General features: G+C 42.8%; 7 protein-coding genes across 15 annotated transcripts in view; 3 read left to right on the forward strand and 4 right to left on the reverse strand.

Moving 5' to 3' along the window:
- nfil3-2 (nuclear factor, interleukin 3 regulated, member 2) overlaps positions 1 to 8862 on the forward strand; it is an 11458-nt gene extending 2596 nt beyond the window's left edge. For both annotated transcript variants that reach the window (XM_085784914.1, XM_085784915.1), the window contains exon 2: positions 4418 to 8862. In XM_085784914.1, the coding sequence (XP_085641040.1) occupies positions 4948 to 6786 (1839 nt within the window). In that variant the 5' untranslated portion in view covers positions 4418 to 4947 and the 3' untranslated portion in view covers positions 6787 to 8862. The remainder of the gene's footprint in view (positions 1 to 4417) is intronic.
- Positions 8863 to 35329: 26467 nt separating this feature from the next.
- Positions 35330 to 48451, reverse strand: rgl3b (ral guanine nucleotide dissociation stimulator-like 3b). Of its 2 annotated transcripts, none has more exons than XM_085784917.1 (17): positions 48138 to 48451; positions 45220 to 45509; positions 44448 to 44492; positions 44103 to 44302; positions 43837 to 43958; positions 43494 to 43742; positions 43191 to 43294; positions 42707 to 42791; positions 41031 to 41102; positions 40298 to 40384; positions 40057 to 40089; positions 39529 to 39650; positions 38108 to 38197; positions 37713 to 37842; positions 36945 to 37247; positions 35820 to 35934; positions 35330 to 35722 (listed from the first exon to the last, which is right to left on the reverse strand). In XM_085784917.1, exons 1-17 carry the CDS (start codon positions 48159 to 48161, stop codon positions 35583 to 35585), a joined length of 2211 nt encoding a protein of 736 aa, XP_085641043.1. In that variant the 5' UTR covers positions 48162 to 48451; the 3' UTR covers positions 35330 to 35582. The 2 variants fall into 2 exon arrangements, with proteins under 2 accessions (XP_085641043.1, XP_085641042.1); XM_085784916.1 differs by having other exon boundaries at positions 43837 to 43973.
- Positions 48452 to 56872: 8421 nt separating this feature from the next.
- LOC146983380 (choline transporter-like protein 2) lies at positions 56873 to 78647 on the reverse strand. Of its 4 annotated transcripts, none has more exons than XM_085784921.1 (22): positions 78481 to 78647; positions 70847 to 70895; positions 70669 to 70742; positions 70489 to 70573; positions 68400 to 68484; positions 67808 to 67921; positions 67658 to 67718; positions 67390 to 67513; positions 67146 to 67229; positions 66913 to 67025; positions 64974 to 65105; positions 64762 to 64861; positions 64407 to 64499; positions 63264 to 63348; positions 62905 to 63167; positions 62713 to 62807; positions 62346 to 62449; positions 62169 to 62242; positions 61986 to 62056; positions 61417 to 61505; positions 61210 to 61294; positions 56873 to 57722 (listed from the first exon to the last, which is right to left on the reverse strand). In XM_085784921.1, exons 1-22 carry the CDS (start codon positions 78506 to 78508, stop codon positions 57616 to 57618), a joined length of 2115 nt encoding a protein of 704 aa, XP_085641047.1. In that variant the 5' UTR covers positions 78509 to 78647; the 3' UTR covers positions 56873 to 57615. The 4 variants fall into 4 exon arrangements, with proteins under 4 accessions (XP_085641047.1, XP_085641046.1, XP_085641045.1 ...); XM_085784920.1 differs by lacking the exon at positions 78481 to 78647 and adding an exon at positions 72582 to 72719; XM_085784919.1 differs by lacking the exon at positions 56873 to 57722 and adding an exon at positions 60472 to 60695.
- Positions 78648 to 80838: 2191 nt separating this feature from the next.
- Positions 80839 to 86407, forward strand: gcdhb (glutaryl-CoA dehydrogenase b). The gene is made up of 12 exons (XM_085784922.1): positions 80839 to 80904; positions 81425 to 81540; positions 82066 to 82098; positions 82196 to 82336; positions 82543 to 82605; positions 82717 to 82887; positions 83004 to 83133; positions 84061 to 84277; positions 84666 to 84769; positions 84879 to 85004; positions 85323 to 85483; positions 85657 to 86407. Exons 2-12 carry the CDS (start codon positions 81438 to 81440, stop codon positions 85728 to 85730), a joined length of 1323 nt encoding a protein of 440 aa, XP_085641048.1. The 5' UTR covers positions 80839 to 80904; positions 81425 to 81437; the 3' UTR covers positions 85731 to 86407.
- Positions 86408 to 90014: 3607 nt separating this feature from the next.
- On the forward strand, positions 90015 to 91336 carry LOC146983382 (uncharacterized). Its single transcript, XM_085785444.1, has 2 exons — positions 90015 to 90394; positions 91002 to 91336. The coding sequence occupies exons 1-2, from the start codon at positions 90166 to 90168 to the stop codon at positions 91310 to 91312; spliced, it is 540 nt and encodes a 179-aa protein (XP_085641570.1). The 5' UTR covers positions 90015 to 90165; the 3' UTR covers positions 91313 to 91336.
- Positions 91337 to 93727: 2391 nt separating this feature from the next.
- On the reverse strand, positions 93728 to 103121 carry farsa (phenylalanyl-tRNA synthetase subunit alpha). The gene is made up of 13 exons (XM_085784923.1): positions 102939 to 103121; positions 102535 to 102672; positions 100791 to 100889; positions 100570 to 100688; positions 97555 to 97647; positions 96624 to 96752; positions 96284 to 96399; positions 96111 to 96195; positions 95916 to 96015; positions 95526 to 95694; positions 95306 to 95383; positions 94874 to 94988; positions 93728 to 94210 (listed from the first exon to the last, which is right to left on the reverse strand). Exons 1-13 carry the CDS (start codon positions 103083 to 103085, stop codon positions 94105 to 94107), a joined length of 1494 nt encoding a protein of 497 aa, XP_085641049.1. The 5' UTR covers positions 103086 to 103121; the 3' UTR covers positions 93728 to 94104.
- Positions 103122 to 104249: 1128 nt separating this feature from the next.
- On the reverse strand, positions 104250 to 119087 carry ilf3b (interleukin enhancer binding factor 3b). Of its 4 annotated transcripts, none has more exons than XM_085784926.1 (18): positions 119030 to 119087; positions 117503 to 117603; positions 116434 to 116657; positions 116153 to 116327; positions 113825 to 113969; positions 112305 to 112396; positions 111039 to 111134; positions 110609 to 110720; positions 110376 to 110473; positions 110182 to 110293; positions 109935 to 110048; positions 109116 to 109321; positions 108840 to 109010; positions 108468 to 108749; positions 108118 to 108250; positions 107962 to 108009; positions 105903 to 106322; positions 104250 to 105086 (listed from the first exon to the last, which is right to left on the reverse strand). In XM_085784926.1, exons 2-18 carry the CDS (start codon positions 117503 to 117505, stop codon positions 104953 to 104955), a joined length of 2565 nt encoding a protein of 854 aa, XP_085641052.1. In that variant the 5' UTR covers positions 117506 to 117603; positions 119030 to 119087; the 3' UTR covers positions 104250 to 104952. The 4 variants fall into 4 exon arrangements, with proteins under 4 accessions (XP_085641052.1, XP_085641050.1, XP_085641054.1 ...); XM_085784924.1 differs by having other exon boundaries at positions 113825 to 113972; XM_085784928.1 differs by lacking the exons at positions 104250 to 105086; positions 105903 to 106322 and adding an exon at positions 107287 to 107381.
- Between the last annotated feature and the right edge of the window lie 2809 nt (positions 119088 to 121896).

Below are 121896 nucleotides of genomic sequence, written 5' to 3' on the forward strand. Positions count from 1 at the left end.
GCACACTGGGTCTCTATGCCAGTTGAATGTAGGTCACATTAACCCTGTGGGAGGGAGGGGGGGGATGAGGCGCACAACCGCCGCTGACTAGAAAGGCAGAATCAAAACCCCACCAAAATAAATCCTCGCCCCGCCATAACAAAGAAACGAGACATGCATGCAGAAGAAGGAGGAGGAGATAGGTTATACACCAGCTCGATTTAAATAAATAGCACCTCTCTAAAGTTGCACATTTTATTCAGAAGCAGGGAAAAAAAGAACATCTGAGCATTTTCAAGTATATTGCATCCCTTCTCTGAACTGCTGAGGCAACAGCTTTGTGGTTATTTGGGTCTGATTGAAGCCCGGTCTGGGTCTAGCTTTACTAAATAAAAACCTGGGAGGGGAGTTCATGGTCAGAAGCGTGGAGCTGTTTCCATCCTGTCCCACTTTGTGGCCTCTTGACTTTCTTGGGGTTTCCTGGCACATGTAAGATGATAAAAGATGAGGGCCGTGCTTTGTTATTGCGCTGTGGTTTGGAGCCAGCACAGAGGCGAATTACAGCATTTAGTAGGCCAAGGGAGCACATGTGACTGGTGCAACACATGGACTGAGTCACTCTGCTTTTTTTCCCTTTTCCAGAGAGAGGGGCGATATGACTGTGTGTTCGTGGAACAAGGATCTAGCTCGGTTAGGACTCCGCCTTGCTGGCACGCTGCCTGACTCTTCAGGCCCCCACCCCCTTTACCTCTTTTTTCCTTGGGAAGATAAAGTCAGTCCCTAGACTTGGAATTTCAAGCAGACCCCACCCATGACCCCCCCACCCCATAGTCCTGCACCACGTGCCATATATTACATTCTTCCCATGAAGGGGGTAGTGGGGTGGGGGGGCAACAGTTTCATCATTGCCTTCTTCACTGAAACATGTGCCCCCTCTCCTTTTATTTTAGACCTGCTCCCATTTCCTGAAACGCTCCGCAGGAACACGTGCAGGGGTTTGAACTCAGTCCACTGTTTCCAAAGCTCATTGCCACATTTAGACTCCTGCGGTGTGGGCCCTGTGGTTGTGTGAGCGAGTGCAACTGGGATTCTTTTACGTTGCTATCATTCCACAAGTGCCACAGAGACCTGGCGATGACACGTGAAGAATATAAGATAAATTGCAAAGAGTAATCGAGGTCAGGGGAACGTGTGTGTGTGTGTGTGTGTGTGCAGAGGAGTGGAGCTGCAACACACTGCATGTTGGGCTGGATTTCCTGAGACCTATTTGTATATTTGAGACGGAAAGTTAAACTCGAATGTAACGGCTGTATTTGTCAGCGGTGATTGATTTAGCGCGTCTCTGTTGTTGTGGTTTTAAGCATCTGGGGAAATGTTAATCTATTGTACGTTTCGATGACAAAGAGGGTGAATGAAATGGATTACAGCCTGAGCCTCCATTCGTTCACGTGGTTGAACACTGAGAGGGTGCAGCTGAGGGAGAAGACAGACAAACGCACAGCAAAAAAAAAAAAAAAAGGGTGTGAGTTAATTAAACACAAGAGTTCATTCATGTGTCTGGCTCATCCTGGCTGTAGGAGAGATATGCGACATGCGCACTCTGTGACGTCAATCACCCTGCTTTTGTTACAGAACGCTGCTTTCTCGCCACCTGCCTTTGGCCGTGTGAAGCCACTGGTTCAGAGCAAGGCAGAGAGGGAAAGTCCGATATGACTGGCTGCCCCTTCTGTTTCACCCTTTTTTTTGTTGCTATGGGTGACACATTCCTCCCATTGATGCAACACCAACACTGTCGCACTTGCCACATGCCACCCCCCCTTCCATTCCCAGCTACACTATAATCTCATCTCATCCCTGTCTTTGTTTTAACTCTCCCTCATTGATTCCCTCTGTTTCTTTGTCTCCGCTCCACTTCCTCTCACCTCCATCTATATTTAGACAGTGCTCTAATTTTCCACGCCTCCTTCTTCTTTTTAGTCCTCACATCTTTTTTGTCTCTACCCCCCCGCCCCCCTCCCTCCCTGATACATCCCTCCCTTTTCTCTTGCTGCTTCACCTCTTCACAGCTCGGCTGACCTATATTCCAGCTAGCCGTACAGTGGAAGCAGCTAGACTTGTGTTTACAGAGCGCAGTCGGTCCCCGGTTTCTGGGTCAGTGGGCCACGCTGAGAAAAAAGTCTCTCCCCTTCATTCTTTCCCTCTCGTGCCCAGCAGCCACATGTCAAAGGCTCACGGGGATAACCTTAAACCATTCAGCAAAGCTGGGGGGAATAAACCTAGACAGTACCGTCTTTATTTTGAAAACAATAATGGTGGTGGTGTAATCTAGATTCTTAGATCAGATTGGAGTTTTTTGAGGGAAAGTAAAAGAAATTACAAACCTGCCTTTGTCTAGTAGAGCAAAAAGAAAAGCCCCTCTCCTCCCAGAATCTGGGCAGAACTCCCTATTAATTGTGAGGATACGTCTGTAGTTACATAATGGTGTCAGATCATTGGGAAGAGCAGAGTTGAACCAGTGTAAACACCTTTCCAGATTATGAGATTACAGATTCAGACAGTGTAATACCTCTTATGCAGTTTAACCTTGGAGTGCAGATGTTGAGTAACACACATTTAATGGCACTGCTTTAATGGACGGGATCATCTGTTGCTTCATTACCCCACATCTAAATGAACAGACATCACTAGTCCATGAGTGCGAGGGATACTGTCACAGTAAAGTTGACCTTAAATAGTTCAATCATGTGTAAATTCATGGTAATCAAAGTGGAGAGAGGGTCATTTGTTCGTTGTTGTGTGTGTGTGTTTTTAAACACACTGAGAAGCAGAATAGCTTCACATGACCTACATAGCTTCCCAGGGGGAGTCTATAATGGTATTAACAAGAAGGAAGTAAGATTTAAAATAAAGACATCTGGTCGTCATAGTATCACATACTCATGTCAGCCTTTTAATCATTTCTACATTAAATAACAGTAAGAGCCTAAAGCCATGGTAGATGCTCTATGAGGCTCTACTGTATATGTTACAGTACCGTCCATACTAACATGCTGATGTTTAGCAGTTGTAAAGCCTACCATCTGTAATGCCTACCTATAACTGAGGCTGATGGGAATGTCATTAGTTTGTGGGTACTTCTTGCAACCAGCAGTTGACGGTCTGACACTGCTGTCCCTGGAGCCGCCATGCTTTCATGACTAACAACAAAGCATTTAGAGGCTTTTCTGTTTGAGTCATTGTTGTTCTGCTCTAATAACTGCAAACATCTTGTCTGGGGGCACACCTGTTCAGCTCATTATACAGCGCTCCCCGCTGCCGCCTTTCAGCTCCGAGCCGCCAATCTCCATAGTTATGAGACCGTCCGACCACCCTTGTGTTTTACTCAAAATGTTATCAGGTCGTGTTATTCCGGCCCCGCGTCCCGCCTCCTGCCTCCTCTCTTTCCAGGGGCCCTTGACCTATATTTATCAATGCCCCGCCTCCGAGCTGCCAGCACACCTCCAAATCTCTGGCTGTGCTCTCAGCCTCTTTATCCTTGACCCGGCGCTGGCTGCAGCCTTTGTCTGCCTTATCTGCTCACTCTGCATCATTGATTTGGCATTGAGTTATTTTGGCGAAGAATGCTGCCACATTCCTCGGCGGATGAACGCATGGGGGTAGCACTGTTGAAGCCGTGTTTGTGGATGGGGTTTCTCAGCGGGGAGGCGCCGGGCTGTCCCTAATGGAGGCTTTTTTTCTGTGAAATGCTCTAAAAAGCAATCAGGGAACCCCATCAGTGTTACATCTGACTCACCCCTTTGCTCTGTCTGAGCCAAATACTAATCAGGCAAACCAAAGGTGCTACTCTCAGCATGTATCAGGCTAATGTCATTTCTGTGGTGTTAGAATTTTTATCCAATGTGCGAACTTGTCTCAATGGCCATTTATGTCAGCTCCAGTTACCAGTCTTATTTTTCCATCAGCTGCCTCCAAAACTGTGAGCTCAGATATGTGTCTGTGTTTAAAACATAACACCGACGCCTATTTAGGCACCGGGTGACAAAATGAAAAAGGATCATCAGCCTTGCAATGAACCCATTGCCCGCATTACATCACAAAAAGTCAACATCAACATGCCATGGTAGAGGTCAGGGGTCATAGGCTGCAGACAGAGCAGATCAATAGCAGAGTCAAAAGGTCAGACAGTGAGGTCATTGGTTGCCAGGAGCAACGCAGTCCGTAAAAGCCAGACATGCAAAAACAGCGGAGGAAAAGCTCTGCTGATGTAGACATGCGTTTTTTAATCGCCATCCGTTTTAAAAAGAAAACAGCATTAGGAGAAAATTTGTTAAAAGAAACAAATTAATGAATTGAAGAAATTGGTATGAAAATGCATAATTGTGCACACACAGCCCACATGAATTAACGTATTCTTATTTTTCTGTTTTTATCTCTGCAGCCTTTCATCTTGCAGTCAGCTGCACAGAGAGCGAGGCTCCCCGAGAGACTGACACGCTGAGGTAGACGGGTCGACCTACATCCCGCTGTTTGTGTGGAGATCTAGGACGCTTCGCTGCCAGCTCAGTTCAGTGTGCCACTCCAGTTCTACACCTCTAAACCACCAACAGCAGGAGGAGAAAGAAGAAATTAGCCTCATTCACTCAACTTTAAGGAATTTTGTGCTTTTTCCAAGACTGATCTGATCCACTTAGGGTCTTTGGCGCTTTGAAGAGTTTGGACACTGAACTAAAAACCCCTTCAAGTGGATAAATGAGGGTTGCAAGTGTTGAACTCCAGTTGTTCTTCATCTTTTTGAGTAATTTGGACACTTGACTCCCCTCCCGTCAGAACTGAACTGAACCTGCAATAAAAGAGACGTCTGGAAAACGTTCAAGGTGTTTCATCACACCCCTCCTCCCCTTGACCTCTACTCTTTTTTTCTCTTCAGTCACCCAAGCAACATTTCAAACTGGCTGCGGCAAGACAAGAATGGAAAATCTGACTTCAGCTCTTAAAACATTAAACAAGAATTCAGGGAACAACCACAACTGCCTTGAGACCTTCAGTGGTTATGAGGAGCCTCTAAGCCCTATTCAAGGAACACCATCTCGTATAGGGCGGCACATCAAACCTAAACCCAACATGACCTGCAGGCGGAAGCGCGAGTTCATCTCTGATGAGAAGAAGGATGCCTCCTACTGGGAGAAACGGCGCAAGAACAACGAGGCTGCCAAGCGCTCCCGGGAGAAGCGACGTCTCAATGATATGGTTTTGGAGAACCGTGTCATTGCGCTGAATGATGAGAATGTGAGGCTTAAGACTGAGCTGCTCCAGCTGAAGCTGCGCTTTGGCCTCATAAGCACTGCTTCATATATTGAAAAGAGCCAGCAGATTGGTGGGGGCAGCAACGCAGGAAATGGAGGCTCGTCTTCGTCCTCATCCTCTGCTGCTCAGTACTACTCCAGCGGTTACTCTAGCAGTTCTCAGGTGATGATGAACTCTGACTCCTCGGAGACCGAGCAGTCGGGACGCAGCGAGGGCCACAGGCAGCTGGTCAAATACTCTCCGCGTGGTTCCCTCTCAGACATGTCCGACAGCTCCTCCAGGGACAGTCCCGAGCCGATGCCCTTTGAGATCAAACAGGAAGGGGACAGGCTTGAGATGGACATTGTCAACGGCACCACCACCCAGATCATGTTCAACATCCACCGTGGTCTGGCGTCTGTGCCCACTCACCACCAGATCCAGCAGCATTCTCAGGAGCTGGAAGCTGCGTATCACAGCCAACAGCAGCAGCAGCACCTTCACCACCAACAACCACCCCATCAGGAGCCTGTTACCACTATCAACACTGTCAGCCAGCCTGCCCCTCACCCACCTGCTGCCCAGAGAAGTGTCATTCTGTACGGCTCCAGCAGTGCCTCCTACCCTGTGGACGCCCTGACCAGGCCGCAGGACGTCGACATGCAGGCGACACAAAAGCAGAGCGGTAGCGGCGGTCAGTTGCCCCAGTCCGTAACGGAGAGTTCCTCAAAGACACTGTGCGAGGTGACGGAACATTTGGAGAGGAAGACGTTAGACTCCCCTTCGTATGAGCTCTCAGGCAGCCGCAGTGAGGTCGGAGAGAGGCCGGTGTACAGAGTTTGCCCACTCCCCCAGCAGCAGGAGCAGCAGCACCAGCAGGAGAGTGACTCGCAAGTGGAGGGGGTCAACCACTCCCACCTGTACCACCACCTCCAGCAGCCTCATCATTCATACCTCAGTGCCCAAGATGAGGAGCCGCCTGTCCTTACCTATGAGGGTGAGCCCAGGAGCGAGGCCTACTACCGAGGCCAATCGAGCTCCTCTAGCAAGGACACGTCATCCAGTGATGGAGATCCCCGCAGCTCCGACAAAGACGCCTCCACAGATGACGACGAGTCCCCCTCCTCGTCCTGCTCGGACATGGGCAGCTACCATAGCCAACATCATCACAGCCTCCACCAGCCTGCCTCACCTTTGCCGTCCTCCCAGGGCTGCTCTCAGGCCCAGGGCCGGGACCCCCAGGGGGAGCTGAAGGGCACGGCGTTGCCCCACAAACTCCGGCTCAAACACAGGGCCATGAGCACCGGGAGCGGCAACTGTTCCGGCCAGGAGTCCCCGACCACACCTCCCTCCGCCACGCCGCCTCCCCTGTCGCAGCATCCCTACTTTTCCCTCTCCTCGTCACCAGCGAACATTAAGCCGGAGAGCCCGGTCGCGGTCTATATGCAGGCGGCGGAGCAGGGGGCCAGGAAGGAGAGCGGGAAAAAGGAGACGGGTGGGCGGCGAAACAAGAGGCGAGATTGAGTGACATTGACTTTTAGGACTTGTCACAACTTAAGGAAGACAATTTCTCCTCTAAGAATTACCCTGCCATCATGCCTTTGCCCTATAATCAAATCCCCTCCTTCAGCCCTTGGGACAGATATCTGGGCTTTTGTACTCCCCCCTACCACCGACGTCACCAAAAAGGCTGGACATGTTGTAGGGCTGTATTATATTTGTATATATTGTACAGATTTGTCATTTCTTACATCCTCTCCATACTTACAAAGCACTTTTGTTTATGCGATGAGAGGAGGAATGGAACTGCCTGCTTTTCTACTTTTGTCATCCAACAACATACAACAAAATGCACATTATGATCACATAACAACAAAAGAATGTGGGGAAAAACAAAAAGTTCAGAGCTTTATCAGTACTATGAATTTGGTACATATCTGACTGTAAATGAACATACACATGTATGGCTTATCTGCCTTAACTAAAGTCAAATGCAAACGTACTCTGGGGACATTCCCTCGACCAAAGAAGCACCAACAGCACCAACACTACAAATATCAAGTTCCATACCTCTTCCCAGACCCTACCTCTACCGACCCATACTCCCCCCAACCATCTCCATTATTACACAAAAGATCGCCATCACCTTTATTTTTTAAGCACTTGGTTTGTATATTACTGTGATATATGAATATATGTATCTATTATAAATATATATTTTACAAAGAAAATTTGAATACAAATTCAACAAAAATGCGATGAACCTGCAACGGTTAAAGAGGATTTTGAAAGTGACCATCCTAATATGAATCACAATCACTGTACAGCCACATTGTCTTCTGTTGCTACAGGACCCATTCAAATTAAAATGCCTCTCTTTTGATTGTCAAGCTTTAGCATTAATCATTTGTTAATGCCCTGTTTACACAGAAATGGCCGTCCAGTTTGGAGAGCCAACAGCACTGAATGGAGAACATGTTGTTTCCTGAGGCGAGGGCCTCATTAAAATGTTTGGATTTTCTTAACCTTTAACCAGCCTTTAAATATTCGGTGGAATTCACCAGCTGCAGGCTTTAAGCCTTTAGTTTATTTGAGCTTTATCAACCATATCTTGTTGTCGTTACCATTTTACTGGCCCAATGTATTTATTTCCCTCTTCTCCACACGCCCATCACTGTAGAAAAGCCCACAGGAACATAGACGGAGAATGTGTACAGACCTTTTTAGATACATACTGCAGCCTTGAGTTTCAACTGTTAATGTAGGCATGGGATGCTTGGGGGGTGGCGGCGAGAGGAACAAGGTCACATTCGTGCAGCGCACAGGTTTCCTAGGAAGACCTCCACAGATGCTCATTGAACAAGAAGGTTTTGTAGTGTGACTAATCATGGCCCTTGAGGTCCATACTGGATTCCAGATAATTGAGTTATTGTGAAATAAAAGCTAAGCAATGCCAAACTTATCTAACCCTCCAATTAGAACAACTGTTTAAAAAATGTGACCTTAAATTAATGAAAGACTCCCCTTGTTTCCCATGTGCCTCCATTATTCATTTCAGGGGTTATTCATCCCTGTCTCATGGTAGTTCTGCTACTGGGCAGTGATGAATTGCCTTCACTGGATTCTAGTTTTAAAAGTCTATGTACCATGTTTGGCTTTTTGGTGCTTGTGTATAAATGTAAAGTCCCCCTCACCCCTGAACAACACTGTAATGTTTATTTCATTGGTTTTATATCCTCTTTTTTGTCGAGGTGTTGTTCTGTTTTTCTCTATACTGTGTCTTTTTCTCCTATTGACTGTGATGACATGTATTTGCCTCATTCCTCCTCCCCCCTCCCCCCTTTTTTCAGTGTGTATTAATCAGTAATGTTTGTGGTTTTGCTGATGGTTTTATGAAAAAGACAAGAGGATGAAAAAAATGAAACAGTCAAAGAGAGTGGTGTTTAGAGATGGTGGTTGGTCTGGTTGGTCATTACCATCGCTTCCTTTTGACATGAATATGTATGTAAAGACACTAATGTTCATTGTGGAAGATGGGAGCATTTCAAGATCGAAAAAACAATTAAAAGAATGTTGGCCTATCAACATATCATGAAAAGAACCTGTTTCTCTCTGTTCTTACACAAGTGTTTGTGTGGTTTTACACTGATGATTATTATTGCACGCAGGCACACACTTGACATTGAACTGAGCAGCCATTTCAATCTGTCTTAAGACTCCTCGGTTTTAAGCAGCGCTGGCTGTCAACACAGCAATCAGCCCGTAGGCAGCACGCACAAGCTGCCAGCCTGACTCACCATCCACCGTGGTGGCGATCTATAAACCCTGTTCCAGAGCCCAGTTAGGTAATACATTACTCATTGATTGACATACGAGGGTGAATCACCATCAACAACCGAGCATGACAAATTAGTCGTTAAAATACAGAATTAAAAACATTCTTAGTTTAGTCTGTCTTTTGTTATACTGTACGCCTTGCAATATAAACACGCCACAGTTTTCTACAAGGTCGTCTGTTTTTCAGACCTTTCTGACTTTTCTCACTAACTTGGACATTTAGACGAGAGTGAAGCTTGACAGGCACACCCTGTTTCCATTGTGCAGAGATAGCTTTGTATAGAGCTCTCCATTCCCCATGGGCAACTCTTTGGCATCGGAGGCTAATCTGCAGTGAGAGGGGCTCCGCAGTGACACACTGACACACTTTGCCCGACGGGGCCAGCAAACTCACTGGCAAGCTTGTCTGATGTAACACTGGCCTACTTCTACTAATAGACACAAGCTTTATGCATGAAAATGTCATCGAACATTTCTCTCACTTTGGGCACAGACCCTCACTGAGGTGTAGACTCTCGTTATCACAGCCTCTGCATTTGAGACATGTTCGAACCTGTTCGTAGCCTTGACACACTTCCCACGGTCTTGAGCAAACATGAAGAAGACTTAGGCTGAAAATGTAAAATAAGAACTCGAGATTGTAAAATATCTCTGCTCAAACACAGTTTCCGTTCAACGGAGAGACCACTGGCCAACAAAGCCAGAGGATCGCCTTGAACAGGTGTGCCTCGCCAAAATCCTAAAAATATTTATAGCAGAGGAACAGCGCAGACCGGGCTAAACAGCACGTATCTGAACTGAGGGAGTCAGCGCTGTGCGATGTGCAGGACAAAGCCGGGGCAGAGCCAGTCTGAGCCCCTGACTGCTGCTGCCAGCTCAACTGTCCTGCCAACCTCCTGGCTGAGTCCCAGCACATTCTTTGTATTGACAAAGAAAAGGCTGCTGTGTTATGACATCCAAGTGCACACTCACAGACTACATGGTACCATAGGATAGGGGTGGGGTAGGGTAGGGTAAATTACAGTAGCCATACATTTCATAACAATAGGATGCAATTCTATATTGTGGGACTGTACTGGATTTATTTAAACCACCGGTGCCTAGAAAATGGTCAATTATCCTGTAATCACGCACGGTGTCTCTTAAATAATCAGTTTTTTCCCTTTGGTCTGCCTCCTCCTTATGAAGCAAAATGGGGTCATGTTCATAACAACATAAAGGGCAACGGGAGGAGCAGTGAAGGGGGACGGTGGAGGGTGGAGGGTGCGGGAGGGGAGGGAAGTTAACCCACTGCTCTAACTTGATCTAAGCCTGCAAACAAAGCACCTCTTTGAGGCTGACGCATCAATGCCCTTCACAATGCTCCCAGTCACACACACACAGACACACACACACACACACAAGCAAATACATGCATGCACACAGACACATACCAATGCACATTCCCCCTCACACACACACAAACATACATACATACATAGGCATAAAAAGGTAGAGTGCTATCACCATGGGATTTTGGCTTTTGGAAGATGTTGCTCAGTAAACATGTAATTCCTCACTACAGTCATTCTACTTAACACCCATGGGATCAGTCCAAGGTGACACTCCTTCAGAGAATGGCAAAGCTCCAGCAGCATTTTGCTGCGTCCCCTATTTTCCTGATTTGACTTGAACGGCTGCTGCTTGCATAAACAGGTCAGAGGGAAAGTAGGTCAGTGTGCGTGCGCAGGAAGAGAGGAGAGGTAGAAGAGAACGAAGGAGAGAAGGAGAGCGAGAGAGAGAAAGAGAGAGGGAGAGAGAGAGAGAGAGAGAGAGAGAGTGCTGATGGATGGATCGATGAAGGTTATGGCTCCATCCGTGTCACTCTTGTTTGTCTCTGGCAGCAGAGATAGTCTTGGCAAACAGAGCAGAAACAGGGCTCTCGTATTACCTGGTCCCCCTTCACAGAAAAAGGAAAAGGGTTAGTGGAGCAAGAAGAGGTGGTGGGTGGGGAGGGGGGGTGTGAGGTAGCAGAGCAGCAGGGAGCAGGGGGGACCCCTGGACCGCAGAGATCTGCTTTGTTTCCAAAATGACACACGAGACGCGTCTTACATATTTCTGGGGCAGGTTCCAGGATGCCTGCGGAGCCAGGTCAGACTCAGGTAACGCAGCTCAGCCTGCACACTGTGGAGTGAAGTACGGCTGTAACCTCATAACTCCCTCTGCTCCGTCCAATGTTGTTACAGTATAGTGACCTGTACCAATCAAATAAGGACTCAGGCAGCCGACCTGGACACAATACTCTACAGTGTCTAAGCAAACACACCTGTGCATACAAACGTGCGCTATGTGCACATGCAAACATACAGAGAACATGTGTGCAGTGTATGAAGTGATGATGCGCACAGTTTCCGCGCGCCGCTGTTGACATAACCTACTTGTGTATCGTACGCAGGCTCGATTCCCGACACTTTGGCATCTGACACTGGAAGTTCTTATTACAGCGTCCTGCTCAACTTGGCCAGGCCACTGATTAAATTAACAGAAGATAACATAAAGGTTTCTATAAAAAGAGCGGTGCACGCCTGGTTAAGTATAACTGTATTTGAAACCAGCCAACGAAGCAAGCAAATGAAAAAGAGATCAAAAACATTTTCAGCTTACATAACCTCCTTATAGCTTGAGGCTCAGCGCACACACCTCAGCCATGTTGTTGAAGAGGTTACTGGGAGTGCCATTGTGATCAGAGCAGCAGCATTAAAGAGGTGAAGATATGAAGAGAGAGAGCAGTGAGAAACGAGGTTAGAGGTGTATTAATACTATAATAGAGAGAGGGAGGAGAGAAAGAGCAGTCTAGGTTTTGAGATCAGCTGTGATGGTAAAAGAAACCTTTGTTTTTCCAAAGAGCAACAGTGGAAATGACCTGGATGTGGACGGATGATATGAAATGTTCCAAACAGTTGTTAAGCCACAGTCAAAACTGGTCTGAAGCGGCTGGTGGACTGAATAGAGCTGGGACAGGGAGTGGCCTGGCCCCGATTTAGCTTTGAGCCTGCGTAGCTGCCCCCCGCCCCCCCCCCCCCCTCCACTGTCTTCATCAAACTCTCTGGGTCACGCACACACACACACACACACACACACACAAAAGACCTTGTTGGTCTGCTGCTGTCTCAACTGTATCATCTCTAAAGTGTGACTTACAAAGAGATAGAAGCATTACAGGCACGTCATGTGAGAGCACCACATGCACATTTACTGCTGCTCAACAAGCCGACCGATTGTTTTCAATGTGTCGGAAAATGCAAGTGAAAATAAAAAAGGTTTCCAAAGGTGAGTGAGTGTCGGACTGTGTGATAAGAAATGGGAGCGGCCGGAGCAAACAAAGGAATCAAATATGACTCATGTAACAACTAAGTTAGTCCTCGACCACTGATCCATTATAATCACTACATTCATGTGACCCATTTCCTCTCCCATCCTGATGTCTGGTGGGAAGGAAAAAAAAGACAACTACTCAACTACTTCTCTCCGCCTACACCTGCAGTGCAGCAGGATCCCCACCACCAGTCCTCCCCCTCACAAAGCAGGATGCAAATGCAGCACTGAACCTGCAACTGACTGGCACACGGCAGCCGAGCGGGGCCGGGGGTTTTCTTTCTTTTTTTTTTTTTAATTTTATCTGCAATGCCAGGTTCTGCCAGCTCATATTAGCGTGTCAGAGCAAACAGTCCATGGGGAGAGACAGGGAGAGGGAGAGAAAGACAGGTGTGTGACTCTGATCCTGCAGTAACCAGAGGGAAACCGTCCGAGGTGGAGTCAGAGGAGAGACGGAGAATGAATAATGATGGAGGCCCGGAGGGCACGGAGGGGGAGTGAGAAAACACTGCAGGGAGTAAAAACAAAGAGGCGGCTGTGTCATTCGCCTCATGGGCTTCCTTCCTGTAGGACCACAAGGCCACGGAGCAACTGCAGCCAAAGGGGAAAAAAACACAGAAAAATCAGCTCAACATACTACCCCTGCTGCAGCCCCACCTGAACACACACACACACACACACACACACACACACACTCAGTGACATAAGAGGTGTGGGTGGGGGTGGCACAAATACCACAAATTCTGTTGTTTGTGCATTTATCGCAGCCACCCGAGCCCTCCAGAGCCATCCACACACACACACACACACACACACACCCAACACATGACTTTCTCTTGTGGAAATGCCTGGACTCATACAGCAGGGAGTGATGGGAGTGAGACAGACGAGAGCTGCTGGTTTATCAGACGTTTCGAAAGAGGTCTGTTGTGCAGTATTCATGCTCAACCAAGGTAAAACAAAAAATGTTTATGGTCCAATTACATCACCACACCAGCCATCACAAACTGCCATTTCAAAAGGCCAAGGCCGTAAGTCAGAGCTTGAAAAACATGTTGGTTGCCAGTGGTGAGGCAACAGTGTTTCACTAAGATTACACAACTGCAATAACACTGAGCTGCCTCATAACAGCTCATCTGGCATGTAGTGATGATACAGATGAAGACCGAGTTGTTTCCTGTCTACCGTTTGACCCTTGACTATTGGATCTGTTAAAGGGATAGTTCAACATTTTGGCAAATTGGCCCATTGCCATAATCCCTATAGTCACTCTTAAGAGTAGGTTCGTTACCTTTAACTGTCGGTGCAAGCTGTTTTTAGAACGGCAGAGCAGAGCTGCGAGGCCAATGGGATTTCTTGGTTTCCCTCATCCAATACACAATACAACAACTCCAAAACATTGGACAAGTTGTGACCTGCACATTCACCACGCTATGAGATAATAAGAGAACGTTACGAGAACTGAGTTGTTTTCGAGGCAAATGCAGGGACTGTTTGGCGAAAAACTGCCCCCGACGGGAACACGCATCAGTGGTTTTGCATGAATTTACCTCGAAAACAACTCTGTCTAGTAACGTTCTGTTATTATCTCATAGCGCGGTGAATGTGCAGGTCACAACTTGTCCACCAGAGCGTTTTGGAGTTGTTGATTGTGTTTTTGATTAGTTTGATGAGGGAAACCAAGAAATCCCATTAGCCTCCGTAGCGTAGCTCTGAGCAGCTCGCAGCTCTGCTCTGCCGTTCTAAAAACAGCTTGCACCGACAATTAAAGGTAACGAACCTACTGCTAAGACTATAGGGATTATGGCAATGGACCAATTTGCCAAAATGTTAAACTATCCCTTTAAGTGATTAGAATAAACTGATCGCTCTTCTTTAAACTGAATCTGAGAGGATGATCTCATGGTATTTCATCGCCATGGTTTGTCACAACATCCAAAGAGCAGTAAGTAAGTGAGTAAACAGAAATGTGTTTATACAATGTCAAAATAAAGCCATAATACAGCCATTATAAAACACTGCTAAAGGAAACAATGTCATCGTTAACATGAGGCCGAGGCTGATCGTGCTGCTGCTGTGAGAGGGGAGTGGACATTTAAAGCAACAACAGTCGTAAATGATGTTGTTTAATCTCATCTAAATATTGACTTGATGGCTATCAAAGGTTTTATGGCACACACTATAATGAACCTTTTACCGGCAATGTGATATAAATATTGTAATACCACGGAAGTGCACCAGTGTTTACCAGATAAGACAAAGCTTGTGTTTTATCAGCAGTGTTAAAAACCCTATGACACGTAACACAAAAAATCGTAGCTGTGTTAAAATCCACATTTAAAAGTTGTGGTATTTTTAGTTGTTTTGTGTTTTGTCTGCTGTGAGAACAGAGCCTTTTTCAGCCTGGCAGCGAACACTGCCTTCACAGAGGGCACATCTCAAAGCATCAGTGTTGTGTTGTAGGCTGGAAAAGGACTGCTGAAGTTATTACACAATACCAGGCAACCTGCTGCCTGTAGTTATAGTTGAGTAACATACTGTGTTACTGTGGGATCCAGGCAGCGTTAGAGAGGAATGTTTGTTTTGATTTCGGAGGGCTCAGTCAGGGGGGCCCAGAACGGTACGGTGTGTCTGTGTGTGTGCGCGTAGGAAGTGGATGTATGAACATGAGTTACGTGTGTATGTGTGCGCACACGAGTAAAAGGAGGGTTCATTCACGGCAAATTACCCTTACTTGCCTTGCCTCTGTTTTTGTTTTCAATTCCCCATCCAGGGCAAAAAATTAGGTCAGCAGTCACGTGACGCGCTTCAGCCAGAGCAGCAACAAGAGAGAGGGAAAAAAAGAGAACAAACATTCATAACCTTTTTAGCAGATATTCCACTGGCAGTGTGTAAGTAGGCTCTAAATTTAAAAAGCTTCATCATCAGCTATTTGTAGATTTTCTGAAGCTAAATATTCCCCCAAAACAAAAGTGTGTTTTTTCTTTTCACCTCAGCCCCATGGAAACGGCAGTTGGTCACGTGCTGTGTTTGCTGTTGACTCTGGCAGGGTTCTGCTCTCGGTGACCTTGTGGAAAGTCACAATCACAGGTGTTGGGTGCTTGTGCACAGGCGCTGGGAGTGGCAGGAATGAGGAAACAAAGAGCAAAAACGTCAAGTTAGACAGTGATTAAATCTCAACCCCGCTGGCTCGACTGTTTATAAACGAGGCATTTTTGGAGATCATTGCCAACAGACGTGTTTCCTGGAGGGAGCCGCGCAAAAACCAAAAGCAAACAACATCACATGTACGCCCTACATTTTGTGTGTTTACAGCATTCGTTATTTGCATCATTCAAAGATCACAGGCAGTCGATTAAATAAGAGAGGCAAATGTTCAAAAGGTTGTGTGACAGTTTGGCTTGAGGACGAGGTTCACAGGGACCCAGAGGCAAAAAAAAAGATAGATGAAAGCTGAATCAGATGCTTTTTGTTTACAACAGAGATGTTTTTGTTTCAAACAGCAGGCGCCTGTTTTGAACTCATTTAGAATACAAAACGTTAATGTAATACAACTTGTATTATCAACATCAACAATGCTGGTTATTCAAGAAGTCATGATGAATGCAGCCGTTTACAGTAGTTAATGATTAATGCTGTCAGTATGTGCTATACAGTATTTAAAAGGAGCCATTTGTAAGTTTCCATATCACTAGATTATCACCAATATCAGTATCAACAGTAGTTCACTCACTGGTCTAGAAACATAACAATTCCTGTACTTCAAACGTTGCCTCCAATGCTGGAAGGCAACATCGGGGGGGCCTCCTGCCTCTATCATGACAAGGAAACAGCTCACAACATCTACAGTAGTTTGATAAAGACAATGGCTGAAGCTGAAGGTGAAACCACATTCAGCAGCAGAGAAAAGCCCCTTTAATAATAACAATAAGCATTTTAAATCAATCGACACTAGCTGGCAATTAGAACAACATGATTCAATAATAAAGTTATAATTACAATCTATTGGCAACATTTTTTTACAGTTACCTTCACACTTAATGACACTGAGTCAGCTCACATGGGATGGATCATGATGTACGTGAACAGTTTGTACTGAATATTTGCCATCTCGTCCCTCACCTCCTTGCTCTCTAAAGGGAAACACAAAGTTCAGCACAGCAGTCTTAATGTTATATGGAGCGTGGGCCGGGAGAGAGCCCATTAAATACTGTGGATCAGGTGACTGTCAGATACAGGAATGTTTTATCGCTTTTTACATAAAATTGCAAGATAAGGCCTTTTTCAATATTTCATCTCTCAGCGTCCTTGGCTGAAGGACGTGCTGTCATTCTAGTTCACATTAGTTTCCTTCTTCTGTTTATTTACAGTCCACAGTCTAGACAGAAGCAAGAACAAGAGAGGCTGGTGTGACACAAAGCAAAGGTCCTTTGACCAGGAACACACCTGGACATGTCATGTCACAGTTGTGCATCACTTATTTACATTTCTTAATGTCAGTCAGCAGACTATGGGGGGACAGGACTGCAGTGTGAATGTAGCGTATGTCTGCTCTTGATATTTGGCACCTCGTATCTGAGCTCGTCACTCCCTAAGAGGAAACGCCAAGCTCAGCACAGCAGGAAGTGAGGAGTGACAATAATACCTTTCCCCTTTGGGTGAGGTAGACTCAGGTTTCTACAGCTATATGAAGCTGTATGAAGACACAGCGGCAAATGTCAGCACAGCTTTGGTATGGCTGCAGGCAAGGCAGCAAAAGAGTGCACAGCGCGTTGATCAATTGAGCCGACAACTGTGGGTCAAGACAATGTCTGGTATAGTTTTGCGTCCGTAGGAGCGTCACAGGAGCATATGAGATACATGGCCAATCACTCATTCGCCCCCAAAACTGCAACTTTTTCCGCAAGACTCAATGGTGCAGCAATCACATCATAGGCCTCCTCCTAACTTGCAAACAAGTTCTTTGGTGGAGCTGTACGATCATCACACTTACTGATTTCACTCATTTAGTTTCCCTTCATTAATTCAACCCGAAACTGCGTTTGTGTTTGCTGATTTCCTGTTGGAGGGGAAATTCCTCCAGGTGAAAAAAAGCTGCCAATGGGCACCAGACCAATGTGAATCACTAAACCAAATCAGAGACGCGGGCAGGTCTGGAAACAGGATACAATGACACACCCCGGAGCTTTTGGTGTTAAATTTGGATCTGCAATTGAATTTCAAACATGATGATCAAAATTTTTATATATATTATACCAAATAAGTGACAGGAGGAGGGCTTTAGTATCAGTTGCTGTGGTACAAAGTGATCTCTTGGTTCAGTGGATAACAAGTGGTATGAAAACATAGTTCTAGACAATACAGTCAAAAGATGTATCACAACAAGCTACTGTGGTGAAAGACAGTGAGAGAAAGCACTGATCCATTATGTATGATGTCACTAGTGGATTTTACCTTTCAGTTACCAACTGGAAAAAAGTCTCTGTGAAAGGTACGTCTGAAACTCTGCCATGCGGAGTCTTCACTGAAACCTGTTATGTGCTAAAATGCTTTCACAAGTTACCATCTGGTGTAATCTTACATCGTCTGGTGCCTGAAAGCCATAATTTGAACCAAAAATAGGTTTTTAGTCAATCAGACCTTTGTGGATATCCACATAGCGCCAGAGCGTAAACAGTGGAAGCAGTGGGCAAAATGTAGGTCAGCCCCTCCTACTTTCTTCAACATGGCCCCGCCCCGCCCTCACCCGTTCCAAAGTTTTCATGCAGCAGAGCCTTGAGTGAACCCACACGCCGTGGCAGAGCAGCTGAGAACGTGGAGTCAAAGAGGGGTAAAGCGGTGCAGTGGGGGTGGTTGATCTGGAGCAAAGAAGCTCCAGCAAAGGAGGGCAAGCTAAAAATTCAGATTTGGCCCTCCTAACATGGCTGTGTCTCTTGGCGACCCCCCCCCCCTCCTCTTCCCCTCCTCCCTTTTTTCCTCTCAGACATCTGAGGAAATCTCCCCTGTGCTCCAAGAAAACTGACCATATACAGCTCAAACCGACAGACTAAACTGCGATCACGTGGCTCAGCTGGCTTTGATTCGGCCCCAACGGCTGCCTGCAGGAATGTGATGTCTCTGTGGCGACCGCTCTTAGCAGCGACCGTTATCTATCAGCAGGTTCAGTTCAGTTTTCCCCCCGGTGCTGTTTGTCGTTGGGGCGGACACAAGGTCACCTTTTAAGGAGTTAAAAACAATCGGTGTCTGGTACAGGACAGGGATGGAGTCGGAATAACGGAGAGAGGGAGGGAGGGGATGACTTTTATTTTCTCCTCAGGCCGGAATGTGAGCATTGACTCACTTTGGGGCCCCCCAGCAGCAGCTGTCTGCACTGGTGTGGGTGGGTGGGTGACAACAGCCTTCCGTTATGAGTCTGCTGTTTGGGGGCAGTGTGTCACATACTGGGGGAAGTCGAATCTGTCTCCATCATGGCACTGTGAGAGAGCGCTGCAGCCATTAGAACCTGGATGACTGAGGATTCAGCATAACAGAGAAGTTAAATCATAGGTTACATGCATCAGCAGCTGCGCAGTATGAAAATATCGCTGTTATGAGCGAGAGGAGGGAGGAGGGGGGGTAAAGTAGCTGAGGTCACATTGATGAGTCATTCTCTAATATACTGGCAGGATTTTAAACTAATATCTCACTCAATATTTGAGGAGAAGTGTGTGTAAATCAGTAAGTGCAGCCTTTATCCTCATCCTTATCCTTATTTTAAGTGTGTTCTCCTTTACATTACAGAGGCAGGTGTTTGTAAAAACACTGCCAAGTTAAAAATAACGCACTGTCCCAGAAAGATTTAAAACGCACATCCTCCAGTTGGAACCTGAAACCCGACCAGGGCATGAATCACATTATTGGGAGCCGTGACAGAAGTGTTGCGAACAGCAGCGGGACGTCAGCGTCGCCATGGTTTACACAGGAAAGGAGATATGGCCAGAGGGGAAAGGAGATAAACCTCCAAGAAGGGTCTCCCAGTGAGATAACCAAAATATGACCTGAAAGCTGAGAAGCTGAAGTGCATTCAGTGGCCTGTTAGACAACACAGGGTATAAAGGTCCTTTTGTATTAGACAGCCCGCACAGAATAGCGCTATTTAATCCACAGTGGCCTTTGCATTGAGAAGAGGCACAGAGAGAAGAATTCAATAGGGTTGTTTACATTGTTTGTGACAGATTGTACAGTCATGCAACTAGGCAGACTGCAAGATCCTTACAATGTCTTACTCTTATTCTTTTTTTAATCATTACTATGATAGATAGCACTGTGACACACACACACACACACACACACACACACACACACTGCAGCCCTGCTGACATACATCTTAAGCTCACGTTTTCCGTTCCCTTCTCTCACGTTGTCGTCAATCACACACCCACAGCTCCAGAGTGTGTCACTGTGTAACCGATGCGTCTCCCCATACATACAAAGCCAGAGAACCTAGTTTCTCATCCAGTTCCAGCCAGTTTGCCACAAAGCGGCAAACAGACCTCAGGTGAGTGAGACCCGAGAGGCGCGTAGGCAGAAATTCCAGAGAGCCTTGTGTAAGATTATTTCTGGGATCAGGTGTCGGAAGAAGAAGAAGAAAAAAAAACAGACCAGGCCATTTCCTAACGGGGTCAGAGGTCAAAGCCACACTCGACAAACATCACTGGAAGCACGCCAGGAGACACAAAGGCCAAATACTTTTACAAAAGAACAAACGCCTTCATACGCAATATGAAGACCATCCACACACCATATGTTTTTGCTAAGGAGGACTTGACACAGACACAGTGGAGACTCCTTATTGTGTCTGTTGCAGTGAAGTGAAGTCTATGTGGATATCTTGGTATCATATACTATGATTGTTCAGGCACATTGGAGAATTGGGTCACATTAGAGTAAAGGAGTAGTACGACAGTTTAGGAATCACAAGAACTCACTTTTTTGGCCTAGAGAAAAGTCTTTGTCTCGTGGTAAGATGCTTACTCTGCTTTCGTATTTACAGGACAGATATGAAAGTGATATCAATCTCCTCATTTAATTCTTGGCAAGAAAGATAAGTGAATTACCCAAAATGTCAAACTATACCTTTAGTAAAAGGCTCACATGCTAAAGATCTGTGAGAGAGAGTTAGCAGTGCCTTTAGTTGTTCCTGGCAGCGATCCCCCTGCATCACAGGTATACTGTAGCTCAGCCAGAGCCACGATGAGGCCTCAGCAGTTTGAGCTAGAAGTCAGCATCTTGATCCTTGTTAGAGGTGTGTAGATTTATTGATGGGATCTTATCTTCATAATACTACCGAGAGGATGCATCTCTCCACCATGGCTCAGTGAAGTGAACTGAGAATTTCAATCTGAAAAGGCCATCGCTTGGAAAGATGAATTTAGATAACTCTGATAAACCTGCCGAGTCCTCATTTTTACTTTTGCACATTTGGCATAAGACTAGACTTCAAAACATCACAAACCACTCCAAAATGAAAAGTGTCTACTTATAATTATTACACTTCGCATTCATCTGTAAGTAGTGTGCAGTTCAGCCAAGAAGTGATTTTAATTTATAACTTTTTTAAATTTCAGTGCCGCCGATGGGTAAAAGTATTCATGTATTTTACATAACATAGGCACAGCACAGGTTAGAAAAAAATAGAAATAATTAAACTGGGGGCTCTCAATAATTATGGTACTATGGTACCAATAGTCGGGGATCTCCAGAGTCATTCATTCATTGAGATATTTCAGCCCTGACAAATATTAACCTGTCATGATATGACAAAGACAACTCACAAAAGCTGATTCATAAACTAAAAAGTCAAAATATCTGCATTGTTAATATGTTAATATGCCTTTTAGATGATTAAACTGAGTCACAATGTCAAAATGTGTTATTTTCAAGTTAGTAAGTTGACAGGGATAGCTGCCTCTGATCTTAAAGGGATTACGAGGAGTTTCGGAAGCGGAAGTGTTTTCACACTACATTTCCCATGAGCCTCCGCACGCACTGTGAAATTCTTGGACCAGTGCAAGAAGGACGAAAGCGAAAACATTTGCCAAGAATGTTTTCTTTAATCAAGAAGGAAGTCGAAGGTTCGAAGAGGATCAGATACCACCGTAGTTCCGACCATAAACGGTGCCAACTAGTGATCCAGCTGCGTTATTCGCATGACCCACCGGGCAGCGCCCGGGAAACCAGGAAACCAGGAAATGCTGGACGAGTCGACCACTAAATAATAATATCAAAATAACTATAAAGACAAGAAAATTGACCCATTAACAAGTGTGGCTAATGTAGATTCATCCACATTAATACAAGACTCTTTTATAACCAAAAGCAAACTCCTCGGGGTCTCTTTAACTTTGGTGGGAGCCACATAATGACACAGTGGATGCAGGTGCAGAGAGTGTCCTGCTGACTGACATGTCTCAGGATATGTTATCCCTCCCCACAGTGGCGATGGCTTCCTGCCACAGACAAAGGGCTGGGCCATGAGCCTGGATTCCTCATAGGCCTCCATGTGGATCTGGTTTATTGTGCCAGCCAGACACCAGCCCTCAGACAATGACAGGCCTTGTGTCCCAGTCCGCGTCTCCGTAGCTCACCATCGCACTAAATCACATGCTCTTCTTCGTCTTCGCCGCCCCCCTCCTCACCTGCTTCGCCCCGTACACAGCAGTACGTCTGAGAGGCAGCAGCCCCTGATTCAGTGATGATGGATGAGGTTACCCACTGAGGAAACTCACAGAGGAAATTAAAGGAGAATTAATTGGAATAATAACTGGAGAACATTAATGACACTTCTAAGAGCAGTCAGCTTACTCAGTGGAGCTGTAACTACAGCCATCAGGGCCGACAGCAGAGCAGGAGGGGGTGGAGGGGTGGAGGGTGGTCATCTGCACTTCACTGTTTCACACATTCACATTAGGTGCATCGTTATGTTGAGTTACAACTCATGTCAGTGTTTTCCAATAACATCAAGCTCTTATATAATGATTAAACAAAGTGGAATAGGGGCTATAAATGCCACTACTTTATGGCTTATGTATTTTTTGTATTTGGTGCTGCAGGGATCTAATCAAAAATTGACACATACTGTAGGATACAGCCACAAGACCTCAACACAGAGATGTGAGCTGCTGTTTTGTAAAAGAAAAAACAAAATAAAGAAGGTGCAAGAATTTATAAAGGAAATATATAAAATATCTTCTTTGGTCATTTTCTTTTCATTTTATCTCTCATGCAAAAGGCTCTCACAGATTAAGTACACATTGTTCGTGAGTCGTGACAGCTCAAATGTCATTATAATTAGTTTTGAAAGATTATTTCAAGAAATCTGTCACATTTGTAATACACACTATAACAATATTAGATAACCAAGAAAGATTATCATCATCATTTTTTTTTGTTTGTTTTTTGTCTTGCCACCGATTACAGTGTGATCACATCAGACACACACATCTTCTTTTTGTTTGTCTACATTCATTTCTCACCCCAGTAGCCACCTCTGGGGCAGTAAAATAAAGCCAACTACTATCACATACCAGATCTTATCAGCCGACCTGAGCCGTTTGCCTTCTGTCCAAGCCCGGCACAGCCCGGCCCATTAACTATTACGAACTACTTCTTAAACACCAGGAGAGTTGCTGTCTCAAATTTCATTGTTTGCACAGCTTACAGTGACGATAAAGGAATTGAATTTAACTGGAAGCATATAGTTATGTAACAAAACAGTGTGTTTATTGGCAGCTAAGTTGAAGTTTCTCCTCCCCTCTAACTAAACCCCTCACTAGGACAATGCTTATTCTCTAGATTTTTTTTTCACACCCTCAAGCTCCATTTTCCTATACTGTAGTTCATGTGTGTGATCAACGAAGGGGAGGAGCCAGAGACACGCCATGTGCACAGGGTTGGAATTTACAAGGCTGTAATTTTGTTATAAACCTTATTATGCAATGGTTTGAGCTTGCGTTGTTAACACATATGCCAAATTTTATTGTACCTCAGAAACGGCCCAACCCCTCTGACCTCTAGCTGACTTCTTTTAAAATGAGAGCCATGATGGGTATCACCTTGAAGAAACCAAGCATACTGCGCTTCATGTCCTTGTAATGCAGAAGTTTTAAACAACTCAATAAATGGTCAACATCTTACACTGTTTAAGCCTTTGCTAAATGACCAAATATCTGTTATCATCAGTGAAAGTTAGCATACAAACTAACATGCTGAACTAACATGGTGGACATGGTAATCATTGTAGCTGCTAAACTGTTCTGAGTGTGTTACTAGCACAGTGGGGCGGCTTCACAGAGCCACTAGTGGTGTAGGCAAACTGAAGTCCTAATAGTGTTTCTCTACAAACTTCTTTCACATTCAAAATCCAAATATGTAAAGCTGATGCAATCAAATTTTTGATTGGCTGATCCATAGCTACAGTAATAAGAATCAGTTTTGGTATGTGTAACAGTTGGGGTATGTTACATCAGTCTCATTCACATTTTTTTTAGGTGGCCTGTTGTATGAGGTATGAGGCAGGTCTCACCGTGTGTCATCCACAGGTGCTCGGTTTTATAATCATCTATGACTAGACGTTTATCATTTGTTTTTTTCTTGGTTTCTCTTGTTTAGGTGCAGCTCTGACACTGAAGGCTCCTTTGAACAGGACTAGCAGTGCATGGTGAACCATCATTGTGATATATAAAGTAACAACTATCATCGGCCATGACAATTTGTTGATAATTGCCAATTTATTGACACACACTAACTCAGCCACACACACGCACACAACTGTATGTTAGAATGGCCTTGCTAACTTTCTGATACAATCTTTGAGTAAAAACAAACAAGTCTGTTTTACTATCAGAGTCATTTATAGACTTGTTTATTGTGTTAAATTAAAACAGAATGTAATGCACTTCATAACATACTTAAAAACATGCCGGGAGGGGGGGGGTTATGAGAATAATCATCACTCTATTATCCTCATATTGTGACAACATTAAGTGTTTTTAGTGTTGTATAGGAACAACAGCATTTGTGTGATTTAATTCTTGCTCTGTGGTAATAATTATTCACAAATGAATCACTGCAAAAGCTCACCCACCCATCCACCCACACACACATGCACATACATGTTCACAAACATGAAGAGAACACACACACACACACACACACACACACTCACACACACACACACACACACCTAGATGAAAAGATTAACAGAGGGTATCTCAGCAACCAAAAGACAAACTAACAGCAGCAGAAGTTGTGGTGTGAGCAACACACACACACACACACACACACACACACACACACACACACACACACACACACACACACACTGCATATTATGGCTGTCTAAGCTTCTGGGAAAGAAATACCAAATGTGTGTGTGCTTGCTGTGGTGCCACGTGAGTTGCTGGTTAAGTAGGTCAGTCAGTAAGTCAGGAGTGGCAAGGAAGGAGTGCACAAACAAAGGCTAACTCCATTACCTCATACAGTGGATTAGTGTCAACAGGCCCATCCATCTGTCTAGAGCCGTCTTGGTTCAAGTGACCGTAAGGAGAGCAGCGTGTTCCTGTTCTTCTGTTTGCACCCCATAAACTCCCACAACCACACACACAACCTGTAAACAATGCGCACAATCATCCAAGTGTGCACCTTCGCATTTACCAGAATGTGCACATACACACACACACGGTGTGGTCTATAGCACGCCAACTTAAGCCAGTAAGGTTACACCTGTGGCCATCAATGCTGAACTAGTGCGAACAGGCAGTGTTACAAAAGGAGCACTTCCTGTTTCTTGTGTAGGGTGTCAAAGGACGAGCTGAACTTGGAGATAACAACAAAAGAGAGGGGGGGGGGGCTTCCTGGTGCAATAACCTCGTAAACAAGCCTTCAGGAGAATGTCAAGTGCTGATAAATACACAGAGCAGCTAATTGCAACTTCTCAGATGAAGCCATTAAAATGATGAAAGTTGCAATGAGGAAGTTATTTGTTTGAAATGGGTCTATAATCTTCATAACTTGTTTGGCTCAAAGACAACGCTACCCCAGTTTCACTATTGCTCAAACTGATAAGCTAGCACGTGTACAATTCAAACCTAGTTTTTTTTCTAGATTTGTAGGCCTTTGATAGGGAGTGAGGAAGAGAGAGGAAATGAGGGTAGAGAGAGAGGGGGAGGACAGGCAGCAGAGGGCCCTGTCTGGATTCAAACGCAGGCCGCTGCGGTTTGGGACTGAGCCCATGTGGAACACACTCTGTGGGGTGAGGCACCAGAGCTCCCCTTGTATAATTCGACCCTAGTTTTTGACCACAAAGGACCATAAGAGACAAGCTGTGAACACACCAGTATAAACTTTATACACTCAGTAGAGTATCATTCTGTTTGAGCTTGTGCTCAATATTCACTCCATTTTTGTTGCTCCACTGTGTTTCACCAGCTTGTTGCTGTGTTTCAGTTTTCTCCTGCTGCAGCCAAAGACACAGATGAAACCGTCAGAAATTTCAGAATGAACCACAACAGTAAAGTTGTGGCCAGAAAAGCAAAGCAACAGGCTAAAGATGCTATGAGAGTAAAGCTGAGGGGAACTGCAGACCTCTGTTGGTTTATCCTTACCATCATCCTCTTTTCCATAATAGAGCTCACATCATTTTCATGTCGTTCTTTATTTCTGTTTTGTCATTATCGTATTTAGCTTTCCCCCCTTGTTATGTTTTTGCATTATACACCGTCAAATTCCTTCTAGGTGTAATGACCTCTGAAACATCTATACTGTAAGTGTTAAAGACAGGATGTTTCTGAACACTGTTGGTGATAATAAACGCAGCTGGTAAGACCAAAGTGTGACTTTAATTATGTCAAGTTCATTGCTTTGTTGTAAGTGCCCCAGCATGCTATCGACATGAAACGATGCCAGAAATTATGTTATCAACTCAGTAACAACATTCTTGTAATAATCACATTCATTTTCCTTGCTTAAAAAAATACTAAAGCTCATTTACTAAAGCTTTATTAGCCATTAGGGGGGGAAATGGAATCACTGGGTCATTAAAATAACTGGACAGCCAAAATCTAGGTATTAAAACATCAGCATCAATCAATATGTTACCAACAATTATACTTAAAAATAGAAAGGATGTCTCACAATCTAAACTTTGCGCTTGAGTCGATCTGTAAACGTTCAGGAAAATTCAGTAAATATCAACCATGAACAAAATTAATAGGATAGTTGTTCACATGGTTCTATTTTCTTATGGTTACGTGGTCTAGATGCTTAGATAAAAGAAACGCACCAGGCTATTGCATAATTGCACAGAGGATCAAAGAGGTGCTGGGTTTCACATTATCAGTTGTTACCACATGTTCAGAATCAATGCTAAGGCGAGATGGGCTGCTCCAGAGGATGTTTATGCAATGTTGTGTTTAACAGCACTGGATCTCACTGGTTTTCAGGAAAAACCTTGAGAATGAACACTGAGCAAAAGAAGAAAAACAACTGCAGAAAAAAAAAAGTCACCGCAATCTGACAATAAACGCATAAAAAAGTGACTGTGCCTTGAGACTGACAGACCGAGAGAGAGAAGGAAGTAGAGCAGCAGAAGTGGGTCAGAAGTGTTCACAGTGACAGGGAGGGAGTCAGTTTACACTAAGGGCCTCCCTGCTCCTCCCCGCCACTCAATCCTTCCTCCTCTAATCCAAACACCTGGAGGGGGGAGGGAGGAGGGAGCGCAGCAGGTCCCATGTGAGCGGTTGCTCACATGCAGTCGGCTCGCAACGTGTTACAGTAACACCTTTACTGGGGCCAGGGCGGGCAGTTACGTAAAACACACACACACACACACACACAAACACACAAGTACAACCACACTGTGCCAAGGGCATGGACTGAGATTGGGTTGTTGGGTAAGCAGGTGGGTATGGCAGAAAATTAGAAGGAGGAGGGCATTTACAGTATCAGCTGTTGTTTGTGTTTGCCTTTACACTGCGTAGCGTACATGTTGCATTCAAGTGTGCCACTGCCACCATAAGCTGCATCATTGTTAACACACCGAGTCTGCTGCCAAAGTACTGTAACATAATGTGCGAGTAGATTACATTCAGCAGGTTTACTGCGATCGCTAGGTGAGTGGAGGATGTGACAAATCCCAGACTATGATCACAAGACTATAATTTAAATCAATTTAAAAGGTAAAAAAAAATGATTGTATAAAATCAATCATTTCAGAAAATAACTTTTGTGTTTTCATTCGAGTCCCCAATTTGTGAAAAGAAAAAGACACGCTGCATTTCTCTGAGGCATCTGCAACTGAGAAACATGGGTTAAGCTGGGATTTCACTCAGAGTATGTGGGTCACTGAACCTGTAACACTGGGTTTTTTCAGACCTCCTCATAACGCTGGTGATGACTATTAACAATACAGCCGTGTTAGTTCAAACACTCCACGGTGCACACTGCACGGTGACCTTCAGTCTCAGCCATCTGCAAATAAACGCCACAAAAGCAAAGCCAGAGGAGTCTTTGTTGCAGCCTGGGAAACTCGGTGGCTGTTAAACATTTAGCGTTTTTACACTGAGAAAATAGCTACTAATGACATGTGAGCTGAGTGATACGCTTCTCAAATTCGATGTGACCTTCGATCCCGTTCTCACACACCCTCTTTCTAAGAAGCCGTACTGCTTCCAAATAACCTACTGGGATTCGTGGCAAAGGTTGTTTTGTTTTTTTCAGCTCTTAAGCAACTCCTGCAAAGACTGCTCCTTCTTAACAGCAGCTACGGCATGAGCAGCTGGAACATGTTTACATTTAGCTCCAGCAAGACCCCACCGCCGGTTGCGACAGAGGCATTCTTTAGCAACAGGGTGGACTATAATTCATCAGGATAGAGAGCAAGAAAAAAACAAATCCACATGGATGGGATTTGTGATGAAAAAGAAAAGTGGATCAGATGAATTATGTGAAATGTGAAAGTGGAAAAGAAAAAACTCTCTCTTTTTTGTTCAGCTTGTTTTCAAGAGAAACTAGGTTACTGACATGTACTTAAATCAGGGAATAATAATGGTCGCCATTGTCCGTGAAGCAACAGGCAGAGCTGAGGAAATGGGTGGGTTCTCGGTAAAACGATAGAAAAAAAAGGCACAGCTCATAGAAAGAGTGAGAGAGGCAGAGGAAGGGGGAAGGACAGCACGTGAAGGCAGGGAGTGTGTTGTCTGAGAGCCATGTGCTTGGGCCAGGCGTGTGAGTGACTGAAGCTGCTGACGTCACCGTATGAGTCACACTGGAGGAGGCCAGCACTCTATATGTCTCATTCAAACACACATGAACATGTAAGTACTGTATGCCTGCTGTCTAAAAATAGACGAGGGCACATACATAGAAGAAATACTTACACAAATACACTTAACACTATGGGGGAAAGTGCAGAGAAAACGTGATGTTCGCCTCCAAGTGAATGAGGAGATCATGCATCAAGTGTGTTGAAGTCTCTTCTGATTGACCACAGATGGATAAATATCAAAACACATTTCAGAGACAAGTCAAACAAGTTGACAGTTTCCTGAGCTGAATACCACACACACAGAAGCACTTCTGTGACTACGACTGGAACTGAAACTTCCTCTGCACACGAGTCATCACTGACGCATTTTGATCAATGTTGGCTTTAGAGAGCACCAGTGTTCAATGGTATGTCGTTTGAATTGATAGAGTTATTAATTTAAATGTAATTGACATAGAAATGTGCCCAACCCTGCTGAGTGTGGAGATTATTTATAGGCTGGGTCACCTCTGTAGCACCATGATGCTTCATTTATGGTATGTTGTCAAAACTTTTACCTTTATCAAAAATGTTGCAGCTGCTGTGATTGTTTGTTTTAGGAGTAGGTCTGTTACCTTTAATTGCATCTTTATTAAACCTACTGCTAAAACTATAGGGATTATGGCAATGGACCAATATGCCAAAAATGTTGAACTATCCCTTTAACTGCTGGTCCACAACAACATTTCAACCTTTAGCAAAAGCATTTAACAAAAATGTAACTATATCAAACAGGTATGAACATCATGCATACAGATGTAAATACTTACTGTGTTCTACACTGATTTGTCAAATCAAACAAGACAAGACGTGCAGTTTCCAGAATTAAAAAAATGCACTAAATTATAAAATGTATCAGTCCCTTCATTTTCATTCATTTCCTCCCCTGGGACCGGATACACAACAAGCATCCAGTTCCCACAGCAAAGGGAAGGATGCCAAATCTTAACAAAACCCAAAAAGGCGCCTGAGCTCTGGTCAGGTGAAATGTGATATATGGCTGCAGATGGTAAGTGTGCTTCAAAACAAAACATGTTCAACAGCAGATCCCTGTGGCAAACTGTTGTGTCAAAGAAAAATACAGTAACAAAAATCCCTATTTAGTGCAACTCCAAGTCTGACAAGACTCTTAGTAAGATGATCTTCCAAGGTAAAACCAAGGTATGACAAGTATGGAGCACAGACGTACTCCTTTTTTACAAAATGCATGACCTGGATTTTTATCTGGTTCTATCTTACATCGCCATTTACACTGTCAATATACGATATTTCACCAGCTCTGAAGATCATTCAGCTACTGCCAGAACAACTACATCATGAAAGTTCATAACTATAATTCACACACACAAAACCAGCACTTTATAGAGAGTTTTCACAGCTTTATAAAAACTCTCACATCAATATAAAAATTCAATAGCTTAAGGCTGAGATGATCGTGTTTTACATGAAGCCTAGCATTCAAAGGAGTTACAAAAGCCGTGCCAGTACCACATTAGAGTGATGTAAATCATGTGATTAAAACCATCTCAAAATAGAACAATAAAACTGTGTCAGCGTCACACGTGAGGTTGCGCCGTGTGCGACCGTGTGTGTGCGCGTTTCCTTGTAGCAACACGAGTCACAGCAAGGAGGAGGTTAACAATCCAGATCAACATCCTACACTCGTTTTCGAGGTGAGGGTGGAGAGAGCCATGAATAACCCATGTGGGTGTAAAACATCTGTATGCGAGTTTAAAAGTGCATGCAATCGCATAAATGTCTACATTAAAGCAGGGAGTCATATTTAGCCCATCATGCATATGCATGAGCCTGTGCACATATGGCACAACCAATCTGCACCCTGCCAAGAATATCTCGGGGTGCATTAGTGCAAACAGGCACGACTGTCACTCATAGTGAGCCAATGTTTGTCTATAAGGTGTCTGTGTGGATTCATATATTTTTATATACAGCCTATTTATAAATATCCTGTTTCCTCTTCTGAGAATGGGGAACAAGGTTGTTGTTTATCAACAGTTGTGCAGAGCCGGGGCCAATACATGCTAAAAGCGCTGCAGCTGGCTTTGACACAGCTTTTACAGTCACTGGAACATGCGTAAAATCTGTGTCGAGGGTAAAAACATGGTAGTTGAACTCAGCATGCAGGCAGGCACTATCTCTCTCACTCACACACATAAACTGGCGGCACATGCCTCTTTTCCTCCGGCTCTAAGCTGTTAAAACAGCTGAACGCCTTTCTCCTCCACAGGGGGAGAGTCACTCAGGTGAGGCAGGGGGCAGCTGTCTGTCGTCAACGGAGATCAGAGCAAAAGCGCTGCCAAGCATTTTCATTGCCTTCCACACTCTGGCCAGCGTGTGCCCCCCCAATTACTGCGGTTACGAAACCACCAACACAACAGGGTTGTTTGTTTTAAAAGGTGGGGACAACTCTTCTGTTTTTACATGATGAACTTCACCCTGGTGAACGTAAAAAAAAAAAGTGAGTACATTACAAATATAGCACTCGCACACAGCTGTTTCACTGTGTATATGCTGCACTTCCTTCTCAGCAAATGCACAGGATCTGATGTCATCACCCCTTGCGCAAGAATGTCACAGCTGAGTGTAAAAGCTTGAGGGAAAAGACTGGCTCTTAAACTCAAGACAAACTGATTTTGGTTTAGATTTCATGTGAATATCTTGTGATGACATTATTATTACATTTAGCAGGAAAACATGACATCAACAGGCCTGAGACTGTGTGCAAATGACTTCTGGAAAGTCTCGCACATGACTTAAAGACTGCACACAGCCGTGAACTGAAATGTCCCCCAACTTCCTCACACACTCTCGGGTCAACAGAGGTGAAAACTATCGATTATATTGACAACTTATCTCCACGTCTCATCAATCCTCATTAGTGACCTGCTAGACTGATTTCCTGCACTAATCCACATAAGACCTTGAATGTCTCCTCCAGCCTGGAGACCACTGGCAGTGACACAGATAAATAGCGTTTTGGATCTTGCAGGGCGAAGGGCAGCATTGATAAAATCTGTACTTCCGTGGAGACATGCAACTCTCCCTCCCTCACACATACACACACAAGCAGAGTCAAGCTCAGAGCCGGACATCCTAAGTATACATAATACATGAGAAAGTATAAGATGAGAGGCAGTGTCCTGTTTCTCCTCCAGGACTGCTGACCTATGCATCTCCAGTACACGCACACACACACATCTTCAGGCGTCGGTCTAATGAATCCACACACCCCTGCCCCTCTGCTGAGTGTGTGTCTTCTGCAGCCAAGTGCATTGAGTTGGTAGACGATTGAATGGCGCTCAATAGAGCCCAGACTCTTTTTTTTTTTTTTTTTTTTCAGGTCTGTCCTGACAGAAACCCTCCACTGTACTGACCTGATCCCCCCGAGCAGGTGAACCTCTGAGCAGCTGCATGGGGATGATGTTATGTTTCCTACAGGTTCACCTCCAGTCACATTCAGGTAGCCTATAATGTGATGATGAGATGAGGGAGAAGATGAAGACGTGAGGGCTTCAGGTTACGTAACAAAATGGTGATATTCACTGCCACGACGTGTAAACACAAAACACCGTGCACTGTTTGAAGCCACTACAGCAGTTTTACGCCAAACACAAACGTGTTCAGGGACAAGTTATGGCGGACAACAGCGCCTCCGAGTGGCGTCTCAAAGTCAGTACCGACTGCTCCTACTGAGCTCACCTGCGGCTGAGCACGCAGCTCTCTGCTGCTATCTAGTGACTTTATCCACTTTCATTGTGGTGGCTTTTGTAAACTTTAGGTGAACTGCCTGTCCCAGTGTTACCTTGCTCTAATTAGCTAATTTACTTCCGGTGGTTACACTTTGTCTTACCTGTGGTCTGTTGTCTTCTCTGCTCTGTCCCGTGTGTGTCTGCCTCGAGGTCGAGGACCGGTTGTCTCTGGTCAGGATAACAAACTGTACCAACATTTACTCCGAGTGGGAAAATTACTGAACCAAAAAAAAAGTTTTGTAGAAGTTTGTGGCTGTTTGAGCCGTTAAAAAAGACACGCGGAAGCCAACAGCTCCCGGGCTGTACCGCGCACTGAATGCCGGTAGGGGTCAGTGACGTCATGCAAAGCGGAAAAATAATGGGTCTAAAATAAAAATATTTTTCTCTTTTACTTTTTGATAACAAACCAATTTTTATTCATTTCAGAAACGTAAATAAACAAAACAAAGCATCACTTTTTGATAATTATTTTTTTTAATTTGAAAGCATTTACTTACAACTAACTAAGGCTAACAGAGACGCTGGTCCTCTTCCGGTTCATGAATGTTTTTTTAATGAAATTTAAAAAACATCTGATACAGGATATAGGTCCTCTACATCAGACTCAAAATAATAACAACATACAGAATTTAAACACAAATATATTTTGTTTTTGCTTTTTTGTTTTTTGTCGTTTTATCAGTTTTTCTCTCATTAGTTTGAAGTATGCCTTGGTTTATATTTGTATAGGCTAGTTGTTGACCCAAAAAGTGAATTTCTCACTCATCAGCTTAAAAACATAAAGTGTGTGTGTGTGTGTGTGTACATTATAGAAGAATTTATTGTTTCTGTTGGAACTGAACTTGAATCCTCATTCTTTTGACATACCATATTAGGTGTGTTGTGTTTGAAAGAGAGTGTTCACGTTTTAACGGAGTATTTCATTAGTTAGTTTTTTTGGAATCAATTAAACTGTGTGGGAATTATATATTTTAAACTTTAACTTGTTTCATATCACCTAGGATTACTGTATTTGAGACAGATAATATTAACAGATTATTTCAAATAATGAACCATACACCTTTTCCATTACATTATAGAAGAATTTATTGTTTCTGTTGGGACTGAACTTTAACAATTTACAAGATGTTGGTTTATCTTTTGGCTGAATAAACAGTAACACTGGGTTAATGTGAACAAAAAGAGATGACATTGACATTCATTTAAACTCTTTCAGCTTTGAGACATAAACTCTTGAAGAAAACAGATTCTTCATGATCAACTCAATTAGATTTAAGAGAAGGCAGACAAACAGGAAATAGGAATATTTGTTTATTAGAAAGTAGTCAATTAAGGGTGGAAATGCATTTTAAATCATGAATTATTTAATTATTTAAACAGTTTATTCCTTTTTGTTTTACAATTGTAACATAATCTTCATTTAAAAAGATTAAAACAATATGAAGTTTTTTTTATATGCCAAGAAACACTATAAATTCAAGTTTCAATTGCCAAAAGAGGGATATTGCACGGTCCCAGAAGAAGTAAGCATTTGGGGAAAGTGTTAAAGTTGTCAGGGAGAATGTGAAATGAGGAGCTCAATGAGACACCAGTTTCTCTCTTCAACTGCTACATATGTCCCTGAGCATGGCCCTTGACCCCCAGATGCTCCAAGTGAAGTCAAAACATTCGTATCTGTTCATTGTATGAGTCTCCCCCTTTGCAAATACTCCCTGGAGCTTTAACTATTAGAAAACATGATCACTATCGACTACTATCTCACTACAGTGTTGGCGTCATTTGCCGTCAGTGAAATGATGAGATTACACCTCCTCATGGGGCTTTAGGTCAAGCCCTTAAAGCATCAGTTACATCCAGGCTTGTCAAGTCTGAGCCAACTTGTTACGTAAATGTAATTAGGTAAAAAATAAAACAATAATATTTACAATATTCATCTCAAAATAAGACATCTCCAAACTTATAACCACACTAATTAAACATGTTGCAAAATGAACATTTTGAAAAGTAGTTACTGAAAAGTTATTTCCCATCAGTCAGAGTGCGGGTTAAAGCCTCCTAGTGAGTCATCACAATGTGTCAGTAAATCAAGTAAAGGTGCATTCAGGGTCAATCACAGTGGAACCAAAGTGAAAATAAATACAACATACATACAAAATCTAAAAGTCTAAAACTCAAATTTACTTAGTAATGGCACAAAATCTAAAAGCACAAACAACAGTTCACCCTTATTGTTGTCCAATCTAGATACAGTAGCGATTTGCCATTTACATCCCCGTCCATCAAAGTCTCTGCTGCCATGGTTACACCACTTCAGGAATGCCATCTTTCTGGTTGGAGCTGCTGGCCACATATGATAAGTATCACAGGAGTGGCGCTAGACGTCCAAGGGAACACAGTGATCCCTGGTGAGAACGTCCCCTCCCACTCCTCAGGTGGCACCAGGGACAGCGACACATGAGGACAGCGGGCCGTCTCCTCTCAAGGGGCTGGCAAACTGCAGCAGGGGTCCCAGGAGTTCATTACCAGCACCCTTCACAAAGCATCTGACCCACATTCCCTTTCTGACACATGGGTTATTAATGGCACCCGGCTGTGGTGGGACACGGCCGGCCATTTCTCAATGTACGTGTATAAATAGGTCACTGATGTTGGCACGTGTTGCTCACTTGGGAAGAGATGCTAGCAGCAGACTTTCTTACAAACACACCTGATGGAGAAAGTCAAGGAATTGTTTTTTATTATTATTATTATTATTATTGTCGGCGTTTCCTTTGTTGGTTTCATGGTGGCAATTAATTCCACAGGAAATGAAGGCGTGTCTGGTTCAAGGTGTTCTTTAAGCTTCGTCCATTTCTGCTCCAATTCTTCTTCATAAAGTGCTTCTGTATCATCTTTTGAGTCACAGTTTTAAAAAGTCACATTTTCACCTCTTGGATATCCCATCACTTTTCTTAGAAAACCACCATTAATATAAATAAAAGACGACCTTCCAGGAACTTCCCATCGGACTAGAAGAGCTACTTTGTTAATCGTCCTAGGCTGGATGTAGCCCTCAGGGGTTTCTTGTGGCCTTTGGGGAATTGTCGCAAAACAAAGTCAAAGTTTGCAGTTGTGGACATAGCATAGAAGACGTTGGCTTTGTCTGGTATGAGCAGCTCTGAAAAACAGAAAAAAAACAGGAGCAGGCGTCATAAGAGGCGTTTTCTTTTCTCTGTACTATGTTAAAGATTCATTTCAAGTCACTCTGTTCTCACCTCTTTCCGGAGAGATGACCTGCGACAGGGTGAACTCCCGCCAGTCCATGTGCTCAAGGTGATGCTTTTCCAGTGCCCTCTGAATCACCTGAGCGGTTTTGTCCTGGCTGGTTAACTATAAAACACAGAAGGAAGTTTTTGCTTGAGAAAAACAGTTACAACATTGGTGCATTAACTGGTTGCTTCATTCAAATACTGAAAAAGCAGCACAGCAGTGGAAGAAGTGTGATATTAAAGTCTGCCTCCATTTAGAAATGCAATTGGCTTAAATACGCTTCACTTTGATGGCTGACCTTCACTGTGGAGAATGATTTAAGAGCAGAGTTTGTTCTCACGTTCATCTGCTCAAGTGTCACTATGCACGTGCACAGTCATGTGCAAGAATTAGTTTGTAACATTGCAGCTAGTTTAAATCCAATCTGCCAATTACATCAGCGTGATGTGGAAATTTGCACATATACTGAGTAAGTTTTCACTGAAATAGCATTTGTCCAGAACTTTTGAAATGAAAAATATTTATCTATTCATGTGTTCTTAATTTTTGAACAAGGAGAAGCACAAAATGTTATTTTAATGTTTAATGAAGTCATATGTGGTAACTTGCAGAAAAATTCCTCCAAGCACATTACATGTATAAAACTTAAAACATTTGCAACGTCTTCTTTGAATAAACAAATTAACTCTGTAAAAATACTTCCAATACAACAGCAGATTTGTATTGAAAATAAACAATAACTATCGTTATAAACAATATATTTTTAGATAATTTTGCAAAGCACAAAAAAGTATCGTACAGAGCCCCTAGAAGGAAAAAAAGTTTTTTGGGTGCGGACGCGAAGGTTTCATGCTAAACGTCGCACCTGAAACTTTCTCGTCTATGACTTGCAAGTAAAGCAGCAATGTCCTTATAATGAAATCCCAGGTCAAAATACTAACAAACTAACTCCTGTACTGTTGTTTTCATACATGCCAATACAATAGGCTATTTTCAGGTGCACATGAGAAAAGTTTTCTCGAAACGTTTAATTTAATTTAATTTTTTCCCTCATATCCCTTTAAGGGCTCCGTAGTATGAAGTTCTCAATGCAGAAAAAAACCTTGTTCTGAATGAGGACTTGAACTCACCATGATGCTTTTGTACAGGTTGCCGTTGTTCTGGGACAGGTCCACACTGACCCTGACTATACAGGAGTCCGCCACCTGACGGTTGTACACAGGCAGGGAGGTCATGGACACGGAGCGTTTGTGCTGAGAGGCCTGAGCCGGTTTGGGCCAAGCGCCGCTGCACGACAAGGCCGGAGAGCCGGAGGGAGTGGGGGAGTCTGGAGAGGAGGTCGTGGAGGAGCAGGGCGAGGGCGAGGAAGAGGAAGAGGAGGGCAGAGAGGGAGAGAAGGCCTCCGACACATTGTTGCACGAGCTGTGAAAGGACTGCAGAGGAGGAGAGAGGGAGATGGAGACAAGAGGAAGAGTGCTGATGAGTGGCACTGGAAATTTAGTTATAGCATTTAAACTGAGCATCATTAAACAAACCCCACTCCAGTTCAACCAAGGACCTGCTCAACTGAAACTCCTCTTGTTGAGGACTCACACTAGTTTGTGCAACCCTTTAAAGAGGAGCTTTTGTAAAGGGAGATTATGCAAGATCCCCAGTTTTAAAAGCCATTTATTTGAAAGTCTTCGGGGTTTGTTTGAACACTTAAAATGGGACGATTGTTTGTGGAGTGTAAACAGTGGATGTTGTGCTGCACACAGAGAGCCATTAGATGAAGGCAGAGCATGGCAAAGCTTCAACAAAGACGCTACTGTTCCTGCCATAAAGGACAAAGGATGCAGAGATAACAAGCTTATGAGACAATAAGGCAGATGGACACACACACACAAACAGCTGTTTACCTGCAGCCTGATGGAACAGGCCGAGTTCGGGGAGGAGAGATCCTCCATCTCAGATCCACTGGATCCAGAGGAGGAAACGCTGATCTGGTCAGGAGGGAGTTTCTTAGATCCATCGCTCACTGTCAGGAGACTGAGGACACCAAAGAAGACAGACAGGTTGTTTTTTACAGTACTGTAGAACTCATTTTCATTTCACTGTGGAGCAGCATTGTATACAACTGAATACAGTCATTACACATTTCCATAATTTTTTCTCTTGGGGCAAAAATATTTGTCAGCAAGTACAGTTTGTGTGTTTGATGTTTAAGTGTTATGCGCAGGTCTGTTTACATAGTGAAATGTGCCTCTGCTGTGTGTGTTTGAATATTCAAATCAGAGCCTGGATGGATAATCACCTGGAGAGTTTCTTTGTGAGCGTGCGGTGGCTCCAGATGTTCGGCGAGCAGAGGTCGACCGGAGGCTCCAGCTGTCTCGACAGCTCATAGCTGTAACACAACAAACACAGACACTGACCATCAAACACTGTCACTCCTGGAGAGACAATACACACTGTTCTTTTATTTCTACAACGATGTCATGCAGGCTTTACTGCATGGATTTTGTATCTAACCCCAAAGGAAATTTCCACATTGCAGCCCCAAAGTGTTTAATATGAAATCAATAATCTAGAGTGGGTTTACTAGGACAGCATTGACATTGTGTTAATTAGAGCTAACTGGCTAAAATCGACAGCTGTTGTTGTAACTTAAAAGATCCTTATATCACTTTCTGACAAGATGGGGGGCTAACTGGCCTAACTTCAGGAAACGAAAAGTGATAAACACTGAAGTTGATTAAACCTCAAATGTTGATCAGTAAAAGGAATTAAGTTTAATGCTACAGTATATTCACATTTCCTCTAGTCTGGTAAGTTAAAGAGGAACTATGCAAGTTGGTCGCTTTTCTGCTGTTTTGCTAACCCTCCTCTCGGTCATGTGCATTTGTTTACAATGAAGCCGGCAATAAAATCAATACATGGAGCGGTGGATAACGTTATATAACATAATATATGATGTTACGACGTGTATATCTATGTACTGTCATAAACACAAGATTACGGGTTACGGAGCGCGTTTATGTGGCGGTGCTGCGGAGATGAGAGCTGAGACACCGGGGCGGCAGCCAGGTACTACACTGATGTTGCAAGGTTGGTTTTCAGCCATGAGACGCCAGGTGGAAGACAGAGAGCCTCCGTTCTCATTTGTAACAAGTCACAAGTCATGTAGTTAACTATCACAATTACTCCAGAGCTTTTTAATTAAGGGTTAATGCTTAGTTATGTGGCAATAACAACATCAAATAGCTCCTTTGAGCTGATGTTTGAAAAAGGGCTGATATCAAACTGATATCTAATATGATGTAAACAAAAACAAAAAAACAAAAAAAAACAATAAGAATAAGAATGGTGAAATATTACACTGTGATTTTACCTGAGAAATCAGTCATAAATCTAATATCAGACCCTTTGAGGCCTTTAAAATGTACAGCCAAGAATCCATGAACTGGTTTGACCATAAGCTGCAACACTACCACAGTTCAGTCATGTGAATGTTTGCACTTTAAACGTCAAACCACTAGTTCTTTATGACGGCGCTCCAGCTGTGACAGGATTACATCCAAGCCTCATCTGATAACAAGCCCTGATTATCTGGCCATGTGCCAAAAGAGGAGCTGAATATAACATAATTACCACATATATTATGTAACTAACAATTTTTTATTGGGCTTATATCAGGCTTTGTTCTACTGAGGAATATAAAATATATTTCCACCTCACCTCTCCTGGTCAGTGAGCAGCTTGTGTCCCTGCAGCCAGGCAGCGATTCTGGGGTGATGGGGCAGGTTGTACTGGCAACAGGAGACCTGCAGCAGACGGATCTGTGACAGCACCTCAAACTCCTGCAGGCAGAGACAAATATGTATAAACAGAGTGACAGAGGCTGCAAGGTGTACTGTAGCACTTCTTGTTATCTGTGGTTGCATAATCTGCTTTGAGCAACGAAAGATGCAGCACCAAACTATGAACCATTAAAAGGCTGCGATGGCCCTAACTAAACCCTTTACTTGTAAAAGTTAAAAAGCAAAAAAAAAAAGCTTTCAGCAGGTTATTCACTAAAAAACAAGTGTCAGAAAATGTTCAACCTGCTCTGTTTACTCTGAAAGTGCAAACACAGTGTACACACCCAAACACACGCATGTGCTGACATAGGCTACTGATTGTTACGTGGACACCTATATACTTTGTTTTTGACTACTGTGGGAAAAAGCAGAAATAAAAGAGATGACACAAAGAGGAACCACTTACCCTCCTCCTTTTCTCCAGATTTATCAACCCACCCTGTCAAAGGAGAACATTTAACACCATTTATTTATTGCATTTTATAAATGATTAAATATACTGGTTCAATAAATGAACAAAACACAACAGTGATACTTTACTCCAACATTGCCTACTGGAAAATTTAGTAAAAAGCTGCTGTGATTGTGACTTTATATTTCACATAAACATGAAATATTGATATTTTTATTATAAATATATGATGTACCTCCAAAGTGTCTGGCAGAGCAGTGTCCAGCATGGTGAGGACGGTCAGATATGTACCCAGGTAAGGAACCACTCCACTGGAGGTACTCTGTAAAGAAACATCAGAGCACACAGTCCTTTAGTCGTACAGTGGTTTCCTGTGCTACTGTATCTACTCAGCTCTGCGTTTAAATCCAGTCATTGTTTATTTTCCTCATTTTTTAACTGTATTGAATAGGTTGAGATCAGGCGGCACGTCCCCGTTAGCAGCACCATGGGTTAATGTTACAGCCCTGGAGAATGTGCATATGACTTATAAAAGACCCCAGTTAAGTCTATTATTACTGTCCTATAATCCTGGTGATGTGAAGCCATTTGAAACTTGTTGAGCACCGAGCGAGGTTAAAGATAGGTTTGGGTCTCTGCCATGTCAGAGACACTCCACCCACACTGTGGGAAATTGGCCCTTGCATGGTTTTAAGAGTTGTATAATATGAGAGGGACTTTGCGTGTGTCCATTTAAAAAGTTGAAATTAACCCTGCTGCGAGTAAAATGATCCCACGACAATAGCACATGGTAAAGAGGATCAGATTTTGAAGCATTATCACTGTAAAATAGCACATTTACTGCTGCATGAAAAAGGGCGTTCTTTTAGTGCCTCAGTTGAATTAGACCTCAGTGATATATGGCTCTGGGCTCCATGTCCTGTCTTCAAAACATGTCAACTCTTTTCTCATCTGGGGGTATGGCTTACCATCTGTCTGGGGACCGGACACCGCTTGGATATCTTTGGAGAAATGTTATCCACAGTCGCTTGGCCTCCGTCCTGTCAGAGCGGGTCAGACAGAGCTATATTCAGTGGAGTGTTACAGGCACATACACTAATGTGCACTGACCCATCATTAAAATAATCTAACATGATTTTAGGTCACAGCTGCATGGGTATGTGCGTCTATACGGTCAGATATATAAATGCACACAAGCATGGACAATGTGTCTTCAACTATATCATGTTCAAAAATGTCCTATGAAGCAAATTCTTCAATGCATGAATAGGTTATATTACACATTAACCTGGACATCCTGTGAAAGGGAGAGAGGCCACTTCCAAGCCTCTAAAGTCTTTGTGTGCACTATCTGTTATTGGACACAGCAAATAGACTCATGTGTATGACTGATTGTGTGTGCATAGATAAAAGTTTCCCTCATAAAAGGCAACGCCTGAATGCAACTACAATGGAAAGTGTAAAGGAGGAGAGGAGCAAGATCCGATGAAGAATCTCTTTAAACTTTTTTGTGTAGGAGCACATTCTGGTGTAGGTTGTGTGGTCGCTGTGTACAAATAACAGTGGTAATCTATTGACTTTAGAGTCCTTTCACTGTAACTAAACACAAGACGCCTGTGACGCAGTTGCCTAAAGGAGACTACATAACAGAAAAAAAAGGGAACACAATGTGCTTGAGGCGTCTAGTTTTCCATTAACACACTGTAAATATTAACTGAAAAATGAATCTTTTTTAATAATTAAGGAAAAAGGCTCTTCCAATCCATGTACGGTAAGACAATGATTTCCAAATATGTTTCTAATGACATTACTATGTAGACGTAAGAATTCTGGTGGAAAATATTGACAGCATTAATGATTCAATTTGCCTTCCGATCACTGAAGGATTTTTTGCTGGGTCTTGAAGTATATGTAGCAGATGCAGCAGGCAGACCCACTTGCATTGGTAAACATTAACCCATAATTGCAAAGATGTGTTAAACATGAACCATGCACATTTCTTATGGAAATGTATTGGTATCTTTCCTCCCATCAGTCACTTCTATGAGGCATACACAGTATTTGTATTTTTATGACTGGCATCACCACATAGCAATTTCCACTTAACAGGTCGACAGCTGTGTAGCTACAGTATTGCTGCTAACACTATCATGACTATGGTTGTCTATGAGCTGTTCCCATAACAGAGTGGCTTAGCTAGCTTAGTGGCTAAGTAGCATAACTAACAGAGAGTTATCTGGTACAAAAATCTAATTACTGTAGGTGACAACCATGAGTTTGCTAGCCAATGCTACTGTAGTTGTGTGTGGACTACGGCTGTGACTTGCATGAGTGGCAATTCTTACTAATATGCAACTGTGACAACTATATTGTGAAAATTATATATAAAGTATATAGCCTAATAGAAAAAAGATGGCACACATTAAATGATGCTGGTGTGGGATATAGCTATATAAATATTTGGCGCTAAATTGGAAACATTACATTATTATCAACACAAAGCACCAATTCTCACATGCTCACTTAGTTGTTGACTCTCTTACATAAGAGTGTAGGTTCCTGACCTATGCATCTCAGGGTTAACACTGTAAACAATGAAGTAGACGTAGGCTGTTTTTTGTGCAACAAACTGTTTTCTTCTCACCTCCACCAGCAGCTCTCTGTTGGTTAGCACACAGTTCTCATCAGGGAAGGTTTCACAGAGGTTATTAAACGTGGACATGCTGTCTCTGCAAAAAGAACAAAGGCAATAGTTAGCAAATATGGAGCTATTTAATCCGATGTAAGATGTATTAATAATTAACTCTAATTCACAATAACCTGTGTTTTTACATTCCACATCTTAGATACGGTCGATGCCCAGATGCTTAAACTCATAAAAGAGGACAAACATGAAGTTATGCTTCACTTGACCTTGACATTATAATAGCTTACTACAACATTCACAATCTGACACTGAGAATATAGGTCACACGAAAGCTAGACATTTGCTGACTCGCTCCATAAAATTTATACTAAATTGCAGTAGATGAGGGTTCAACGCCCTCAATTAAAGAACAATTACATAAAACACTATATAAATATAACCATAGAGATGGACTTTAGAAATGACTATAACCCAACTTTACCTGTTAACAGCTGCCCAAGTCTTTCTCAGCCTGTAAACTGCATTAGACTGAAGGGCTGACAGGATCGCCTTGAGAGAGGAGAAGTTCTTCAACTGACGACAGTCCTGGAGAAGAAACGAGTGGCGTTCAGGGTTCAGTGAATTTCAAATTAAATATTGCAGTAATCATGTTCTGTGCTGATGATTGTTCTCTTTAATCAAACGCTAAGGAGTTAATGAGGTTCTTATGAAATGTTGGACTGGAAACCTGCACTCAGATTCTGTGTGCAGCCAAATCTTTAGTCCCTGTGGCATTTTCACTGACCTGTGCCACTCTGATCCACTTCTCTATGATGCGAGCCCTTTGCACTGGTGTAGTGGGAGGCCGGCAGGAAGAAGTGGGACTGGACCTGGGGTCTGTCGGCTGGCAGAGTAGAGACGTGATGACCTGGTTGGTGACGGTATTGAACTGTGCAATTGTGGCCCGAATGGTGGGGGACATGTTTTCCTTCTTGTCTCTTTGAGACCATATACAGCCCAGACACTGGCAAGGCACCACTTTGACGAACAGAGCCTGAAAACGGCATGAGAACCAATTATGAGCCATAAATCATCTACGTAAAAACATGTTAATGTGGAATTTGTGTATAAAATATCCTGTTACGTACAGAATCAATGCGGGTGAGCTGTTCAGCGATAGCTGAAGCAGAGAAATCCATGATACCGACTTGATCCAAAGAGTTTTCACATCCTGAATCCTCATCTCCAGACCCCTCCTCCTGTTCCAGACCTGTCGGGGCAGCTTCTGAACAAACACACAGAGCAGGAATCAGGAAAAAAGTGAGCATGGCTTTTTCACATTGTTGAATTCACTATGATGATCGTTTGGCAAAGGGTTTATTGCCATCGATAGTGTTGTGCAGGGGAGGGTCACCTTCTTTCTGGAACCTCTTAAGCAGAGCCTCAGCTTGCCCAGCCAGTGAGCAGAAGTTGGGCTGACTGTGCATATCGTCATGCACCGCAGAGCTGATCCTCAGGTGATCCAACAACAGCGTAAGTGCCAGGTGCACAGGAGGATCCCTAAAGTCCTCGCTGTACTCATCCAGCCATGTCTGGACAAAGGCCAACAGAGGGCTGTGGAGGAAGTTGAAGAGTCATTACATTTTAACTATTTGAACTTTTGAACACTTTAAACCAGAGCAGAGAAGTACAAATTAACCTGATGAGAGTTCAACAGGACTTTGTGTAAAGTTGATCAAGGGAAGACTCGTCCACCTACCTCCTGTAGCACCCACTGTTGTCGAGATCAGCGGCAGCATTCTCTCTGTAAGAATGAAAACAGGTTCAAAAAGATGTAAAGAATAAAAAAAGCCACAGTGCACTTTTTTTAACTATTATTTGTCCCTGCCCTGTCACCATGCTAACCCTGACCTCTAGTCTTACCAGCCACAACCTAAAACCACTCAATTGTTGTTGTTGCTGCCCTCAACATAATGAGTACCTGCTAGGTACTTATTATTACTTCAAAGCTGAGAGGAGCGGGCTGCTTAGTCAGGGAAACCATGTACAAAAACACCCTTACACAACATGGTGACTCTGTACGTATCAAACTATTTCTCAACCCAACGCAGTAAATGAACGCACAGAACTAAAAGTAAAACCTTGTGTCATTTTGACATTGCTACATCCAGTCGCCCTGTAGCTTAACTTGGCACAGAGACTGGAAACACTGGTTACAGCTGACATGGTCACAGTGTTGTACGCATTTTGACAGATAAGTAGGCTAAATGAGATATAAGGCATTGATAAGAGAGTTTTAGAGTTACAAGCAGGGAGGCAGGTTTCTTTTGACAGAGCTGTTTCCACCTGTTTACATGCTAAGGCTGAGCTAAGCAGAGCTGCTGCCATTTGACCGATATCTACAATACACACAAGAGAGTGGTTTCAATCTTCTCATCTAACTCTCATGAGGAAGCAAACGAGTGTATTTGGCAAAATGTCAAACTTTCTCCGCACGAGAGACGACTTCAGACACTGACAGAGGAAAGTACCTATGAAAGAGCAGCTCTATGAGCTTGGAGGAGCTGGTGAAGGTTCTGTAGGTGGAGAGGAAGATCTTGCTGTAATCCTGCTCCTGGCAGCCGGGGTCCAGGAGATGAGTCACCAGCAGCTCCAAGGTGGCGGCCTTCAGGCGCCGCACCTTGCAGGTTCGGTACTGGACGAACGCGCTGGTTGCATTTTTCTCGTTTGGGTTTGGGGCGGTAGGGACGGGCTCCCGACGCAGAGTAACCCCGTACACCGCGCCGTCCTCGACCTCCTCACCCCACTCCTGCACTGGGTTCTGTTGGGTGTAGAGGTGGATACAGATGTTTGAGTTTAAACATACACTTCGAAAGAGGAGCTGCCATCCAGACAGTGTCTAGAAAATATACAGATACGGGTCTGGTACACAAATATATATCTAGTAGTGTTAATGCTAACAACAGTAGGGTCAGAGGTTGAGCCACGAGGAGGTAAAAATAGCTGCAAACCTCCATGACCAAACTGTCTGATGTAGGCACGCACAAACAAGTGACACAACACCACTGAGGCACACACTGATCCCATGTGAACCACAACAACTACGTAATATTCACTTATACTCATAACCACAGATCAAAGCCTATAATGACTGCACAAACATGTTAGTGTGCAATTATCAGATGCTCATCCATGAATTTCCTCGAATTTTGGACCTGCACAAGAGTGTTTATGGACAAATATGGGATTACGAAAAGGTTAGTGCATCGATGCAAAACACCAGAACAAGTGCAAAATGTCAGATGTTTTCCTGCTTCACCAACGCTCTTCCTCCAATAACCAATAAAAAAGAGCATTGGAGGACTGTCGGCCAGCTCAGCGCCAAGTGTCCTGATTTATAACATACGGGTTCCATTACATATTCAGACAAGAACTCGTTTGATCTCAGTGAGAGCTTTCAATCAGTGTTGTAGCAACAGCTCCTCCAACAGCACTCGATGCAACGCACACAGAGTAACCGGGTTTATCCAGTGTGAATGCCAAGCACCTTGTTCAGTCTTTTCTATTTGAGAACAAGATTGTTATAGTGGCATAATGAGTCAGCAGCTGCTTCATACAATTTATAAGAGGCTGGTCAAAGGACGCCACTGAACAGTCTGTGGTCTGTATGTTTGACAACATACAAAGAGCCTGTGAGCATGGACTTAAATTAACTCTTCAGTGTTTTGGTATTTTACTCCCACGGAGTCACTAATCTTGTGCAAAATACATCAAAAAAAGAACAAAAATCAAAGAAACTGAGGTCATTATACTTCCTTTAGGCACCCTTAAACTCCACGCCCCCAGTTTGTAATACAGGCTGTTAATATTTCTTTTATTCTCCAAGCCCCAGCTGCGATTACAATGACATCACTGTCAGACTTCACAAAGCTCCTTAAGAGCAACAGCAGACATTATACATCTGTTTTCACACGCTGGACAGAACTCAAGAGACGAAAACTGAACCTCATGTGCAGAATCGGTCCAATGTCCCTTTAATTGCTTTTTCGAGTTACACAATCCTGGACGTCAGTAACAGCTCTTGCATGACTAATGTCTAATCCATCTGGTTTATATGCAAATGTTTTTTTCAAATCTTCCCTGGAGTCAAAGCAAGTAGATATTCAATATCTACCCCCAAAGCTTTATTCAGCACAGAAAATAAAGTGCGTCATGAGCTTTTTAGATCCAAGTCGTTCTCCACCACTACTCATGATCTTGCATCATTTCAGTTTTCTTGAGGACAGTTTGTATCTAAAATCATGTCTGGACAGTTTGGGTGCACAGCGAGCAGCTACATTCTGCAGAGTGGACGGAGGAAACTGTGTGGGCTCACGGCAGCAGTTCAAAAATGTAATCGTCTACATGAGAGGGCTTACATCATCTTATGCAAATGATTATTTAAATGTCTAAGACGTCTGCTAGTGTTAGCCAGTATCACACAAACCCTATTGTCCCCAACAGAAACTACAATCGTTTGGTGGCCACACACACACAGACGGGAAACTGTGCCCTGTGTCCTACTCGGTGTCAGTGGTGGTGCTTAGCACAACTGACTCATCGAGATCAACCACACTGTTGTTGGATTTACCTGCCGGCCACAGTGGTATCAGGTCTCACGAAACGCCACTATGAAAAGCACATGATGGAGCAGCAAGAGAAGGGAAGTAAACTTAGTCATAGTCTTCTTGACCTTCTGCAGCAGCAGTTTGTGCCTCCCATGGATTAAGAGCAAACGTGGATGTATCTTTGGAAAAACTTGGAAGGTCACTGAATGCCTCTTACCACTGCTCTGGGGGAGCAACTCCACAATAAAACAGATCCTTAACCCATTTCTCAAGCAGTGCCTCCCCAGAACAGCTGCAAATAAACATGTTGTCTGCAACTGGGACCATTTAGGAAAAAGAAGCACATTTATACTTTGCATGCGGTTTAAAAAAACAAAAAAAAGTGCACAGACATAATGCATTTTCCAGTTTGCACCAAAAATAAGTTGGAAATCTTTTTTAACTGAGACGGTTTCAGGATTAGTCATTGCCCCTCGAGTTTTTCATAGACTGTCTGGACTGGTATCTATGTGTGACTTGGAGGTAATGGTAACACATGAGAGGCACAAACTGGCTCCAGATCTGCTGCTGCTGCCTCAGTACAAACAGCCTGTGGACTGCACACAGAAAACATACAATAGCCTACATAAAAATGAATTTTTACACACACACACACAGTAAACTGCAGGAGTCAGCTCAATAGGACTTATAGATCCTGGGGTGTCTTTACAATACACGAACATTTTTGCATTACAGAGCATTGATCTGTCCTGTTTGTGTCAGTGGAAATAAATTACACAACAAAACCAGGCCCCTCTGTACTGATCAGTTGAGTTATTGATCTTGGATCATATCACACTCACCATAGTCAGCTCCCATTTTCCCATCTCGTCTGCTCGGCTATGGAGTGCAGCTTTCCATCATGACAGGAACTGCTGGACTGAAATTCAACTTCCACCGTGAGGAGAGCACCCAGTCTAAGGCTGCATGTCGAAATAAGTATAAAAAACGCCTTTTTAGTTTCTTAACGAGGACTACATGGACGCGCCTGTTATTACAATCACAAAGAGGATTTTTCACCGCGGAGAACTCGTCACATTTTACACCCTCATACAAAAGTGTTGGCTTGTTCCCATGTGTCGGTCGGTGTGTGTCACAGCGGCCACGGACCAGGAGCAGCGGAGCGCGCACGGAGCCGAGCGGACACACCGATACCTGCGCCGGGTTCCCTGCTGACAGTGGAGCAGTGAGCACCGGGGCCGAAACTCCCACTGCTTTATAGTGGGAGGTGACTTTCTGCTGGAAGTGTTGACTGGGGGGGAGGAGTGTGAGGGTGTATGTGTGTGTCACTCTGCGTGGGTGCTTTGGCTTGTCCTGTCCATGCTTGTCCCACATTTTCAATGAATAATTCACCCTTTTTCTCTGGAGATTTACCAGCAGCACTGGAGTTGTTGTTCTAGACTCAAGCAGTTAGATTAGTTAGTTTAGCATAAAAAAGTGGGAACTGCAGGCCTAAAATCTGCCAGCACATGACTAAATAACACATAAGATCTCATTTCTAACCTATAATTAATTAATTAAAAGTAGGCTATAAATATTAGGGGTTTGCAAGAGACTGAGATTTATTAGCAAGAGCTGTTCAAATTTAATGGTTTTTCAACCAACTAGAAAGTAAATAGAGTGTTTATATTCATTAATCAGTTTATTTATCATGGACAAGTATGCAGACACTGTTACATCTAATTAAAGTGCCAACAAATAAACAGGCTTTTCAACCATGGCTGTGTATAGTGTAGCCTATTTTCCCAGAAACCCACACCTTTGAGATTTTGCTGGGCAGAAACAGTGTGAATTATTTTCCTTTAATTAGACAACATTTGAGTAAGAGTCCGATTATCTGACCGTGTGGAATCTGCTCTTTATTATTTCATATTATATTCCTGACAGAAAAATATATTCCGACCACGCTTGGTCCAAATGCATGTTTGTTTTCGTCTGGCGCAGAGGTCTGGGGCAAAGGCAGGTTACACAGTGGACAGGTCATCAGTCCATCACAGGGTCAACATATTATATAGAGACAAAACAGTCTCACATTTACAACTATGGGCAACTAAGAGCCACCATTCCACTTAATGTGCATGTCTTTGTACCGTGGGAGGAAGTTGGAGAGAGAGAATCAAGACAGGCACAGGCAGATCATCCAAACTCCACCCAGAAGTTTGGATCAAACCCAGAACTTTCTTGCTTTGTGGTGTAGCCTACAGCTGTGCCACTGCCACACCTTGTGTTTTAGATTTTGATGTCACAAAGTTGTGTCACAAACATGTGTGTGCAAATAAAAACTTAAACTCAGATTGAGCACAAAGAAACAGTCTTCTTCACCAGATGAAGGTGAAAAACAACCTGTTACACAGTCCATTCAGTGACACTCCCACAAATGAAGGGCAACGTTACAAATAAACTTAGTTTTGAGTGGAGGGGGGGGGGGCTGGTTCAAAGACAGTGTTATTTACCTTTCCTGGAGTCTGTTTATTCCAAAGGCTTCAACTTAACTCCCCTTTTCACCTGCTGTCCCCTGGGTCAGTTGTGGGGCTTCATAAAAATAGAAAAACTCAAGGAAAGAATAGTGTCAGTGGGATCACATGTCCACTTGTCCCCTATACTGATCTGTGACACTGATAAAATGACGAAGGTTCATGTGTGAGATCATGTCATGGGTACTGCAGATTTCTATCTCTTACACAAGGTTTCCAGATAATCATTAGTTGCATAAAGAAATATTATTGAAGGAGAGAGTGTGGTAAGATGAGCCACTTTTCATATTCAGGATCACTACATCAAGACAATTTTTGTTGCTAACTAACATATCTGCATATATTTCAGGATGTTGTGCATCCCTACAAACAGACAGAATGAGTGTAAACATGACTGTTTTGATAATATAGCATGTCAAAAAAAGGTGATCTCAGGGCGGCATTTATAGCTCACTTGGTAGAGCTGCCGCCCCATGTTGAGGCTACAGTCCTCACTGCAGGCAGCCCCGGTTCGAATCCAAAAGCATACTTAGTGTAATCATAAACATCCAGAATCATGATTTAATAACGAGGGCATATAAATACATGTACAGGGCAGGTGGCTCAACTTACCCCAGAGCTACGGTATTGACTTTATTAGTCCCCACAGCTAAAATGGTGCACTTTCATGCATGGTTTACTACATCATGTTGTAGCTCATTGATACCACAGTTGATGTATAAAACAAATGTATAATTCTCACTTTTGGTCCAAACACAATTCTCATGAAACTTGTGATCGACTGAATTCACTTTTGATAGTGAAAAATGTTTTTTTGGACATAAATGTCAAACCAATTTATCCATGTGGTTCTTACTGACTCCATGAAATGATCCCTTGCTCCTAAATATTTGGTCACATGCTCAATTTTTCTTATGGTTTCCTAGAATTAAGGGGTACCCCAGTCTCCCCTACTGATATTTGCATTTTAGTAAGGTGTTGATTATCAAAAACAAATCTTTTATGAAGAAAACTTCTTAAGGTTTACATGTTTTAAATATTTCTTAAAGAACCAAAGGTGGTTTTGAGTGTTTTAGCTTTGTTGTTTAGAATGATACTATTGGTACTGTAGGCTACATTGATAATATTAATAATAATTCAAAGCAAAAAAACAAACATTTATTTTATTTTGCATAACTTTTAATCAAAAGAGTGAAAGTTACACCACCAAGACCTGGTTCAAATTAAGACAACCCTCAACATTATTATTTGATGACATACACTGATGAAGATGACTTTTGTTCTTCCACTACTTCTCCTGGTGTTGATTATCTGCTGTGCATCAGCTCCTGCCCCCCTCTCTTTCTCTTACAATAAATGGACTGCATTATAAAGCACTGTTCTAGTCTAGTGACTATTCAAAGCGTCATAATACAAGTCACATTCACACATTCATATAGTTTGACAGTATCTTGTCCACAGACATCCGGACACATGCACTGGAGGAGCCGGGGATGGAACCTGCTCTACCCTCTGAGCCACAGCTGTCCACATACAGCTGCGTGTGTGTGTTTTTCTTTTTTCTTTTCTTTTCTTTTCTTTTTACAGTCATAACAACTTGTGGTCTTTGATCACTGTCCTATTTCATCTCTTCACCCCACTCTACGAAAACCACAATTTAATAAGACCATGACCCAGGTTACCTGTGATTTAGTCTGATGGGTGTGTTTATATTTCGGGCAGTCTGACCTACTTGGCACCAAACTTTCTGAGAATGCTTAGGTTTTCTATGAAAGATCACCGTTCTTTCCTGTATGTGACATTTTGCCCTGCGTCATCCTCACAGCTGATGGACACTCTTTTCCTTCCGTTCCAAGTGAAGCGCACCAACCAAAACAATACATGCTCAAGTTAACACTAAATATTTAGATTTTGGGTCACAAGTAATGTATTGAATATTCATACATCACACAGCATGAGGGTCTTATTTAAATCTTCTGTCGTCACAATACCACTGAAACAGCCAACGCGAGTGACGCTCACGTTTCCTATCTGTCCAAGATCTTGGCGCAGGTTTAATTTCCATCCTTTATCCACAACAATTCCTTTACTTTAAGGTGTGGCTCATCCCTCGAGTGTCTCTCATTGTTGATAGTGATGGCCTCATATTTTAGCCTGGTCTGTAAACTTAACACCAAACAGTATTGAACTCCACCTACAGCTGAGTGAAGGTCAGGGGTCATAACCTGATTCTAGTTTTTATGACACTTTAAGTAAGAGTCTGTTTTTTTCCTGTGAGGTTGAACATGTTTCAGTTGAGTTGAGGGAAAACTTTGACCTTGTTTCACTCAGCTAGCAGCTCTGTACTTTGCTTTTAGGAAACAGCTAACGTCAGCATGCTAACACTGAGTTTTATCAGGAACAATGTTTAACATGTTCACAATCTTAATATGACATTTTATTAGCATTTACTAATAAGCATTAGGTACAATAAGCAAAAAGCTATGTATTTGGTCAAAAACTAAGACATATGTAGACATGGTGGTGATTCTACAGAAAAAGTAAAGGGCTGAACTTTTTCATGTGCATGTCGGTGGCAGATTGTTTGGCAATCCATCAAATAGTTATTGAGATATTTCAGTTTGGACCAGTCAGGGTTGTGAACTAAACTAAACTCATGGTGCTGGCATGATACAGGCTTCATACTGAGTGAGTATGTCGGTCTCTTTACACTGTGAGAGGCTCAAGAGCAGCAAGGAATTTTCATGTCTGCTCTGCTCGCCTGTAAGGGAATACAGTCTCCTCTTTGGATGCTGGCAGCCACAGAGAAGCATTTATTACAGACTTGTGGTATCTAATATCATATGTCGGCAAGGAACAATGAGCCCCGGCACCCCTTAAGCTAGAAATACAAACCAAAAATCTTGCACAATTCGTGGAATTCAAGCATTTGGTTTCTGGATTCAGGAATTCAAAGACTTCAGAGAAAAGCTGACGCACAACAGCGGTGGTGAGGAATGCAGACAGACGGTTCTTTATCAACACAGCACAAGAGACAAATACCTTTTAAACCTCTCAGCATTCATGAGCCCCATGACTGGAGCTGGAGCTGGAGCTGGAGCTGGAGCTGGAGCCTTTATGGCAAAGCATAAACATAAAGTGTGTCAATGACAGAGTGTTCGCCTCCTCAGCACATTTGGATTCACCCTAAACAGCCAGATACTGAGTCACAGGCAACGGCAACAACAGAGCTTAAAGGGCACTGGATTTAAATTTCCCTAACATGTTATATATAACATTAACATACACATTTCATACACGTACATATACCTACATACATACACATAGAAAGAATGTAGATAAAATAGGAGCACAAATGTAAAAATAATACATAAAATGTATTAGAAACTGGAATAATTTCATATATATGCTTATAAGATACATACAGTATATATGTATCTCTATATATACATGGCCTTGTTTCAACATATATACTGTATATATGACTTGTGTCAACATATTTATTTATTTATTTTGCCTACTATATATATTATACATCATATATACATGTTTGCAACATGTCATAGCCTACCATTTAAAAATCATCAATGTATTTTAAAAAATATATTATAGGTATATTATATTATAGATATTATAATATATTATAAATATAATCCTTTATTCAGAAAATGTGTATTGCGATAATAATATAAGGACTATAAGATAGGAACACATACTGTATGTTACCTATTCCATTTCTGTGTGGGTTCATATGTCAGCCAGAAACAAACCTATTATAAATGCTAATGTTGCTCTTTGTCTGTTGGACGTGTAAATAGGCAAACACAGATTCACCGTATGATGTAGCCTATATATCCTATCCATATCTTACTGTAAGTGAGTGTGTGTCACACATATGGAACAAGAATCTGGACCAAAAATAACATAAACATCCTTCCAGAGGAACAGGGTCAGTCTCTGACCCCTGAGATTACTGGTATGGGAGCTAAACCAGAGGAGCAGATGCAGTGGGTTGAATTTCCCGTCAGTGACCTTCTTCACAGCTTTTATCTAACACAAAAAATGATTGTAATGGACACATACTGAGGTATCACCAAAGGAGTGTTTGGCATGTTTTTGGGGTTGCCAGGGTCATAGTGGCACATATCAAGTGCATGGCAGTCACTGTGAAGGACCGCAGCACTCCAGCTGATGACTCAACCACTCAGACTATTCAGGTGTTGTCCATGGAGACCGGACTGAAAGAAACCCTCATGGGACAAGCCTTGTTAAGCACTCAGGACCTCTGACGCAAAATCGCTAAGAAAACAGCATCTTTTGTTGTTCCACTCCTCGTTCACTGTTTGACTGCAAACATAATTAAATGAAAGCATATCCCCTGAGAACAGAAATGGTGCTAATGAATCTATTGTTGCGATGGAGTTTATTGTGGGAAAATTATACGCGAACGAATAATGTGACAGTGATACAGTAGAAGGGCAAAGATCAACCCAGAAAATCATAAACCTTATCTGTTTTCAGTAATATGTATATAATGCATAATATGTTGGTTACTTAGGCTATTCATTTTTTCAGTAATTTTTGTTATACGATGTCTGTGATCAGATTTATTTAATTGTTCTCCAGTTTTATTCTAATAATCTTTTTAAACTCAGACTTAAATTGATCACTTAAAGTTCCATTTGACTCCTGTACAGGGAGCTTGGATGGATCAGACCAATAAAACATCACATTATTTGAATAGATCATTAAGTAACACAAGTTAAAAAAAAAAAAAAATCAAAACAAAGAGTGGTATGTAAACTATAGGAGATGAGGCATGAGGTGAGTTCACCACAGTACTTAAACTTAACTTAAACCACAAAGAGCAGGAAATGTTAAAGAACAACCATTCAACGCTTCTCCAGATGTTTATAGTCTTGTATAGAATGAAAGGTTCACCACTGGAACACTTTGTGAATTTTCTGCTGTCAAGATCTAGTTGGATACCAGCACCAACCTCAGAATACCACACTCCAGTGCACCTGCTGCCCTGACCTGCTGGCACACAGCGACAGTGACAACAGTGTCCGTGAACGTCACCAGTGATGCACTGTTTGGATGTGAGGTGCTGATAGGCTTCGCTTTTTAGGAAGATGATTTGAATCTGAGCAAGACAAACCTCACCTGTCAGGCCAGCCAGCATCACAGCTGCACAGAGATAAGAGCCTCTCCTGATGTGAGGACTCCACCCTGTGGTCAAAAGTGGATCAGCACATAGAGTGGAAAGTACTGTATGTGCGTCCCCATGTGTGTTATAAGAGATGCAGGGCACAGATACAGGTTGTATGGAGACTTTAGTGATGTAGAATATGTATAGTAGTCATGAAAACAGCATTATGCTTTTGAGTGTATAACAGTCAGTGGACATTAAAGGGATAGTAGCATTTTTTTTTTTTAAAGTGGGGTTGTATTGTATGATCTACAAATATCCCCTAAGTACTTTAATTGCAGTAGAAGACTCTCTGCACTCCTCCCGTTAGCAACGCCAGCCCATAGCCCTGCCCAGAGATTTACAACATACAGTGTTGTGAACAGGCCCAAAGAAACGGCCTATTTTCGCGGCCTAAAAGAGGTTTTACCTGAAAAAAACTCACGTATCCCTCCGCCCAGGGTTAGCGCCCGCTGATCAGCAGTTGGTTAGGTCGAAATAAAAACTGTGTTTTTCCTGCACTTTGAGGGGCTGGAAAAAATTATATTATATCGAACAATGGAACTGTGTATTTTTTTTCAGGTAAAACCTCTTTTAGGCCACGGCTATGGGCTGCCGTTGCTAACGGGAGGAGTGCAGAGAGTCTTCTACTGCAATTAAAGTACTTAGGGGCTATTTGTAGATCATACAACCCAACTTTAAAAAAAATGCTACTATGCCTTTAAGTCTGTGGGGATGTCCTACAGTTGTTTTGTTTTTTTAATCTTCAAAGCTAAAAAAAAACCAAACAGAATCTTTAAAAAATGTACCGGTAATTAAAAAAATCAGCACCGATTTGAAATTCAGTATTTATTATACATGTAAACCTGTATGGTGAATCTGTTAGTGCTTTGTCACTTAACTATTTTCTGCACCAGCCTCCCATCTATTAAATTTACAGGGAACACAAATTAACATATGTCTGAAAATAACACATTATCATAACTACTTTTTGTTCACAGAGTACGGTTGGACTTACTAATCAACATCTTTAGAGGAAGACACACATCTGATCCATCCTGCCAAGGAGTGTGACCTTATCAACTTTAAGGACTACAAATCCCAACTTCTTCTAACATCTCTAAAGCAGCACTCCCTCAGTCTTCCTAAAAAAACAAAATAAAAACACAACATACAAGTGATATTTCTGCAGCTGTTTTAAGCCTATGTTTCCTGTCTGCAGTTGTGGATTTTATTTGCACTCAGATCTACACTTCAGAGTAAGGAGCACACAATTACCAACCATATCATATACAGTTTCTTTTTTTGCATAATTAAAAAAAAACATTAATTTTAAGAAAAATAGGAAACCATCTACCAAAACCTCTGAACTGAACAGTAAAAGTCGTTGAAAAATGTGATCAAGAGAATCAGGAGGGAAATATTGGAAAGTCAGCCATGTCCTCACCATGTGCTCAAAGAAAAAGATGTTTTCTGGAGATGAGCTTTTCTACAACATGAATCTGCAGTGTATCAGTCAGATGAGATAGTGGATCTGCATTGAAGACACTTAAACGTGTAGTTTCTCACAGTGTCTTTGCAACATGACAATTATAGGGTTTATAAACTCTTTCATGTTGCAGGTTTGGACAAGGCCGCAGCTTCACAGAGGGTCTGAATGACAAGAAATTAAATTCCAACAACCAAATACCTGTCGAGCAGAAATTAGCACTGAGGAGCCTGAGGATAATAATGAGGCAGAAGGAAATAGAGGTGTTCAGATATTAGGAGGACTTCGATAATTTTGTATGTTTTGGGCAAGATAATTGTGCACAGAGCAACATCAAGACAGAAGAAAATGATCAACAGGCTAAAAGAGAAACAGTCTCACAAATAAAAAATAAACTGTTTTATTTCAAAAACAACCAATTCCACAAATATGACAAAAGTACAACTCTATACATCAATAACAATATAAATTCTGCTTTAGTTCCTTTTATCTGTCCCTCCATAGGGCTGCTGATAAAAGCTGAACCACAGCATTGGATAATTTATGTAAGAGTCTATGAAAGTAGAAAAGGCCTCAACTACAATATGCCTGACTCATAGTGTAATGGCTTTGGTAACAATATGGTTATTATTTGTTTATTAAAATATGACACATTAAAGAAAGATTAATAAGTAACACTTTAAAATAAACTTTAATAGATGATGCTTACCTTACTTTTACGTGTACCTTCATGTAACACTCAAATATTTAAAATAAAGATGTTCAACGTAGGCTGCTTGTTGGATTAAAAATAATTTACAACATACTAAAAATTTTTTTCCAAAAAACAAAACAAAACAAAAAAAACTTAAGTGTTAAAATCCATAAAGATCTGAATACCTACGTATGAAAGATCTAGGGAACGTGAACCCCCCTTTCAGACCATGATGGGACGACGGCCGTTGGACAGAAATTATGACATTTGGCAGGAAAAGTCTAATAACATCTAATGGATGACACGATTGATTGTCACCTGCAGGCTCCTGGTGGCTTCAGGGTCTGGTCCTGACCAGTTCCCTCCGAGTCTAACCACAGTCAGTCTGAGCCCACAGTCCGGCCTCACTGAGGCTCCTGTCAGAGGACGTGCTCTACTCGGCCGGCTGGCCCTTGTTCTTCTTGTTGAGGATTTTGCGCAGGCGCTCGGGCATCAGGTAGGGCCTCTCTGCACTGCCATCGTTCCTCTCCAGATCCTCCACTGGAAATCAGATTAGATTAACATGGCGTTAAACTGAGCTCATAGAAGCTGATATTTGTATTTCAAACTGTGTTTTTACTCATTATGTACAGAGACTTTCTGCAGCCCAGACTGAGCTCAGAGCTTTTAAATCTCCAGCTTCACAATCAATATTCAATAAGCCAGTAAATCTGGAGGACAAACTTTATTTGGCTTGTTTCCAGTTCAGTAGAAAAGAAAGGCTTTAGTAAATGGTTCAATTGCCAATAACATGCAGCTATTTAAGACTTTAAACCCTGTTTTACACAGTGAAAACTTCAAATATTGTTTGTTTAAGCAGCTGCACTACCAAGAACACAATCATTTGTAAAGAGGTACTGAATGCAACCCTGCACTGCTTTACAGTAAAAACATCAACATAAGAAACTACAAAACAACTAGCTTTAAGAAAAAACCACCAGTATTCATTCATACAAATACAAATCTGTTATGGCTTCGTGTGAACAGAAATTAAAGTGCATCAATAGTACGGCGTCGTAGAGGGGCGGTACTGATGATCATGTGGTTCTGATTGCATAAACTGTAAACAATTAGGACCCTAAGGTGCAAACAGACCAACATTAACACTGGAAATGAGGCACACGAACGGCTTCAAGTTTCGACTGGCCAGTGGCAGTGGGAGGAACGACTAGAACGCAAAAGACAAGTTTAGAAATGTCAGTTCAGCTCAGATGTTTAAATGATGTCAAAATATTCAACAAGAGGAAGTTTCTAAGCCAATTAAATCTCTTCCTCTCCAACATGAGACCAACATTTCATTGTATTAATCATGCAGCAAATCATATACGTGTAATATATTCCTGTGCACATTTTTAAAGTGCTCATTCCAAGACAAACGTTTTATATTCTGGATTTGCTCAGGCCTCCTCACTGTTGCTGCAGGCTTCGCATTCTAGCACGACATGTCAGCAGCTAACAACGGTAAATGATGGGAGAAGATGTATCTCTAAGAATTTGTAGTTAGTCTATGGATCCTTCTCTTCAGACAGAGGTAGAGCAACCTGCCATTTCTAGCCAGCAGCTGACAGTTTTATCAGCTCGCTAAACCATGAAACTAATGTTAGCGCCTTGAGTTGGTTAAGAATTAGTCTCCTGCTGAGGTTTAATGTTTATACTTGTCAAGTTTTCAAAATATAACCCCTATTAAAGAGTGTTTACTCTGCATTTCATGGATCAGACTTATTTCATTCTAACATATCGCTGTTTGCTAACATATTTGACAGCCATAATACAAGCTAGTATTTAACCATATGTTCTAATGTAAGGAGGAAAACTTAGATCACTGATCAATGTGTTAGACAACAACTCATCCTCTGAAAATGAATTTGATGAGTGCTCCTAGAGAATGACCTTCACTAGATTTAGTTAAGCGCAGGACAGAGCTGCTAATGTCTGATAACATCCAGGCTGAGCTTCTGTACAAGGAGGAAACGAATGAATTCCATGATTGGGTTTTCTCTTTAGTAACCTTTAAAAGGATAGTTCAACATTTTGGCAGATTCGCCTATCGCCATAATCCCTATAGTCATAGGAGTATGTTCATTACCTTTAATTATCAGTGCATGTTGTTTTGAGATCAGCGGGGCAGAGACGTGAGCTGCTCAGCAAACACAATGGAGGTGAATGGTACAGGTCCCCTGCCCCTCATCAAACTCATCAAATACACAACCCAACAACTGCAAAACGCTCTCGTGGAGAAGTTGTGACCTGCACATTCACCACGCTATGAAATAATCATGTATAATTATGTATCATTACGACACATGGACAACTACTTGCGCTTTTGAAATCACTCCGCTGAGCAGCCACGTCTGGAATGTAGTTCCAGCTACGGATTTGCCTCGAAAACAACTCTGTCTCGTATTGTTACATTATTATTTCATAGCGTGGTGAATGTGCAGGTCACAACTTGTACACAAGAGTGTTTAGGAGTTGTTGTATTGTGTATTTGATGAGTTTTAAGGGACAGGGGACTTGTATCATTCACCTCCATTGTGTTTGCTGAGAAGCTCATGTCTCGATAATTAAAGGTAATGAACCTACTCTTTTGATTATAGGGATTATGGCAGTAGGCTAATTTACCAAAATGTTGAACGATCCCTTTAAGTCCACAATATGGAGTTTATAATAGAGGTAATGCTCGGTTACTGAATGGGTAAGGTCGTTAGTTGCACATGCTAATGACGGCATCCTGTTAGATCAGATAAACACACAGTTTAGTCCATTCCTTAAACATTAGCTCTCATGTTTTGAATGCAGAAAGCTCACACTAATGACGGACCACTACAGCCACACACCACTTCAACATGTGCAGAAACCCACAGCACGACAGCCCTGCAGTGACAACTTATGGATGCTAAGCTGTGATTGGACAATCGCTGTGTGGAGGAGGGATTTTGTGAATTTAAAAACAAATCCTTAAAACATCGCATTTCCCACGTTTCCTCGTGTTGAAGGACAGTTACACACCACTCGGCTGTGAATAAAGGAGACAGTCTTTCATTCAGTCTGCACCTCAGGGTTGGAACCACCAAATGTAGCGAACCCCTGCCACTTTAAGGCATTGTGTTTTACAGTTGCACCGCAATCTGCCTCAGAGACCAGTGCGTTATGTGCAAAAGAGACGTTCCCAATGGGCAACAACAAAGTACCAGCTCCTTACTATTATATTCTAAGACAGTCTTGAACTATAGCAGTTTAGTGCCCGTAATTCAGTGAAAAATCTCCAGTGTCTTTCCTCCAACACTCCTCCTCTCTAAGGTGCATCTTCCTCTTTAGTCTGCTGCTGTTTGGGCTGGAGGTCTTCATCGTCTTGTTGCTCAGCGGACGACGCGGTCGGATCCTCAGCCTTGTTCTTCCACAGAATCTCATGAAGCGTTGACGACATGTAATAAGGCCTTGCGGCTGAACCGTCATTGCGCTCCAGGTCTTCACCTTTGTGTGTGTGGTGTATATATTTGTGTTTGTGTGAATTTGTATTTTTAAAGGATGGAGCAGAAAATTAGTATAGAAAGTTCCAGTTGGAAGAGGAAGGGGATGTGGTGAATTGTGGGAAGTGAGAAAGGGAAGATAGGGACAAAAAAAGAGAAAGAAAGTCAAACAGCAAGCAAAGGCACCCACAAGCATTTCAGAATTTTAAAAAGTTACAGTTTGAACACCAAGCAGCAATTTTCAGGTTAACACACTGTAAGCCACAGACTGTTATTCAGAAATGATGGTGAAATTTAAGCAAACCGCCATCATGCAGTTTAGAATTAGTGACAGCCCAACACCAGAAGCAAAGTAAGAATTTATGAAGTGAGAAAAGTTTTGGATTCATTTGATCGTAAATCTTCACATTCTACATCGAGACGTGAATCATTCATCTTTGGCCTTTCCTCAGTGCAAAATGTTAACATCTGACACTCATGTAGAGAAAGCATTATATAACTGGGGAGGTGCTACTTACAGAAACAGAGGAACAGAGTGTCCACACACATGGCGTACACACTGAAGAATCCGTGGGCAATGAGGTAGGAACCAACCACCACAGTCTGGTGAGGAAAACCAGACGCATTTCAAACAAGACAATAAAACCAAAACAAGAAGGAACAACAGATGATTTCTGTTCTGTTTTTGAGCGACTGTCAGGGAACAGAGGCGCTGTCAGACTCACCAGGATGGGTACCCAGTAGTAGTGGAGATTAGGAGCTGTGTCCTCAAAGGCCTTCACTCTCCCGGAGAAGAAGAAGAAGGCAAAGACCCCTGTGGAAGAAGAAAATCAATTTCACAGTTATCCACCAACATCATGGACCAGTGGACAAAAAGCAGATCAATAAAAGGAAAACTAAATGAAACTGCTCACATAACAGAGACAGGAAAATGTTTACGTGTTGAGTTTTAGTAGTAATGTGGTGATGGCTGAGAATAATTAATAGTGTGTTTGATGACATCCCACCACCGTTAATGTGTGTGATAATTATATATAATTATATTACATAAATAACACCACATGTTGCCAACTGTGATGGAGTTGAAATAGACAGTTGAGTGATCAGAGCTTTTGCACATTAGCACATTTTTTGTGGCATGCGGCAATTCCACTAATTAAAGATAAATGGGTTTTTATTATACTGAAATATCAGCCTCAAATTATGACGATTTGCTTCACTGAAACCACACACACACATTGTTTCAGTTTGAAGATGCTAAACATGAACGATAAAACAAAATGAACAGACTCACCCACAAGCCCAACGATGAGCAGTTTGCCCAAAAACAAAAGGAAATCTGTCACTTTATCCAAGACAGCCACCCTGTGGAGTTAAAACCAGCATTTATTTTTTGTGTACATAAAATTTTACATTTTTAATTTTCCCAGAGGCTTAGTGAATCACTTTGTGTAAATTACATGATATGCACACTCACCTGATCATGTTCCTCATCAGGAGGAAGAAGGCATCTTTGGCTGAGGTGCAAAAGTTTTTGCCATAAATCGCCACCTAGAGGCCAAAAACACCCGTCACATCCAGATACTCTACAAACTGCGTCAAATTTAACGACACAAAGCACGAGTTTAGTGAAATAAATGACTAAACCACCCACCATGATGTAGGCGTTTCTGTTTAGGAACTTGATGAATTTCTCCAGACACCAGAAGCAGCATTTCAGACAGCACAACAGGAACTTGGCAAACTTATTCTGGGCTCCTGTGAAAGACAGATCAGAGAACATTTAACGAGCAGTGGAGAAAACCCTTGTTTTTAATTCTAAAAAAATAAATAAACTGAGGCAACTGATCTATCAAACTTCTTTTTACACTTAAACATATACTGCGACATCAAACTAATGTTGTTTTCCACCATAAACATCGTTATCACTACTATTTGAAATGTCTAGATAAGAGTGGACCACACCTATGTGCACGGCAAACCCGTTTTAATCAAAGGTTGGTTCAACAGACATAACAAACCTTTCAGCTTGTGGTCCAGATACTCCAGCAGAACCCTGATGATCTGAACTATGGACAGAATGAGGGAGCCAAAAGCCAGACTTCCTGTGTGATACCTACAACAGGACGCAAAAGGAGTGGAGACAGTTTTAAGGTGTTCATAGATCAGGAGTGAAAACAACAAACATGAAATACACCAGACACAAAACAAACCTGAGAGATCTCCCAAGGGAAGAGAACACCGGGAAGGCGGGAATGTCATCGGGCTTGACAAAGGCCCAGTAATACGAGGCGAAGGCCCCGGCCAGAGTCATCTGCCCCAGACCGATGACGAAGTTGGCACACCAGAAGAAGAGGAAGACGTTGTAGAACTGCAGGGCGATCAGGTATTTGTGGTAAACCGTCTCTCCTCCGTAGAAGGCGAAAAGGCACTCGGAGTCAGGGCACTGCGTTTTCATTGGACTGGTGGTGTAGTTCTGAGCACAGATGTGGGAGGTGTGCAGAGAAACACAGAAGAGTTAAAATGATGTTGTAAACATTAAGAAAATGGGTCAGAAAGAAGATCTACTTACAGCCGGGTCACAGACTTTCCTCGAGTGTTCACACACCGACTCATTGAAGACTTTGTAGATGGGCTCATTCGAGGTAGACAAGAAACTGATCAGCTCGGTCAAGGACTAAGATCTTTAGAACTTCAGTCAACATCAAACAGACTGTAATAAACTATCATCACCTTCAAGTTGGTTGAAGGTGACTCAGGAGGAAGCACAAGGTGTCTACTATTCAGAAGGTCGGTGGTTTGATCTCCAGCTCCTCCATCAACATGCTGTAGCATCCAATTGACCTTTGATCTTGTTCATGTCTAAACCAACATGAATGATGAGCTGCTCTACCAGCTGAGCTCACCTGGTTATACACACACATCCTTTTAAAGCTCATTTCAGCTCACTCATTCAGCTCACTGAATGACTGAACTTCACTGTATTTGGACATTGGCTGACTGAACAAGCACAGTCCATGGGTGGCCCTGGGCCCTGTCCACATCCACAATGCATCAAGTCCACAAAAGGATTTTCCAACTGGGTTGAAATTGCTTAGAAGATTATAGTACGCTCAGTACCACAGGGCTCTGAACATGTACTGCATAAACTGCCAAAATTTGTACCATTCAGAGCAGCTGTTTGTACATCTGAGTCCAAAAGATGAACAATTGGATCCAGCCAAATTCCCCAAAGTTTATTCTGCCAAACTCTGCCGCATGACCTTGACTTGAAAATTAACTGAATGAAAGTTCAATCTGATACTTATTCTTAATGAGTCCTTTGAAATAACCAATGGGAAACTAACCCTGAGAGGCAAATGACGTTTATGTCTGATTTAAACGGCTTTCTCTCCTGTCTTTATGACTGAAGAACAGGTGGAAAAAAAGTTTTTGCAGGTGATTTATTTTGTCAGGCAGAACTTTTTTTTTTTTTTTTTTACCTGTTCTTCTTCAAACACAGGGGAGAAAACAATTTAGATGAGACAGAAAATTGATCACACTTTCTTTTTCCTCCCTTTACTCTCACAGCTTCTGTAGAAAAACAACACTGACTTATTTTCTCTGGATGCAATCCTTCCATTTTATCAGCCGGTGGTTAGATTGCTTGCTGTTCGGTTTCTGACAACAGCCCCCCCTTATGCAACAACTGAGTGTCTGTAACTTGCAAGGATACACAGCAGTAACTGCCCAGTAGGCTATAACTATAGCCAGGAGGAGGAAAGTGAACAGTGGGAACAGGAGGGAACACATCACGTGTCCAATGGCTCTGTAAAAAACAACAGCAACAACAGCATTATGGAGGTTACACACATCCAAGATGAGAGAAGAAAAACAATCTTCACTTTTGAGTTATGTTTTGATAACTTGATCGTTGCCTGCACCATTACTCTGTCACTTTAATCCATTACTGTGAGCAACACTAAGACACTTTGAGAGTCAGAACAATTCAGCATCTCAACTTTCATTGATCTGTTTTTCTTCCCATCCTCTCCTCTCAAAGTGTCTGCCGCTCTAATGTCAAGTCTGACCTGCTGGCTTCTTTGATGAGAGCAACAGCGATGAGAATCCTTTTCCTGAGGAAGATGAGCAGCAGGATGATGATGACCTCCAGAATGGCCAGGATGATCACTGAAGGAGAAAGGTGGCAGAGGGAGAGATCATATAGGTGTCCTCCTTTTTTTTTTTCTTACAGCAACATGATGCAGTCTGTAAATGTGTAGATGCTGTGCTGTGTACTGACTGAAGGCCAGCCAGGTCTGTCTGATCTGCAGGTAGACTGAGAAGTCTGTCTGGAAGCCCAGGTCCTGTAGAGTCACGTTGGCTCCTGGTTCACTCTTCAGGGCAGCGTACTCCATGTAGCAGTGGAAGATGCCTAACAAATTGCAAAGAGAGGACATCGATTCAGTTATCTCTTACTGTTGCCATATTAAAAAATACAGAGTGCTGCAAAGCAGGAAGTTGTGGATATAAAAAGAAAATTGAATTTCCACAACATGTAAATAAGGAGGCAAGCATCAGGGCTGGAGCCACTGTTCAAGGAGGCAGGAAGAGAAAAGCCTGAATTTTCCATTTCACTGGCTGCTTCATCAAGTCTCACTTCCTTACTGATAGCATCAGATGGTGGATTATTGTAAATGGAAGGTCTCTTTAGAACAGCGTGCATTGTTAAAGCAAATGTCAGGTTGTGTTGTTGTCAAAACAGTTCCCTGCACAAAACATTTTTGCACAAGTGTGTGAAGCCGAGAACAGTATGAAGCCAAGACACAGATCAATAAATAATACTGTGGTCTGATGTAACAGTCTTGTTTATCGTGGCAAGAAGAGGAGCCAGATTTTCAAACTGGACTAAAAGTAGCCAAAATGTTTTTAATCCATCGCTTTAATCTGTTGCTTAACACCAGAAAATCTCCAGCTCCCAGTAAAACAAATTCTGTTAGGAAATATGTGTTTGTATTTCCTGAGCAGTGTGTTTTGCATAATTCATTCATTCCACCACTTTCTCATCCGTTATAGAAAAGGTTGTGTCACTCCTGAATCAGGTTCTAAAGCTGCTGCTGCTGCTGTTGTATTTTAAGTCTAACAAACAGATGCAAACAGGCCAAATTATTAATATCTCTAGCTGCACTACATCTCAATGGAGGCTGCATCTTTTAATTGGCTGTTACCATGGTGAATCATTGTATCTATGCTGCATTGACTCCTTTCCTTCACCAAAAAAGTGTCAAAATGAAGTGCAGTCAAAAATGTCAGATCTTTTAATGTGCTGTTGATAGACACTATTATCTATCACTCTAAAACATGACTGAGACAATCCACTGTTTCTTTGTAGTTTATTTAGCGGTGGCATTATAAAGTCATAGTTAACGTTTAGTCTGAGTTTTAGTCTGGTTGTGAAAGTAGCCTATCAACATGTTGATATTAAAGGGATAATTCAACATTTTGGCAAATTGGCCCATTGCCATAATCCCTATAGTCATAGCAGTAGGTTCGTTACCTTTATTTGTCGGTGCAAGCTATTTTTAGAACGGTGGAGCAGAGCCGCGAGCTGCTCAGAGCTACGCTACGGAGGCTAATGGGATTTCTTGGTTACCCTCATCAAACTCATCAAATACACAATCCAACAACTCCGAAACGCTCTGGTGGACAAGTTGTGACCTGCACATTCACCACGCTATGAGATAATAACGGAACGTTACGAGACAGAGTTGTTTTCGAGGTAAATGCAGAGACTGCTTGCCCAAAAAGTGCCTCCGACGGGAACGCTCATCAGCGGTTTTGCATGAATTTAGCTCGCGGCTCTGCTCTGCCGTTCTAAAAATAGCTTGCACCGACAATTAAAGGTAACGAACCTACTCCTAAAACTATAGGGATTATGGCAATGGGCCAAATTGCCAAAATATTGAACTATCCCTTTAATCTCTTACATCAACAGTGAAGGTGGAATGATGACATGAAGTGAAGAATTCACAACAGTGTCTCTACTGTTCATGACCGGCATCTTAGGCTCGAATTCATGGTGCCATCCTATTAAAAGAGCAGTATACAGTGGATAATACTGAATTAGTATGTAGTAATATTAACATGTAGAGTTGATGAGTCAACTCAAGAGTTCAAGGTTTGTTAAATAAATTGAGTATTCAAGCATTTTGGTGTGAGAATGACAAAGACAACGTCCTTACCATAACCTATGACCACTATCACCAAGACGACCATGACCCAGATCATGATCCCTGCCAGGAAGCGCAGGAGGACGATGAAGAGCAGGCTGGTAAGCATGGCAATAACCAACCCTCTGCAATCAGAGAGAGCAGAGTGAGAGTGAGCTGTGAAAGCAGCTCATGTTCCTCCTGCACACACAGACTGGATCAAAGTGAACAACAAGCCGATTAACAAACGTCAGTTTGTGTCTTACATGAGAATCCAGTACCAGGACTGCGTGTAATCCTCAAAGATTTTCATGACCACCTGACGAGCCTCGATAACCACAGTGGCATTCCTGTGGAGAGATTTCTGTCAGTTCACCTGTCTTAATGCTGTGGAGCTCCTCTTAGGGAATGTTTGCAAAAATCTAATGTGGCAGGTTGGGACAGGCTGACGCTCATTTCAAGCTGCGACACTAAGTATTCTTGTCCCACTGTTTTCAGCGATGTACTCACTTGACTCCATCCATGAGATCCTTGGCCTCTCTAATTTTTCCAGTTCCATCATCAAATGTGGAGGTGTTTCCCACAGTTATCACTCCTCCTTTCAGACCCAAAGCTGGGAAACACCTGCGTGTGACTGGAGAAGAAAATTCAAACAATTTAAAAAGAGACTACTCATTATTTTATATGTCAGAACCATAAACATCTGCACCGGGACTCAGAATCAATACAAAATGTGGTATGTAGTGTAAGAACAGTGGGGTTTGGATCATCCACTCACAGGGCTTGCTGGGTGTCAACATGGCAGGACAGAGACCTTGACTTAGGATTTCAGGTATACCCTGAAACACAGAACATCCACAACAGATGAGGTGAGGCTTTTGACAACCAAAGGTTTACATTGGAAAAAAACATCTGGCTCTAAACTCACCATTGTTCTCGTCACACCCTCCTTGCAGAAGTTCTTGTAGTAGTCAAAGTCCTTTGTGTTGGTGTAGGCTTTGACTAACGTCATAAACTTTTCAGGGCACTTCTCCACACACATCTAAACACAGAAGGATACGGTCACATCAAGTGCAGGAAAAGAACACAGTGGGGCCTAATTTTAGATGCAAAATGCAGCTCAGCAAAGACTAGAACGAATGCCAACACCAACTATTTGGCCAGAGTGACAGAGGAGGAAAACAAAAGCAATAGCTGTGTCCCAATTTCATGCTGCAGAATGAGCACGTAGTGCATTCAAACTGAAAACATAGCTTCAACACTTGATTACTCATTCTGTGAGCCAATCAAAGCTGTCAAAAATGACCACCAGTTGAGTGGTGGTTCAATCATGATGATTAATGACTGTTTGTGTTCCACTAATACATAGGCACACATACTGTATCACTTCCTGATAGTATAAACCCAGTTAAATAAGTTACATAAATGCATAAACAGCTTGTGCATAGCGTTGAGATGAGACAGACAGTTTTTCCATCAGCAGGAAAGACTGCATGGTGACAGATGGGTGGAGTTCACACCTGAGTGGTTGGACACTGGAACTCCAGCAGCACCATGGGGCTGGCACACTTCATGATGTTGAAGTAGAACAGCAGTGGCTTCTTCCTGTTGAAACACACAAAGGAGTCAGAGGAAAAGGGCATTAACTGTGTGTTTCAATGACTATCAGTCACATTATGAGGACATGTATGTCTTCAGTGTCCATAGCTTTCCAGTTTTTGACTATCTTGCTTTCATCAGGGTGGTGTTTGTGGTCATTTCTTGTTTCTGTATACACAGTCCATTGATCAGTATCGGTACAAAATAACTAAGCCACGCCCTCAATTGTACTTTATTTTTCCTTACCCTCCCCCCCAAAAAAGGAAAAAAGAAAATATTTAAGTGTACAGAGAAACACAAAGATCATAATCTATCCATTCACAAACCCAGGAGGAAATATTACAGGGTTATCTATCAAGCTGCAGTACATTTAATGGCAATGAATAATCCTGTCTGTTCTATATGAAAGCAGAGAAGGTACAGAGAGCGCTTTTGAGTAATCTGGATTTCTAAAACGAGATAGGACTGAGATTTGAAGTCATTTTTGCAGGGCTTTGTTGGATTATATGATCTTTGAACAGCAGCTCTTTAACAGCTGACAGTTGAGATCAACCCCAGAATTGGGAAGTTTGGGTTATCTGTAAATATAAGGATGTGGAGGACAATAGAGTCCATACTGCATATCCATGCAGGCTCATGAGGGGGCTGGAGTCAATCCCAGCTGACATAGGGCGAGGGGGAGGGCGGGGTACATGGCTGACCTATAGAGCCGAACAATGCACACACATTCAAACCAGACAATTTAGAACCCGCAATTAACTTAGTGTGCTTTCACACAGGCAGCATTTAGGTTGACCCAGTTGAACTTTGGGCCCGCACAGAAACCACCCCAATAGAAGTTCAACTGGGTCTACTCAGCTGGGTCTACAGTCTGACTATGGCGCGGTCGGTTTGTTATGTGAAAGCGGCCGCACCCTGGTGTGCACCAACTGCATGGTATGTGCCACAAGTTTGAGCTAAAAGGCTCCCGTAGTTTGCCCCCACATTCTCAAAATCTATTATTTGCAGAGAGTGGTATAGCAAACGATATAAAAGGAAATGTCCAGGGCTACAAATAACCTATGTATGTGTGCATGTCCTTGGACTCTGGGAAGCAGGAGAACCCACACAGGGAGAGAGAACAACTCCACCCAGAAAGGCCCCAGCCCTGGAGATCAAACCCAGACCCTTCTCTTTGAGGTGACTGTGCTAACCACTGATATTCAAACTGTATTTACTGGTGAATATTCAGAAAAACTTTGAACTTTTTGCATCAACTAAGAGAAAAAGCTAATTTTTAAACAGTAAAGGACAGTAAGGAATAGAAAAGGTGACAATTTGCATCTGCCAACACTAAAGGTTGAGTCTGGAGTTTTTTTTTTTGGTCTTTTGCTTTGTTTTGCTGTGCACGGGAACATTTCTGGGTGTAGAGTGAGAGAGTCTGTGTTTTCTCTCCAGCCAATGACAGAGCTCAGGTGAAGCTACATGCAGCAGAGTGTAGGAGGGCTTAGGGCTGCTAGCCACACTAGCTGTCCTGGATGTTAGCGATTGCTAGCATGTCTCTCTATCTCTCTCTCAGCAGCAGCAGTCAGGGCCGCAAAGAGAAAGAAATACAGTCCAAGTGAAGCGCTGGAGCCACGGACGGATACCCGGACGTCACCGACAACTAAAGCCTCGAGTGGTAACAAGTATGAGGGCCGTTGTGGTGAGCTAGCTCGATGCTAACTTCAGCTAGCGGTAGCGGTTAGCAACCGCCGCTAAAACCCTCTTCCCAGCTCACCACAACGGCCATTCTGCTTGTTACATAACACTGGAGGCTCCCGGTGTTGGTGACAGCTGGGTATCGGCTCACGGCTCCAGCGCTTCACTCGGACTGTACCTGTTCCTTTACCTTGCGGTCCTGACAACTGCTGCTGTCTGGGGCAGGGGGCTACACAGTTGAGCCCGAGAGGAGGGGCCGAGTTTCAATGTTTTTAAACATGGCGAATAAGTGAAGAGAAAATATCCAGCAGATCGACAGGAATAACTTACTCAAGTGGGGTTCCCGCCTGTCCACAGAACTGACCTCGACTGTCTGTGGGGTAGATCACCTTCCTGGGGTCACCTTGAGACCAGGCTGTGAGAATAAAAACAAGGTGAACAAGTTTTGTTTTAGAGGGTGGTGGTGTTAGTTTGAGTTAGGTAAACTAAATGGCGGTGGCGTTTCCTTACCAAGTATTCCCACAGCAATATAACCCAGTATGGCCAGACCGAAGAGGATGCAGCACACAATGTCTGTGCAGCCCCTGGGATGGAGAGGGCAGAAATCGTTGAAAAGTTGAAAAAAAAAAACTTGTCATTTATAGACTGTGAAAGCCAGGGTTAAAAAGCACATCTCTCTCTCTCTCACCTGTTCTGGATGGGGCCTTTGAAGCTCGGGTCATACTTCCTTGGCTCGCCTACATAAAAGAAATAAGGTGCATTTATCACTCTTTTCACGCTTTTAGTATTATAGCTCCTGTAAACATGGCTCGGTGAAAGGTCCTATGAACTATACACAGAAAATAATGTGTTAAAAGCATTGATGCACCTTTTTTTTTTTTAAAGGGAGAGTGGATTTGAGGTTAAGAAACGATATACCTCCCCCCAACCACCCCCACCCCTTTCCTCCCATTCTTCTGTCAGATGACTTTTCACTTCACACAGACACGCCTGGCAAACCGACAAATTCCTCCCTGGTGACTAAGAGAAAAACCTCTTTAAAGATGAATCCAACTTCACCTTCACAACCACCAGGGGGTTGGAAATCATTTATTGGAGTAGATCTAGTTCACCAAGTCAATAATGTAATAATACCAGGTTGATGCTGATTTATGACAGAAACCAGGAGACGTTGAAATGTGCATGTGTTTTGAGAGGTCAAACTTGACTTTTAGGCTAAAACCAATGGATATGATGAGCTCCTGTCATCTCCGTTTGTCTGTAAAAGGGTTAAAAATATCTATTAACATTTCTTCCAATAAATAAATAAAATAAAACAATCTCTAACATATCCATTAGCTGCACTGCTATGGTGGTACTATTAGGACTGATAGGACCTAATGCAAATGTCAGTGTAGGCTCAGGTGTGCAGTCAAGTGTGCTGCTGGTTATCTGAGGTCAGTGTGTCAGAACGCAGGGTGTGTGTTATCTAAGCAAATTCATCTTGCAGCTCTAAACACAATGTGACCCATTATAGTTCAAGAGCAAACCAAGAAAAAAAAACTGATCAGAAAGTCAAAGATTAACAGGCTGAAGCACTTCAACACAAAAATAATGGTTTTGAATGTAAACCACATTTTGAGACTAGTGCTCTCAAACCACCAACACCAGGATCGACACGACTACCACAGTACATGTACAGTACATGTGCATGTGTACCATTTAGCACTGGATCCTGACACCTATGAGTCTAGACATGTGCATGATATTCTCCGTGGCGTCTTTGCATATTAATTATGTATGTGGTTTGGGGGGCGGGGGGGGATAATGCAGCAGCAGGCATTTACCAGACCAGCGAGTCTGGGAGAGGTCACAGCATCCTGTTAGAAAAAGAGGATGGGTGTTGTATTTCAAATATATAGTGTGGGATGTTGGAAATATCAGGCTGTTTTGCTTCCCGCTGAGCAATTCAACAAAGTACGGTTCACTTCAGTGCAGCTGTAGCAAACAGTGACAGGCTTAATGGAGGATTCACTCAGTTTTAAAAGGAATATCTTGCTTTCTACGTGATAATCTACAAGCACACATTTGTACAAGGAAAAACACACTGATAAAAAAAAAAGAAAAGCTCCCTACTCACACGCACCTGTACAATCAAAGCAAACGCTACCAGCAACAGCAGGTTCCATATAAACACACCCTTTCCCTCCAAACAGAGCTGCTGACACGCTGATACTGCTGCTCCAGTTTCACTCCCAACTAGTCACACACTTCATGACACAGATACATTTTTAAGAAGTAATAAAACAAATAGATAAAAACCCGACTCAGACTAAGAAATGTCCCTTAGGACAATTTGAAATTTCAGCATTCAGCAAACTTTGTTGTGGATAAACACAGAACAGATCGATTTTATGTGAAACTGAAGCAAAAGAAGCAGTTACCATGCTTTCCATAATATTGTCCATCTCCATCCTCAGCCATCTTGAGAATCCTTTCTGGGTCAAATGTTGAAGTGTACAGAAAACCTTTTACCCCTCTGACAGCGTCCTTATCTGTGAACTTCTTCCTCTCTTTCTCTCTCTGCTGGTTTGAAAGAGCGAGAGCCGAATAGGTATTGTGGAGGAGAAACCAGTCCAACCTGTCCCTGAATAGCTGTGAGCGCTCGGCAGCCTGCAACGCTCCACCTCACTTCAGACCCCCCTCTCTGTCTTTATCCTGCAACAACTGCCTCTTCTCCAATCTGTGCTCCACCTGTGCATCTCCCTCTATCCCCTCCCACTCCCAAAAGACCTCTTTCTCTGTGTCTGCTCTCCACTTTTTCTGTCTTCAACCAGCCAACTCTCCAACACAGGCACGCCAACTCCTCTGTGAGGAGTTTACAGTGGCGAGGGCATTGGAAACAGAGGGCGGGGCCTGCTGTGGTTGTGGATGAGGAGGAAAAGGCTCTGTAGATTGTAATCGAAAACATGTGTTTGGAGAAAACAAGGAGGAGGAACGCTGCCTCCGGTGGCGTTCAGTGTCACTGCTGTGGAGGAGGGAAAATCAATTTCAGGTGTGTGAGACATTAATTGCTACAAATACCATCACCTGCGTGTGAAAGCCCCGTGTTATTGAGCTAAAAACGTTTCATCATGTTGAAGGAAAAGAGCGGCGCAGCTCAAATCTCAGTGTTTTCTCCCGTCTTGTGGGAACATCCCAGTTTTGCACTGAAAAGGGAAACGATGAAAAGAGAAATCTTTCCAGCTCCCGTTTTCTGCTCTGTCCTCAACAGCCCGAGGCGATCTATCTGAGTGTGTTCACAATTTCCACAAAGAGCCCACTTTAAGGACTAAACGCCAAAAATGTGTTTTACAGCTGCTGACAGAAACAGAAAATTCATGTGGAGTGACTGAACGTTTCCATTCATTTTGTTCCTTATTAGTCTCATGCTCATAGGGATTCCCATTAAGAGCTGTGTTGTGGCTGCCTGGGAAGTTTCATAACAGAGTGACACACTCAAACAGAGACTCGAGGTTTAGGGGGAATTTGATTTTGATTAATGACAACCACATGACACACAGACCAATGACAACAATGACGCTTCTTAAATTCCATCTATTGTCCTATCACTGATCTATTGTCCTGGTTCAACCGTCAACATTAGACGTAAACATTTAAATGTTCCTGTGCTGGCAGAGCAGCTGGTGACACAAGGCGAGGTAAAACCCACAGCTCTGCCTTTTTAAATAAGTTATTAAATAATTTGTTTTCTCCGTAGTGGCAGTGAGAAACAGTTTTAATCTGTTAAAAGTACCTCAGACCATCTAATCTGATTTCAACAAACCACTGTGCAACCAGCCACTGCACATTTACTGAAATCATTAGCAATACAAATAACATTTACTACATGTGTATGCGCTTTGATTGAATTATGAAATGTCACGCTATTTTTTCAGTGTGGGTCTACGTGGGTACCTGTTACAATACAATAAATCTTTACTTTCGACCGTGGTGGAAAATTGGCAGAAACAGAAACAATCAAATAATACCTTAGAGTATTTCCATCAGTTTATGCTGTAGTGAAACTTCCTGTTTACAGAGAAACAGAGCCTTCTTCAAAAGTGAAAGTGAATCATGTTGAATATCTTGAGTTTCTGTCTCACAGACAATAAGATCTGGACCTTTTGTCTCTTGTGTCCAGACATTCCTGAGTTTCCCTGCTTTATTTTCTCCTGCCACCACCGCCCTTCCCATTATTATTATTATTTTTTAATATAAAATTGACCTAGCTGACCTTTTTTTCACAGAGGACACTTTGGCATGTCACGCTACGGACAGTAACGGTGTAAATGATAAAATGCACCATGGCTGAATTCCAATTAGCTGCTTCTATTTTCAGGGTCCTATTGTTCCCGCTGGCTCACTGTCTGAGCTAACTGAGACTCATGGACAGAGCAGGGACATTGTTAATGTGATTAGTAACATCAGTGCTTCTCCATCTGTGATGACTCAAAATATCTGGACTGTTGTTACATCTAACACAAATGTTTGTTATTGAGCCCAGTAGTTCCCAGGCGTTCTTTCTCAGTGAGGCTGGTGTATTTTTTCCCATGGCCTCTTATCACACTGGCAACAATACTGTAAACTTGTAACAAAAGTAGCCAAGATCATTCATTCATTTGTGACACCTGTGTCCGACAGTTCAAAATATGTGTTGTGAAAAACATTAAAGGGATAGTTCAACATTTTGGCAAATTGACCCATTGCTATAATCCCTATAGTCATAGCAGTAGGTTTGTTACCTTTAATTGTCGGTGCAAGCTATTTTTAGAACGGTGGAGCAGAGCCATGAGCTGTTCAGAGCTACGCTACGAAGGCTCATGGGATTTCTTGGTTTCCATCCCACAATCCAACAACTCCACAACGCTCTGGTGGACAAGTTGTGACCTGCACATTCACCACGCTATGAGATAATAACAGAACGTTCCTGTCGGGGGCAGTTTTTCAGCAAGCAGTCTCTGCATTTGCCTCGAAAACAACTCTGTCTCGTAACGTTGCGTTATTATCCCATAGCGTGGTGAATGTGCAGGTCACAACTTGTCCACCAGAGCGTTTTGGAGTTGTTGGATTGTATATTTGATGAGTTTGATGAGGGAAACCAAGAAATTCCATGAGCCTCCGTAGCTCTGAGCAGCTCTTGCGGCTCTGCTCCGCCATTCAAAAAATAGCTTGCACTGACAATTAAAGGTAACAAACCTACTGCTATGACTTTAGGGATTATGGTGAACTATCCCTTTAAATTTAATTTTCACATCACAACTATGGTCTCCAGGAAAGGGGCGGGGGTGGGGGGGTAGGGGGGGCATCGGCTTAGTTTAACCTCCTCTGCTAAACAGCTGTTACTGTCACGTACTGTAGAAGTCTTTCACTTCTTTTTTCTCTGATGTCTAGATAGCCCTCGTAGGACAGAAAAAAAATAAAAAGCTGTCTATTTGTGGTGTTGTAAAATAGCAAAACCACATTTTGTACTTGTTGATTTGAAAACAAGCTGAAGCAAAGTTGCTAACATAAGAACATTAAGCATGTTCAAAAATGTGAAAAACCTCTACAAAAACAAGACTCTATCTAAAAACAGTGTGATATCATAGCCTCCTTATAATATCACCCCCGCCCCCCTGCTGTTCCTCCCTGTCTGTCAATGCAGTAAGAGGGTGTGGAGTGTTAAAGGCCAAGTCCAGTTCTATTTACGGTGTTACAAAGGGAAACCTGTGAGAAACTAGACCAGTTATCTTTAGCATCCACGACTCAATGCTGAATCAGTTTGATGTTAAACACAACTTGGGACATCTATCCCATATTTCACACAAAAGCAGGAGTATGGAACCGTATGAGTATCTTGATTGCTAATCTGTCATCCTCTTACAAATTTAACCCGTTCACTGTGCGATCTCCTGATAAACTCTAGTGACCTCACAACAATGAAGTTTCAGCTTCTCATACGAGTATCTCCTTATCTTTGGTGTTCCAGTCAGTTTATCTCTGAAGCTGAGACAGGGTAAAAACCAGGATCTATTTTAGAGTAAAATTTGACATAATCAGCAAAGGCTATTCACTCATAATGGTAAACAGGAAGCAAAACACAAACATAGTTTCTAATTTAGTTATTCTGATACTCTGTTTATATGCCCTATACACACACAGACCTGAAATGACCACAATGTCAAATGTTCCAAGAAACATTTCAAGGGACGTTTAGGAAAATGATGGTAAAGTAATGAGCTATTATATGTTCCAGTCAACGTTACGGAGACGTTCCTGGTCAGTCAGGTGTCGGTGAGGTCAGCCAAGATAAACAAACGCAGCTACTGACTGGTGGAGGGCGGTGACTGACACAGATGCTGAATACAGAGGACAGATCTCTGGGATGATCCTGCCTCCACATCTCTGCATTTGTATCTCTTGCTCTGTCCAAACTAATTTTCCCTGACCCCAATAACCAATCAGTCTCACATTGCTCTGAACATGCCTTTGTATTTCAGATTGTGGGCAAGATGGCAGGATCACTGGATAGTTAGCGGCGTCACATGATCCTGTTTGGGTTGTTTGGGAATGATAAGCAAATTTAAGTGGAAATGGACGGCTGTAATGACGGAGATGTTTTTGGCTGATCAGCAGCGGGGAGGGAAAAGACTGCACAGCACAGTAACTGAACTGAACTGACGACGAATGAAAACAGGCCACCAGCAAATCTGTAAACGTAAGTGAAACAAGCTTTAGCAAACATGAAAGAGCAGCAAGAGACGTTCTGGATCAAGTTTCCAAACCATGCTCCTAAATTTGTCTTATAATTACACCTAATCTCCACCAGGGCATGGCTGCACGGCTGCAGCAGATCCTGTCATTGAGGTTTCTCCATATATCACAGCCTGAAATTACTCCAACATGCCAATCCTACACTTTACTTTGAAATGCTCTCTCCCTATGGCATAATACGACTTTTGCCCTCGTCTCCATTTTTATCTGTTCCGTCTCTAAAGTCCCAACATGCACTAAGAAATGCTGTTTGTTACACTAGCTCCTTCCAGAGCCTCTTATCTCATACCGCTGTGATTTCTTAAGTGAATTTGCGGCCATTCACCACCACCATCATCATCCCCCATGGGTTTGAAGCAATTATCCTTCTCCTCTGTTTTCTACCTATTTGCCATCTTACTCCGTGTCAAACTGTCTGAATCCTCTTGGTATTTCGGTGATTACAAAGAAAGCAGACGCAGACTGGTGCTGCTTTTCGTGAGGGCTTGGTAATGGTAGTCAATTAGCCATCATGTGGCAGGCGGAGTGGAAAAGGGTGTGTGCAGAGAAGAGGAGGAAAACACAACGTTAAAGCGCCATCATAAAAATCCAGCAGACAGGGGGGAAGGAAGTACCTAGTATTGTTTTTCATTTCTGCTTTTGTATGGTCTGATATAGTGGCAGCTTCTTGCCATACGTTGGTCCTGGACCCCTAACTTAAATTACAAAAAAAATCTCCAACAGATTATGTTATATTGACTCAAAACAAGGCCTTTCAAGAGCGAACATGCTGTGTCTTAAGTGTGAATCATTTATTGCACTTCCCACGGTCAAGCTTAAGAAGGAGCTGACTAAACTGCACACAACTGGGTGTGTCACTATGTAACACATTAATAAGGGGTAATCAGGACTATATAGGACATGATTACAACCATAGACAAGGAACTACAGGGCAACAAGCACATACAGGTACAGTCCACAGTGCATGCAACCAGCACTTGTCTATAATTTAACACCAACCAAGTGACAAAGAAGACCCTCTTCACTTGTTTGAGGTATTTTTTAATAAGCTAAGCCCTATACATAGCCGGGGGTCAGCTAAGCTCCTGTTGCCTGCCATACCAGTCTGAGGAATGTGGCAGCAACTGGACAAGCAGGAGACAAACAGGGACATTATGCAGCCTGACAATAAACCAGGCAATGTGGATCCATGCAGCCTGAATGGCTAGAGCAGACAAAACAAACTTCACGTTGATTCACCGCAACTGCGGGCGAGGAAGTGAAAACCGCTATTTTTAAGTCCTGCATGGTTAATAATTAAATTCATAAAGCGCAGGTAAGAGTGAAAGTGGTTCAGAAAGTACCAGCTAACGTCGAGACAGTGGAGAGCGAGAAAATAAGTCGGCAAGTCATTAAGGACACATCTATCTACAACTATCTGTGAGTGAGGCACGTTTTCGTTCTGCACCAAAACAAAACTAGCTAACGTTAACTTGAGTGGTAACGTAACGCTGGCTATCCCGGGACAAATAAAGTGAACCAGGCCCGTTTTGGGCTTTAAATAATTACCATATTTCGGTTTCTCCTCCAGCTCCATGATTGCGGGGTGTTTCTTTTGGACCAAAGCTGCTCACAGGCGACGACTACTGCATGTTTTCAGCCCTGGCTAGTGATTGTCGTGCGGAGCTTCTGTCAATCTGAACACTTGGTGGAAAGAAGTCCCCTCCAAAAATCTTGACCGTCCAGCTAAGGTTTAAAGGGAGACTCCTTCGACGGGAGGGCGGACCAATCAGAGGGCAGGACGCCGTGATTGACAGGTCCTTCAGCCAATTAGCGAAAGAAGGCGGGAGTTTATGTTCTTGGAGACGGGATTTTCTTCTAGTACCGTTAACTGATCGGCTCACTCCCCGTCCAACAGCTGGAACGGTCCCGTGATGACAATGGACCAAACACAGACACAGTCCCAGTAATGCATTACATGTAACGAAGTCCAGCTCGTTTGTCTTTGTCCATCATTAGTCAAATACGGTAAACGCGTGTCTTCACCAGCCAGGAGGGCTGCAAAGCGAAGTGATGGCATATCTTTTTATCGCTCTGATGAAATGCAAGACAGCATTAATTATAAACGCAATCTATTCATTCATAATTCAACCTAGAGTCCAAACATTGCCTGATCTGACTCTGCACTCTCTGAGTCACGAGTCACGACAGCTGCTAGGTGACTGCAGAGGAGGTGTAACTTCTCACTTCACTCTTGGGCTACAAATATCAACCACAGTTTTAAAATGTACCATTACAAGTAAAAAAACGAAATAGGCTATTATAAGCAAAATGTAAAAGAAAATAGTGGGAAAACTTTTAATTAACGGGTCATAATTTATGTAGTAGCCTAATTACGTGGTGATAAATGTGTTGCTGGAAGGCTACTATTAATATCGATGGCATAAGTCTCATATTTTAACCCTGATATCAAGACCTTAATTAAGCCAGATCTCTCAATTCATGTTCCAATTTATTATTTTTATGATGATGATGGTATTATTATTATTAGTAGTAGTAGCCTAGTAAAAGTTATTTTAGTCATAATTGTGATAGCACAGTGATAAGGAGACAGTAAATTCAAGGGCTCGGGCTCGAGAGAAATATTTGGAAATAAAGGCTAAAAAAAAAAAAAACTTAGGCCTAAATGAAAATGAGCTTGTGTCGTTTTTGTTTGTCTGTAAAGAAATATTTGGCTTTTGATAAAAATTGATTTCGAACTCAAATGACAACATTTAACTCATATCTACTGCATCTATTTCCTATTTCTATGGTACAATTAGGACTGAGATTCTTTAATGCAAATTATCGTTTCTGAGAAATCAGTGTCTGCTCTATCACCTGAAGTTCTATGGCTCCTGATTGGCTAGTTCAGGTGTGAAGCCATGGGGCCTGCTAATCACATGTAGGTAAGCATTTTCATGTAGGTCTATCAAGCTGGCAAATAGGGGAGGGGTACGTTTTTCATATTAGCATACACATGAATGATAATCATAATTTGATCTTTATTGTTTTTTTTTTTGTTTGTTTTTTTACCTCACAGGAAGTGTATCAGAGAAATTAAGGAAAGTAAAATATTAACTTAGGCCTACACTTTATACAACTCTAAACAAAATTATTTGTAACAAATGTATTTTTCACTCTCACTCTCAAGCCACGTTCAGGACAATGATTCCCTCCGCTCCGAAATAAGGGCAATTAAAGTGCATTAGAGGTAGGATAGAATTAAAATACTCAGGTAAATTACACCTGCCTCAGAATATTTTAGTAGCCTATTACGTTTTTTTAACTGCACATAGAATTCACAGCTCTGCTCTGTATTTGTCCATATTAAATTAGATATTCCCATCCATTTGAAAGAGAACAATAGTGTTTTATCAAACCCACAACAAGTGTGACAAAATCCTTTTAGCCTCCTCCAACAATATTAAAAGGAAAGTCTACTTTAACAGGAAACTGTAGATGACACGTAGGCCTACTTGCACAGAACAAGTGCAGTGCTCGTCCTGGTGGGAAATTAGCTCTGTCATATTTCAATGAGCTGAAGTGATTATATTTTGGAAACAGTGGCCAATCGCCCATCATGCACTCCCCTCTCACGGGCCAATCAGGCTCCTTCTCGGCGGTACAGTGTCCCTAAAAGACAGCCATCTTTACTGATGATAACTAGCCTTGCACAAAGACTATTCAGTCTTCCGTGTCTCGCGTCTCTTTTTCTACACACACTGCCTTCATATAAACAACGGCTTTAATTTGTGACAAGAATAACATTCTTCCACTTCACCATTAGAAAATGTTTCAATGACGATGCCACACTCAACATGGCTGTACTGCAAGCAGCTTGGGGTGCTTTACGTGATGACGTCACGATGTGGTTTTGACGACGTTGTCGCTTCACCGTCAACCTGAGGGGCAGAGATACTAGGACAAGGATTGTTGTCCCACACAACAGAGGTAAATTAACCTAATACACCTGCTACAGTGTTTTCAACAGTTACTCTCAACACACAATGTTCATATGGCGCATTTATATTATGTTTCTTCGGAAATTATGTTGTTAACACACAAGTCACTCGCCAACTATCATGGACTAGCGTTGTTAGCTTGTAGCTACAGTAAAGTTACTCAACGCAGCACAGGTTAGCTGAGCAAGCCTAGATTGGCTACACACCAAACCTGGGTGGCTGTGTGGACTCAGATCTGTTTGCCGTGACAGGTTATTTCATTACACATCGCAGTGTAGACTTTGACATGGGTCAGTGAGAATGGAACCGACTCAACGTCGGTTAACAGCGACCACAACGAGACCGACATGCATAGATTATAAGGTTTCTGAAAGTCTAATGGACCACTATCCACCATGGACCACCAGTTGAACATTGTTGTCATGACTTCCCCTGCAAGCTGCTATCTGCATGCCTTCTTTTCTATGTAATACACCAGCTCAGTCAGTTACAGTGTCTCTGATTTGTAGACTTATTTCCGCCATGGCATTGAGAAGCGCTGTGTGTCGTCTCTTGGTCAACCCTCAGAGATGTGCCATCATCTCAGCCTCCAGAGCACAGGGAACTGCTGCACCTGCCAGATGGGGTTAGTACAATGACACCATGCCAGCACAAAGGAAGGCAGTTAATCACCATTGGTGTTTGGTGGTCATAACATCTTTCCCCCCCCCTTTTTTTTTTGCCACAAGCTGACTTATCCAAAGTATTTCAAGTGGTTGCATGAAAGAGACTTCACAAACCAAATATATATAGATACTGTAGTTACAGCTAATGTCTTCAAATGTAAATGGTAACAATAAAATTAAAATTAACTTTCATCATCTTCTTTTTTGTATTGTTATGTCTTTGGTCTTAGCTTGAAAACACCCAAGGGGAGAAAGGGGGGTAGAATTTATAAACAACCTTTTTTGGAGCACAAATGCATAATTATTTGAAAACAATTGAGGAAATGTAACTAAATGTACATGTACAATGACGGTGCTCATATTTCTGTGTCATGCTTTATCTTCCTACTAGTACTTGTATTTTTGTGATATTTATTACATCCAATACTACTGATGAATTATGTCTTGTACAACATGTATAATTGTACTGCTTTGTATTTTCACAGATGCAGAAAAGACAGAGAAGAAGTCTAAAGCACGTAGGTGTTAATAACATTTTGGAACTGAATCTCTTTCCTGGAAGTTATTTTGAACTCTAACTAAGGGTTTTGAATTGTGATTCATAATTTCTGACAGCTAAAGTCCAGTTCAACTGGCGCGATGCCCTGGACCTGGAGGGCCTGCTGACAGAGGAGGAGACCATGATCAGAGACTCCTTCCGGACCTACTGCCAGGAGAAACTCATGCCTCGTATCCTGATGGCAAACAGAAATGAAGGTGAGAAACTCAAGGCGGATCTTGATTCATTTCTTTTTCTTTTTTTGATCGAGCATAATGTCTGTGAGTCTGATTGTTAAGTGTAATGAATGTTATTTCATGAGATCCTGACTTACAATTAATGTTAGCATGCTGTTTGCTGAAATAAGTGAATGCAGCTGCTGTAACTTGTCCTCATATGACATTTGTGTGTCATTTTCTTTCAGTATTCCACAGAGAAATAGTGTCAGAGATGGGAGAGCTGGGTGTTTTGGGCCCAACCATTAAAGGTCAGTATGAACAAGTTCACTACCCACTGCATTTATGTTACATAATCATCTGCATGTGTGTCATCTTGATTGTTTTTGAGAAATCTGTAACCCCTCTTCCTGCATTTGAAGGTTACGGCTGTGCTGGGACAAGCTATGTTGCCTATGGTTTGATTGCCAGAGAGATAGAGAGCGTGGACAGCGGCTATCGCTCTGTTATGAGTGTGCAGTCGTCACTGGTCATGCACCCCATTAACGCCTATGGCACAGAGGAGCAGAAACAGAAGTACCTCCCCAAGCTGGGTAAGATGAGAATAACAACAGTGGGTCTGAAGTGAATGGTCCGTGATAATGATATGTTTATTCTGTTCAGATGAGCTCTTGGTTTATTCCTGGGTTGTAATGTCTGTCCCTCACAGCTCGTGGAGAGATCCTGGGTTGCTTCGGCTTGACTGAGCCAAATCATGGCAGTGACCCCGGCAGCATGGAAACCAAAGCCAAATACAATCCGTCCAGTCGCACATACACCCTCACTGGCTCGAAGACCTGGTGAGTAGTTTGGAAAGTGCCAGAGAAGCTTTCTGAGAAAATGTCTTTGATTCATATCAGAGGAAGTTGTGGGTTAGGGTTAAATTTCACAGATAAAAAATAAATATAGTGAATGAAACCACAGATCAGTATCATGCAGCAGCACAAACTGCAGCCTCCAGATTAATGCTACAGTTAGATCAATCAATTCATTTGGCAGCTGTGTATTATATATAACACAAATGTGATATTTTTGGATTATCTGTTTACTCACCTCCAATCTTGTTACATAATGATACCTGACTGTATGTCATGTAGGATTTATAAATAGGTTATTTATTAAAGCAGAGTGCAGAGTCACAGCAGCAACAGTAGAGAACACAGTGGCAAGATTAACAGTGAGAGTCCAATTTAATCATAGTTCAGCCAACATGTCTGTGATGTGTGATCACTTGAATAATAATGATTGCTCGCACAGTTACATAACGTGTCTGATGGGGTCAGATTTTAGTCAGATTTTAGTATCACCCAGCTTTTCTGACTGTATCTAGTCACAAAGAATAATAAGAAATGAAGAAAACCAAATGGTGCACAACAGCCCTGTGGCCTTTCAGAGAGCTCAGTTATATGTTGTGTTTTCTTAAAGAACTGTGTGTAACGTTCAAGGTTTTTGTGGCACAGGACTTGATATGTCATCAGGTTTCCACAAGGTGGAGCTCTTCACAGTGAAGGTTTTGTACAAAACTCATATAAGCAACCCAGGATGGGGAAGAGTGCACTTTTCTATTTTAAATCAAATTCACAACTTCAGAAAAATAAAAAAGTTAAATATGTTTCTGACACCAGTACTGACTGTCGCACTGCACCGTTACAATGTATCAATGGTTACTGAGAAAATGAGGCCCACCGTTAATACAATAATGTTTCTCTCTTTCCCCCCACTTCCAGGATCACTAACTCTCCAGTGGCAGACATTGCAGTGGTCTGGGCTAAATGTGACGATGGGAAGGTGCGTGGCTTCATCTTGGAGCGCGGCATGAAGGGCCTCGCCACACCTAAGATCGAGGGGAAGTTTTCCCTGAGAGCTTCCGCCACCGGCATGATCGTCATGGACGAGGTGGAGGTTCCTGAGGAGAACCTGCTGCCCAAAGTCTCTGGCCTGGCGGTGAGTGAGTAATTGTGATAGTTAACTACGTGACTTGTTACAAGTGAGAATGGAGGCTCTCTACCTTCCACCTGGCATTTCATGGCTGAAAACTCTCCTCTCTGCGGCACCGCAACACAAACACACTCCATAACCCCGTAATCATTTGTTTATGACAGTTAAGACTACACAGACATACACGTCATAACATCGTATATGTTATAACGTTATCCACCGGTCCATGTATTGATTTTTCACTGGCTTTGTTGTAAACAAATGCACATGACCAGGCGGAGGGTTAGCAAAACAGTAGAAAAGCGACCAGATTTGCATAGTTCCTCTTTAATAAACAGACTTGTAGACCACAGACAGAGGTAATCATCCATCACATTCCCTTTGTTTGTTTCAGGGTCCGTTTGGCTGCTTGAACAACGCCCGTTATGGTATCGCGTGGGGAGCTCTGGGAGCTGCGGAGTTCTGTTTCCACGCTGCTCGTCAGTACACACTGGACAGGTCAGCTGTCACCAATGGAAATGGACAGATATTTTCATGATACTTAATGGATTTGTTATTATTATTCATTCATAAACGTAAGGATAACAGTGTTGTTTCTCTAAACCAGAATCCAGTTCGGCGTACCGCTGGCAAGGAATCAGCTGATGCAGAAGAAAATGGCCGACATGCTGACAGAGATCACCATCGGGCTTCAGTCGTGTCTGCAGCTGGGACGACTCATCGACGAGAAAAAGTAACTTGATCCTCAAACTGAGGTTAATTAGACAGGATTTTATGGGGCACTGGAGCCTGTCCATCCAACCACAAAGTCGCTCTGACCTCTCGCTCTGAGGGTGAAGGAAATGGTTTTCCCTTCAGTGGACTAAGTGCACTCAATACACCACATAGAGCTAACACTGAGTCAGCACTAAGTGATCAGGAACTGTTAGAGTAATGACAATGATCTATCATGCTCAGTTTTACCACCTTAAACACACACACACAGATGAAAAAACATCAGACCCTAATTACAGTAAGAACTGCAGAAACAAACATGGTGTTTCCTCAACAGAGCCGCTCCAGAGATGATATCCATGCTCAAGAGAAACAGCTGCGGTAAATCCCTGGACATCGCCAGGCAGGCCAGAGACATGCTGGGAGGAAACGGCATCGCTGACGAGTACCACATCATCCGTCACGTCATGAACCTGGAGGCTGTCAACACATACGAAGGTGAGGAGGAGGAGGAGGGAGCAGTAAACACTGAGTTTAAAGTTGGCTGTAGTTCATCATTGACTTGCATGTGTATGCTAAATAATATGGTGAATGATACACATAATATAATGTATAAAATATGAATAGGGCTGCAGCTGCACTGTTTTAATATGTGCTGTCTCCTCTGGCAGGTACTCATGACATCCACGCTCTGATCCTGGGCAGGGCCATAACCGGGCTGCAGTCCTTCACTGTGGACAAGTAGATCCGACCCGTCAGCAGACACCCAGCCAACACAGCTTGGTCAAGTCAGCTACAAAGCACTTAGCAGTTTTCATATAGTTTGGCTGAAGTGTCATCTACATTACGGCAAAGTTTGTTTTCTCTCGGGTTTGTAGAAAATATATTGAGTGTTTTATTTTGAGAGAAAGAACAAATGAAGTCAGTCAGCAAACTTGTGAAGTGTAATTAATTCATATGTTGATTTTCAACTTACAGAGGGCTATTTTTCTACTCTCAAGTCACCACCGTGTGGCACTGGTTTCCCTTTCAGCTCCCTAATTTACAGTTGTATAGAAAAAGTAAAATGACGTGTATGGCCTTTCGTTGTCATCCACTGCAGCTAGGTATGACTCAATCGAATGACGTCAAGGTCCAGATTTACTGCTGGTTAGTGATGTATGAACTGTTCATACTGTAATTACAAAACATAAATTACCATAACTGGTTTGGAATCACCTGCAGAGCTCTTATGTTTTTAATTTGAGCCAATTATGCAAATGTTGTCGCTGCGTAATTGGTGTATTTTACAGTTACAATTGTTAGGTGATTACTTGTAGCACTTTACTGGCTCTAACACTAAAATGTCACACAATTGCATGGTTTTCCAGAGGTCAATAATGTTTATCGGCAATTTCAATGAATAAAAATTATTTAAGTGTTTCAAGTGTTTTGATTTGAGGATGGTGGAGATGGCTCTATACTCTGACTTTACTTTATGCATTATATATTATGTAACTGCGCACCTTTGCTGCCATCAGGGGTCACAAATGTCAGAGTGTCCTCCCCTGGGATAGACTCCTTCATATACTCCTGCCCTTCAGGACGGTCCAGAGGACAGAGATACAACACAGAGAGGCGGCACAGCTTCATGGCCAAAGACAAAAATCAACAATTGGCTAGGAAGAATGTTCTTTTTTACTTAGAGTACAACAATCACAAATTCTCCACTTTCAAAAATCTAACTTGGTAAAAGTACTGAAAAATTTGCACCAAAATATAGTTAAGTTGTACATTTCAGTATCTGACAGATTTATCATCACATGATGTTATTTGTTTTCATACTGATGCATGAATATTGAAGCAGAATGTGCTGCTGTAGTTGCTCAAAGTGAAGATAGTTTTTTAGTTCATTCAGTCCAGTGGCTTCTACCCCTCCTCCCAAGGATGTATGATAATGTGGTAGAAGAAAAAAACAAACTAATCCGTTACATGAATACATTTTTATGTTTAGTATGGTTTAATAATAATTTTTATAAACATATATGATTTTAGTGGAATTTTTTTAATCTATAAATTGACTTAAAACCCTGTGTTGGGACAAAGAACCAAAATAAAAACATTTTTTACACTTACAGAATATTAATGTTTTTGCAGGACTTTTACTAGTTATGGGGTATTTGTTAAAAAGTTGCTGCCAGCTGGTGGGAATCAGCTGGTCTGGTTCTGTCCAAAGAAACAAAAGGAACCAATCAGGACTTGTAAGGGCCAGTGAGTAGGATTCATGGGGATCTACTGACAGAAATAGAACTGATTGTTATTGGTGCACGATAACCTGAGAGTTAAAAAAAGAAAGAAAGAAAAGAAAAGTCCCCATCCATGTTACACCAACATGCAGAAGTAAACAAATCAAGCACTGGCTCTGTAGAGGGCCTTCCAGGTTTGTACATCACCTGAGTGCCACATTCAGCCACATTCAGCCACATTCAGCCACATTCAGCTGGTTGCAGTCTGAAATCTCACCACTGGATGCCACTAAACCCTCTAAAGCTGATATGTAAACCCATCACTCTCACTGTTTAATCTATACTTTACCTGAGCTGAAAAATATAAGTTTAAAAATGTTGAACACTTTGTTTACATGTAAATGCTTCCTCCACCAGTCATGGTTCTTACAAAACCAGGAAGTAAAGTTAAAATGCAACAGAAGAACCTATAGATACATAGATCCAGACACACTCTGCACTGTAATCTCTCACTAAGACACACGCACACGCACACGCACACGCACACACACACACACACACACACACACACACACACACACACACACACACACACACACACACACACACACTCTCTCTCTCTCTCTTCATCTCCACCTCATTTCATGTCCAGGACAGTTGAGGAGTAGTGAACCCCACAAAATGTTCTCAGCACTGAGCAGATAATCTGTCTTTTTTCCCCCTTCATTCTGGTTAAATCCATCAGGGCCTGAGGGATGTGGGGGTGGGCAGTGCTGCTGGACAGATAAAGACCTCCATCCTCTCCAGCTTCATTGCATGTCTGCCTCTGCCACTTTGAAGTGGAGGGAATTAAAGAACCGGCAAATCCCTGGCCGTACATGATGCCCAGGCGTGTTCTACATGGTGCTTACATAAGGAAATTGCTTTTTCATTTTTTCTTTTTTGACCAATGGCCTTTCATCTTTTGGGCATGTGTAGATGTGACTCACTGTGACTAATTGCACCCTGAATGGACTGCATGTTCTGTGTCCTTTCAGTCAGGGATGATGGAGGCTGGTGTGGTCGTTCCCTTGTGAAATGAGATGAGATGAATTGTTGAAAGAGAGAGAGAGAGTGAGCTGCTGTCTCATGGACTCACTCGTGCTCGCTCATATCCTCTCATCCACACATTAGCAGCAGCTATGGCAGACTAATACTCTGATAATTAGGATGCTTTTCATTTACCATAATCATCTGGATTATAACCTCGCTCGGTTAGAAGCACTGTCATAGTGATGCGACGCAAATGATAAACTTTTGAAGCATCAAACAGCGACAAACATGTTGATCCTCTGACTGCACTGAAATACCAGATTATGATTTATGCAGAATTTGTGGTGCACCCTTTGTGGATATCTTAAATGTGCATCTTCTGTTTTAAACGATGCTGCAGTGCAAGAATGCAAATGTTGTCTTTTAAGAGTTAGTGTTCAGACAATAAGTAATGAATGAACACATCATGCCACATTTGTGCAATTTTTTTTTCTGTAAAGTGCTTGAAAAGTTTTGATTTTAATGGTTAAGATGTGCAGCACCATGATAACTATGTATTGATCATCAAGGTGTTTGACTAATAGGCTATTGTGAAGCTGATCTCTATAGCACATGGCTTATCAGCTGTCAGACACTATTGTTTTGTTGATAGATGTATTGGTAGGTGTGTCGGGGACTGGTAGACCCTCCAGTCCACTGAACCAAGAAAGTCCATCAACAGGTCCAGTCCCTCACACTACTGACTGACTCGGGCGTCTTTTTTTATTTTGGGGGGCATTTTTGCCTTTAATTTTAGGATAGTGGAGAGAGACAGGAAAGTGGGGAAAGACACACAATAGCCCACAGATTGGCACAGTTGGGAGTCACTTTGTCAAGTTGGAAAGTTAAAGGTGCCCTGTGTGTGAACTTTTTGACTTGTTTTTGAGCGTTTCCCTGTGTGGTTTACATGCTGGGCTGCAAAATGATGTGCTGGTGGCCGCCAGGGGTGATAGCATCATACATGACACCAACAAAGACAAAGAAGATGACTCCTTGTATGTTAGATCTAAACAACACAGGATTAAACCAAGGCTATGAATACTGATCAATTCACCACATAGTTATACTATAGGCCAATATATATTTGGATATGTAGTTTTTTTTTTACTGAGGAACTCTGAATCAACACTACTTTCTTGTTTGTTTACAACAAGCAAACACTAACAGTGCACCTTTAAATATCTGGAGGACAGGGGGGAAAATAGGCTGCAGGTTCCAAATGGCACAGCAACATACATCACCTTTTATCCAGGTAAAGTAGTGCACGTAGGAGGAATAATTGTGTTGTAGTCTAGTTGGAGCAGGTCATAGTGAGGTGTGGGTGTAATGGACTACATCAGCCTGTTCTTGTTCCAGGTCTGCCGTCCTGCGTGTACCTTAGCCTACAGGGAAACCCTGAGGATGAGCGCAAATAGCTCATTGGAGAGGGCTCGCTTTGTTTCCTACTAGGAGACTACTTATATCGTTAACTTGAAGGAATTAAGGGCACGGCGGCAGCGGCGTGTAAGCAGGGGGCGTGTTGGCGTGTGGAGGGAGCAGTGGTCAGTGGGCGGACCTGACGACGGAGGACTCACATCACAGACACGCAGAGCCGAGGAGCTTCACTTCAGCACCGAGGACAGAGCCGGCGCAGACCAGCCCCATCTCATTGCTGCTACACTGTGGGTGGGACACTATATAACACCTGTAAACTCATTAAAAGTTTTATTTTTCTCGTGTTTTCTTTGTAGAAGAGTAACTGGGATTTGTTTTTCTCCATGTACGGACAGTGAGGAAACATCTCTGTGGTCTTTGGAGGATGGTCCGGTTCTGAGGGAGCAGGAACAAACCTCAGGAGGAGTCCTTCTCGTTTGGATTAACAACAACATCAGCAGGTCTTTCAACATGAATGGTTATAATTTCACCGGTCTGAACTCCACTGGTGATGTCCACGCGTACCCGTACTCCACGTCACTGGACGACCCCTTGTACAGGCAGTACAAGCCCCCAGTGAGGGACCTCATCCCGCTGCCTAAGGCGGTGCTGTACCTGCTCATGGCTGCACTGGTAGTAGTTGGAGTTGCCTATGCTATAGTTGGACATCTCATCAAGGACCTGGCCATTGACATAACAGGTAATGTATGACACAGGTCGACTTTTATTTGAGTCAGTCCACTGTGGATTATCCAGAGACCTGGCACATCTGGCTGCATCATGTTAATGCAAAGAAGAGGTGGTCATGCACTAAGTCTGATCATATGCAGTTGTTACCTTACAGTCTATGGTTGTTACACATCAGCACTGTTTCCCAACCTCTTTCTTTCACTGTGTCACATGAATTATTGCATCCATTCACCAGCAGCATGTACTATTACAGCTTTTGATGGCTCAATCATATGAGATTTAGTTACCGGTAATGTTATCAACATTACAGGCAGTGGTGTGCACAGGGGGGGCGGGGGGGTGCCCTCTTGGGAGCCAAAATGTGTGCTAAAGTGGCCTCTTCAGTGGCCTTTTTTTTTTTTTTGCACCTGCCCCTCAAAAAGTCTGTGCACACCACTGATTACAGGTAACCACTAATTGTTTTCATTCTCATCAAATCTTTCAATTGAATTATAAACTCTTTAATTTTTCCCCATTTCAACGAGTTGCTGCAGTTACTGGTTGTCTTACCACACCCTTGTTTTGCTATTGGTGTTTTGATCAGATTGAATCCCTAACCCGTCTCCTTCCTTGTCCAGAATGCGTGTTGGGTCCGACTGGAGAGGAAGAGATGGAGAAAGACAACAACATGCACCGCATGACCTCCAGCCATCCTCCCTCTGCACATCCGTTTGCCCACAATGCCTTCCACGTGTGGGACCAGGACGACGTGGTCATCCCCATGATAGCGCATGAGGGAAGCCCCCAGACCAGCCCCATGCTGCTGAGTGCCATCCCGTACATGCCCTCTTTCTTCCCTCACTCGCACAGCCCGACCGGCCACAGCTCTCACGTTTTCTCCGGCAGCCCAGGACTGACCACGGAGAGCAGCATCCCAAGGGAGATCTGATCTCAACTCAAGGACTACGATATGATCAGCCCTGATGCGCTGATATGACTGTGAGAATAAATACTCAGGATATGTGACTGTGAAGAGGTCGTTGTCATATAATGCAGTGCGTAGAAGCCCACCTCACTGTCCCCCTCTTCTACTGGGGAAATCCACCGTGTCCTGTTTTACACTGTAAACAACAAAGTGTCTCACACATGTCATATCAACAGAAAGGTCAAAGCCAACGCCCTGAAGGACATCCCGAGGACACAAAGGTTTACTGAAGAAGACCACTGGACATTGTCTCTGTGTGCCTGAGCTTCACTGAGAAGCTGGTAGACATGTTAGATGAAGTGACACAGACATTACTGTACACGTGTCCTGGGCCCAGTGCAGTGAAAATACTGTCTTGTGTGTGGATGAAATAAAGCTTCTTTCTGAACAAAGCATCCTGCACTCTAAGAGCGGAGCTACTGAGTGTTCAGTGTGACTGAATTTGTTTGTATTAGCAGGATGAGTTTCCAAGTTTGACCATCTGTTGCATCAACGTAATCCACTCACATAACAAGAGACGAGCGAGAGCACATCGCAAAAAAAATACTGCCGTTACATTAAGTTCTGAACAAAACAGTTCAAGAGATCAGTACCTGTAGGTGTCACACCCACAAAGCTGCTTCCAGCCTGTGGAGCAGCCAACCAGCTGGCTGTCTCACATACTTCAGTAAAATGTTATTTCAAGACACAGAGGGGGATTAGCTTAAGTGGAAGACTTAACGGAGTTCCAGCAATTCAACATGTACACAACACAACTTAATCCTGCAGCCTTTATCGCAGGTGTCACAGGCACTCATGGATTCCCCCTGTCTGGTACGCAGAGCCTCTCAGCGAGGGCTTATAGCACAGAAGAGTGTACGTGGCATGCAGGGAAAGTTAGTTCACGTCTCTCATTTAAGACCAGCTCACAGCAGCTTCTATTCCTTCTACTGCTTTAATGAGGAGAAAACTTGAGAAGAAAGAAGTCAGAGGGACATTTAGTGCAAATTCCAAATCCATCAAAAACATTCAAATCACAGGGGCGACAAAGTCTCAGCTACATTTTGTCCAAACAGCTGAAAACACCAAACCATCTCACAGGCAGAAAAGAGAGGATTCTGGGGAATTTGAACCCTTTGCAGACAGAGTGAACCAAGAAAATCTCTTCATTTTTATTTACGACTCCTGTCTAACCAGTGTCATGTAATCAGTCCTCACAGCAAGAGCTTAGGAAGTTAATTCAAGCTCAGACTGAACTTTTTATGAACTGAAGTCTGGAGCAATGAAATTAAGGAAATGGCACTGTGCGTGTGCTCAGATCAGCTATACCAAAAATAAAAACAAGAGACATTAATAGCAGAAACGGTTACCTGTATATTAAAAAAAATGCATTAAAATGTATATTTAAATTGACTCTGTAACTCAGTGTATTACGGCGTACAGCCATACATTCAGAGTGCTTTACTTATCAACAGAATGTTCCAATATCTGATTTCAGGAAAAAATACATCTCTGATCAATTCACTGTGTGCAGACACACAGCCTGAGGTTATTTAAGATGGGAAATGTTGGATCCAAGATCTTATGAAGGACAAACACAGACAAAATGTGCAGTAACACCCAAACTCCTCTGTGGTTTCCTTTTAATCAAACACACCTCAAGATGTAAAGATGTCCACTAGTGTTTACCTGGAAATGAGCACAAACCTTCCAAACCAGTGGATTGTTCATTTGTGTCTGTGAAATTTGATGAGAATAGATTTGATGATTACAGTTTTCATGCCCACAACATAAACAGGAAAACGTTGTGTTCTTGGTTAAGATAACAGACATTTAAAAATGCCTCTAAATACTGCACATGAGAAAGATTGTCCATGCCGGGACAGAAGTCAAAACAACCCGTTGCTGCAGACAGACATTGGAGCAGATGTGCAGTCTCATCTGAAAGTTTTCTCACTCTTCAACATCCCATCGCGACCTTATTGTTTCCTTTTGATGACATTTGTAACAATGGAAATTTTATGCAAGAAGCACTTTTACTTGTACAGCCTTTTACAACTCGATGTTTCAAGTTCCAGCTTTTGCATTGTCGTCACTAGTTCTCTGGATTAGTTTGCAGGGATACTAAACCGAGACATTTTGACCACAGCCAATTTACTACGATGTGACTGATTATGTTTAACGCAATCACAGTAACTTAATTTAATTCCTACCAATAAAACACAAGCATGAGCAGTAACTTAAGCAGGCTACTTCTACAGAGTTGTACCTACTTCACCCAGTTAACCTAGAGACAGCTGACTGTCATTTGCTTTAGTCACAGCTTTGATTTAAAAAACAAAAAAACAATTAACTAAGATTACAATAAATCAATCAAGTTTATGACAAACACAAATCAGATTGTGGAAAAAAAAAAGAATCTTTATTTTGTCTGTTACATTGTAATAGTTGTTTTTCCCCTGTACAAGTCAGTTGCATCTGTGGTAACTTCATATAAAAACAGAACAGGGCTCCCTGGTGTAACAAAGTCAGGACTCACTCATGTTTTACGTAGCAGCACAGTATCAAGTTTATACAAACACTGATGCTACAAGTTAAAGCCCTTTGAAAAGCTGTTTGAGATCTGAACGAAGAAACACCGAGACCCTCCGTCTGGTTCCAGATGAACTGTTGGGTGGAGGACTTTCTCAAGTCATAGCTAGAGACGGAAGATGTTATGTAGGAGAGGTAAAGTCTGTCCATCCAGAGTGTGAATATAAATACAAGCTGGGCCACACTCAGGAGTCCAGTCGACAGATGGGGCCGTCGTAGACCATCTGCAGGTTCACCTTGTGTCCCACCAGCTCTCTGATGTTGTTGATGCCGTATTTAATCATGGTGGGCCTGCGGGACAGATGACAAGTGAGTTCTTGCTGTACAAAAATGTAGCCATGAAGTATTTGTGTTGTGTCTAGTCGAGGTCCGACAGGTCAGAGCAAAAACAGAGGATTGGTTGGAAGAGAGTCGGGTGGGGGGTGGATTACTCAGCATGGATTATAGAGCCTTTCCCAGTTCACCCGCTCCACAGTTATTAGCTGTGACAGTTGTCCTCACTTAAAACTCACAAAATTACATTTAAATTATTCAAAGAAATGTGACCAACAAATGACCCGTACAGTGAACAGGGAGCAGGCAAACACACTTTTAACACAAGTCTGAACACTCTGGACTGTAGGAAACTAACAGGAGTTTGATTTTGCAGTTACAGTTTATGATCCAACAGGGAAATCTGTAATAAATAATCTAACTGGTAAGTCACAATCATGCATACACGGGGATAATCCCCTGCAGACAATGAACCTACATACTGTATGTGATGATAATGTGGGTCAGGACTGATGACGTCTGTAGACGCACAATCACACCTTTTAATCCTGACACACATACAGATATGCTCCCGTTTTCAAAAACTCATGTCGTCGAGCCGAAATGTCAGGAAACAACATCTGAGGTCAGAGACGCCGAGCTGTTTATGTTCACAACAAATTCGTGTTAGAGTGTGTTCACCTCTCTAGAGACAGTCCCCAGGCGATGACGGACACATCCTCAGGAAGACCCATGGGCAGCAGCATCTCTGGTCTGAACACCCCGGAGTTCCCCACTTCCACCCACTTCTTTAGACCTGCGTGTGAAATAAAATGATTCAAATAAATACACAGCTGGTGGAATAAAATAAATACACAGCTGGTGGAATAATAAAAACCACAACAGGACTGAAGACGAAACAACTTGATACAGCTGCTACAGAACTGTGTCATGTGGAATAAACAAAACATGAGGTCATCACAGAAGATTATTGCCCAGTTTCTGGTTTTCCACAAGCAAGTCCACAAGTCCTTCATCTTTAACAAAAGCAATCCAAACTGAGCTGTTGGTCTTACATCTGGCTGTAGAAAACATTAGCGGTGACAAAGGTAGAAGAGGCGCGACATATCGTACCTTCATGGTAGCTGAACACTTCCATGCTGGGCTCTGTGTACGGGTTGTAGGCAGGCTTGAAGCGCAGTTTGGTGATTCCTTCAAAAAACAAACAAACAAAAACAAAGTTGATAAATCTTCAGTGCTTTTAGTTAAATAATGTAGATCCTGTAGTTTACAGTCATTTGTAACTTCTCATTTAAACCACAGGAGCTCTTAGCCCTAGGATCTCCACACTGACCCAGTTTATGGAAGAACTGGTGCAGGATGCCCATGAGGTCTCCCAGTGTGAGGCCGTAGTCGGCCACCACTCCCTCTATCTGGTGGAACTCAGCCAGGTGGGTGGCGTCCAACGTCTCGTTCCTGAACACCCTGTCGATGGAGAAGTACTTGACGGGGGTGAACTTCTCCTGTGGATGAACAGAGGAGAGAGCAGAGCATCATGGTTAATAACACATGTACAGTATGCAAACACACACACACCCTGAGCATTACAGCCAGCAAGTCGCCACTCTTCTAGGAAAGATCTCTAAAGCTCTAGCAAAGCGAGGCCTATCCTGAAGGTGACCTCATCTGCCATCTTATAATCAATTAACCTGTGAAGAGGCGTGTGTGTGTGTGTGTGGCTCACCTGCTGTGCCAGTTTATACAGCATGCGTGCGCTGACTGCCGTGGTGTGAGTGCGGAGGATGTTCTTCTGAGCCTCTTCTATCTTCCAGTCGTATTTGTAGCTGAAACAGCAGCATAAGAGGCTCTGTTCATTCACAGTCACATTGACAGAAAACCATCAGGCTCCTTGTTATGCAAGTGTGTGATTCTGTCTTACCCCTGTGAACCAAAGCCTCCCTCTGAGTGGACCCTCTTCACTCTCTCCAGGTAGTCCTGGGGGAACTCGTGGGCCAGTGCCGGGTCTGGAAAATGACGTCAACATTAAATGCTCAGCCTGAATCACTGGGGACCGGACTCAGAGGGACAGTAACACACAAACAACTTACTTACCTGACAGGAAGAAGGTGTCGTGCTGGTCTCGGGCCGGGTGCTGCTGGGGCTGGAACAGGGAGTCGAAGTTCCAGAAAGAGCTTTCGATGAAGTTGTTGGTCGGCATCTCTGTGAAGCTGTACAAAAACAGCCCATTAGCCTCCATAGCGTAGCTCTGAGCAGCACACGGCTCTGCTCCGCCGTTCTAAAAACAGCTTGCACTGACAATTAAAGGTAACAAACCTACTCCTAAAACTACAGGGATTATGGTAATAGACAATTTGCCAAAATGTTGAACTATCCCTTTAATTAATGTGTGTTTTTTTAATGAGTTTGTGTGAGGGGCTTTCACCACTCTTACCCCATCTCCAGGAAGATCTGCCTGAACTGTGTTCGGACCTTCATCAGCGGGTGCAGGTGGCCACAGTCTGGGGCCACGCCCATGGCCTCAAAGTTATAGGGCTTAAATTTCTTCTCTTTCCAGTTCCCACTGTGACACAAACACAAGAACAGAGGAGCCGTTAGGACGGTGGACTGTCTGCAGCTTTGACTCCTGCTCTCAGCAAACTACTGCAGCCTTAGGGTTATTAGGCAACGATGCATTATTCTCCTAAAAAGACCATCATTTGATTATTTTATATCTGCAGCCATCAAATCTATGAAGGCCGCAATCAGCGCAAAGAAGTAAAAAGCACCATCAATTTAAATTTTGGGCAACATCTGGATACAGCTTTTGACTAAATCCTCTCTATGATATGATTTCATGCAAACCTGGGACGGAGCTTTTTTCATTCTGCTCACATGTTAATGCCACGGCATGAAAACAGTATAAACTGTACGAGTGTGGGGGTTATTCATTCATCCTGAGTTTCTTCTCACAAACAATCACATGTCAAGTGAATTGTTGAGACAAACATTTTTGAAAGTGGAAAAAAAAGGTTTTGATTAAAAAAAATACATTATACATCATGAACATTAAAAAAAAAAAAAAACCCTCTTGAATTTCTGAAAACCTAAACATTTTCCAACCGTAACCTGCCAGGCTAAACCAATCAGATCACAGCAGTTGCATTTGTCCTGCCCTGCCTTTAGGACAAAGTCCCCGTCTTTGGACTTGTCCCCTGTTTATGGGCAGAGGTTTGTCTGTGTCCTCTGTTTGAGACCCTTCACACCATCACAGACTGTCAGGGGAGGGCAAACAGGACACTTTCTGCAGGTGTTTCAAAGTTTTTATAAGACAGACATAGTTCAAATATTTCAGACCAGTCTAAATGAATAGAGAGTGGACTCACCTGGCAATCATCTCAGGTGTGAGCTCTGTCTCCTGCTTGGTGAGGGTGGTGCTGAAGGAGCTTCCCTTAGTGATCCAGTAAGTCTTCACCGTCCTAAACACAGAAACAAAAATTACTCTAAACAACCATCAAAACACTGTGGCAGGCTTGATACTCACAGTGATCCTTTGTGTGATGTCTCTGATTGCAACAATAACAATTTCATAATCTTGACACCGTGTAAAAGAGACCTTGATCCAGATCTACTGTAGTTTTTGTTAAAGGAGGAAAACCAAGCCTGGTTTTCTTCAGACACTTAAGGACTGGGGCGGTGCGTGGCGCAGTGGTGGCCTCAACGCAGGCGTCCCCGTTTGAATCCCGTGTTGGGCAGACCTTTCCTGCATGTCATTCCCCCTCTCTCTTCTTCCTCCCCCTTTCCTGTCTATCTCACTATGTGCTGTCAAATAAAGGCAAAAAAGCCCAAAAATATACTTTAAAAAAAACACATTTAAGGACTCAGATTTAAACAGTTCATTCTTGGTTTCATCAGAGCAGTGAATGTTTCTCTCAGTCTCCTTTAGGTGCAAACTTTCACTGAGGTGAGGTTTCATCTGGTCACTCTGCATCAAAACCCAGATCAGTGGACTTGCTGTCATGATGTCGTGGTTCGGAAAGGTTGTTCCATCTCCCTGCGGGATCTTTGGAGCTCAGCCACAGTCACCACCACCATGCTCTTGGTCCCCTCTTCTACCGAGGTCCCTCTCCCCTGACTGCTCAGTTAGACCTAGTGACCAGCTCTGCTTTTTCCAAACTTCTTCCATTTAAGAACAAAGGGGACGACTGTGCTCCTTCAGAACCATCAACACTTTTTTGTAGCCGTCCTCAGATCTGAACCTCGACACAGTCCTGACTCCACACGTTCACTCTGGTCTGCATCTTCAGCTGTGAGAACTGCTTTATAGACAGGTGTGTGCTTCACTCAATCAGGTCCAATCAGCTTGATTGACCACAGCTGGATCCAATCAAGGTGCAGAAACATCTCAGAACAGATCCAGAGAGGAATCTGTCTTTAAAAAGACAGCTATGCTACATTTTCCAGCCGTAACCTGCCAGGCTAGATCACAGATCAGATCACAGCAGTTGCATTTGTCCTGCCCTGCCTTTAGGACAAAGTCCCCGTCTTTGGACTTGTCCCCTGTTTATGGGCAGAGGTTTGTCTGTGTCCTCTGTTTGAGACCCTTCACACCATCACAGACTGTCAGGGGAGGGCAAACAGGACACTTTCTGCAGGTGTTTCAAAGTTTTTATAAGACAGACATAGTTCAAATATTTCAGACCAGTCTAAATGAATAGAGAGTGGAGTTCTGGAGTCATTGTGATAGTTAACTACATGACTTGTGATTTGTTAGGAGTGGTGAATGAGCAAAATCTGAAGGTTTGATTTGTTTTTAGGCTGAAACAAGTAAAAATCAATAATAAAAATAAACACTACTTATTGCTTTGTCTACATTAGACATGGTGTTAAAGTCTGCACCACTTACTTTACGTCAATGAAGAACATTTGTGACGTGTTTGGTTACTCAGTGTGTTTTACTCTGCCCAGTGGTCATAATTTCCTGGTAAGATCCTCTCTAAGGAGAGTGATGCTGAGTTGTATCAGATTAGTGCATCTGTGGTGGAGCTAGCAGGTCATGAGAGACTGATTTCTGAGTAAGAGGATTTCAGAAGAATATTCACCTTGGTCTCAGTCCAGAGAAAATATCAGTCCCCTAACACCAACATCCAAAATGTAGCCATCAGTGGGCAACGCAGTTTATGAAACTGTCTGAGTATATGAAATCGAGCAAGTGAGCCTGGGAGGTGTAGGAGAATTATTATTGATGGATTTGACGTGTGTAGACATCACTATGACGTGGGTCTGTCTACTTCATTCTTGTGTAAGAAACACACAGTGTCAGAGGACGACAGCACTCACTGACCTCAAGTCCAACTTAACAAGAAAATCTACACAGATGCTAGGAATAAAGTTTTTAACACAATTTTTTTTTTCTTACAGTTTCACAAGTTATCAAAACAAGGTGGCTAAAAATGGTAAAGATTTATATGTCTACCAATTATCTCATTGACTGACTGATTGTTTTGATATATTATGCAATAGTAAAAATGGCCATCACAACTCCCTAAAGCCCAGGGACTCAAGTCAAATCAAGTCAATTCAATTTATCTAGTGCCAATTCACAATATAAGTTATCTCAAGGCACTTTACAAAAAGAGGCCAAACTAATATTCAGCTTTATATACAGGACAAAGAGAAACAGATAACTAAATAACTGAATAAATAACTGAAACGACTGATCATTGATAATGATAATTTTCTGTTGATCTTGACTTGAACTCTGATTATTAGTTCTGTTGAGCTAATCGTTTCTGATTCAAAGAGAACCGAGTCTGCAGCTTCCCCTCACAGCGAGGCTGAGCGTGCGCACGATCGTAATTGCATCCAGATTTATTCATTTCACAACTAAAGAAAATCTGATGATTAAGTATCTTCTAAAGACGGAGGCAGGCCTCAAAAAGTGTTATATCACATCCATTTAAACCCTGACACTGACCTGTATGTCTTAAACAGGCACAGAGACACATAAGGAAACTTCAAACACAACACATCATTCTTACACAGGACTGTCATTATATCCTGATATGGCATTAAATGAACCTGCTGAAAACCACATATACTTAACTCTATTAGAACATTAAACTGCGTAAGTAGATTATTAAACTGTTATGAAATAGAGGGACTCCAATCTGGCCCCATTTGACTTGTTGGTCAAACACAGATTCAGCCCCAGTTACAATCAGCTCTCAGCTCCAACCACCAACTATTCAGTGAGACTGTTGGCTGGGATAATTTAAAATTGGAAACAGAATCTCTATCAAATAATCTCCTGATTTATGGAAGTGCCAAACAAACCCTCTGCTGCCACCTACTGGCAGACACACACCTACCACGTCTGTCTAAAAGGTCTTCAGACTCACACTTCAGAGAGCAGCTTCCTCTTCTTCAGCTCGTTCTTCTCCTTCTCCTCCAGCTGAGAGCCGCTGCCTTTCTGCACCAGGAGGAGCTTCTCTCTCACCTGGTCCTCTGCACTCTCCACCTGAGCACCAAAACATAACACACACACACACACACAATGTAATTATGCGACTGCGGATCAGAAAAGGTCCTTTCCTGTATGATGTTACAGAGAAACACTTACAGCCCTGAATATCCTGGGGCCGCCCTCGTGGGCCTTGTCCACTCTGATCCACTTGTTGGACATGGCCTTGCTGAAGCCGATCTTCCCAAAGGACAGTTTCTACACAGGGACCAAGATAGATGTTGATGAAAACACATATTACAATGAAAATAAGCAACCAAATCAAATATTTTTTCTACATGAGCTGTTCAAAATTATAAATGAAAGACATCAGTCGGTTCAATTCATATATAATTGATGATCTGAAACACATTCCTCTCATGCTGTTGATGTTCGACACATGTACAAACACAGTTTAAAAACTGAATCTGGGGCTTTTAGCAGTGTGGCTGAAAACTAAACAGGAGCCACAGAAATGATCATGACCTGATGACTTCTAACTAATTAACCGGCTGTGATGACGAGCGGACTCTCGTGTATAACTATAGTTATAAACACTCATAAATGATCATAATGCTTTATAACAATAATCATAACATAGCCTACTATAAAGCATTTTATCATGACTTATAAGGTCAGGTATTATAATACATTATAATTGTTAGTAACTCGCTGACAATGCCCACATCGATATGCATTATAAATATAGTTAGAATGTGTTATAATTGGCTTATAAACGTGTATAACTATCATAGTCAGAGTTATGATGCTCTATGATGTGTTATGCTTATTGTTATAAAGCTTTATGATCATTTATGAGTGTTTATAACTAGTTATACAGTGCTATAATTGCATTAGAACTCATAAGTATGGTTATAATGCGTTATAGAGATAGGTGTCAAATAAAGCGTTACCATGAATTTCCCTTTTGGGCTTAATAGTGAAGTAATTATTATATCTTTGAACTTGGGGAAGATATGGCCAAGACTGGGTTCACTTGAACAGCAGATCAAATAATTTATCAACTTTAAGAAGGATTACTGAGACAGCAAAAAAAGTAAAAATTGAGTTCACTTCCACCTGAGTCACAGAGTAACGTACGCCAACTTTGGTTCAACTAAAACTGGTGTGAGCGCTGGCTGGTTCATCAGACAGCATCAAGGTTGTGAGACTCCAGAACCAGAGCCAGAGCCAGAATCGTGTCTGTCTGAAGGCGACCTGAGAGTCTCTGCCTTCCTGCCACAGGAGCTGGTTCTCCTGGTCCAGCTGCTGATGTGATTCCCCACTCCCCAACAGTTCCTACTCTGTTCTTGATGCTCATGGCTTTTACCTACTTATATATTTTCTATGGATATCCTTGGAAGTTAGTATTTTTCTTTTGGTGTCAGTCCTGCAGGTGAAAGGTCACTACAGTGGCACGGAGAGCTCAACACGCTGCAGATTAGAAAACATTACGCAAAGACACAAATGCACCACAAAAATCAAAACATTCTTCATTCTTCAATTTTACAATGTGCTGCACAACACACTCATAACACAACAGGAGTTATTCCAGGGACACAAACAACTGACGGATCAAACGGGATGTTTCTTAACTTGAGAACTTGTTAAGTCCTTTCCTTGTCAGTGGTGTTTCAAAACAGGGTGAGTGTGTTGAACACAACTTCAATATCTCATCATTCAGATGGGTCCGTCACTGTTTAGTGTCCCCAGAAACACTTCTGTTGTGTTGTGAGTTTGACAACGCGTGTTATTATATCCATGAGGTTGTGTGTGTGTTTTTTGTAGCACATTTGTGTCTTTGAGTTTGAGCTTTCGGAGCCACCGTAGGTCACGACCACACCTGTCCACCTGTATCACTCACCATGAGCTCGCTCTGAGCCAGCCCCTCCGCCGGGATGGAGCTGAACACCCGGGCTTCGTGGCTGCCCTGCTCGGCTATCTCCGTGCCCTCGCCCGTCAGCTCCCAGTGTTTGGAGGAGCGCTGCTCGGCGGAGATCACCTGTACGGGACAAACCATAGGGACAAACACACCTGTGTCACGTCACCTGAACGTCACACCGCGGTCAATAAACGTGGTCTACTCTTCTGTACAGCAGCTGCCACAACGCTGAGCTAATTGAGCCTGTCAGTTTGATTGACAGCTCGTCTCTTTAAACCTATGCTTTAACTAGTCGTCGTCGCTGTTGCATCAGTCTCTCAGTCTGAATGAACACTGTTCGCGGTGACAGCGGGACTTCCGCCGCCGCTCAGCCCCGGGAAACTCACGTCGCCGACGGCCTGCAGACTCTTCACGGCTCCGACGATGACCTGGTGGTCCAGCCCGAGACTGTTGGCCATCTCCATGCTGTCCACGCCATCGTCCGCCTTCTCAATCCGCTGGAGCAGCGTCTCTACCACCCCGGTGTCCGCCATGCTGGAGCCCTGCGAGGCTGCGAAGAGACCGGATGTGACGTCACCTTCACAGAGGCCGAGTTCACTGAAGTAGAGAGACGGTAAATCTGGATTACCGTAATTACTGTTGTCAATTTATCCAATTCCTGTCCAATATTTTTGCCATCCCAGGTGGTAAAAGTGGGTTGAGTCAACCAAATCTATAGGCTATTCACTAAGATGTGTCCAGACAGTCCTTTGATCTGATGTGTGAATCAGTCTGTATTTTATTCAGTCTTTACATGAAAAGTGTTCAGCTGTCCTGGTATCACAAACATGAACCCAGACAGATTAGGCTATATCTCTCCAGAACCTGCTTGCTGTGATGCCACAGTGATAATCACCACACCACCATGACAACCATGATTTCTGTAAAGTGAGATCAGTCTTTACTTATATAAGTTAAAGTAGTGGAGTTGGTACTACTTTATAACCCATTGTTCCAGTGCATTTTAATAACTTTCTGACTCTAAAACCACACTGACTGTGAAACCTGTAGAATAAAAAGTCTGCAAGTCATTGATACAAACCTGCAGAGAACATATACACAACTGAATTCACAAAAGGTTATTTTTTGTATTTCTTTTTAGGCAGTGATGAAATTTGGTTGTGTTGATCATAGTCAACAATAAAAACAAAACCAAACCAATCTTCTGAATTCTTTTCTGAAACTTCAAGCATGAACCTGAATGAGCTCAGACCATGGTGTCTTCACACAATGAAGCTTCATTAAGATGCTGATGGGCCACGTTTAAAGTGAACTGCTCAAGAAAAGCAGTTAACACAACATAACTGATGGTGGAGGAGTTCTTTGTATAGTGTGTCATTTATCACACTTTAAAAATAAAAGATTAATCATACTTACTAAATGCTCTGCTTCAAAGTAAGAGCACTTGGTATAACTGCAGTGGAGTCAAAAGGTCAAAAATTCACAAGTAAAAAAACAAAACTTGGTAAATACAGACACTGGATAAATAAACTGTTGTACTGTGCCAAGGTAAATGTACTGTGTTGCTGTCCACGGCTGACTTTCAGTTCCCCACTCTAATCCTCATTAATAGGCCACGAGTTTTCCACTTTTTATTAATAACACGAGTGGTACAAATAATTGATATTTTAAGTCAAAACTCTGAGTAAGACCTCTAATCAAAATAAAAATCATTTATTAATACAAACACTCTGTTATACATTAACAGGAACAAATCCCACCCACTCAAAAAAGCTACACGGAGAAATGTGGATTTAACATCAGAATGTTTCCAGTAATTTCCAAAATGATTTATTAAAATAATGACATCACATTAGGTTAAAAAAAAAAAGAAGAAAAAAAAAGAAGCCAAAAATACACGCAATGAAGTAAAGACCAAGCCACTTGGGTCTATTGATTCGTTACAAAAAAATACAACCTTTGTAGTTTCAAACTACAAGGTTTTACTAGTTTCACAGGAGAAAGGAAAATGCTGTCCATACAACTCTTTATAAGAAAGGAAACCAAGTCAGATCTAGTGAGTAACGTGTAACATCAGCCTTCATATTGAGTGATGAGGATGAGGACTGGTACCACAGATTTAAAATAATAAAATAAAACAAAACAACTACTTAAAAACACAGGACTAAGCACTGACCAGACCACTGGAACAGACCACTAAATTCAGCCATAACTCTGCTCTGACACTGAAAAGTCCAGACATCTCATTTTGTGCCCACATGTGCCACATATAAACCAAAAGCAAATAAGAAGCAAACATGGAAAAGAGCACAGGCAAACTGTCAATAACTTTCTTTGGAGAAGGCTTCAGACACTGATGCGGGTGCTTGGTGCCCATGATTCACAGATAAGGGTCACAGTCTATCTGTACTGGTAATTCATGCTGCCGTCTCCTCGGCCGTAGCCCACTGGGTTGTGGTACTGAGAGTGGCTGTTGCTGAAGCCCTGGTTTCCTCCTCCGCCCTGTGAGGTGTAATTGGACTGGTTGTTGAAACCTAAAGGGGAAGAGGGAGACCGAGTGAGAATAAGGTTTAAAATTAGAACGGCACAAAGCAACTCAAGGTTATGTACACTTCCTGACCATGTGCTGCCCCTCTCTAATGCTGTATTCATGTTGCCATTTACAGTATGTTAGAGCACATGTAGCAAAGTTATTGTACCAACCCATACCATACCACACCTCCACCCCAAAGACTCAACATTGGTTGGGTTGTTCAATCCCTCCCCAAATCTAGTTTAACATATTCTTTCAACTATTCTTTAATCTGACAAAACACATTTCCTTTGTAACACATGCAAAGCTTTAGAATGGTTACTACAGCTTCAATGACTGACAGCTTGGTGGCAGACTGATGAGTTGTTGAGGGTGTTTCCCTGTGGCACTGAACTGGACAGTTAGGTATAGATAGATGAAGACTGACTAACTACCTTCACTCAGCCCATGTAAACCTGTAGTTTCTTCCGGCAGATACTGACTACATGTCCTCTCCTCTGGCACTGACATGATCCCTAACAAAATATAAACAAAAGTGTTTGATGAGATGAACCGTTTATCTGTAATATGAAAGTTTCATGGTATACCAGGTGATACATTGTTGTAACAACCACTGAATTAATCAATAAATAAATCACACACCATATAAACCGGACATTGTTTGATGTAGGCTACACGTTCAGCATTGATTGAATTTTCACTTTGGCATAAATTGAGCTTCTTGTTGTGCCTAACTCTCACTCATGACATTAGGTGGTTGATTATTAAAGAAGAATAATTTACATGAAAGATCATAACCTTAAAAATGTGAACTCACCTTCATAGCTGTAGTCTTGGCTACCTCCAGCGCCCCCTGTCACCTGGCTTGGATACGCAGTGCTGTACGAGTATCCGCCTGCTCCCCCCGGGTTCTGGTTGAAACTCTTTTTTCCCTGCCCGTAACCCTGGCCATACTGGTTATACGAGCCCTGCCCTGAGGGGCTGCTGGACTGGTAGCCCCCTGCAGATCCACTGTTTGCCCCGGGGGGACCGGGGAAGGGCGCCTTCCCCCCCTTGTGCATAGGGGGTTTCTTTTTGGGAGCCTTGGCGGCAGAAGTGGCAGTGTAGGCCCCGTCATTCTGGTAGTATGAACCATAGGAGCCCTGTGCTGATCCTGGTGCTGTGCTGGCTGGAGGGCCACCTGTTGGGCTGCTCGATGCCCCGGCTCCTCCATTTGTGCCGCCATTGTTGTAGTAATCTAGGAAATAACAGCATGGCACAAGCTTAAAATGAGCATCATTTATAATGGATGATGTATTTGAGTCATCTACTGCTTGTACTGTGTGCTACACTCTTGATTTAATTAAGTCAGACCCTGGAGTGAGACAGTAGTGAAGGATGACATTTATTAAAAAAACAAAAACAAATGACAAAACATATAAAAACAGCTAGAGCAAGAAGTCAGTCAAATTTCAGCCAGTCCGTGTGCAAACCTAGAGCCAACAGCCTCAGTCCATCAGTGTCTATCACTGTTACAGATGGGATCCTGCAACTACCACACACTGCCCACGTTAAGCCCATCATGCATTCAGTGTAGCTATGACTAAACAGTGTTGCTGATATGACACAGAAACAGCAGGTTTTACATAAACTGTATGGCCGTTTTTCCAAAGCAGGACAGAAAATACAAAATCAGCTTGATGAGTAAAAGTGACACGAAGGCATCTGAACAAGATTTAAAAAAAAACAAAAAAAAAAAACACTATTCATGATTTTTTTCAGCTTTCTCATCTAAGTAAACAGTATGAACACTGAGACCAGGCTGTGGCGGTCTTGACAAAAATCCAAAAAGGCAGTATGTTGTCCAACTCCCACGGGCTTTCACTTAATCATGATCCAGAAATCAAAGCCCCGTGCCACGTTCCCATGTTCGACACATGGAGGCAATCTACGATAAGTCGGCCCTGCGGTTTTGGGGAGGTCCAGGTGTTCGGGTACATCCACGGCAAGTTGAGAGAACAGAAGGCGACTTATGGCCACGTGCATGCAGTGGCAGACCGTCTCCCCGAGGTATCAGGACATGACAAGTGGATTGGCAAGATGGGGCGGAGACGTTGTTGTCACTTTTTTCCCAGGGTTGTGGACTTGGTGGTGAAGGGAGTTCATGATGCTGCTGGAACACTATTGTGTGTATTTTGTCCTTTTTTTTTTCTTTTTCTTAAATCCTCTCTAGAGGACTGTTTTTTGATTTTTCTAACACTGGGGAGGATCTATGTCGCAAACTCGTGGTAGCCATAGCAGTCTGAGACAAAGTCACCTAAAGAGTGAGACAGGGCAGAGAAGGGAAGAAAATATCAAAATTAGATTTGTTTATTTTTTCCTGCCATAAAGGCGGCAGTCAAATGACTCATTTGGTCAGATTGTGTTTTGAGTGATTTGTTGGGTTTTTTTTTTTTTTTTAGATTTCTCTGCTCCTGTCACGCTCAGGTAGGTCAGTCCTCAGAACAGGCTGCCAGAAGGAAGAAAAGGGGTTCTCATAAGAGGGGGCTTGTCAAAAACAGATTCAATCCTGTGGCTTAAAGCAGAGAAATGTAAAATCACTGAACTGGGAACATCCCAACATGTTTTTGTGTTCACATTGGCAAGAAACACCTTTCTGCATTGGGCAAGATTCTCTGTTCAGGTTGATTATAGCCGAGAGGTGGTACAGCGCTCTTTTTTCCCCCAGAATCCTGGGCAGATGCACCGTCCCGCCGCAGGACACATCATGTACACTGACACACTGGCTCAGACAATTGTTTGCATTCTCTCTCTTAGCAATGACAGCCTAACTGCAGCCCAGAGAACAGCACATATCCCATCAAACCAGGGTTAAAAACAATGAAATGAACACTCACTGTATCCAGAGTTGGCGTTGTTCCCATAACCGTATGTTCCAAAGCCGCCTGCAACGAGACACAAATTTAATATGACGCCATCTATCAATTAATCATGTCTGCTAAATTTTTACTAGTATACATATTTTGTATGCTGCAGCAGAAGTGTGTTTTTACCTCCTTGTCCGTAGCCTCCTCCATTATTAAAACCCCTGCCCCTTCCGCGACCTCGTCCTCCTCTCCCTCTGCCTCTGGGTGAGGCGGGGTCTCCACCTCCGGAGGCTCCCATCATGCCAAAACCTGGAGCGTGCTACAAGACAAAACAACACTCACTGAAGGGTTGGTGAATCTTCTTCATGATGACTATCATTAAGGCAAAGCTGAAAATTTCGTGTTCCTCGTTTGTCACTGTATAAATTCCATATAAACCTTTGTAGCACATAATTGTGGATATGGAGTTTTAGATTCAAGATCTTAGGTAGGCGTTTCCCCACTGAAGTCTGTATTCGGTTTAACTGGGTGCTTACCATGGGTGGTCCCTTTTTCTTTTTAGCAGCCTCGCCCACGGAGCCTTCGGGGAAGAGTCGCTCCAAAGCAGCCAGGGCAGCGTAAGCCTTCGCCACCTTCTTATTGGATCCCGTTCCCTGGAACTTCTGACCGTCGATCTCCACCTCCATGACGAAGCGTTTGTCGTGGCTGCCGCCAGTCTCTGAGATGAGCTCGTACTTGAGGCCACGGCGCTTCTCATTCAGCTCCATCACGGGGTTTTTACCGTGTTTAGTCAGGATTGGTCCCTGTTGTCGGGCAGACTGACAGGTGAGGGGAGGGGCCGTCAGTAATATGAGAGCCTTTAGTAGGACAGGAAAAAACACAAACACGCAAAGGGAGTAGCTTTATACCTCGGCAGCATCAGTAGTGTCTGCAGTGGCTGCTCCTGGGGCAGCCGCTGTTGTTTCAATAGGTGCAACTTCTGGCCTCAATTCCTCCACGGTGACCGCTGCCTCCTCTTGTTTTATTGTCTCGGCAGTCTTTAGCTCCACTCCTGTGGGCAGACCCATGTCCTGCAGGACCTGAAATTGTGCACAAAGGTTCAGTGCTGTTTAAATATCAAGGTAAAGTAAATAAGAACCACGTTGTAGAGGGGAAAACCGAGGGCAGAGGAAAGATGTGCTCACCTTAACAGCTACATGTAGCTTGGCAGTGCGCTTGGATGGACCAGAGGCCTCGAAGGTCTTGCCGTCCACTTCTACAGCCATGGTGAAGACCGGTACATGAACCGGACCGGTCTGAGATATCAGTTTGTACTGGAGACCTGGCTTCAGCTGGTTGAGCCTCATCAGAGCGTTCATGGCCTGAGGAGGCTCGGCCTTCTCCTCTGGAGCTGGTGGAAAAGACAAGAGAGATGGTGTTTGATGGGAAAAAGTCTTCATTTAACCATGTTGATCACATGTCCTGTCTTACAGGAAAGTTTTGTGAGAACCTAAGCAGCCTTGAAGATAGTGGAGGTATGCAAACAGTTTTGAGAGGTTATTTTCCACCACCCCACCAAGTGTACTACTGACATCACCCAGACGTGGCCTTATACTTTCAAAATGGACCTTGATCCCACGTTGTCCACAGTAACCAATCTCTAGCTTGAGAGAACACGACCTCCCCCATCACATCCCCTCTGCTTTAATGTTTGGGTTAATGAAATCTTAACAGACCGTGCTGATATACAGAGAAGTTGTAATTGTTGTACTGACCTGAGTGAAACACTCTCAGCACACCTCCTTCAAATGCTTCTTTATACACAGGTGTTGTATTACAACCTGTAGAGCCAAACTTTGCTTAGAGAAACATCTGACTGTCCATTGCCGACACACTGCCGCGTTACAGACAGTGAGTCCTTTAGAATACGTTCTGACCTCTGCCTAGCAGGGAACTATAAAATTCATGCTGATGTGGGAATCATTGATTTGTATGAACGTGTCAACAAATAAAAGAGCACTTACATTTCTTCTGTAGTTTTTTCTTCTTCTTATTGGGACTCTTGTCATCAGTTCCCTCCTCCTCCTCAATAGGCCTTTTCATTGGTGGAGCATATGCCGTACTGGGTGGGATTTGCACTGAATCACACACACACACACAAAGATGAGTCATATAAATTTTCGAGTACACCTACACCGTAACAATAATGATCATCAGGATCTGTGTGGCTGTTGTGGATTCTATATCAACAGCTAAGCTGGTCCTGTTTACCTGTGTAATCAATTGGAGTCTCACTACGAGGTTTCTTGGGCATCTTAGAGGGGAGGGGATCCATTCCAAGCACTTTGTGAAGCTGTCCAAATGCTGACAGCCTTAAGGCATGCTGGAGACACAACAGGGAGTGTTAACCTCACATTTGATTGATGGCGATTGCGCGCACACACACAAAATTGCACATAACTCACTTGTGCACTTGCTGTAATGTCTTCTCTCTGCTGCTGATCCAAGTGTCCAATAGCATCTGTGGGCTCCTTCTCACATGGATCAGAGATTCCAGCACCATCTGTAAGACACAGGAATCACAGCTTTGGATTAGAAAAAAAACTGAACACGTAAACTAAAATAGTGCAGTTATAATATATATGACTCATACACAGTATGTTTGTTATATAGAGTTTGGAAAGACACTCACACGCACCTGCCATGAGGATTCCTGAAGCCAGACACTCCAAGACTCTCCTCAGAGCTTCTCCTGCCCCCATGGGCCGGTTCCCTGTGCCAATGGCTTTCTCACAGATCAGCTCCAGAGGCTGCACAGCAGGGAAAGAGGGACACTGTGTTTGAGGATGCTATTTTTAAGCTTGGCAAGTAACACAGAGAGATTCTAGGTCACTGCGTTAGATTGTATCTCTGCTGTGATAGCTGTGATGGTGGCGCCTTGTTTTTCCGTCTCTAGGAAGACAAAGGTTTATCGAATAGATGTGTTCGGGTTGATAAAGAGGGCTTTGCAGTTTTTGAGCGGCCAATCAGTTAAATCTCCATCCTACACATTTAACAGCTTAAGTAGAGGAGCTTCAAAAATGCCTTTTTTGGCGTGTTGAAGCTGAACAGAGGATGTTTTTATTTACCCAGCCACGAAGCGGTGCCCATGTGGGGACGCGGGCGCACAGGTCCCTCAGAATCCGGATGACAATGACACAGGAGCGGAGTCCATTAGCTCTGGCCTGGAGACATAAGCGGGGAGGGGGGAGGGAGGGGCACGGGGAGGACAAGCAGCCTTAGTCAAAGAGCAAGAACGTGTGCAGCGTAAAGCAAGATAAACATCCAAATTAATGGAAATAAATCAAAATGAAGCCACACAGACTAACAGCTTAGCTTTGTCATTATGGGAAATGTCCGGAGAAGGTGGAAGTTAGAATAATGTTTAATAACTCTGTTGGAAGATCCTACTGATAACCTCTCAGGTTCGTGGCTGTGAGCCAATAGCCAACATGATTGATGGTGACGTCATCAGACATAAGACATCTCTATCTACGGGGAAAAACATGCATATCACTGAAGATCAAGAGGAAGAGAGTGAACAAAGCTACCTCAAACTTAACACCAGCTTTAATGTGAGAACCAGGTGAATTACTCAAAAGAGGAGCGTGCTGATTGGTGCTGTCGTTGAGAGGGGTAATGGTTAAGTTAGTGACAGTTAAAAAAAAAAACTATGACTCGAGGTGCAATATTCCTGTTGACTTTGTGGCACACGGAGTAACAGAAACAGCCAGAGAGCAGGAAAAAAGTTGAGGCCACATACTCTACAAAAAACAAGCTGCAGAGATGGAGCACTGATTGTTATAGTGTGGAAAGCCAAAGATGACACAGGCCACAATACTATGATGAGTTTTTACCGACATGGTTCACTATGAAAAAACATTGTCTCTCCAAAACTACAGAATGGGGTAGCAAAAAGTGCTCTACGAATATAGCTTGCATTAATGTGAAAATAACAACAACTCACACCAACGCTGACAGTTTAGAAATATTGCACCTGGATACATGACGTATTAGTCCCAGATTTTTTTTTGTTGCAGATTGAGTTAAGCAGCTCTGTGGGAGAGTAATGAACTCAGGGACTAAAAAAGCAGCAATGAACATCTTTTAAAAAATGGCACTGCAGTAGAACCTGTTAAGTGAGCAAAGCAACTCTACAACAGTGTAATGACAAAGGTTTCCTAAGAAACAAACATTCAGATCATCAGATATTACTACAGGAAGTACACTTCAAAAGAGTAAATAAAGAAAAAAAAAACACATGGAACGCCCAAATAAATAACAAAAGAACATACAGCATAGAACCAAACTCAAAACTACTTCTGTTTTAAGACAAATAAAGACAAGATCCAAACCTGGAACCACTTAGCGTGGCGGAGAGACGCCAAGGCAGTTAGGCATTTCTGCCTGTCCAGAACATCCGGGGGATCGTTGACTGAAAGCGTTTCTATTGGCAGGTGGAATAAGAAGACAAGGTACAGTTTGACCAAGGGGAGTTCTGTCAGCCGGCCAGGGGGAACACAGGCAGCCTTCCCAAACCACAGGCTGGAGGGGGAAGGGGAGGGGGGCCCCTCCACTGGAGAACCATCAAAACGCTCTCAACCTCCCAGTTTATTATTGTTTTGCACGACCCGGCACATAATGATTTAACTTAAAACCCAACCGGAACGACAGCATTGTAAAGTGGGTTAAATCTGTACTTGGTAAAAAATAAAAATCTTTTTTTTTTTAATGTAAAAAAAGCCGTAGTATTAAATAAAAAAAATTACATTTATCAAGAATGATTGGTTGTATCAAATGGGAGGTTGTCTCTCCATGGTTGCTTCAGCTCAAATGGACGCTTGAGTGCTTAAAAAAATGTGTGCTTTTCTTTGCTGGCGCTAACAGGAGGTAGAGCCCCTCCCCTTTGCCCTTTATACTGGGTACACTGCACTTTGCCCCTTCCGAGACAGAGAGCGGCCAGTTGGTCAAAGGTCCAGCGTCCCTAAAAATTGACAAACTAGAAGGCTTGACAGAGAGAATCAGAATTGGAACCACAGGCAGAAGTTATCAGATGCACAAAAAGTGGGTATTGAAACAAGTCCACACTGCAGCAAAACTGATGGCTTCAGAAAACAAAAGACCCAAACTGGGCATCACTGTTAGCACAGCGCTACAGATAAGGTCAAGGTTTGACACCTGCTGAAGCAGCTGATAAGATCTCTGGAACAGAATATCAGCTCACTTTGGTTTTGTATAGCTACAATTAAACCTCATTATTATAAACATAGTCTATTGCTACCTAACAACTGGGACCGACGCCAGTTTTGAGAGGGACTGGAGACAAATGCAGACTCTCAAAGTGTCCCTTGTCGTTATCTGTAACCCTGAGCCTTCCCTGCTAAGCAAACATCAGAGACAGTCAATAGCCCACTGCTGGGTCTTACAACCAAGGACAGTTTCACCTCATGTTTTGCTACTCATTTTTGCTGCAATGCAAACCGTTCATCATCAATGATAAAACACATGCAAACAAAGTGGTCTCTCTTTTTTTTTTTTTGTCTTTGGTTAAATTCTCAGTAAGCCTTCATTTCGTTGGTGACCTTGATCATTAAAAGGGAAGAGAAAGCCATGTCTTCAGCAGTAAGTTTAACTACCTGCCCTATACTGTATATTGGGCCATCAAAAATGTACAATTACATTACATGGAACTACGAGAGTGGCTAGAGAGCTATAAGCATAGCACAGTTTCGTTATGTGACTGCATTTCTTGTCCCCTAGCTCCATTGAAGGCCCAATAAACAATATCTGTCTAGCCTGTTTGCCTGCCTGCCTGGCCTCCCTACCGGAGGCAGGGCGCCACTGGAACCCTGGGGCCTTTGGCGAGGGAGCTTACCTCCAGCAGCAGCCCTCTCCATCTCCTCACGAACCACAGGAGACGTCAGGTGAATGGTGAGGGTGAGAGGGGGCTCCTTGGCATTCTTGATGACGATGCTGGCCTCCCGGATGTGCTGGGTCACCACATACTTGTCCTCCATGATCTGCTGTGAGAGAGCGGTTCGTCAAGACCGAAAGCCATTTATCTCTCATGTCAAAACATGCAGCCAGGGATCATTCATAATCACAGTATGCTACCATAGTTGTAAAAAATAGATGGATATACTGGTTTTACATGGTATGTTGACACAGAAAATAAATTGCACAACAGGTATCAAATCAAGTTTATTGTCATTCCGCTGTAGAGTAGTGCAGATGAAATGAGAGAGTGTGGTTCAGTGGTTCAGCATTTGAACAGCTTGTGGAAGGAAGCTGCTGATCAGTCTGGTGGTTCTGCATTTTACAAACATATGTTTGAGGTAATGTAATAACTTTTATATGTTATATTTATAGTGAACTTTACTTGTAGTTGATAATAATAAGTAATAGATTTTGCAGAGTCTTCATCTTTTTCCTTCCCAGGAGATGTGTAGCTGTATTTTTGTCTTATCTCAGAGGAGCTTGTGCTCATTGACAGAATACATTAACTGCTATTTTGTTGATGTGCGTGTGTGCTACAGGAGCTCATTTGCTGGCCATTAATATACTTTGACATTGACATGATCATAGATGACTGAATGGTACAGTTAGCACAATACTTGTGGTGTTGTACATTGTGGCTTCTTTCCTTTCATCTCCTTTAATATAATGATGGCTCATGATATCAAGGCTCTGTGTGTGTTTTTCCTTCATTGACCATCTTTTCTTTATTCTGAAAAATAACTACACACACACACACACACACACACACACACACACACAACTGAACTGCTTTCTGCAGCTCCGGGGGAGTTTCTCTGTGTGTGCACCAGGCAGCCATTAAGGCTGAGGAAATCTCAGGCCAACAAAATTCAAAGGCTGATCTGCTGAGAAGTTCCCTTAGGCCAGTGGAGTGATCCCTAAATGAACCTATCATAATCATTAATAGATTGTGGCACTAATTAAAGTGATAGTTAAGATGAAATGAAAAGACACAGTGAGCGAAAGAGCAATTATAGTTTGTTGATAGCCTTAGAGTTAATTGGAAAAACAATAATTGTTGCCATGTGGTTGTTGTATGCCTCCCAACAGCCAACTTGTGGTCACAATCTTCCCTCACTGAGTGTTTGAGTTTAATTGTCTCGTGGTTATCTTATGGGAAAAGGAGAGGGTTTATGGGGTCATTGAACTTGGCCTTTGATCAGTGAAACCTAAAGTCACTTCATCCTTTTGAGTGACGGTGGTTTGTGCCCAATATAGAGATACTCCCCCAAGGTGTTACTAAGCTATCATGTTCACACGAATGACCTCCTACACAAGGTCATTTTAGAACAACATGGCAGGTTGGGAGCCAAGTTGGACACAAGGGAGCTCATTTGATAAACACAGAAAGCCAATGTCACATTGATGGCTGAAGCTAAAAGTGGCCGGTGTTTGGATTAACCTGCAGCAAAACAGTGGAGTGAAGGATCAACTACCACAACCTCACCAAACATCTCCAGCTGGCAGTGATGACATCAACAATCTGTACATCCTGACTCAGGAGATCAAATACTGTGATATACACAGAATGTTGCAATAGCATCCTTGTTAGGATACTAGAAACATCACACACCACGATATACCGGAGGGCTTGACACTTAATTCCTCCCCAAGGAGCTCATGTGCCTCCGTGTTGAAAAATGAGGGAGTGCATGAAGAGCTTTAGGGGTGCAATGAAATTATGTCCACAGCATAAATGGCCTGAACCCCTTTATAATGAGGCTGTTCTTCTTAGTTCACAATGCCAAAAAAAAAGCCCACGCAGTTCAATTTAAACAGAGAAAGTGATGTCTGGTCAGTGTATGAGGAGTATAGAAGACCTTATTTTAATAGCTCAATGCCTCTTTTCTGTTATATCTCTCACTTCATTAGCCACTGTATAAATACTCTGTTTTGTTGATGAGTCTTCTTCTCCACTGTCGTGCCTCTTTGGGTAAAGCACTTCTGATTCTTGAAATATTTTAACAATGACTTTCTGGTTTGGTCTGTAAAATGCTTCACTCAGCAGGAGCTACAGTCTTTTAATAACTGCAAGGTATTTTTTGAGAAATGTTCTTTTAAGGTGGCATATAATATAATACATTTTTTATACTGTCCAATATCAAGCAAACAGCACAGGTGTGGTGATGTGATTTGGCACAAGTAACTGACTGAGCTTTGTTCTTACCTTCAGCTGTGTAACAAGATTTTCAGACACTTTCTTCAGCAGACTGATGGTGGGCTTGTCCTTACAGAGGAGCACCAGCTCCAGATCCAGGTCTCCCTTCAGTAGTAGTCCTTTGGCAACCAGGCCCACCCTCATTACACCACGCAGAGAGCGGGTGGCCTGATCTTTGTGCTCACTTTCAAGAAAAAGAAGAAGATATGTGGTAAGGAAAGAGGCATTTGACAATTTCTTACAAACTGACCTCCTTTTTTGTAACTGCTCATGAGACAAAGACACCTCACCTGTCCTTATCAGTGTCTGTGCCATCAGAGTCTGACTTGGATGTCCCTTTCTCCTGTTTATCCAGCCAGTCAGATACGGCCTTGAGGGCCCGCTCTGTGTACGATACCATGTTCTGTACATTTTCCAGCTCCTCCTGAGTTGGATAGATGGCAGAGTGTTTGGCCATGACGTGGCGGTCATCATTCATGAAGACGCGCATGGAGCGGTGGCGCATTGGAGGAGGCTAGTGGTGGGGGGGAAAAAAACAATACTGTGAATTAGGAAGAAATGGGAGGGAGTTTCCTGCTGTGGAGGGGTTAGCATCAACTAGTTCACACCAAATAACTGTCTAAATAACGCATGACAACAGCATCCAGGCAGGGTGTTGTACACTCTGTCGTGGGGCAAAGCTAAATCTGACATCTGCCTTGATAATGCACCAATGCCTCGCTGTGCTCCGAGTTATCCTGAGAGAATTAAACAACAGATCATTACTAATTATACAACAGAAGCCTGTCTCACAAAGCAGGATTACCGATTTATCTGTATCGGTGGACAGAATAACACCCAGAGCCAGCTCTCTCAACTTCAATCCATTTTGTAGATTTGAAAGGGTTCCAGGTTTTTATTCAGATGAGTTATTCATCTAACTTCATTAATCCCTCTTTACGAGGTATTTATAAAGAGTTAAAACAGGTTCTACTTCTTGATAATGAAAGCTGTACTTCCTCTGTCACTTACTTGCTTTGATTAATTAAAACACTGAATAAGAAGGCCCCATGTCTAGGCCAAGCTTCTAACACCAGTGATTACACAAGGCGAGCGTATGTGCAGGCAGCCAAAGCCAATTTAGAGGAGAGCTGTGATGTGGAAGCTGCAGCATGTGTTCCTAAAGCCCTAGGCAGACTGGAATGACAAAACACTGGCACCACCAGCTCTGTGGATTGAATTAGATGTGACACATCAAGTTGTCCTGTTAATAGTGATATTTAGCAAGAAGACCGGTCTGCTTTGCCTTTCTGTCGGTTGCAAGACAAATAAGAATCACGTAACTTAAAATAAAAACAAAGGCCAAAATGAAATCATTACCATTGTTGCTTGAGAAAACTGTGGAGTCTTAGTCAGTATATTCAGTGAATGGCAGCGCTGAAAAAGGATGTTCTCTGCAGCAGATGAGTGATGGCGTCCGTCTGTACAGGAGAACAAACAAACACATTTCAACAGAGTTTAACAGTGAGACGGGATTCAGTGAGTGAGCCAAATGAAAATTAGATACCCTACAAAAGATGAGGGGGTGGGGGGGATACATATTCGAACTGATTTATTTGGCCATGCAGGATGTTGTCTAAATATTTCCCAAACCGGAAACTCTGAAAAAGGTGATACACTTCCCACTCAGGAATGTCTGTTTATTTCTCACAGAAATAAAAGTGATTACCAGCTGCAGCAGCATAAGAAGGTCGCTGGCACAGCAACACATGCCTCAGGGACAAAGCGCAGACCTACTTTCACTGGCAGAAATGTGTTTATTGTAAGAAATGAAGCTTTACATCATGCATGAACTAGTCCACATGCACAACTTATACACATTTATATCATTAGCAGCACATGAAGAGATGGGTGATCTTTCTGACTACACATTGAAGAAGAGACAATCAAGTGCAGTCCACTTATATCAGACTGGACTCAAAATATAAGTCAGTCAAATTACCTTCAAAAACGATTGCATGTTCATTTATGCTGGTGCAAATTATGAGGACTGCAACGAAATGATGTGATCAGAGAGAGAAAGGCTTATTCATCGTCGTGACACGCCCACAGTGATCAGATATCCTGCTGCAAAGTAAGGCAACTCACTGCATTACAACGACGACTATAGTCTCCAGTTGCAGCCAAGGCAAATGTGGTTGAAACTATAAAGAGCATCAGCATCAGCCCAGTTGTTATGTCCCAGTCAACAAGTTATTAAGCATTGGGACCAAAGCCAACATGAACCTGCTGCTGCTGTGATCTACAAGCTAATGGCTCACCTGTTAAACCTGCGCAGACATAACTTCTACGTCAGGGGACAGGGAGTTATAGCAGACAACCCTGGGACCCAGACCACCACTCATACACCAGGAGAATTTAAAAACAGACGCCATTTTAGTTGAGTAGAGCCTGGCCGGTGTCGGCAGCTAGCTAACAACCCCCACAAAAAACGGGTCACCCATCGTCAAAAGCTGCGCCATGCCGACATTCCTGCCAAGCCGCAAAACGCAAGAATACCACCGTCTAAATCCTTTTTCCTACCGTTTCTATCATATGTGGAGGCAGAAATAAGAAAAGGACATTTGGTAGAAAATCCGAGTCCACATTTGGATATTGGTCTGCTGCCTCCAGACACCAAAATGGTCGAGACGAGACCGAGACCCCATTGAACGCTCAGCAACAGTTAGCTCGTAGCATGTTAGCTTAGCCAAACAAAGCCAGACAGACCCGTAAACAAAGCGCGCAGTAATGAAGACACCGGAGAACAGTTACGGGCTTCGTCGGTGCCTTTGCAGCTCAGTGACCGGTCAGTAACTAATTAGCGTCGTTGTGAGCACTAACATCATTGATATATTTGTTACTCACCGCGGTGTTTCCCCTGCTAACGGACGATGCTGCTCGGTCTCTCCTCAGCTCGGCAGCAGCACCAGCGGCGGCGGACAGAGAGGGAGCAAATGGAAACGCCTGAGAGCGAGGACGCTGATTGGATGGACGCCGCACGTGACTGCTCTCCTATTGGCTACAGAGGCTGACGGTACCGAACCAGGGGGCGTGGCTACAAATGGTGGCGTTGACTGGAGGTGACAGATTAAACCAGAGCTGCAGGTTGGTTATATCAGTCAATGACATCATAATTAATTTATTACCCTGATAAAACTGCATGCTTTATGTAGGGAAAAAGTCATAATGCTGTCGTTCGGAAAACTGATGAAAATGATAACATGTCATATATGGACCTGGGTTTTTGTATTTTAAATTGAAATGGACAAGTAGGCCCAGCTAGATTATGTAGGCTAGTGAACATTTTTTTCAAAATTTAGTTAATTGCTCTTTGACATTTGTAGTATTATACACCTTAACTTTCTTACTTTATTATCTTAAAGCAGAAGTAAGCGATCCGGTCGTTTTGGCTAACTTCTTGTCAGCAGATGGAGTTAGCAGTCCCCGCCCTCGTCCCTACGTCACTGCATGCATGCGCATCCCTTGGCTGCACACACAGAGAGGACCGCCCCTTTATGCCGTTCTCTCTCCTCATTGGATAAAGGTTGTAGGATACAAGGAAAGTTTTCTCCTCAGCTTATAGCAGAGCAGAGTGACTGACGGACCAAACACTCTATATAAGTGATTGCTGTCGGAAGATGTAACTATTTAAGACTTATATTAACACAAACATTCCGCTTACTTCTGCTTTAAATTATTGTATGTTCTTCTTTGTATGTATGCCTTTTCTGGACAGATGCTCTAATTCATGGGTTCCATATTTTGCTTAGAAGTCATCCGACCTAATGGGATATGTATGGTTTAATATGACTGAATGATCCTGTTGTCTTCTCTAATGGGTAAGAGACATGGGATAGAGGATATGGTTTTCTGCTAGTCTAAATGTTAAAAGGTCATGTCAGAGGTCACTGGCCATCTGGACGGGAGGTTCCTCTCTGTCTGGAGAAGGTGGAGTGTTGGAGATAAGACAACATATAAAAAGGAAGGTTTTTGAGTTGAGATCGGGAGATCTCATATTGGCACCAGAGATGCTATAGGATTCGACATTTTTTGTACACTGTTCTTCTTGTAAATAAACTCTTTTTGAATACGAGTGAAGGCGTGTCAGCGGTGACCCCTTCTTTTCATCAACACATCAATATACCACACACTCAAAAAGAAGAACGCTTTGTGTTTAAATTTTATTTTTTGTATTTCATAATGAAAATCAAATAAACCAGTGATATTTTGTTTTTGAATTCCCATTCATCAAAAGAAAATCCAATGACCAAAAGATACACTGACCCCTTTAGCAGCTTTTTTTTTTTTTTTAATTTTATTCTCAAGTCCAACATCAGCTGCCTCACAGGACACAAGGTCAGACTTTTCCTCCACAGGAACACCTTTTTATATTGACCACATAGCAGCTGATGTGAATGAGCTTCAAATTCTCTGTGTAATTATTTTTACAAGTATGAAGTCATAGCACAGTGATTGATTTGTAAGACAATGTCATTGGTGTAAAGGATTTTAGCAGCAGCAGAGCAGCAGGAATGACTTGGAAGTGCCTGCTGGTTGATAATTCATACTTATTCTGTTGTCTGAACAGAACACAGATTAAAAACATGTCACAAGAAAAGCTTTATTGGAAATTTAACTGTGTTTAAATATGTGAGTGCATAGAGAGGGATAAAAAAGCTTTCGCGTCTGGTCAATTCTTTCAAAGTTCAGGCAACAGATCTTTGCACTGACCGCCCAATCAGGAGGTGAAACTCATTCTCGCATGGAAAACAGGGTAAAGACAAGAGCAACATTATCCCAACTCCACATGTAAAATATCAGAATCATCAGTGTGCATGGAAATCTGAAGATGCATGGGTGGCTTCAAGTCTAAAGTGCTATATAAGAGCAGTCTATATATAAAACATAGAAATCCAAAGGAATGTTTCCTCAGGGCATGTCTCTCAGTAGATGGTTTAGTGTAATCTCTATGAGGCAGGTGAGGGGGAACAGCACATATCCTTTCATTTTGTGCCTCACCCTCTAACGTTGGTGTTGGTGCCAAGTGGGGTGGGCACTGCTCCGGTCGGTCCTCCTGAGTGGGGGACATAGACAGGTGCCTGTTCTATTACAGGGCGACTCTCCTACCCACTAATATCCCACCTGTGCAGTGGAAGCCCTTATTTTTATACAGAGCCTGCAGCCAAGTTGATTAATAGCGGGTATTATGGCGAGGTCAGCCTGCCTGTCGAGACCTGCATGCCTGTTGCAGGCACCTGCATAGCTCAAAGAGAAACTACTGGATATTTTTTTGTAATTCCTATATTGAAACTAAATCTTCAAAGTTATTATATTCATCCTGGATTTTATAATGATAAGTCATCTTAAGTCTGTAGTTTACAAGGTAATATAAGTAGCATTCTTGATAGGCCTCATCTGAACATTTCGGAAGCTGGCCTCGCCTCTGTTTTCGGTTGATGTATTTTTAGCATTGGGTTTCATAAAGTGTAGAACATTTAGGTTTTCACCGTCAGTGAATAGTTACTGAATTTACTCAGTCAGCAACATTAGCTTCCTCCCACAGTTTAAATCATCTGTCCCGAGTTAGGCGCTCAGTTCGCACAATAGCTGTGTCAGGCAGCTGAGAGTTGGGGCCTGCCTACCTGTCCCAGTCATGTGGTGTCCATCTGCCAGATGCATGGGTCCAGGAAGAGCTCTGTGGCCCTTCCTTTCTCCGACAGGTATTCACTGTT

This window comes from Trachurus japonicus, chromosome 8 (genome assembly GCF_045865225.1).
Source record: "Trachurus japonicus isolate A0001 chromosome 8, Traja_1.0".
Taxonomy (NCBI): Eukaryota; Metazoa; Chordata; class Actinopteri; order Carangiformes; family Carangidae; genus Trachurus; species Trachurus japonicus.

Bases quoted from the DNA above. Each gene is read 5' to 3' on its own strand.
- rgl3b (XM_085784916.1), bottom strand. From the start codon at position 48,161: ATGGGAAAATGGGAGCTGACTATG. The intron at 45,510-48,137 runs GTGAGTGTGATA...TACACCCAACAG, and splicing joins GAAAATGGGAGCTGACTATG to AACCCAGTGCAGGAGTGGGG. The intron at 43,974-44,102 runs GTGACCCTCCCC...GTGTTTGTTCAG, and splicing joins TAAGAGGTTCCAGAAAGAAG to AAGCTGCCCCGACAGGTCTG.
- gcdhb (XM_085784922.1), top strand. From the start codon at position 81,438: ATGGCATTGAGAAGCGCTGTGTGTCGTCTCTTGGTCAACCCTCAGAGA. The intron at 82,888-83,003 runs GTAAGATGAGAA...TGTCCCTCACAG, and splicing joins GAAGTACCTCCCCAAGCTGG to CTCGTGGAGAGATCCTGGGT. The intron at 84,278-84,665 runs GTGAGTGAGTAA...TGTTTGTTTCAG, and splicing joins CCAAAGTCTCTGGCCTGGCG to GGTCCGTTTGGCTGCTTGAA.
- LOC146983380 (XM_085784918.1), bottom strand. From the start codon at position 72,621: ATGGCTGAGGATGGAGATGGACAATATTATGGAAAGCATG. The intron at 64,500-64,761 runs GTCAGACTTGAC...TGTTTTTTACAG, and splicing joins CTCATCAAAGAAGCCAGCAG to AGCCATTGGACACGTGATGT. The intron at 61,506-61,985 runs GTGAGTCTGTTC...CTTCTTCCACAG, and splicing joins GCTCATCGTTGGGCTTGTGG to GGGTCTTTGCCTTCTTCTTC.
- ilf3b (XM_085784924.1), bottom strand. The intron at 108,750-108,839 runs GTATAAAGCTAC...CTCACCTGTCAG, and splicing joins ACACTACTGATGCTGCCGAG to TCTGCCCGACAACAGGGACC. The intron at 108,251-108,467 runs GTAAGCACCCAG...TTTGTCTTGTAG, and splicing joins AGAAAAAGGGACCACCCATG to CACGCTCCAGGTTTTGGCAT.
- farsa (XM_085784923.1), bottom strand. From the start codon at position 103,085: ATGGCGGACACCGGGGTGGTAGAGACGCTGCTCCAGCGGATTGAGAAG. The intron at 95,695-95,915 runs GTGAGCCACACA...GTTCATCCACAG, and splicing joins TGTATAAACTGGCACAGCAG to GAGAAGTTCACCCCCGTCAA. The intron at 95,384-95,525 runs GTCAGTGTGGAG...TGTTTTTTGAAG, and splicing joins CCAGTTCTTCCATAAACTGG to GAATCACCAAACTGCGCTTC.
- LOC146983382 (XM_085785444.1), top strand. From the start codon at position 90,166: ATGAATGGTTATAATTTCACCGGTCTGAACTCCACTGGTGATGTCCAC. The intron at 90,395-91,001 runs GTAATGTATGAC...TTCCTTGTCCAG, and splicing joins CCTGGCCATTGACATAACAG to AATGCGTGTTGGGTCCGACT.